The sequence below is a fragment of the Balaenoptera physalus genome (genome assembly GCF_965194825.1).
Source record: "Balaenoptera physalus genome assembly, chromosome: 11".
NCBI lineage: Eukaryota > Metazoa > Chordata > Mammalia > Artiodactyla > Balaenopteridae > Balaenoptera > Balaenoptera physalus.
This window is the reverse complement of record NC_138896.1, coordinates 79,770,267-79,914,445: the sequence shown is the minus strand read 5'-3', so window position 1 is coordinate 79,914,445 and position 144,179 is coordinate 79,770,267. Positions and strand designations below refer to the sequence as shown.

Sequence of the window (144,179 nt, the reverse complement as noted above, 5' to 3'; positions counted from 1 at the left end):
TTAGAGCATGGGCATGGAGACAGGGCATACATGGAAGAGAAGGCCCCTTAATCTGCTTCCAGTCTCCCCGACACCATCCTCCTTTCCCCCGAGCTCCAGAAGGGAGAACTACAGGTAAAGGGAAGCATCTGGCTTCCACAGAGACCACCAGACATCTGAGCTCTTCATCACAGAAGCAACTTCTCCAAAGCATGACTCAGGATTATCTCCAAGGTAAAACCAATCCAAATAAATATGTGTATTCCATTTTAAACAGACTCCAAATATCAAAATCCAAGACACACTGAGGGATTCATAGAACCCTAGAATTCCTTTATGCAGTAATGCTTTAAAATATGATTTATGAAAATTCAAATCACACAAACCTTAGAAATGGCATCTATGGAGGTCCCTGACCACTCAATCCTTAATATCTACGGTGTTATACAAAATGAAGTATTAGTATGGCCTGATAGTTCTCAGCCAAAGGGCAAGTTCTCTCAACCTGCCAACCATGCAGGTAAAAAGATTTTCCTTTTCCTAGCTACACATCTGTTCATTTGAAAACATCTCAATCTTGGGCTCAGTCCTGTGTTAAATGCTGGCCCCTCCCTTCTTTCCTATCTTGGGATCATTCATGTACCTAGGTATTTGTGACGGCAAGAAAATGAACATGCCAAGGGGAAAGAGTAAGGGACACTTAGGCTACCCCACACATTCTTAGCCAAACCAGGTCACCTCGGGTCTCTTGACCACTCAAACCTCTTCTATCACAAAGCCCTAAAACTGGAATTATCAACTTGTCCTAGAACTGGTATACCTGCAGAAACATAACTTCAGCAGAATATCCAAACAGGATCTCTGTTTCATTTCTCGAGTCCCACCCCCCAGACACAGCCTCCACCACTGACAGCCCGGCAGGTGCTTCAGGGGCTCCCCCTTTCCACGGCCATTTATCACCTCTGACATCCAGCATTAAAAATGCCCTGACACACACAAATCTGAGCATAAAGAACTCAGCTGGAGTCAGTCTCTTTGGGGCGGAAAATCCCCTAAGGCGTAGGCTTTAAATTAAGGCAAACGGTGGCCAATAAGCACCACCCCAAACAATCATTTTCGAGCAAACCTCGAGGTGCTCCCGTCCGGGCCGGGCTTCGCTGTTGCCCGCAGGCGGAGTCCCCCGCCCCGATCCGGCCCCGGCGTGGGACGGGAGACTCTCAGGGCCTGGAAGGGGGCACGCACCCGAGCCTGGAACCCGGGTCCGCCGAACCCGCACGTCCCCACCCCCGCCCGGGCGGGGCCCGGAACCTCCGCCCAAGACCGGCCCCCGGCCGCAGCCAGCCCGCCGCGGGCTTGTGCCAGCCCCGGAGCGCGCCGCCCGGGCTCCCCACGGTCCCTTCAGTGCGGCCCCGCCGCCGCCCGGATTCTCCTCAACCCCGCTCCCCGGGCCGCTCCGCGCGGGCTTCTGCTAGTGCCCGGCCCTCCCGAGCCGGGCCCCCACGCCGTGGGCCCGCCCCTACTACTCACTGCGCTGCGGCAGCTGTGGTGGCCGGTCCGGGAGACGCCGGCGGCCGGAGAACGAGAGCGCGTGGACGAGTGAGCCCGCGCCCGGCGGCGACAGTGGCGGCGGCGGCGGCAGAAGGGACGACTGAGCCCGCGCCCGGAGTTGCGGCTCCTGCCGCCCGGCGCGGGCGGCGCCTTCCCAGCCGAGACGCGGCGCCACGAGCGCAGACGCCCCCTAACGGCGGCGTGGGATGGTGGCCGGAGGGCCAAGCGGCCAGAGCAACTCAATCAGGCGTAGCCTGGGCGCCTAGGTCAGACCGGCTCCGCAGCAGCCCCGAAGCCCCGCCCCGACGCCCCAATCGAGCCCCTGGGGCTCCGCCCAGAATCCGCCCGACGTCCCGCCTCCGCCTGCAGATTGGGATCAGCCCAGACCCCGGCAGTTTTCGCCAAGTTCTCAGGCCTAGGGTCCCCACAGTTGTTTCTCTTGTCATTTCACGAACTCTCAAGGGGCCCCGAGAACTCCCATGTTCCAGGCCTGGAGAGTAAAGCGGTCACCAAGAGGGAGGGGCGTCCTAATGAGAGGAGAAAACAGAAAAGACCCAAGGAAACAGTCAGTAGCCAAAATAATGACGTTATGATTATAAATGTTGGGAGGTACATGAATCAGATGGAGAATAAGGGGAGGGGACCTCTGCTTCAGATACAGTGGCTATGGAAGATCTGGACTCCGGGACTGTGGCCAGAGCACCTCCCGGCCTTGTCTTCTGTGGGATAGGTAGTAAGGTCACCTCTCCAGCCTTGTCGGGGAGTAGTGAAAGGCAGCCAGGTGGGGAGAAGGGCAGAGTGACTTCAGCATAGGAAACGACTAGTGCAAAGGCTCTGAGGCCTGAAGGAGCCGGCCCTAGATGAAGCTGGCGCCGCTACCGCCACGAAGGAAGCCAAGGCTGCAAAGAGTGGGGAACTACCTAAAGTCTCAGAGCTAATTGGTCTCCAAGCATAGACTGTTTCCAAATCCCATTCACTTCCTGCTAACCAGATCTCCAACCCTTTCCAGGTGGGACCAGGTATGTGATGTTGGTATTTGCCATTTCCCCTTCAGCAGGATAACCACTTGCCTTGGAAACTCACCTGTGCTTCATGGCTGCGATTGCGTGAGCTGCCTCTGGGGTTTAACTTTTATCTGCAGGATCATCACAGTCATATCTGATACTTGGTTTTTCTCTGAAAACTCAATACGTTAAATAAATGACATATGCTTCATCAACATAACTGAGTGCTACATTATCATACTCAAAAAGACTAGGTGAGGATACAGGGAAATGTGTGTGAAAATAAGCAGTGCACAAAATGGTATACATGGTATAATCCTGATTTTATTTTTAAAAATGTAAATATACACAGGCAAAATTTTTGAAGGAAATAAACGAAATCACTGATCCTAGTTCTAGGCAGTATGATGGGAATATTAGTGACTTACTACTTCCAAATGTTCTTCTGAATTTTCTATATTTTCTAGAATGCACGGATGCTGAATTTATAATCAGAAAAATACGAGTTTTATTTTTTACGGAAGAAAGGTAATGCTGAAAGTACCCAACACAGATCTCCAGGATTTGGTGCCACTGAAAATCCATAATTGCCCCTGGCTTACTGGTGTCCTTGGAGGAGTCATTTCTCCTCTCGGGGCTTCTATTTCCTCAACTAAAAACTGAGAGGAATTAATTTTGTCAGTGGTTTTCTCAGAACAATTCCTACACATCTCAAAGTTTTTAATACTATTGTAAATTATATTTTCAAATTTGTATTTTATAACCTATTGATGGTTATTGAAATGTAGTTCATATTATATAATAATCTTATATCCAGCAAACTCTTTTTTAGTTCTAATTTAGTTCTAGGAAGTTTACAGGCTTTCTTGAATTTTCTATGTAAGTAGTTATAGAGTCTGTAAGTAATAACATTTGGTATCTTCCTGTCCAGTCTTTATTTCCTTTTCCTTATTTTACTGCACTGACTAAAATCTCCAGCACAATGCTGAGTAACAATGATGATAGTGACATTTTTATCTTGTTCTTGACTGCTTCTAATATGGCACCATTAAATATGGTGTTTGTTGTAGATTTTTGGTAGATACCCTTTATCAAAGTAAGGATGTACCATTCTGCTTTATTATGAATGGGTGTTGAATTTTATCAAATGTGAGATTTTCCCCCCTAATGTAATTAATTACAACCATGGATTTTACTATAACCCATCCATGCATTCCTTGATGATGTGCTTTTTTTTCCAAAATAGTGCTGGATTTCATTTGCTAATAATTTAGAGTTTTTGTGTCCATATCTATGAATGAGATATGCCTACTATTTTCCTGTCTTATTCTCTCTTTGTCTGATTTTGCTATCAAAGTTACATGAGCCTCATAAAATAAGTTAAGGGGGGACTTCCCTGGTGATCCAGTGGTTAAGAATCTGCCTTCCAATGCAGGGGACGTGGGGTTCAATCCCTGGCTGGGGAACTAAGATCCCACATGCCGCAGGGCAGCTAAGCCCATGCACCACAACTACTGAGCCCGAGCGCTCTTGAGCCCGCGTGCTGCAATGAAAGATCCGCATACTGCAACAAAGATCCTGCGTGCCGCAACTAAGACCCGACGCAGCCAAATAAATAAATAAATTAATTAATTAAAAAAAAATAAATTAAGGAATCGGTGTCTACTCACTAGAGCAGCTTCTGTAAGATTGGGGTTTTTCTGTGGTTTAGATTTTCTATAGGATTCTCCTGTAAACCATCTTGGTTTGGGGCTTGGGGGTAGAAAGTGTTTACCCTTATATACCGACCCACAGCTTTCAATCTGACCTTAGGGCCCACTTCTCCACCTGCATAGCTCTTGTGGGGCCACCAGAAAACTCCTTGTTGTTGAATCCGAAAGACACTCCTCAGATCTCCTCTCAGGCCTCCCTGCAGTGATGTCACTGACCACACTCTCCTAGGGACAATCTCTTCCCCGAGCCCTGTTCTAGTTTTCCTCCTTCCTCTTAGACTCATGGAGATGCTCCTCCTCTTGCTTTACCCACTCCTTATGCCCAGGTTTCTGGCCAAGGCCATACTCTCTTCTCCATCTACTCCCCCCTGTGGACTGGCTCAGCCACCTCTGTGGATTCCATTCTTGTCTCTAAGCCCAAAGATTCCCAAATCCATAACTCCAGACCTACAGATGCTGCATTTCCTAAAGCCCCTACTATGTGCCAGGCACTATGCTAAGTGCTTTTATCCTCTGGATCAGTCCTCTATTGCTGCATCATAAGTTGTCCCAAAATTTAGGGACTTAAAACAACAAACCTTTCTTCCTTTTTTGGCTGCACCACGCAGCTTGGGGGATCTTAGTTCCCCGACAAGGGATTGAACCCAGTCCCAGGCACTGGAAGTGCCAAGTCCTAACCACTGGAGCGCCAGGGAATTCCCAACAAACGTTTCTTTTTTTTGTTTTTGTTTTTTTTTTTGGCTGCTTGCAGACTTTCTCTAGTTGTGGCGAGCAGAGGCTACTCTTCGTTAAGATGCTCGGGCTTCTCATTGTGGTGGCTTCTCTTGTTGCGGAGCACGGGCTCTCGGCGCGTGGGCTTCAGTAGTTGTGGCACGTGGGCTCAGCAGTTGCGGTGCGTGGGCTCAGGGTGCAGGCTCAGTAGTTGTGGCACATGGGCTTAGTTGCTTTGCGGTATGTGGGATCTCCCCGAACCAGGGATTGAACCCGTGTCCCCTGCATTGGCAGGAGGATTCTTTTTTTTTTTTTTTTTTTTGGCAGGAGGATTCTTAACCACTGCACCACCAGGGAAGTCCCCCAACAAACGTTTCTTTTCCTTTTTTTTTTTTTTAATAAATTTATTTATGTATTTATTTATTTTTGGCTGCGTTGGGTCTTCGTTGCTGCGTGCGGGCTTTCTCTAGTTGCGGAGAACGGGGGCTACTCTTTGTTGTGGTGCGCAGGCTTCTCATTGTGGTGGCTTCTCTTGTTGCAGAGCACGGGCTCTAGGCGCACAGGCTTCAGTAGTTGTGGCACGCAGGTTCAGTAGTTGTGGCACACGGGCTTAGTTGCTCCATGGCATGTGGGATCTTCCCAGACCAGGGATCCAACCCATGTCCCCTGCATTGGCAGGCAGACTCTTAACCACTGAGCCACCAGGGAAGTCCACCAACAAACGTTTCTTATCTCAGTTTCTGAAGGTCAGGACTCTGGAAGCAGATTAGGTAGGTAGCGGATCTTGCAGTCTAGATGTCAGCTGGGGCTGCAGTCAGCTGAAGGCTTGGCTGGGGCAGGAACATTTGCTTCAAGCTCACTCATGTAGTTTTTCGCAGAATGCAGTAGCTCCTCTTCACATGAGCCTCTCCTGACAACCTGGCAGCTGGTGTCCCCCAGAGCAAGCAATCTAAGAGAGAAGCCACAATGTCTCTTATAACCCAGCCTTGAAAGTGACATACCCATAGTCTCCTGGTCTCACAGACCAACCCTATTGCAGTGTGGGAGGGTACCACACGTGGACCTGAATACCAGGAGGCAGGGTCATTAGGGGTGATCTTGGAGGCTTCCCACCACACCCCCACAACTGTGAAGATGACCCACATCATCCCATGAATACAGGTGAGAAAATGAAGGCAAGGAGAGGTGAAGTCGGTGATCAAGGCCACTCAGCCAAGTCTGAGAAGAGATCTGAACACAGCTCTGCTTGCCTCCCCTTGGGTTTCTCCTCGTTCACAGTCTGTCCTCCATGGTCCACCACCAGCTTCCTCACCTTCAACATGTGCAAACCTGAACCCTCTTGCCTCACCACCCCCAAGCCTCCCAAGTCCCCAGCTCAGCTCAGCAAGTGGTGCCACCATCCTCCCATCTGTCCAAACCAGAAGCTTTGAGTCACGCGTGCTACTCCCACCCCCTCACATCCCGGTGCCAGATCACCCAGCCCTGCCAAGTCTTCCTCCTCAGTGCAGCCTGGATCCATCTCTCCTTCCCTCTCTCTCCATCTCCAGCACCATCGCGCTGGGCCAAGCCACCAAATTGTCCATCCTGGGCATCCGCAGTAGCCCCTCCTGGCCTCCCTCATTCTCTCTGCCGCCACACTACCCACCCGTCCTCTTCTCTCCACCGTGAGTCACCTTTAAGAACACAAAGCTGGTTGTGTCACCCTGCCTGCTTTAAACTCCTTCAATGGCTCCCACTGCCTTCAGGATCCGGCCCCTGCCCACTTGTCCAGCCCCCTCCTCTGCACCTCTTCTCTCTCTCAGGACCCCAGCCCCTCTGCCACATTTTGGCATCTGGGACCCACTGCACATTTTTTCACTTCAGGGCCTCCATTATGCTGTTCCCTTAGCCTAAAACACGCTTCCCCCAGCCCGGGGCAAGCCTGTCTCCTCGTCCTTCAGCATGTTGTCATCTCCTCAGAGAGGCCCTTCCTGACCTTCCCTGACCTCCCAGCCAGGCTGATGTCCCCCAGCTATAACTTCCACAGTGCCTGTCCTTCCCTCCTCCCCTCACTGCTTCTCAGCTGAACCATGGGCTCCCTGTGTCTGTCTGGCTCACAACAGCACCCTAGATCTTCACAATGTGCCTGGCACCTAGCACATCCTCAACAAACAGGTGACAGTTCAGTGCCTTCTCTCTGCCCCCTCCCTTTCCCCTTGGACTCCATGCTGCAGCCACTGGGCAATGTTCAGTTCCTTAAGTGAAGCACGGTCACCACCAGGTCTTTGCACGTGCTGTTCCCTCCACAGGATGCCCTTTCCTCCTGTCCCTCTATTTACTCAGCTAACTCCTGTATATTCATCAGGAACTAGGATTGCCAGGTTTAGCAAATGAAAACACAGGATGCTCAGTTAAATCTGAATTTCAGATAAACAACAAATAATTGTTTTAGTATAAGTCTGTCACAAATGTTGCATTAAATACAAGCCATCCTGTATTTTATCTGGCAACTCTAGCACAAACCAGCACCAATTCCCCCCTCCTTTGGGAGATCTCCCTGGCCTCAACCCCTCCCCATCCCTGGGCTCCCAAACCACCCCGCTGCTCGCCCCCACTGAGCATAAACACTCACTCCGTTTATGATTGTCCATTACCAGCTGGAACGCGACCTTGTTGACAGAGAAGGCTGTGTCTCAGTCTTCACTCAGGGTGTCCTGCTTCACCTGGGACAACCCTGGCCATAACCCTGGGCAGTATGGTTTACGGAGTAGAGAAATGAAAGAGCACCAAAGAGAAAACAGTAAACAAGACAGGAAAAGGAACCAGCAAATGAAACTCGGCCCCAAAGCAGCATGAGTCTCCTGGGTGATTACCCACAGCGGGAGCACCCCTTCCCACCCCACCTCACCTCTGTCACTTAGAGCCCCTCACGCCGCCCCCTGCCTCAGGGAGCCTTAGGACTGGTGGACCAGGAATGCAAAAAAGAAAGTCTGTGTCCCTTCAGGGCGTTTTCCCCAACAGCCTCTTGAGCATTCAAATGGGGGGTCCTGCGGGGAGCAGGGTGGGAGTGTATGCCTCAGCCATAGATTGGAGAAAGGCTGTGACCATCCCCTGGGTAGGGAGGGGCCCCCAAAGGTTGGGGGATGCTGATCAACTGCTTGGAGAGCTATCGAAGTCCAAGCAGGTCACCTGGGGGCTAAACCTACACTCAGCCACCTGTGGTCATACAATTACCTCCCACCACCCCTCCCAAGATGGGGACAGATGGTCCCAAGGGACCCCAAGAGGAAAGGGACCTTAAAGCAGCTAATTGCATGTATTATCTGGACCCAAGACTTTGCTGAACTCCTCCCAACTACCCTCCTGGGGTATTCTGAATAGCCAAGCGGATGGCCAGTGGAGAAACCCACTCAACTCAGCCTTTCTTAGTGGTGGGTCCTGTCTCTTTTGTGTGTGTGTCTCTCCCTTTCTCCCCCTCAGTCGCCTTTGGTCATTGTGCCACTGGTTTCACCAGCTGAGGTTCTCCTGGGGCTGGTAAAAGGCTTTCCTTAGCCTTTTACCCACTGGCTGCTGACTGGGAAACACATTTCTAAACAGTCTCCCCGCTCCACCCCTGGGGACCAGCTCCAGTCCCTCTGCACACTTGCCCCAGCCTCTCGGCCAACCGCTGGCACAAGTGGCCCTTGCTGCTGGCGAGGTTTCCAATGCCTTCCCTGCTTCCAGCCATGGAGATGCTTTGGTAAGTTTGATAAGAGCATTTTTCCTCTTTGTAAGGTTTCTAATTACCTATTATTACAGATTTTCTCTTTAATCAGCTTCCAAAACTCTGCTGGGAGCTACAGAACCAGGGGAAGGAATCTGGTTCTCACCAGTGGTGAGAGAGAGGCCCTGTGGTCGTCCTTGGATGTCACCATCCTCTTCACCATTATGACTCTGTAATTAAAGGAATCAGAAGATCTGGCTTCTGCCTTTAGTCCCGTGTGTGTCTTAGTGTGCCATATCTGCGAAGTTCACAGGCCTTGAGAGTCCATAAATGCCAAAAGGGAATAAAGCTGCCTGACCATAGCATGGCCAGCTGGCACACAGGAGGCAAGACAACTCCACATTCTGAGTTCTCATTCTCCCTGACAGCTCAGTGCTCTAAATGCTTGTCAATAACACATTTCAGGCCTTGGTTCCTCCTGCCTCATTCCTAATCCAAACCACTTCCTCCGTGTGGGTTTGCTAGTTTAGCAAGAGGCTTATTCACTTGAAAAGCACAGCTCCTGTCCCCTCTGTCCTGTCCCCTCCCAGGCTGAGTCTCTTCTTCCTAATACATCCAAGTCCTCTCTTTCCACACGTCTTCCTGCCTGGATGCCCTCTCCCTCCCTCAACGCACTGAGGGAACACCCGTGTACACCCCCCCACCCACCCAAATGCATCGCTTTTATAAGGAGTCCTGTGGGACTCTGCCTAAAATACAGCCGTATTACCTTTAGAAAGCCCCTATGTTTTACACAAGGTGCAAATAACAATATTTGTAAAGCTTCCATAGTACAGGATCTGTTAATATCCCAGGGGCTTCTGAAATAAAAGGTCTGATTAAAAGGCAGGAACACGGGGGCTTCCCTGGTGGCGCAGTGGTTGAGAATCTGCCTGCCAATGCAGGGGACACGGGTTCGAGCCCTGGTCTGGGAAGATCCCACATGCCGCGGAGCAACTAGGCCCGTGAGCCACAATTACTGAGCCTGCGCGTCTGGAGCCTGTGCTCCGCAACGAGAGAGGCCGCGATAATGAGGCCCGCGCACCGCGATGAAGCGTGGCCCCCACTTGCCGCAACTAGAGAAAGCCTTCGCACAGAAACGAAGACCCAACACAGCCATAAATAAATAAATTAATTAATTAAAAAAAAAAAAAAAAAAAAAAAGGCAGGAACACTATTTTAAACCTACTGAAATGTCCTCGGGTTTCATGATGATGGTGGAGGTTCAACACCTCAATGGCTAATAGTGGATCCATTGTTATCCTGGCAAAAAACAAGAGCATCGGGTAGAGAAGTAACTATAGTAACCATGTAAAGAGCCATGTTTTGGGATTCAGAATTCTACACGTTATCACTTATTTCCTGTTACTGACGTCAGGTCCCAGACAGAGCAAAGCACACTGGGTGGGACTCCAGCTGGCTCTCTGGCTCTGTCACTCACCAGCAATGCGGGCCTGGACCCCTCAGCCTCAGTTTCCTCTACTATAAAGTAAAATAAAACAACTCTGTGGCAGGGTTGTTGTGAAAATGAAGTGAGGCAATTAAAGTACGAAAAACTCTGATAATGCAGGGCCTGGCATAAAGTCGGCACACAATAAATTGGTAGCTCTTATTATAATAACTAATTGCTATACTGCTGATTTGAAGAGATAAATATAGAATTGAAACTCTGGCAGGCAGTGGAAGAACTGGGCTGAGAGAGGGGGTTACTTTTTGAGATTGATGATTTGATTGTTCCGCCAAGGTCTCTTAAAACATCTATTTATTTTGGTTGCAAGTTGAATATTGTCCACGTTGATAATTGCAATGAATAATTAAGAAACAATTGCTTCCGCTGACATTCTTATAGCACTTGTGTGAGTAGCTAAATGTATCTTTTTATAACCCTTTCTGTATTAAGACACACAAAACCTGAACACCTAACGTCATGAAACTAAATTGGCAGGGCAATGTGATTATACAAAATAATAAACAGGAAAGTAATAACTTTTTATTACTTGGAAAGAAATGGTGTCCCTACCTTCGCTGATTTTTTCTTCTTTTTAGTAAATTTTGTTACTGGGATATAACACTCATATAGAAATGTGCATAAAGCATAAATGAATGGTTTGATTAGTTTTTCACAAAGTGAACATACCTTGTAACCAACACCCAGATCAAGAAACAGAACATCACCAGGATTCCAGAAGCCCTGTCTTGCCCCCTCCTTGTTGATTATTTCTTTCCTCCTTGTTGATTATTTCTTTTCTTTCTTCTTTTTCTCCTTCTCCTCCTTCTTCTTTGAGATACAATTTACAAAAGATTCAGTGTATCCATTTTAAATATAGAGTTTGATGAATTCTTCTAAATTCATACAGTGTGCAACCATCACCACCATCCAGTTTTAGAATATTTCCGTCACTCCAGAAAGTTCCCTGCTGCCTGTTCAAGGTCAATCCCCACTTCCATCCCTAGCTCCAGGCAACTACTGTTGTTCCCTCTGTCTCTAGAGTTTTGCCTTTACTAAAATGTTCATATAAAAGCATACACGGGGAAGGAATGGAAGCTGTCAGTCCTTTAAAAAAAAAAAGCATACAATAGTAAACATACAATAGTAGTCTTTTGTGTCTGACTGGCTTTTTATCATAAATTATGTAGATATGAATATAGCAAGATCAGAGATTCCCAAATGTGTCACATAAAATAAGTTTAGGTGTCACATAGACAATTATTTGATATCTTAATTGTGTATTTTTTCTAAGATACATGAAAATAACTAGCACATAAAGCCCCCGATGTCACAGATACTATTGCTTAGATCTAGAATAGGTTTTAAAATGAATCAATTTAAAGAAACATGTTAGTAATAACATAGACAGTGCATAGGTAATGTGAAAATTCTAAGGGTGTATGCAGCAAATGTTGAAGCCAATTAAACGGTGACCTAGATTGAAAATGAGAAATCATTTCTCTGAGCCCTGAAAATCTCTGCATATCAATCAATACGTAGCCTTTTAAAAATAATGTTCAGAATTTTAAGGCTATTCAGGTGTTTTATTGACCATTTCTACACTTTTTTATTGAGTGCCTTCTACATGCCAGGTGCTAGATAAATGTTCACTTAGAGATTCTAGTCATACTGCTTTTGTATCTGTATCTGGATATTTTTCACAGGACTTCGATGATTGTGTGGTTATGCACCCACACAAAGCAACTGCCACGAAGGTTCTGGGCTGACAGGAAGAACCAGAATTCAGGGAGGGGAGAGAAGGTGTGTTTGAATGATGAGGGATTTGGCTCAAGGGAGGGGGAATTTGGACAAGTGGAGAAGAGAGGAGGATGGTTCTAGCAAAAGAAGCAGCAGAACAAAGCACATTCCAGAGTCAATGAGTTGACTCTACTGGCTAGTGCAGAGTTGAAAAAGGTGAAGAGTTGGCGACAAGACTAGAAGGGCTGATCCAAATGTTGACCACTCACAAACAACTATGAGCTGGACACCATGGAAACCAACCAGAGAAGCAGAAAGAATGTCAGTCTTTTGTGGCAGATATAGAGGATGGATGGATGGATGGATGGATGGACGGACGGATGGATGGATGGATGGATGACAGAAGGCAGGAAGGGATGGTTGCTCAGATGGATGGTCATCTGCCACATACATATATCCCACATCCATCCCTGTGGTGTTAAGCCCTAACATTAAAGTTCAATATTATGTGCTGCCTTGACATCTGATAAAATTGGGAGGACCTTAAATGGCCTAACTGCAAGTCCCCCTCCCCACTATGCTGCACCCATAAGGTCCCCTAGCCATATAACCCTTCTTGTTGAAGGGACCAGGCACAGTTCCTGCTTATCCCTGAGAAGTGGGCTTCAGTTCCTGCCAGCCCACGGAATTATTCCAACAAGCCAATCACATCCTCCTGCAGCAACTAAGGGGCACCTCACCTCTTGTGACTACAGATACTGTGTCCTCGAGTGTACCTCCCATGTGGCCCTGCATGGTGTGTGGTGTCCTCCTCCCCAAGGCTGAGTATAGGTGACTAATAAACTGCTGTCAGTCTCATCTGCCCAGTGTCAAGTGTCGTGTGTTTGGTCACCCCCATAACCCTAGGGTGGGAATCCCTCCTCACTAACAGGGTGAAGAGGAGGTGATCAAAACAACCCTCCCCATATTCCTTTGCTAATGGAACCTGGATTTCATTCAAGGAGCTATCCTCCCCAACGTGACGTAGGAAATGCTCACCTCATCCCTAGCTTAGAGATAAATCCTAAGTGGTTTAATTCCATCTTAGTCGTCTCATTAGACGACTCATTAGTTTAATTCTCATTAGTCGTCTCTAGCATGCGACTCAGTTCTGCCCACTGAAATGTAAGGATATATCTGATGGGACGTTTCTGGGAAAGGTTTTCTGGCTCCGAAGAAGAGGACACTGGAATAAAAGCCCCCTTGTTCTACCTCTGGATATTGCTGTGTCTAAGTATGATGCCTCTACCTGCTGCTCCAGTTACCCGTGACCACGAGTAGGTACAACCTACTGTAGAGGAGGCTGAGAGACAGCAGGGAAACCTGGGTCCTTACCAACACCAGTAAGCCACTGAATCAACCATCACACCATTGGGTAACGTATTTTCTTATTATTTATGCCAGTTTGGGTCAGCATTTTCTCTTCCTTGCAACTAAAAACATTCTATTGAAACGTCACCTTTAAGCTGTATTGGTAAACATGAATTCCTAAATCCATCCATCCATGGCATTCTTTACTTAAAGAGTTTTCAGAAGGACCTAAGTTTAATGTTTAAATTGATAGATTCAATTAATAGAGGTAAGAACTAGAAATTGAGTGCCTACTGTGTATACTCACAATATCCCTGAAGTACGTTTTATTATTGCTCCTGTTTTATGGAAATTTTGTGGAAACTCAGAGAGGTATATGATGAGCCCAGGTCACACAAATAGCAAGTGTCCGAGCCAGGATTTAAAGGCCAGTTCTGGGACTTCCCTGTTGGTCCAGTGGTTGAGACTCCACGCTCTCAATGCAGGGGGCACAGGTTCAATCTCTGGTAGGGGAACTAAGATCCCACATGCCTCATGGCCAAAAACAAATAAATAAATAAATAAAGGCCAGTTCTTACTGTCTTGCCAAAACCCTGCAGGGCATCCCATCCTGAGTGAGTCTGGCTGGGAGCTAGGAAGCCCAAATGAAGGAAGAATTGAAGAAGTCTCAGTAGGCCAAAAAAAAAAAAAAATTTTTTTAAACAGACCTAGAAGGGTATTTCTTATTTTTTAGGGAAGACAGTACCACCAGCAAGCTCTCTCTTTTTCTGTCACTTCTGAACCAGACACAAAAGTATTTGAAAATGCAAAGTTTTGCATTTGAGATGTACAATCAGTCAGTCAACCAGCTATGGCAAGAAGAATTCAGAGTTGCTCGTTCTCAGGAGATTGGGGTAGATACAAGGTCCATAGATTCCAGCAAGGAATAGAAATGAAGGTAAACTGTAGTCACCTCTACAGGCCTATCACCTCGAGGAGAGCACACCTTTGGTCTGGGCTTAGGCACAAACAAGGAAGCAAATGAAGGAGGGGAGGAACAAACAAACACACCTGGCAGAAAACCGCCATTAGGGGGCTTCCCCGGTGGCACAGTGGTTAAGAATCCGCCTGCCAATGCAGGGGACACGGGTTCAAGCCCTGGTCTGGGAAGATCCCACATGCCACGGAGCAACTAAGCCCATGCACCACAACTACTGAGCCTGCGTTCTAGAGCCCACGAGCCACAACTACTGAGCCCGTGTGCCACAACTACTGAAGCCCACGCGCCTAGAGCCCGTGCTCCACAAGAGAAGCCAGTGCGATGAGAAGCCCGCACACTGCAACGAAGAATAGCCCCCGCTCGCCGCAACTAGAGAAAGCCCGCGCACAGCAACAAAGACCCAACGCAACCAAAAATAACTAAAAATAAAAATAAATAAATTTATAAGAAAAAAAAAGAAAGAAAACCGCCATTATTCACAGCCTTTCACACCCAATTCTTATCAAATCCAGAGATTTGGGTTTGCAGCTAGGGTTTAGCAATTAAAAGTATGTTGCAACACCTTTCGGTTTAAAGTGGAGAAAGCATAAGGCCTGCGAATTTGTAGACTTGACACCACAGCCTTCCGTGCAAACATCTAACTCACTCCGCCCCTCCAGGGGGGAAGAAGCCAGCTCAGGTTTCACTATTAGCCCCCAAACCCCGCTGTGAATGTCAGTTTTTTCCCAGAAGTAAACTGAACTACCAAATCTCTTTAAATCAGTGCTGACAGACTAAACCCAAGTTTATGAAGCTGCAGGCCACAGAGGAGGCCCTCTGTTCCAGGGCTGCACCATGAGGGGTGAGCAGCCCTGATTCAAATGAACCAGAGCCTAGATTTCACTGTTTTCATCACTTTAACATTTACATTCTGAGAGCCTGGGGAAATGGATCTTTGAGACACAGCACATTAACCTTTGCTATAGCAAAGTCTTGCCTGTCTTCAAACGCTTCACAAAAAATGGTACTCCTTATCTCCATTCTAGCCTCTAGTCTGCTGGAAAGGTCACAGCATGGGAGGAGTTCTGACAGCAGTGAAATCTCGGGAAATCGTAGAGCCTACAGGGACTGCGGCAACCATCTAAGTCCACCCTGACATTTTATGCATGAGTAAACTCAGGCTGAGGAGAGCTTAGGGAACTTTTGCAAAGTCACGTTACTGGATGGTTGATGAACAATGACTGGAGTCCGTGTTACCTGAGTCTGTCTATTCATTTACCATAATGAACATCTGCTGGTTACTATTTGGAGACATCTGTGGTTGTGTGGGTCATAGAAGGGAACAGGGCCCCAACTTACCCTATGGAGGTCAGAGAGGCCCCATGTCCCTCCCCCCACTTCCTGGAAGCAGGGGTGTAACCTAGACTCATCCAATAGGACATTCCCATCCAGCCCTATCATAATAGCCAACCTGCCCATGGCTGCCATGTTGGTTCTACCCTAGGAACAGACTACTCTGACCAGAGCCACATGTCCTAATGATAAATTACCTAGTGACCAGTTTGTTCATTGACCAATTTGCATAATGAACAGTTTGCCTAAAATTCAGACAAATACTCTTTTGAGTATTTTTGCATTCATTCAGCTGCCATCTTCTTCTTTTTTTTTTTTTTGGCTACCTTTTTTGGCATTTTTACAAATTAAAAAAATTAATTTCCTCTAAGGGTTTTTTCCCCTGCTAAATTTTGTATTTCTGATTAAGTATTTATGAAATATGTTGCCTTTTATAAACAATGAAATTGTTCCTTATTGTTGTGGGAGTCTTTTGATAATATATGGACCTTTGAACACACTGTTAGGGACTTTTTTGCAAGTTTGTACAAAGACTCTCTTTTTCAAAGCTGTTACAGCAAGAGACACTTTCTGAATCTGATATTCAAGCTATTAAATTCAGGCGACTTCCCTGGTGGTCCAGTGGGTAAGAATCCGCACTCCCAATGCAGCGGGCCTGGGTTCAATCCCTGGTCAGGGAACCAGACCTCACATACATGCTGCAACTACGAGTTCACATGCCGCAACTAAGAGTCCACATGCCACAACTAAGAAGCCCGCATGCTGCAACTAAACATGCTGCAACGAAGATCCCACATGCCGCAACTAAGACCCAGAGCAGCCTAAATAAATAAATAATATTTTTTTTAAAAAAGATATTAAATTCAGAATAAACCTAAGTGTTAAGCACAAAATGGAGTGACTTTGGTCAGCAATTTATCTGACTTTAGCAATGGGATAAACCAGCACACTCCTAACAATTAATGGCAATTAATGGCTGACTACAATGAATGAGACTATACTAGACCAGATGTGTAATACTGGGTTCATATTCCATTCAAGTCCACAAACAAGTATTGAGTTTAACTACAATAATGAAATAACTAACATTTCTCAAGGGCCAACTACATGCCAAAGGCTGGGCTGAGCACGGCAGTTATGGTCTCCTCTTTTAGTTGCACTCCCGGAGGGCAAGGCCTCCTCTTTGTTCACCACTCTATCCTCAGCTGGCCCATAATAGACACCCTATAACTACCTGCAGAACAACCGAATGGCCCTGTTAGCAGGTACTGTTGTTAATCTATAACCTCAACTGTACAGGTGAGGAAATTCAGGCTCAGGAGTTATTATATGTCCAAGGACATCAGGAAGGGCAGCATGACCTGGAGCCTGCATTCCTGACATGGGGAAGTGTGTGACCTCACGCCTGTACCCTAACAACGAAAGCCTGGAGGGTGGGGGTCAGGGTCGACAGACATATTCAAAACAGTTTTAATGCTATTTAGTGCTGGGGATCTGGGGGGCAGGGTGTGTAAGTACAGAGGTCCCTGGGAAGGGATGGCTCTGAAATGACTCTAAAATCTCTAAATGACTATTCTTGGACGTAGAACATTCCAGAATGAGACCACGCTTCAGAGGGTGCCTTGGGACAGAATACAAGCAGGGGTCATAGGTCAGGGGTACACCCAGGTGACCTGTACAATGTGTTGCAGCTTTCCAACCAAAGGTTAGCTTGATGGTGAGGGAAGAATTATTCTGAAAACCTGGGACAATAAACATGGGACCTTGTGGGCCAGCAAAGAGATTAGTCCTGACCTCTCTTTTTTCCTCCATCTAATGTATATTAAATTTATTTTCTCTAGAAATTCAAAATAGCTCAGATTCTCATGTGCCTTTGGCCTCGTGCCGTTGTGGTAACACTAGTCAATAGCATTTTGTATGAAAAGAAAACTGTGGTTGGGAATGTAAAATGGTACAGCACTCTGGAAAATAATTTGGCAGCTTCTAAAAAACTAAGCATACACTTATCCTACAACCCACTGATCGCAATCCTGGGCATTTATCCCAGTGAAATGAAAACTTATGTTCACACAAAAACCTGTACATGATTGTTCATAGTAGCTTAATTTGCAATAGCCCCAAACTGGAAACAACCAAAATGTCATACAATAGGTGAATGATTAAACAAATTGTAGTACCTCCAGATCATGGAATAATATTCAACAATAAAAAGGAACAAGCTACTGATACAGACAACAACTTGGATGGACTTCAAGGGCTTTATGCTAAGTGGAAAAAAAAATCTCACGCTGCATTATTCCATTTACATAATATTCTCAAAGTGACAAAACTTTAGAGATGAAAAACCGGTTAGTGGTTGCCAGGGGTAGGGATGGTGCAGGGAAGGGTGGGTGTAACTGACACAGGGCAACAAGAGGGAGATCCTTATGGTGATGAAACAGTTGTGTATCTTGAGTGCAGTGGTGGTTTCTCCATTCTACACTGGTAATATAATAGCATACACACACGTTGTACCAATATCAGTTTCCTGGTTTTGGTATTGTACTATAGTCTTTGAGCTGCAACCATTGGGGAAACGAGATGAAGGGCACAGGGACCTCTCTGTACTATCTTTCCAACTTCCTGTGAATATATAATTGTTTTAAAATCGAAAGTTTAGGGCTTCCCTGGTGGTGCAGTGGTTAAGAATCCGCCTGCCAATGCAGGGGACACAGGTTCAAGCTCTGGTCCAGGAAGATCCCACATGCCACTAAGCAACTAAGGCCGTGTGCCACAACTACTGAGCCTGAGCTCTAGAGCCCGCAAGCCACAACTGCTGAGCCCACGTGCTGCAACTACTGAAGCCCATGCACCTAGAGCCCACACTCCACAACAAGAGAAGCCACCACAATGAGAAGCCTGCGCACCGCAATGATCTCCGCAACTAGAGAAAGCCCGTGCGCCGCAACAAAGACCCAACAGAGCCAAAAAAAATTTTTTTAATAAATTAATCAATTAATTAATTTAAAAAAAGAAAGTTTAAAAAAAGAAAAGAAAATCATGGTTGAAAGCATCATCTGATTTCTCAAATTTCCCTTCATAACCATTCTAAAGATATTCTAGTAAAGAAGAAAAATGGATATGTCTCTTGTATATGGAAAGCACCTTTATTTCTTTTACAGATTCATAATATTCCATTTCATGGATGTCCCACATAAGTTTTTTAATCCAGACCCTGAATATTTAGGTTATTTCCTTTTTTTGCTATTATAAACAGTTATTATAAATAGTTACCATGAATCATCTTATACATAAATCTATTTAACCCATTGTTTTTTTTTTTATAAATTTACTTATTGATTTATTTATTTATGGCTGCATTGGGTCTTCATTGCTGCGCGCGGGCTTTCTCTAGTTGTGGCGAGCAAGGGCTACTCTTTGTTGTGGTGCGTGGGCTTCTCATTGTGGTGGCTTCTCTTGTTGTGGAGCATGGGCTCTAGGCGCGGGCTCAGTAGTTGTGGCTTGCAGGCTCTAGAGCGCACACTCAGTAGTTGTGGTGCACGGGCTTAGCTGCTCCACGGCATGTGGGATCTTCCTGGACCAGGGATTGAACCCGTGTCCCCTGCATTGGCAGGCTGATTCTTAACCACTGCGCCACCAGGGAAGTCCCTCACCCATTGCTTTTATGACTATGTTTACAGTACAAATTCCTTTAAGTGGCAAAACTGGTCTTCTGAACAGCTATGCTATATTGCTATATTTATGCTGTATTTTAAGCAACATATAAATTTTTTTCAAAGAGCCTCATTTCTGAAAATACTTATTTATATACACATTCTTTAATTATTTATTTTTTATTGAGATGTAGTTGATATACAATGTGTTAGTATCTGGTGTACGGCAAAGTGATTCAGTTATACATACATATTATTTTTCATATTCTTTTCCATTGTGGTTTATTACAGAGTATTGAATATAGTTCCTTGTGCCATACAGTAGGACCTTGTTGTTTATCTATTTTATACATTAGCAGTTTGTATCTGCTAATCCCAAACTACTAATTTATCCCTCTCAACCCCCTGTCCCCTTTGGTAACCATAAGTTTGTTTTCTATGTCTGTGAATCTGTTTCTGTTTCATGAATAAATTCGTTTGTGTCATATTTTAAATTCCACATATAAGTGGTATCGTATGGTATTTGTCTTTCTCTTTCTTACTTCACTTAGTATGATAATCTCTAGGTCCATCCATGTTGCTGCAAATGGCATTATTTCATTATTTTTTATGACTGAGTAGTATTCCATTGTGTATGTGTGTGTGTGTATGATATATATATATACCATATCTTCTTTATCCATTCATCTGTTGATGGACCTTTAGGTTGCTTCCATGTCTTGGTTATTGTAAACAGTGCTGCTATGAACATTGGAGTGCATGTATCTTTTTAAATTATAGTTTTCTCTGGATATATGCCCAGGAGTGGAATTGCTGGATCATATGGTGACTCTATTTTTAGTTTTTTACTGTTTTCCATAGTGGCTGCACCAATTTACATTCCCACCAACAGTGTAGGAAGTTTCCCTTTTCTCCACTCCAGCATTTGTTATTTACAGACTTTTTGATAATGGCCATTCTGACCAGTGTGAGGTGATACCTCATTGTAGTTTGGATTTACATTCTCTAATAATTAGTGATGCTGAGCATCTTTTCATGTGCTTATTGGCCACCTGTATGTCTTCTTCAGAGAAATGTCTATTTAGGTCTTCTGCCCATTTTTTGACTGGATTTTTTGTATTTTTTTGTTATTGAGTTATATGAGCTGTTTGTATATGTTGGAAATTAAGCCTCTGCCAGTCACATTGTTTGCAAATATTTTCTCCCAGTCCGTAGGTTGTCTTTACGTTTTATTTATGGTTTCCTTTTCTGTGCAAAAGCTTGTAAGTTCGATTTGTTTACTTTTGCTTTTATTTCTTTTGCCTTGGGAGACTGACCTAAGAAAACATTGGTATGATTTATGTCAGAGAATGTTTTGCCTATGTTCTCTTCTAGGAATTTTATGGTGTCATGTCTTATATTTAAGTCCTTAAGCCATTTTGAGTCTATTTTTGTGTATGGTGTGAGGGTGTGTTCTAACTTCACTAATTTACATGCAGCTGTCCAGCTTTCCAAACACCAGTTGCTGAAGAGACTGTCTTTTCTCCATTGTATATTCTTGCCTCCTTTGTCAAAGGTTAATTGACTGTAGGTGTGTGGGTTTATTTCTGGGCTCTCTATTCTGTTCCATTGATCTATATATCTGTTTTTGTGCCAATACCATGCTGTTTTGATTACTGTAGCTTTGTAATATTGTCTGAAGTCTGGGAGGGTTATGCCTCCAGCATTGTTCTTTTTCCTCAGTATTGCTTTGGTAATTCTGGTTCTTTTATGGTTCCATACAAATTTTAGGATTATTTGTTCTATTTCTGTGAAAAATGTCATGGGTAATTTGATAGGGATCACATTAAATCTGTAGATTTCTTTGGGTAGTATGGTCATCTTAACAATATTAATTCTTCCAATCCAAGAGCATAGGATATCTTTCCATTTCTTTGAATCATCTTCAATTTCCTTTATCAATGTTTTATAGTTCTCAGCATATAAGTCTCTCATCTCCTTAGTCAGGTTTATTCCTAAGTATTTTACTTTTTTGGATGCGATTTTATTTTATTTTTATTTTTTAAATTTATTTCTTTTATGTATTTATTTTTGGCTGTGTTGGGTCTTCACTGCTGCACGCGGGTTTTTTCTACTTGCGGTGAGCAGGGGCTACTCTTCATTGCAGTGCACGGTTTCTTACTGTGGTGGCTTCTCTTGTTGTGAAGCATGGGCTCTAGGCACATGGGCTTCAGTAGTTGTAGCACGCTGGCTCAGTAGTTGTGGCTCGTGGGCTCTAGAGCACAGGCTCAGTAGTTGTGGCGCATGGGCTTAGTTGCTCTGCGGCATGTGGGATCTTCCCGGACCAGGGATTGAATCCGTGTCCCCTGCATTGGCAGGCAGATTCTCAACCACTGTGCCACCAGGGAAGCCCCTGGATACAAATTTAAAAGGGATTGTTTTTTTACTTTCCCTTTCTGATATTTCATTGTTGGCATAAAGAAATACAACAGATTTCTGTATGTTAATCTTGTATCCTGCTACCTTGCTGAATCCATTTATCAGTTCTAGCAGTTTGTGTGTGGAGTATAGACACATTCTTTTTTTTTTTTTTAAATAAATTTTTTTTAATTAATTAATTAATTTATTTTATTTTTGGCTGTGTTGGGTCTTCATTTCTGTGCGAGGGCTTTCTCTAGTTGCGGCAAGCGGGGACCACTCTTCATCGCGGTGCACGGGCCTCTCACTATCGTGGCCTCTCTTGTTGGGAGCACAGGCTCCAGACGCGCAGGCTCAGTAGTTGTGGCTCACGGGCCTAGTTGCTCCGCGGCATGTGGGATCTTCCCGGACCAGGGCTCGAACCCGTGTCCCCTGCATTGGCAGGCAGATTCTCAATCACTGCGCCACCAGGGAAGCCCTAGACACATTCTTAACGGGAAAACTTTATAGTCTACTTCAAGTTACTGTACATAGTCAATATTAATAAAACATTTCCACTTGATTAATTTAAGCTAGTCATTTATCTATTTGTGTTGATTTAAATTTTTTAAGTTGCAGTAAAAGCAGTCCTAACAGGGAAGTTTATAGAAGTACAATCCTACCTCAGGAAACAAGAAAAATCTCAAATAAACAACCTAAACTTACACCTAAAGCAATTAGAGAAAGAAGAACAACAAAAACAAAAAAACACCCAGGCACAAAAAGAGAAATATAAATCAATGGTACAGGACAGAATGCCCAGAGATAAACCCATGCACATATGGGCACCTAATTTATGACAAAGGAGGCAAGAACATACAATGGAGAAGACAGCCTCTTCAATAAGTGGTGCTGGGAAAACTGGACAGGTACATGTAAAAGAATGAAATTAGAACACTTCCTAACACCACACACAAAAAATAAACTCAAAATGGATTAAAGACCGAAATATAAGACTAGGCATTATAAAACTCTTAGAGAAAAACATAGGAGAAACACTCTTTGACATAAACCACAGCAAGACCTTTTTTGACCCACCTCCTAGAGTAACGGAAATTAAAACAAAAATAAACAAATGGGACTTAATTAAACTTAAAAGCTTTTGCACAGCAAAGGAAACCATAAACAAGACAAAAAGATAACCCTCAGAATGGGAGAAAATATTTGCAAATGAAACAACAGACAAAGGATTAATCTCCAAAATATACAAACAGCTAATGGAGCTCAATATCAAAAAAACAAACAACCCAATCCAAAAATGGGCGGAAGATGTAAACAGACATTTCACCAAGGAAGACATACAGATTGCCAACAAACACATGAAAAGATGCTCAACATCACTAATTATTAGAGAAATGCAAATCAAAACTACAAAGAGGTACCACCTCACGCAGGTCAGAATGGCCGTTATCAAAAAACCTAGAAACAAACAAACAAAAAAAACCTAGAAACAATAAATTCTGGAAAGGGTGTGGTGAAAAGGGAACCCGGGGCTTCCCTGGTGGCAGAGTGGTTAAGAATCCACCTGCCAATGCAGGGGACATGGGTTCGAGCCCTGGTCTGGGAAGATCCCACATGCCACAGAGCAACTAAGCCCATGCGCCACAACTACTGAGCCTGTGTTCTAGAGTCTGCATGCCACAACTACTGAGCCCGTGTGCCACAACTACTGAAGCCCACGCACCTAGAGCCTGTGCTTCGTAACAAGAAAAACCACCGCAATGAGAAGCCCGCACACCGCAAGGAAGAGTAGCCCCCACTCGATGCAACTAAAGAAAGCCCATGCACAGCAATGAAGACCCAATGCAGCCAAAAATGAATAAATAAATAAATAAAAAGAATAGGGAACCCACCTGCACTGTTGGTAGGAATCTAAATTGATACAACCAATATGGAAAATGGTATAGAGGTTCCTTTAAAAATTAAAAATAGAACTACCATATGACCCAGCAAGCCCACTACTGGGCATATACCCTGAGAAAACCATAATTCAAAAAGAGACATGTATCACAATGTTCATTGCAGCTCTATTTACAATAGCCAGGACATGGAACCAACCTAAATGTTCATCAACAGATGAATGGATAAAGAAGATGTGGCACATATATGCAATGGAATATTACTCAGCCATAAAAAGAAATGATAATGAGTTATTTGTAGTGAGGTGGATGGACCTAGAGTCTGTCATACAGAGTGAAGTAAGTCAGAAAGAGAAAAACAAATACCGTACGTTAACGCATATATGGAATCTAAATAAACAAAACAGAAAAAATGGTACTGATGAACCCAGTTGCAGGGCAGGAATAAAGATGCAGACATACAGAATGGACTTGAGGACACGGGGTGGGAGGAGGAAGATGGGGTGAAGTGAGAGTAGCATCGACATATATACACTACTGAATGTAAAACAGTTAGCTAGTGGGAAGCAGCAGCATAGCACAGGGAGATCATCTCGGTGCTTTGCGATGACCTAGAGGGGTGGGATAGGGAGGATGGGAGGGAAGCTCAAGAGGGAGGGGATGTGGGGACATGTGTATGCTTATGGCTGATTCACTTTGGTGTACAACAGAAACTAACACAGTATTGTGAAGCAATTATACTCCAATAAAGGTCTATTAAAAAAAAAGTTAGCAGAAGGAAAGAAATCATAAAGATCAGATCAGAAATAAATGACAAAGAAATGAAGGGGGCTTCCCTGGTGGCGCAGTGGTTGAGAATCTGCCTGCCAAAGCAGGGGACATGGGTTCGAGCCCTGGTCTGGGAAGATCCCACATGCCGCGGAGCAACTAGGCCCGTGGGCCACAACTACTGAGCCTGTGTGTCTGGAGCCTGTGCTCTGCAACAAGAGAGGCCGCGATAGTGAAGAGGCCCACACACCGCAATGAAGAGTGGTCCCTGCTTGCCGCAACTAGAGAAAGCCCTCTCACAGAAACGAAGACCCAACACAGCCAAAAATAAATATAAAAATAAATAAATAAAAAAAAAGATTACTAAAAAGATTAATAAAAAAAAAGAAAGAAAGAAATGAAGGAAACAATAGCAAAGATCAATAAAAATAAAAGCTGGTTCTTTGAGAAGATAAACAAAATTGATAAACCATTAACCAGACTCATCAGGAAAAAAAGGGAAAAGACTCAAATCAACAGAATTAGAAATGAAAAAAGAGAAGCAACAACTGACACCGCAGAAGTACAAAAGATCATGAGAGACTACTATAAGTAACTATATGCCAATAAAATGGACAACCTTGAAGAAATGGACAAATTCTTAGAAAAGCACAACTTTCCAAGACTGAACCAGGAAGAAATAGAAAACATGAACAGACAAATCACAAGCACTTAAATTGAAACTGTGATTAAATCTTCCAACAAACAAAAGCCCAGGGCCAGATGGCTTCACAGGTGAATTCTATCAAACATTTAGAGAAGATCTAATACCTATGCTTCTCAAACTCTTCCAAAATACAGCAGAGGGAGGAACACTTCCAAACTCATTCTGTGAAGCCCTGATATCAAAACCAGACAAAGATGTCATAAAAAAAGAAGAAAACTACAGGCCAACATCACTGATGAACATAGATGCAAAAATCCTCAACAAAATACTAGCAAACAGGGACTTCTCTGGTGGCACAGTGGTTAAGAATCCACCTGCCAATTCAGGGGACACGGGTTCAAGACCTGGTCCGGGAAGATCCCACGTGCCACAGAGCAACTAAGTCCATGTGCCACAACTACTGAACCTGTGCTCTAGAGCCCACGAGCCACAACTACTGAGCCTGTGTGCCACAACTACTGAAGCCCACATGCCTAGAGCCCGTGCTCCACAACAAGAGAAGCCACCGCAATGAGCAGCCAGCGCACCACAACAAAGAGTGGCCCCTCCTCGCCACAACTAGAGAAAACCTGCGCACAGCAACGAAGACCCAACGCAGCCAAAAATAAATTAATTAATGAATTAATTAAAAAACAATACTAGCACAGAATCCAACAGCACATTAAAAGGATCATACACCATGATCAAGTGGGGTTTATCACAGGAATGCAAGGATTCTTCAATATACGCAAATCAATCAATGTGATACACCATATTAACTAACTGAAGAATAAAAACCATACGATAATAGATGCAGAAAAAGCTTTTGACAAAATTCAACACCCATTTATGATAAATACTCTCCAGAGAGTGGGCATAGAGGGAACCTACCTCAACATAATAAAAGCCATATATGACAGACCCACAGGTAACATCATTCTCAATGGTGAAAAACTGAAAGCATTTCCTCTAAGATCAGGAACAAGACAAGGGTCCCACTCTCGCCACTATTATTCAACATAGTTTTGGAAGTTTTAGCCACAACAATCAGAGAAGAAAAAGAAATAATAGGAATCCAAATTGGAAAAGAAGAAGTAAAACTGTCACTGTTTGCAGATGACATGACACTATACATAGAAAATCCTAAAGATGCCACCAGAAAACTACTAGAGCTAATCAATGTATTTGGTAAAGTAGCAGGATACAAAATTAATGCACAGAAATCTCTTGCATTCCTATACAGTAACAACAAAAAGTCAGAAAGAGAAATTGAGGACACACTCCCCTTTACCATTGCAACAAAAAGAATAAGATACCTAGGAATAAACCTACCTAAGGAGGCAAAAGACCTGTATGCAGAAAACTATAAGACACTGATGAAAGAAATCAAAGACGATACAAACAGATGGAAAGATATATCATGTTCTTGGATTGGAAGAATCAACATTGTGAAAATGACTATACTACCCAAAGCAATCTACAGATTCAATGCAATACCCATCAAACTACCAATGGCATTTTTCACAGAACTAGAACAAAAAATTTCACAATTTGTATGGAAACACAAAAGACTCTGAATAGCCAAAGCAATATTGAGACAGAAAAACGGAGCTGGAGGAATCAGGCTCCCTGGCTTCAGACTATACTACAAACCTACAGTAAACAAGACAGTATGGTACTGGCACAAAAACAGAAACATAGATCAATGGAACAGGATAGAAAACCCAGAGATAAACCCACGCACATATGGTCACCTTATCTTAGACAAAGGAGGCAAGAATATGCAATGGAGAAAAGATAGCCTCTTCAATAAGGGGTGCTGGGAAAACTGGACAGCTACATGTAAAAGAATGAAATTAGAACACTCCCTAACACCATACACAAAAATAAACTCAAAATGGATTAAAGACCTAAATGTAAGGCCAGAAACTATAAAACTCTTAGAGGAAAACAAAGGCAAAATACTCTATGACATAAATCACAGCAAGATCCTTTTAGACCCACCTCCTAGAGAAATGGAAATAAAATCAAAAATAAACAAATGGGACCTAATGAAACTTAAGAGCTTTTGCACAGCGAAGGAAACTATAAACAATACGAAAAGACAACCCTCAGAATGGGAGAAAATATTTGCAAACGAAGCAACTGACAAGGGATTAATCTCCAAATTATACAAACTGCTCATGGAGCTCAAAATCAAAAAAACAAACAACCCAATCCAAAAATGGGTGGAAGACCTAAATAGACATTTCTCCAAAGTAGATATACAGATTGCCAACAAACACATGAAAAGATGCTCAACATCACTAATCATTAGAGAAATGCAAATCAAAACCACAATGAGGTATCACCTCACAACAGTCAGAATGGCCATCATCAAAAAATCTACAAACAATAAATTCTGGAGAGGGTGTGGAGAAAAGGGAACCCTCCTGCACTGTTGGTAGGAATGTAAATTGATACAGCCATTATGGAGAACAGCATGGAGGTTCCTTAAAAAACTAAAAATAGAACTACCATATGACCCAGCAATCCCACTGCTGGGCATATACCCTGAGAAAACCATAATTCAAAAAGAGTCATGTACCACAATGTTCACTGCAGCACTATTTACAATAGCCAGGACATAGAAGCAACCAAAATGTCCATCGACGGATGAATGGATAAAGAAGATGTGGCACATATATGCAATGGAATATTACTCAGCCATAAAAAGGAACAAAACTGAGTTATTTGTAGTGAGGTGGATGGACCTAGAGTCCGTCATACAGAGTGAAGTAAGTCAAAAAGAGAAGAACAAATACCGGATGCTAATGCACATATATGGAATCTAAAAAAAACGGTACTGATGAACCTAGTGGCAGGGCAGGAATTAAGACACAGACGTAGAGAATGGACTTGACGACTCAGAGGTGAAGCTGGGACGAAGTGAGAGAGTAGCATTGACATATATACACCATCAAATGTAAAATGGATGGCTAGTGGGAAGCTGCTGCATAGCACAGGGAGATCAGCTCGATGCTTTGTGACAACCTAGAGGGGAGGGATAGGGAGGGTGGGAGGGAGACGCAAGAGGGAGGGGATATGGGGATATATGTATACATACGGCTGATTCACTCTGTTATACAGCACAAACTAACACAACATTGTAAAGCAATTATATTCCAATAAAGATATTTAAAAAAATAAAAATAAATAAATTTTTAAAGTTATACACTCACTATTATAATACAGTTCATTTTTACACAGATCCTGAGATAATGTGGTGAAAACTTGTCTCCCTAAATTATGTAACAACCAGACATAGAATAAGACTGGTGTTATTAATTCACAGACACCTTCCAACCCCAGTGTTATAAAGAAGTTCTAATATATTAAACAAAATGGCTTTCCTTTGGTCAAAAATGAATTTTCTAAGTCTAGTCAAGTAATCAACATCAAAATGTCTGGGATGCTATGAAGTGTTTCTTGTGCCCGGAAATGGGGGGTTTTATTTATCCTTTAAAAGTACACAGTACAGCATGTGGGTGAAGCTTTCTGAGCAACCTTTCCCTTTGCTGCTGCAAAGCCAAACTGTGGGCTCAGAGTCTGAGCTTTCCTTCCCACAAAAAATGTGGCTAAGGCCAGAGAACAAAAGTATTTATACTTTTGGAGGCCCCCCTTTTCGTGAGTCATGTGGCAGCGGCCGTGATACTGTCCTTTCTGCACCTTCTGCCACTTGCTGCTTCCAGTCGAGTGGAGGAGGGCACCCTCTAGGGGTGAGACTGGGGAACAAAACAGTCTCCAACCCCTGGGAAAGGGACTGTGGGAATTCACCTGGATGGGCTTTCCAAGGCAGCTACGCTTCTAAAGCTTCCAAAAACTGAAGTCTATCAATGCAGTGCCAGATGTAACCTAAGGCACTGATACGTGTGCATGCAAGTTTGTGCGAACACACTAATAAAATCTGAGTATCTCTGGAAGGAGAAGCAGGAAACTAGTAACGGTGCTTGCCTCCTGGGAGAGAAATTCATAAGAGAGATGGGGATGGGGGGAGACTCACTTTCCCTCCCCCCAAATTTATGATGAAAAACTTTCAAACATACAGAAAAGTTGAAAGAATAGTGCAATGAATTCCCACATGCTCACCACTGAGGTTCCACAACTGTTACCATTTACCATATTTGCTTTATCTCTATATTAATTTGCCTGAATTATTCGATTAGAGACTCACAGTAAAATCTTTATGTCCTTTGAATTTTGTACACAGTATATCATCTATCCAAATAAATAAATTTCTTAATAATAATAACCACCTCTGAGAGGTGTTGTGAGGGAGGATTACATTAAATAAGATATATGTAAATACCTGGCACAGTGCCAAGCACAGAGTACCTGCTCAATAAATAAATGCTAACTATAGTCATTCTCACATTTCTCTTCATTTGCTTTTAGTTCCCATAGTCAACTCATCGCCTTTGATCACCCCAAGGCAGGCAGCACAGACGTGACAGGGCTGTTACGGAACAGAGGACAGGCCTCTAAAAAGCTCAGTGACTCCAAATTGGCCAGGCACCAAGGGCCCCCAGACGGGCCTAGCATCTGGGCCTTTTCCCAATTCAGCCCTCTTCCCACTTTTCCAAACTTCTCTCAACTCCTCAAAGGCTCCTGGCAGGTCCAGAGCAGGAGGGTCATAGTACCCTGTAGGGTGTATGACCACCCTGTTAGAAGCAGGCCAGGGAGCAGGGAGGAGGCCTAAAGTGGCCATGACAGTAAACGCTTCTGGGCTGCTCCAAGAAAATTGCTTCATGCCTACAAATATCCACCTTTTCCCACGGACTATCTTGTAATGAGTTTCACTAGTTTCTGATATCAAAAAGTAAAATAAATATAAAATATAATTTAGTATGTGGTAAAAACCAAATAGACATGCTACCTAGATCTCTAAATATGTGTCATATAACATATGTAATTCATAATATACATATATACAATACACATATATTAACATAATATATGTTAACATGTAATATACATGTTATCAGATAACATAAATATAAAATACAATTCAGTATGTGGTAAAAACCAAGTAGTGAGAGATTCTATGCTAGCTAGGCCTCTTTTTTTCTCTACACACACTTATATGCAACATATATAACACATTATATTACATGTTATGTACAGTATATATGTACATTATATTACATTTATTTATTTATTTAGAGACCTAGTTAGCATCTCTGACTATGTGGGTTTTACCACATACTGAACTATACTTGGTCAGACTAATCCTTTTCCTCACCAGGGGAAACCAGTTGTAGATAAACCAGTGAGTCACCATTCGCTCTGCTGGCCATGACTAATATCTCTCTGGGGCCTCACACCTTCCTGCCAACTGCCCACGAACCCAGAGACTTCTTCCAGTCCTTGTGGAGAGAGAACCGGGGAAGGCACCTGCCCCTCAGTCCTATGAGGTAGGAACTACTATTATCCTCATTGCAATAAACTGAATGTATTTTCCCCCACAAAAGTCATACGTTGAAACCTAATGCCCAATGTGATGGTATTTGGAGATGGAACCTTTGGGAGGTGATTAGGTCATGAGGGCAAAGCCTTCATGAATGGTATCAGTGCCCTTATAAAAAAAGATCCTGGAGAGCTCCCTCACCCCTTCTGCTATCTGAGGACATTAAGACAGACATCTATGAACCAGGAAGCAGGCTGGTTGACACCAAATCTGCTGACACCGTGATTTTGGACTTTCCAGTCTCCAGAACTTTGAGAAATAAATTTATGTTGTTTATAAGTTACCTAGTCTATGGTATGTTGTTACAGTGGCCCAAAAAGACTCAAGACACCCATTTAACCAAAGAGAGATGAGGTACAGACGCCACGAGTAATGAGCTCAAGGTCACAAAGCTAGTAAGTGGCAGTGCTGGGATGCCAGTTTCTGCCAGTGGACCTTTAATACAGATCTCAATGTAGAAACGTGCACACATGAACTATATCAGCAAAAGTGTGGGGGAAAAGGCACTTTTAGATATTCCTTGTTGGAAAGTAAATTTGGAAATCAATATGACAATACTGAACACAATTTAAAATGCACATAGTTACTTTGACCTTGAAATTCTTCCTCTAGAAATTATTCACAGATGCCTTTACATGGGTGTGCAAAAACATATGGACAAGACATTCCATTGCACCATGATTATAACAGTAAAGACCAGAAGACTAGGACATGGTGTAATAGGGCATCAGTTAAACAAATTATGATACAGCCACACTCTGGAACACTATACACCTGTGAAGATGAATGAGGGAAATCTACTTGCACTGATATGCAGAGCCCTCCAAGGTACATTTCTAATGAAAAAACAGCACAGGGCAGTACATGTGTCTTAAAAGGTAACATTTAAGCCAATGTACAGGGTGGTGATTCCAGGAAAGATGGAGTAACACACTCTACCCTTTCTATCACAGTAACTGCAACTACAAACCCTTTCAGAATGCATGGAGCAGTGACCTAAGGATTTTGAAAAGCAAATGGTAGCAGGTGAATCAGGGAAAGAGACCAGAATCCAAAGGTCCACAAAACTGGTGAGAAGTTCAGGTTTTTTCCCTTCAGTATTGCCCAGCCTGGATTCAAGTGCACCTGCTCAAAACTGAGAAGTGTTCATCAGGTGCAGACAGAAAGAGTTCCAAGAGAAGCCCTCTCTTTCTGATCTGAGGAGTATGTGTGTGTGTGTGTGTGTGTTTGGGGGTTGGGGAGTGGGGAATCAGGGGAATATTCCATTTTGGTTTTTGTTATTCTTGTTCTTTTTTCTGTTTTCCTGCCCCACCCTGCAGGCAATACCTTAGTGTTGGTGGCAGTAGTGGGTGGTCAGATGCTTAAAACACTAATGGAGGGGAAATTTGTCTCTAACCAGAGGAGCTGTGATTCCAAGAGCATGGAGAGAATACCATTGCTTTGTTTCTCTCCCTGTCCTCCCGTGATCCCAGACGCAGACACAGCAGTAAGAAGTGCACAACAGAGCAGGGAAACTAAAGCCACACTGTTAGGGGCTGAATGGTCCCCCTCAAATTCATATATTGAAGTCATAACCCCCAGTATCACAGAATGTGACTACATTTGGAGATGGCCTTTAAAGCGGTAATGAGGGTAAAATGAAGTCATTAGGGTAGGGCCTAATCCAATATGACTGGTGTCATTATAAGAAGAGGGGTTTAGGACACAGACATGTACATGCACAGAGGAGAGACCATGTGAGGACACAGCAAGAAAGCAAGGAGAGAGGCTTCAGAGGAAATCAACCTTGCAGGAAACTTCATCGTGGAATTTCAGCCTTCAGAACCGTGAGAAAATAAATTTCTGTTGTTTAAGTCACCCAGTCTGTGGTATTTTGTTATGGCAGCCCCAGCAAACTAATACACCTATCTTTCTGGCTAGGGGACGAGGAAGGAAGGGTCTAGGGCATCAAAAGGTATTGAGAACATCATAGAGATGAGGGAGATCTAGAGAGACATCCCAGAAAGCTATGTATGACCTCCTGGGCTCACCCTGGAGCTTACATGTACAGATCTGACACTAAACAGCATATCACAAGCCTTGTCATCTGAGCTACAAGGTAGCATACTACCACGGTCCCCGACTGACCATTGGGTAGCACACACGTGGGACTGATCTAAAGGGCACTGCAAATGCTTTAAAAACTAAGCTGACTTTGGAACCACAGCCCACAGCAGGCAGGTTGAAACTTGCAACCTGAACCGAACCTTCTGGACTACCTACAAAAACGTAAAATATCAACATTCTCTAGCCAGACTGACGAAGAAATAAAGACAAAAGACACAGGTTACTGGGGCTTCCCTGGTGGTGCAGTGGTTAAGAATCCGCCTGCCAATGCAGGGGACACAGGTTCGAGCCCTGGCCCAGGAAGATCCCACATGCCATGGAGTAACTAAGCCCGTGTGCCACAACTACTGAGCCTGTGCTCTAGAGCTTGCGTGCCACAACGACTGAGCCCACGTGCCGCAACCGCTGAAGCCCATGCGCCTAGAGCCCATGCTCCGCAACAAGAGAAGCCACTGCAATGAGAAGCCCGCACACCACAACGAAGAGTAGCCCCCACTCGCCGCAACCAGAGAAAGCCCGCACACAGCAACAAAGACCCAACACAGCCAAAAATAAAAATAAATAATAAATAAATTTATAAAATTAAAAAAAAAAAGACACAGGTTACTAATTTCAGGAATTACAAAGGGGATATCACTACAGACCCCACAGACTTTAAAAGTGAATTTTGTGAACAAATCAACATATATAAATTTGGCAACTTAGATGAAATGGACTTATTCCTTGAAAAATAAAAACAACTGTAATTTACCCAAGAATAAAAAGATAACCTGAATAATCCTATATTCATTAAAGAAATAGAATTTGTAGTTAAAAGCTCCGTAAAGGGACTTCCTTGGTGGCGCAATGGTTAAGAATCCACCTGCCAATGCAGCGGACAGGGGTTTGATCCCTGGTCTGGGAAGATCCCATGTGCCGCGGAGCAACTAAGCCCATGCACCACAACTACTGAGCCTGCGCTCTAGAGCCCACAAGCCACAACTACTGAAGCTCACGCGCCTAGAGCCCATGCTCCGCGACAAGAGAAGCTACTGCAATGAGAAGCCCGCACACGGTAACAAAGAGTAGCCCCCGCTCACCACAACTAGAGAAAGCCCACGTGCAGTAACAGAGACCCAACACAGCCAAAAATAAATAAATAAATAAAAAATTTTTAAACTTTAAAAAATATATAAATAAAAGCTCCATAAAAAAGGTACTTCCCTGGTGGTACAGTGGTTAAGTGCCTTCCAATGCAGGGGACGTGGGTTCAATTCCTAGTCGGAGAACTAAGATGCCACATGCGGCAGGGCAACTACTGAGCCCACATGCCACCACTAGAGAGCCTGTGTGCTGCAACTACAGAGCCCATGCACTGCAACTAGACAGAAGCACCGCAACGAAAGATCCTGTGTGCTGCAACTAAGACCTGAAGCAGCCATAAATAAATAAATATATTTTTTTAAATTGCTGAATGATTAAATTGTAAAAAAAAAAAAAACTTATATACAAAAAAAAAAAAAAACTCCATAAAAAAGAAATCTCTGGATGTTTTCAAATATAAATTCTACCAAACATTTAAAGAAGAAATAAAACCAATTCTACACAACCTCTTTCAGAAAACAGAAGAGGAGGGAACACTTCCCAACTCATTTTGAGGCCACCATTACCCTGATACCAAAATCAGACAACAGAAGAAAACTATAGACCAATTATCTTTCATAAACATAGACAGAAATCTCCTCAACAAAAATTAGCAAATCAAAATCCAGCAATATATATGTGTGTGCATATGTGTATATGTACATACATATATCCCCCTGTGACCAAGCAGGGTGTATACCAGAAATGCAATATTGGTTCAATATTTAAAAATATTTAAAAATCAATCAATGTAGGGACTTCCCTGGTGGTCCAGTGGGTAAGACTCCACACTCCCAATCCCTGGTCAGGGAACTTGATCCCACATGCATGCCGCAACTAGGAAGCCAGCATGCCACAACTAAAGATACTGCGTGCCACAACGAAGATCCCGCGTGTCGCAACTAAGACCCGATGCAGCCAAACTAAAAATAAAATAAATAATAAATATTTTTAAAAAATCAATCAATGTAATCTACAATGTTAACAAACTAAAGAAGAAAAATCAAATGATCATATAAATTGTTGCAGAAAAGGCTTGTGACAAAATTCAATGGCCATTCAGGATAAAAGAACTCAGTAAATTAGAAACAAAGGGAACTTCCTTTGCCTGAATAAGAATCTCTACAAAAAAATTAAAACAAACATCACACTTACTGGTAAAAGTTTGAATGCTTTTCCTCTAAGATGAGGAATAAGGCAAAGATGTTCCTTCTCACCACTCCTATTCAACATGGGTACTAGAAGGCCAGCAAAAAAAGCAAGAAAAAGAAAGAAAAGACATAAATATTAGAAAGATAGAAATAAAATTGTCTCTTTCGCAGACAATATAATTGTCCAAGCAGACAATCCCATGGAATCTACAAAAAAATCTTCTAGAAATAACAAATGAGTTTAGCAAGGTTGCAGAACATTATGTCAACACCTGAAAATCAACTGCATTTCTGTATACTAGCAGTAAACTACCAGAAACCAAAATTTTTAAAACATAACATTTACAATAGCTTAAAAAGGACAGAAAATCTTAGGCATAAATCTAATAAACTATGTGCAAGATCTGTATGCTGAAAACTACAAAAGCCTGAAGAAAAAAATCAAAGAAGACTGAAGTAAATGGGATACCAGTTCTTTCCAAAATGTTCTATAGATTCAACGCTATTCCAATCAAAATTCTATCAAGATTTTTTTTTTGTAGCTGCAGTTAAGCTGATTGTAAAACAACTTTGAAAAGGAAATGCTGGAAGACTCACATTACTTGGTTAAAAAAATTACTGTACAGCTGCAGTAATTAAGACAGTGTAATACTGAAAAAGGGATAAACACAGAGATCAATGAAACAGAACAGAGTCCAAAACCAGAAACCACTCAAAACAACCAACTGATTTTTGCACAAAGGTGCAAAGGCAATTCAATGGATGAAAGATGGTCTTTTTACCAAACAGTGTTAAACAATTGGACATCTATATGTAAAACAACTCTGGACCTAAACCTCACACCTTATACAAAAATTAACTCAAAATGGACCATAGAGCTAAACGTAAAACTATAAAACTGTAGAAGAAAACATTAAAGAAAAGCTTTACAACCTGGTGTTAGGCAGAGTTCTTAGACATGACACCAAAACATGAACCATAAAAGAAAATTTTGGTAAATTGAATTTCATCAAAATTTAAAACTTTTCTCTGAAAGACAGTGTTGAAAGAATGAAGAGATATGTCACAGACTGGGAGAAAATACAGTGGGCCCTCAGTATCCGCAGATTCCACACCTGCATATTCAACCAACAGAGGATTGTGTCAGAGGTCCTACTGTTAGAAATTGATAAGAGGCCGGACAAGGAATTCGGGCAAGGCTTTATTGGGACTCAGGCTGCAGCACGAGGGAGTGAGAACAAGTAACAGCTACCCTTGCTCACTCTCCGAGGCGGGTGGTGAGCTGGTTCCTTAAATGGGGTAAGGCTAGAGGCGGGCTGGCTTAGATGTTCTGCCCACCCCCTTGGTGGTGCTGTGTGCAGGGATCATCAGGGTACCCTGCCTTTGCTCTGGGCACCTCAGAAGTGGCAGTTGGGTTTTGGCCTTTTTGCATCTTATTGTTCACACTTTGCCCCAACTGCACATGCATGCAGTTATTTTTAGTCCCTTATACTTTCTTTGTATTTTATTGCCGAAGGAGACGTTTGTCCAGGTGCAAGCACTCCAGTAGAGGGTCCCAGATCCCAGGTCCTAGCCTGTCTCACTACTATAAGGGACTTGAGCATTCACAAATTTAGGAAACCTCAGGATGGGAGAGGTTCTGGAAACAATCCCCTCGCAGATACCAAGGGATGACTGTATTTGCAAGTCGCATATTCAACATACAGCTTATATCCAGAATATACACATATACATACAAACACACACACACACATATATATAAAACTCAACCTTAAGAAAACAAACAACCCAAGAAAAAATGGGCAAAGACTTAAACAGACATTTTACCAAAGATGATATACAAATGGCTAATAAGCAAACGAAGAGATACTTAACATCATTAGCCATTAGGGAAATGAAAATCAAAACCATGATGAGATTATCACTGCACACCCATTAGAAAGGCAAAAAACAAAAACAGACAAATTATAACATCAAGAGTTGGTGAGGATGTGGAACAACTGGGACTCTCATACACTGCTGTTGAGAATACAAAATGGTACTCCAGAAAACAGTTTGACAGTCTCTTAAAAGTTAAATATACACTTGCACATGAGCCAGCAATCCCAATATCGCATGGTAGAGAAACGAGAATGTATGTTCATACAAAATTCTGTACAAAAATTTTATATTAACTCTATTCATCATCACCAAAAACTGGAAACAACTAAAATGTCCTTTAACAGGTAAACGGATGAACAAACTGTGGTGCGTGCATAGAACAGAATACTACTCGCAATAAAAAAGAATGGACTATCCATACACGTGACAACACAGACGAATCTCAAAGGCATTGTGTTGAGTGAAAGAAGCCAGTCTCAAAAAGTTATATACTGTGTGATTGCATTTATACAACATTCTGGAAAAGGCAATAGTGTGGCAACAGAGACACAGGTTAGGGGTGGTCAGGCATTAGGGATGGAGGGTGTGGTGTCACAAGGACAGCCAGAGGGAGTTTTGGGGGTCATAGAGCCATTGTGTATGCTGCTTGTGGCTGTCATTACCCAAATCTATACCAGCTTAGAAACACACACACACACACACACATTTAATTTTACTATATGCTCATTAAAAAAATATTTTTAAAAACCTAACATTTGTGTAAAGAAAGGGCTTATACATAAATAGCCCTTCTCTGTAAACAGACAGAAGAAATGAGTAACGGTGGCTGCCGTGGCAGGGGGCAGAGGCAGCGTAACTGAGGTTCAGGAGCAGGAAGGACGATTACTTCGTACCTTTCTGTACTACTTGAATTTTTTTTCCTGCAATGGGATGAATTTCCTATTCAAAACATTTTTGAAATTTAAAATAAAATATAAAACAAAGTGTATATGGATATACTGGAATAAAATATGCAAAAATTATAAAAGATATTTTGCTCAGAAATGGGATAGAGAGTCTCCTTTTGGGAAAATGAAAAAGTTCTGGAGATGGATGGCGGTGGTAATTGAACAGCAGTGTGAAATCATTTAATGCCACTGAACTGTACACTTGAAAATGGTTAAGGGACTTCCCTGGTGGCACAGTGGTTAAGAATCCACCTGCCAGTGCAGGGGACACGGGTTCGAGCCCTGGTCCGGGAAGATCCCACATGCCACAGAGCAACTAAGCCCACGAGCCACAACTACTGAGCCTACGCGCCTAGAGTCCGTGCTCCGCAACAAGAGAAGCCACCACAATGAGAAGGCCACGCACCGCAACTAAGAGTAGCCCCCGCTCGCCGCAACTAGAGAAAGCCTGCGTGCAGCAATGAAGACCCAACGCAGCCCAAAATAAATAAAATAAAATAAATTTATATTTTTTTAAATGGTTAAAAAAGGCTTCCCTGGTGGCACAGTGGTTAAGAATCTGCCTGCCAGTGCAGGGGACACGGGTTCGAGCCCTGGTCCGGGAAGATACCACATGCTGCAGAGCTACTGAGCCCGCGTGCCACAACTACTGAAGCCCACGTGCCTACAGCCCATGCTCTGCAATGAGAAGCCACCACGCACCGCAATGAAGAGTAGCCCCCGCTCGCCACAACTAGAGAAAGCCCGTGGACAGCAACGAAGACCCAACACAGCCAAAAAAAAAAAAAAATGGTTAAAATGGTAAATTTTATGTTATTCATATTTTATCACTATATAAAACAATCTAATTAGAATATGAGCAAAAATCTTAAACAGACACTTCACCAAAGATGGATGGCAAGTAAGTATGTAGAAAGGTGTTCAACATCATTAAATATTAGGGAAATGCAAATCAAAATCACGAGGGATATCACTATACATCTATTAGAATGTCTGAAATAAAAATTATTGACAATATCAGGTGCTGGCAATGACTCCAGAGCAACTGGATGTCTCCTACATTGCTGGAGGAACCCTAAAATGGTACAGCCACTCTGGAAGAACAGTATGGCAATTTCTTAAAAGTTAAACATACACTTAACATACAATCATACCGCTGGATACCTAAAGAAATGAAAATTTATGTTCACACAAAAACCTGTAAACCAATGTTCACAGCAGCTGTATTGGAAATAGCTAAAACTGAATACAACCCAGAAGTCCTTCAGTGGATGAATGGATAAACTGATATAGCCATACAGCTGTTAAGCAATAAAAAAGAATGAAATGTTGATACATGCAACTACTTGCACGGATCTTGGGGCATTAGGCTGAGTGACAATAGTCAATTGCAAAGAGTTACATATTGCATGATTCCATGAAATAACAAATTATAGTGTTTGAGAAGAGATTAGTGGTTACCAGGAGTTAGGGGTTGGAGAAGGTGTATCTATGAGGTAACACGAGGGAGTTTCTCTGTAGTGACGGAAAAATTCTATATTCTGACTGTGCTGGTGGTTACATGAATTTGTACCTATGATAAATTTCCATAGTACTACACACACACACACACACACACACACACACACACACACAAATGCATATAAAAATTGGTGAAAGCTGAATAAAGTGTCTACCTGAGTTAATAGTATTGTACTAACGTTAATTCTCGGTTTTGACAACGTACTATGGATATAAAAAATATTACCATTGGGCAAAGCTGGATGGAAGGTATATGAAAACTCCTGCACACTCTTTGTATTTTTGTTCTTCTTGTGAGTCTTAAGATCTCTCAAGAGAAAAATTTATGAGAAAAAAAAAAGAGGAGTAAATTATTAATACTTAACATGGATGAATCAATCTCAGTAACATTTTGCTGAGCTAAATAAGCCAGACACAAGAGCACACGGTGTATAACTCCATTTGTTTCAAGTTCTAAAACAGGCCAACAGAAATATGACTATGGAAACCAGATCTGTGTTTGCCTGTGAGGTGATATGTGGGGAATAACTTAAGAGGAGACACGAGAGAACTTTCTGGGGTGGTGGAAATGTGCATTTTACTGTGTTTAAGTTACACCTAAAAAGATGGAGGAGCGAGAAGTCCTCTTTAATAAACCTTGCTTGCAATGACCAAAATACAAACAAACAAAAAAAAAAACCACCACAAAAAAAATATTGGTCAAGCCTGTGGAGATTGAAAACTTTGGATAAAGGACTTTCTGATGACTGACAACCCAAAGAGACTGGAGGACAAATGTTCCTGGAACTTTGGGAAGATTTAATTCCAAGAGAAAAGTGGCCTAGTTGGCCAACTTACACTTTTCAATCCCTTTCTGTAAAATCCAGCGAGCATATAAATGTAGAGTGGCTTTAAAAAGATAACGGATTTAAAATTCAGCACTTCTGTTACTTCCCTGGTCGCGCAGTGGTTAAGAATCCACCTGCCAATGCAGGTGTCACGGGTTCAAGCCCTGGTCTGGGAAGATCCCACATGCCACAGAGCAACTGAGCCCGTGCACCACAACTACTGAGCCTGCGCTCTAGAGCCCGTGAGCCACAACTACTGAGGCCGCGTGCCACAACTACTGAAGCCCGCGCACCTAGAGCCTGTGCTCCGCAACAAGAGAAGCCACTGCAACGAGGAGCCTGTGAACCACAACAAAGAGTAGCCCCGCCGCTCGCTGCAACTAGAGAAAGCCCGCGCGCAGCAACGAAGACCCAACACATCAAAAAAATAAATAAATAAGTTTATTAAAAAACTAATGATAAAATAAAATAAAATTCAGCACTTCCATCTTTTGTGCTTTTTACTCCGAAACATAAAATTATGCCTAGCTTTTCCAAACTGGCCATTTATAAAGTTTAAAAGGAAAGCACATATACTGATGAAGATACTCAATGTGTCTGAAATGTCCACAGTCATTATTTTAAAAGGAAATTCTCACCTGAGGCCAGCTGAGTCCTCTGGAGTCGCCACGGCCTTCCTGACTAAACTGGCCAGACTAGCTGCAAGGACTCAGGGTTCCTGGCTTTTTGGGATCTCTGTGTAAATACAGTCCAAGAATCCTGTCCTTTGTCTAGATCAAAGGACAGGATTCTGGCTTCTCTTTGGGTCACTGTTCCCTTACCTGATGTCTCCTTTTGCTTTGTAATTTTAATCCTGAAATCTTTTTTTTTTTTTTTGGCCATGCTGCATGGCTTGTGGGATCTTAGTTCCCCAACCAGGGGTTGAACCCATGCCCCTGCAGTGGAGTGTGGAGCCCTAACCACTGGACTGCCAGGGAATTCCCAATCCTGAAATCTTTTAGTGCTGGATGGTGGGACAGACGGGAGTGGTGGGAGAACTGACACACATTTTCATTCTGAGTAGAACCCAGGAATCCGTGAGGGCTGACATCTCAAATTCAGGGATTTCCCAGGGACGCCGTGGCTGTCTGGAAACTGCTGGGGTCTCCTGCCAAGAACTTGCCAAGTAGAGAATGTTGCTCACCATCGTGCTCTACAAGTATTGAGTCATTAGCCACTGCAGTCTCTGACCATCAACATACCCTGAAAGGTGTTCAGGACAGAGACTGACAATGAGGCACTCTATGCTCTGAGAAAACTGGCGAAACAGGCCTTCAAATGAATAGTTTCAGGAGAAAAATTTATGAACCCAATTTCTTGCATCTTACTATACTTAGAAAAGCACTAAAAATCATTAACTAGGGCTTCCCTGGTGGCGCAGTGGTTGAGAATCTGCCTGCCAATGCAGGGGACACGGGTTCGAGCCCTGGTCTGGGAAGATCCCACATGCCGCGGAGCAACTAGGCCCGTGAGCCACAACTACTGAGCCTGTGTGTCTGGAGCCTGTGCTCTGCAACAGAGAGGCCGTGACAGTGAAAGGCCTGCGCACCGCAATGAAGAGTGGCCCCCGCTCGCCACAACTAGAGAAAGCCCTCGCACAGAAACGAAGACCCAACGCAGCCATAAATAAATAAATAAATAAATAAATTTATTTTTAAAAAAAATCATTAACTAAAATATCTACTCATGACTAGCAGTAACCTTCTACCAAGATGTGTGCTTGACTGCATACCCTTCTCCAAAATCATGTATGTGCTGATCTCCCCTCTTACCTGTTCGGAGCAGTTCCTCAGCCCCATCTGAGAGGCAGTCTCCTGGGCTATAGTCCTCAGTACATCCCCAAACAAAACGAAACTCACAGCTCTCACATTGTGCGCTTTTATTTCAGTCCACAGACTGAAGGGACTAGAGGACGGTGCCAGATGAGGGAGACAGAAGGTCTTGACTTCATACCTGAGAGACTATCTCTCCATTTTAAAGACGATGAAGCAGAGGCCCAGAGACTAAAGGCCATCTCTATGCAGCTGCGCCCAAATTTATTTCTCTAGCGCTACCTAGCCTCTAGCTCCAAGCTTCTATATTCAAGCTGGGTATGATCCAGTCATCTAAATACAGCTTATTCAGAATAGATTCTTACCTCCCACCTGCTCTCAGGCTCCCCCCCTCCATCCAACAACAACAAAAAACCCCAAAACCTTCCTCCACTCTTCCCCTTTCCTCACGGCAATCCTATTGATTCCAGTCTGAAATAAATCTCAAACCTGTCCCCTCCTCTTCATGCTGAAACTGCCCTCTAGACCAGCTCTCCCTCTGCCAAAGACTCCCTGGGGTCTCCCTGCTCATCCCCCTCTTTTCATTCTCACTCAGCAACCAGACCCACTCCTGTGACCTAGTCGCTGCCCTGCTGCATTGGCTTCCCAGAGCCCTTACAGTAAACCCAGATTCTGAGGTTGCAGACCAGCAGCCCGCAGCCCTCAGAAAAGTTTTTGGAATGTCCTGGGGAAGAGTGAGGACTGAGGGAGTCCCCAGAGGTCCCACTTGACACCCCCCACCCCCTCCCCACCTCCCAGCCCCACCCCGGTCGAAATGAGACCAAGGAGAGGAGGCTTCCAGAGGCTTCCCTAGTAGGGTGTTTGGCCCCATAAGTCCCTCTCTAAATGCGGGTTGTTGTAACTCCCTCCCAGGCGGGACCCCAACTTCCACTTTAGGAAGCAGTGAGAAAAGACTACCCTTCAGAGTCAGACAATCCTAAAGCCAAATCCTGGCTCATTTAACCAATCCCAGCTTCAGTCTACCCACCTGAGAAATGGAGCCCATAATAATAACACTAATTACCTGAGAGGGTTCTTGTGAGAATTAAATAACACAATGCGTGGCACACATGAAAGCTCTTGTTCACATTCTAAAGAACCAACAGAGAGGAGGACCTTCAAGATGGCGGAGGAGTAAAACGTAGAGATCACTTTCCTCCCCACAGATACATCAAAAATACATCTACGTGTGGAACAACTCCTACAGAACACCTATTGAACAGTGGCAGAAAACCTCAGACTTCCCAAAAGGCAAGAAACTCCCCACATACCTGGCCATGTGGCTGACAGGGTCTTGGTGCTCCGGCCAGGTGTCAGGTCTGAGCCCCTGAGCAGGGAGAGCTGAGTTCAGGACATTGGACCACCAGACACCTCCCGGCCCCACATAATATCAATAGGTGAGAACTCTCCCAGAGATCTCCGTCTCAACGCTAAGACCCAGCTCCACTCCATGACCAGCAAGCTCCAGTGCTGGACACCCCATGCCAAACAACTAGCAAGACAGGAACACAACCCCAACCATAGCCAGAGAGGCTGCCTAAAATCATACTAAGTTCACAGACGCCCCAAAACACACCACTGGACACGGTCCTGCCCACCAGAAAGACAACATCCAGCCTCACCCACCAGAACACAGGCACCAGTCCCCTCCACCAGGAAGCCTACACAACCCACTGAACCAACCTTACCCACTGGGGGCAGACATCAAAAACATCGGGAACTACGAACCTACAGCCTGTGTGAAAAGGAGACCCCAAACACAGTAAGTTAAGCAAAATGAGAAAACAGAGAAATACACAGCAGATGAAGGAGCAAAGTAAAAACCCACCAGACCAAACAAATGAAGAGGAAATAGGCAGTCTACCTGAAAAAAGAATTCAGAGTAATGATAGTAAAGATGATCCAAAATCTCAGAAATAGAATGGAGAAAATACAAGAAACATTTAACAAGGACCTAGAAGAACTAAAGAGCAAACAAACAGTGATGAATAACACAATAAATGAAATTAAAAATTCTCTAGAAGGAATCAGTAGCAGAATAACTGAGGTAGAAGAATGGATAAGTGACCTGGAAGATAAAATAGTGGAAATAACTACTGCAGAGCAGAATAAAGAAAAAAGAATGAAAAGAATTGAGGACAGTCTCAGAGACCTCTGGGACAACAGTAAATGCACCAACATTCAAATTATAGGGGTCCCAGAAGAAGAAGAGAAAAAGAAAGGGACTGAGAAAATATTTGAAGAGATTATAGTTGAAAACTTCCCTAATACGGGAAAGGAAATAGTCAATCAAGTCCAGGAAGCACAGAGAGTCCCATACAGGATAAATCCAACGAGAAACACACCAAGACATATTAATCAAACTATCAAAAATTAAATTCAACGAAAAAATATAAAAGCAGCAAGGGAAAAGCAACAAATAACATACAAGGGAATCCCCATAAGGTTAACAGCTGATCTTTCAGCAGAAACTCTGCAAGCCAGAAGGGAGTGGCAGGACATATTTAAAGTGATAAGAGGGAAAAACCTACAACCAAGATTACTCTACCCAGCAAGGATCTCATTCAGATTGGACGGAGAAATTAAAACCTGTACAGACAAACAAAAGCTAAGAGAATTCAGCACCACCAAACTAGCTTTACAGCAAATGCTAACGGAACTTCTCTAGGCAGGAAATAGAAGAGAAGGAAAAGATCTACAATAATAAACCCAAAACAATTAAGAAAATAGTAATAGGAACATACATATTGATAATTACCTTAAATGTAAATGGATTAAATGCTCCAACCAAAAGACATAGACTGGCTGAATGGATACAAAAACAAGACCCATATATATGCTGTCTACAAGAAACCCACTTTAGACCTAGGGATACATACAGCCTGCAAGTGAGGGGATGGAAACAGATATTCCATGCAAATGGAAATCAAAAGAAAGCTGGAGTAGCAATTCTCATATCAGATAAAACAGACTTTAAAATAAAGACTATTACAAGAGACAAAGAAGGACACTACATAATGATCAAGGGATCAATCAAAAAAGAAGATATAACAATTGTAAATATTTATGCACCCAACATAGGCGCACCTCAATACATAAGGCAAATGCTAACAGCCATAAAAGGGGAGATCGACAGTAACACAATCATAGTAGGGGACTTTAACACCCCACTTTCACCAATGGACAGATCATCCAAAATGAAAATAAATAAGGAAACACAAGCTTTAAATGACACATTAAACAAGATGGACTTAATTGATATTTATAGGCCATTCCATCCAAAAGCAACAGAATACACTTTCTTCTCAAGTGTTCATGGAACATTCTCCAGGATAGATGATATCTTGGGTCACAAATCAAGCCTTGGTAAATTTAAGAAAATTGAAATTGTATCAAGTATCTTTTCCGACCACAATGCTACGAGACTAGATATCAATTACTGGAAAAAACATGTAAAAAATAAAAACACATGGAAGCTAAACAATACACTACTAAATAACCAAGAGATCACTGAAGAAATCAAAGAGGAAATCAAAAAATACCTAGAAACAAATGACAATGAAAACATGATGACCCAAAACCTATGGGATGCAGCAAAAGCAGTTCTAAGAGGGAAGTTTATAGCAATACAATCCTACCTCAAGAAACAGGAAAAATCTCAAATAAACAACCTAACCTTACACCTAAAGCAATTAGAGAAAGAAGAACAAAAAAAAAAACCCCAAAGTTAGCAGAAGGAAAGAAATCATAAAGATCAGATCAGAAATAAATGAAAAAGAAATGAAGGAAACAATAGCAAAGATCAATAAAACTAAAGGTTGGTTCTTTGAGAAGATAAACAAAATTGATAAAACATTAGCCAGACTCATCAAGAAGAAAAGGGAGAAGACTCAAATCAATAGAATTAGAAATGAAAAAGGAGAAGTAACAACTGACACTGCAGAAATACAAAGGATCGTGAGAGATTACTACAAGCAACACTATGCCAATAAAATGGACAACCTGGAAGAAATGGACAAATTCTTAGAAAAGCACAACCTTCTGAGACTGAACCAGGAAGAAATAGAAAATATGAACAGACCAATCACAAGCACTGAAATTGAAACTGTGATTAAAAATCTTCCAACAAACAAAAGTCCAGGACCAGATGGCTTCACAGGTGAATTCTATCAAACATTTAGAGAAGAGCTAACACCTATCCTTCTCAAACTCTTCCAAAATATAGCAGAGGGAGGAACACTCCCAAACTCATTCTATGAGGCCACCATCACCCTGATACCAAAACCAAATAAAGATGTCACAAAAAAAGAAAACTACAGGCCAACATCAGTGATGAACATAGATGCAAAAATCCTCAACAAAATACTAGCAAACAGAATCCAACAGCACATAAAAGGATCATACACCATGATCAAGTGGGGTTTATCCCAGGAATGCAAGGACTCTTCAATATATGCAAATCAATCAATGTGATACACCATATTAACTAACTGAAGAATAAAAACTATATGATAATCTCAATAGATGCAGAAAAAGCTTTTGACAAAATGCAACTCCCACTTATGTTAAAAACCCTCCAGAAAGTAGGCATAGAGGGAACTTATCTCAACATAATAAAGGCCGTATATGACAAACCCACAGCCAACATCGTTCTCAATGGCAAAGAACTGAAACCATTGCCACTAAGATCAGGAACAAGACAAGGTTGCCCACTCTCACCACTATTATTCAACATAGTTTTGGAAGTTTTAGCCACAGCAATCAGAGAAGAAAAAGAAATTAAAGGAATCCAAATTGGAAAAGAAGAAGTAAAGCTGTCACTGTTTGCAGATGACATGATACTATACATAGAGAATCCTAAAGATGCTACCAGAAAACTACTAGAGCTAATCAATGAATATGGTAAAGTAGCAGGATACAAAATTAAGGCACAGAAATCTCTTGCATTCCTATACACCAATGATGAAAAATCTGAAAGAGAAGTTAAGGAAACACTCCCCTTTACCATTGCAACAAAAAGAATAAAATACCTAGATACTTAGGAATAAACCTACCTAAGGAGACAAAAGACCTGTATGCAGAAAACTATAAGACACTGATGAAAGAAATTAAAGATGATACAAATAGATGGAGAGATATACTATGTTCTTGGATTGGAAGAAACAATATTGTGAGAATGAGTATGCTACCCAAAGCAATCTACAGATTCAGTGCAATCCCTATCAAACTACCAATGGCATTTTTCACAGAACTAGACAAAAAATTTCACAGTTTGTATGGAAACACAAAAGACCCCGAATAGCCAAAGCAATGTTGAGAAAGAAAAACAGAGCTGGAGAAATCAGGCTCCCTTGACTTCAGACTATACTACAAAGCTACATTAATCAAGACAGTATGGTACTGGCACAAAAACAGAAACATAGATCAATGGAACAGGATAGAAAGCCCAAGAGATAAACCCACACACATTTGGTCACCTTACCTTTGCTAAAGGAGGCAAGAACATACAATGGAGAAAAGACAGCCTCTTCAATAAGTGGTGCTGGGAAAACTGGACAGCTACATGTAAAAGAATGAAATTAGAACACTCCCTAACACCATACACAAAAATAAACTCAAAATGGATTAAAGACCTAAATGTAAGGCCAGACATTAACAAACTCTTAGAGGAAAACAAAGGCAGAACACTCTTTGACATAAATCACAGCAAGATCCTTTTTGACCCACCTCCTAGAGAAACGGAAATAAAAAGAACAATAGACAAATGGGACCTAATGAAATTTAAAAGCTTTTGCACAGCAAAGGAAACCATAAACAAGATGAAAAGACAACTCTCAGAATGGGAGAAAATATTTGCAAACAATGCAACTCACAAAGGATTAATCTCCAAAATATACAAGCAGCTGATGCAGCTCAATATCAAAAAAACAAACAACCCAATCCAAAAATGGGCAGAAGACCTAAATAGACATTTCTCCAAAGAAGATATACAGATTACCAACAAACACATGAAAGGATGCTCAACATCACTAATCATTAGAGAGATGCAAATCAAAACTACGAGGTATCACCTCACACTGGTCAGAATGGCCATCATCAAAAAATCTACAAACAATAAATGCTGGAGAGGGCGTGGAGAAAAGGGAACCCTCTTGCACTGTTGGTGGGAATGTAAATTGATACAGCCATTATGGAGAACAGTATGGAGGTTCCTTACAAAAATTAAAAATAGAATTACCGTACGACCCAGCAATCCCACTACTGGGCATATACCCTGAGAAAACCATAATTCAAAGAGTCACGTACCACAATGTTCACTGCAGCACTATTTACAATAGCCAGGACATGGAAGCAACCTAAAAGTCCATCGACAGACGAATGGATAAAGAAGATGTGGCACATATATACAATGGAATATTACTCAGCCATAAAAAGAAACGAAATTGAGTTATTTGTAGTGAGGTGGATGGACCTAGAGTCTGTCATACAGAGTGAAGTAAGTCAGAAAGAGAAAAACAAATACCGTATGCTAACACATATATATGGAATCTAAAAAAAAAAAAAAAAAAGGTTCTGAAGAACCTAGGGGCAGGACAGGAATAAAGATGCAGACGTAGAGTATGGACTTGAGGACATGGGGAGGGGGAAGGGTAAGCTGGGACGAAGTGAGGGAGTGGCATGGACATATATACACTACCAAATGTAAAATAGATAGCTAGTGGGAAGCAGCTGCATAGCACAGGGAGATCAGCTCGGTGCCTTGTGTCCACCTACAGGGGTGGGATAGGGAGGGTGGGAGGGAGACGCAAGAGGGAGGAGCTATGGGAACATATGTATATGTATAGCTGCTTCACTTTGTTATACAGCAGAAACTAGCACACCATTGTAAAGCAATTATACTCCAATAAAGATGTTAAAAAAAAAAAAGAGAGCGAACAGACAGTGCTTCCAAGAGAACTTAGGCTCACCTCTAAGACTGTAAATCCCCAGTCACCAAACTGTGTAAAAGGGCTACTTCTTACCAAAGAATTTCAGCGCCTGCAGAAGCCTGGCCTAATTCTGAACGTCCCTCGGCCTCGAGTTATGCTTCTTAGGGTCTGATTTTTGGTCCCCGCGATCCACGTATCAACACGCAGGGACGTGCTCCCGGCGTGCAACCGGCGCGCCAGCAGCCGCCAGCTCTCAATAACGTTGATCCCAGGTTGCCTCAGGCTGAGTGGCGAGACCCCCGACACGCCTCCTCGGCCCCCGGCGCCCTGGGGGGCGGGGCACGCAGACGCCGTGCCCTGCCATTGGCCCGCTCCAGCAGGGGAAACGGGGCCTGAGTAGTCCGCGTCCCTGCTGTGTTGTCATTCGGCGGCGGCTAGAGGACACGGTCAAGATGGCGGTGGTGGCTGGGTTGACGCGGAGACCCCTTGAGCAGGTCGGCAGCGGCTCTCGGGCCCATGACCCTGCGCGATCTCTGCCCAGTCTGCGTCCCCTCTGAGCGTCCTCTCTCTCTCTCTCTCTCTCCCCGCCAGGTCTCCGGGCTGCTGAGGAGGCGCTTCCACCGGACCGCGCCGGCTGCACTGCAGGTAACTGGCCTGGACGCTAGCCGGGCCGGCGAGGCCCCTCGTCCCGGCGCGGAGTCTGGGGCCGCATGTCACCCGCGCGAGGCTCAGGGGAATCAGATGTCCGATCTGAGGGAACTAGACTTGACGCTTTTTCCCTCACTCTCCCCCTTAAAATTTTTTATTGTGGTAAAATATACATAACAAAATTTACCCTTTTAAACTGTATATGCAGTGGGACTAAGTACATTCACCACGTTGTCCATTCACCACCAGAACTTTATCATCATCCCAAACAGAAACTGTACCCATTGAACAATAACTCTCCATTTCCCATTAGCCCCTGGTAACATCTACTGTATGTTCTGTGCCTATTAATTTATTCTAGGGACCTCCTATATATGGAATCATACAGCATTTGTCCTGTTATGTCTGGCTTATTTCACTTAGCATGTTTTCAGGGTTCATCCATGTTGTAGCATGTGTCAGAATTTCATTCCTTTTTAAGGCTGAATAAATATTCCGTTGTAGGCATATACCACATTTTGCTTATCCATTCATCTTTGATGGACATTTGGGTTGTTTCCACCTGTTGGATTTGTGAATAACGCTGCTGTGGACATTGGTGTGCGATTATCTGAGTCCCTGCTTTTCAGTTCTTTTGGGTCTATATCTAGAAGTGGAATTGTTGGATTATATGGTAATTCTGTGTTCAGCGTTTTGAGGAATTGCCCTCTCTTCCCCTTTTTGTTACTGGAGGATTCTACCAACCTGTGTAGTAAAATAACTCCTACATCCTGAAGACAGTGTTTGGCAGTGCCTGGCACCTAGTGAGCGCTCAATATGTAGTAGTATTTAGGCTTCCTTGACTGTTCTCTGCCCCACAGTGTACCAGATATGGAAATAAAATTAACTAGTACACTTCTCTACTTAGGAAGCCACCTATGAACTGGTCTGGCCAGCAAGCAGATTTCTTAAGCTTAGGTGCACATCAATAAAGTGTTCAGTATACTTCTCATTTACACATCCAGTCAAAGACTGGCTATGAGTGATAGAAATGTTACTTTTTCAATTTTTTGAACTTTTGAAGAGAAGCCTGTTCTAGTGATAGTTTTTACGTTGTGTGCTGTGGGCAGCCTAGGTCAAGAGAGAGAATCTCCATAGTATCCTAAGTAATGCTGTAGCTTATTGACTGCTTTCCCATACCTGTGACAGGTGACAGTTCGTGAGGCTATAAATCAAGGTATGGATGAGGAGCTGGAAAGAGATGAGAAGGTATTTCTACTTGGGGAAGAAGTTGCCCAATATGATGGGGCATATAAGGTAACCAAGATACATGAAAGCTATACAAAATTGAGGTGGCCATTTGCCCCCAGTACAATTAAAAGTAATGGGGTCATTGCTTAATTGTAGGTTAGTCGAGGCCTGTGGAAGAAATATGGAGATAAGAGGATCATAGACACTCCCATATCTGAGGTAAGCCTTCCATCAGGAAGCAGACCTTTGAGGGGCATGTCTATTAAAGTGTTCCCACCGTTCTAATTTTTGTGGATTTTTACTTATGTTTGCGTTTTACGTTCTAGATGGGTTTTGCTGGAATTGCTGTAGGTGCTGCTATGGTATGTAGTCCTCTTTATGAATCTTATGCAAAGAGATTACTTTCAACATGACCTTTTAAAAATATTGCTTGAATGTTGGGGGAGCGAAGTGGTGGTTTGCCACTCTAAATTGCTCTTTCTAGTCTTTTTAACATCTATGTTTTTGATTTGACAGGCTGGGTTGCGGCCCATTTGTGAATTTATGACCTTCAACTTCTCTATGCAAGCCATCGACCAGGTTATAAACTCAGCTGCCAAGACCTACTACATGTCAGGGGGCGCTCAGCCTGTGCCCATAGTCTTCAGGGGGCCCAATGGCGCCTCAGCAGGCGTAGCTGCCCAACACTCACAGTGCTTTGCTGCCTGGTATGGGCACTGCCCAGGCTTAAAGGTGGTCAGCCCCTGGAGTTCAGAGGATGCAAAAGGACTTATTAAATCAGCCATTCGGGATAACAATCCAGGTCAGTAGCGTGACGTGTTGTGGGTCTCTTTTGAACATTAAAGAACAAAAATGAAATATATGCATGGAAGGAACCATTAAAGACTTCTAGTTAGGCTTAGACATATCATATAAAATGTTAGTGATTTACAGATATAGTAAAGATAGGAAAAAGTGTGGTGTTTTTCTTATTTCTGACTATAACGGGGCCAATTAGATACTGGAGAAATTTGCTGCATACCTACAACACCGGTTTAACCCCATAGATAAAATCAGGATCGCCCAGACTACAGATGTCTGTACTTAAACCATCCTCAAGGCTACTGGACACGATAGGTATGAGGCTTCCTAATCAGCACAGTGAAACTTTTCACAATATGAATGATAGTGTTGCATATACATTTTTAGTCATGTAGTTACTTTGGTTTAAATATTTATATTTTGCAGTGGTGGTGCTGGAGAATGAATTGATGTATGGAGTTCCTTTTGAACTTCCCCCAGAGGCTCAGTCAAAAGATTTTCTGATTCCTATTGGAAAAGCTAAAATAGAAAGGCAAGGTAAGAGAAATTAGTATACATGTAAACATTATTTGTAATCCGTGCCCTCTATTTATGTTCATCAAATTCAGTCTAGAAGTCACTGCCCTTTACTTTGACTAGGAAATTATAGGATGAGTTCAAGTTTAAAATGTGTCATGCCCTGATTGTGCATATATTTGTTCTTTTCTAAATCTCGGTCCAGTAGATTTGTATTTCGTTTCTAGGAAGGCTGCCACATTCCTCATCTCGCTGGAATGTAGTTGAGTTTAAGATTCTAAAATGAAGAAGAACCATAGCTGGCTGCAGAGCAGGACAGTGTCTTTGGTTTCAACCTGACCTCTGATCTGTGACCACTTTGTTTCAGGGACAAATGTAACCATAGTTTCCCATTCAAGACCTGTGAGCCACTGCTTAGAAGCTGCGACGGTGCTATCTAAAGAGGGAATTGAATGTGAGGTGAGTGGATATTCACTTGTTCTTAAAAAATTAGGGGATTTCCCTGGTGGCGCAGTGGTTAAGAATCCGCCTGCCAATGCAGGGGATGCAGGTTCGAGCCCTGGTTCGGGAAGATCCCACATGCCGCGGAGAACTAAGCCCGTGCGCCACAACTACTGAGCCTGTGCTCTGGAGCCCGCGAGCCACAACTACTGAAGCCCGCATACCTAGAGCCCGTGCTCCACAACAAGAGAAGCCACCACAGTGAGAAGCCTGCACACCACAACGAAGTGTAGCCCCTGCTTGTTGCAACTAGAGAAAGCCCACGCGCAGCAATAAAGACCCAACGCAGCCAAAAATAAATAAATAAAAATAAATAAATTTATTAAAAAAAAAGAATCAGAAAGGTCCCTTTAAGTTTAAGACCCAGAAAGAGGCGTTTGAGTTCTATAACAGGTTAATTAGGTATAAAATCTTGCTTTGTCACTTAGTTCTGCCTCTGCTTAAAGCTGGGAACCTACTTGCTTTTCAAATACCTAGCCTTCTACCACCTAGGGTCTGGATCTTTTTAGTATGTATTTTGTCAAGTTAAGATCCAACCTTGGAGCTGGAGTTTGGGAGAAGGGAAAACTTAGAAGTCATTGAGTCTAACCCTTTCATAACCAGGAGGTATCACTTCCTAGTTACACTTGGGCATGTTACGTACTCTAAATCTCTGTCATCAGCTATAAAATGAGGATAATACATTTACTGTCCCGTCAGGGTGGTTGTAGAATTATACTTAGTGTAGTGCCAGGTACAGGGTAAGCAGTCACATGTTAGTTATTATTTTGATGAGGAGGAAGTTAAGGCCAAGGGAGGATAAGTGAGTTCGGTAAGTGACCAAAGGTGCTTGTAGTAGAGATAAAGATTTTTGTTTTAATTAGTTTTCCTTTTGACATTTTGTTCATGAATGGGCAGATTATGTTTCCCTAGACCCAAAGATTAACAGGAAACAAGAAAGGAAGTAGCATTTTGGGGATAAGACTATATTTGTGAGGAAGTGGCTCTGTAAAGCTATTTATTATCTGTTTAGGTGATAAATATGCGAACCATCAGACCAATGGACATTGAAACAATAGAAGCCAGTGTCATGAAGACCAATCACCTTGTAACTGTGGAAGGAGGCTGGCCACAGTTTGGAGTAGGAGCTGAAATCTGTGCCAGGATCATGGAAGGTATTTCAGAGAAACTGATTCCAGAACAGTTAAACCATAATAAACACTGTGTTACAGGACAAAACAATCAAAAGCTCGGGGTGGTCAAATGACTTGAATTTTCAACTTGTCAGCTTGGGATTTTTCCTTTGGGTAAATGTTTTAAAAAGCAAGACCAGAAACAATTCTCTGTAATTAGCATTCCTTTCAGATTTCAGATTTCCTTCTTCAGATTTTCCTTCTCTGGGCAGCCATACCTGCTATGCTGAGGTGGTGGTGCTCAGCTGGTTTTTCATGCCTCTCTCATTTGCGCCTCCTTCCCTCTTAGGCCCCGCGTTCAACTTTCTGGATGCTCCTGTAGTTCGTGTCACTGGTGCCGATGTCCCTATGCCTTATGCAAAGGTTCTAGAAGACAACTCTGTACCTCAGGTTAAAGACATCATATTTGCAATAAAGAAAACATTAAATATCTAGCTTGGACTTGAATTTCAAGTCATTGGGATTTCCTTAAAATACTTAATGACATTTCATCTGGATTGTCCTATAAGACCTTTTGATTTGTAAAGTTATGTCTAAAGCAACAACAGAGATGTTTTTGTACTGGGAAGAAGTTTAAATATGTCTGTGGAAAAACTCTCCACTCTCCGGCCTAGGTTCCACGCTTTTTTTGTCTGTTACAATAGCCATGTTCTTTGAATACGATTAATGTAAAATTTTACCCTCTTACTAGAAGGACAAGGTATAAATGTGGCAAGAGTCCTGATGAAAGATATCTCCAAAAAAAGATAACTTATATGTAAAAATAAAAGCATATAATCTACATTTACTGTTAGACTGTTTTGATAAGGAATAAACGAATTCCTAACGATGACTAATTGTATTTTTATATTCTTGAGATAATAAATGTGGGATAGAAGTCTTAAAATTCTGTTAAGAAATTACTGCCATCAGGAACTAATCAGTAATCATTAATCTCCTAGACTGCATCACTTACTTAAAACAGGAACTTGCCCCCCGACTCTTCAAATGCCTAATTCTAGTAGGTTCTCTTTAAAGTTAAACCAAAATCTGTGTCAGGTGTTTTTCCCACTGCCAACAAACACACGTTCTGCCATACACTGCCCTCTTCAGAAGCTGAGATGGAAAAGATAGATTTAAATTAGTTATAGAAGCATACAAGTGGTACCTAATTAAAACAGGAAGACAGGATTGTTAGCTCTTATTAATTAAGAGGGAAAATACAACACAAAAGAAAATAGAGATAGAATAGGTAGGGAGGAAACTTTAGAAATACTGTGTGAATCTTTTCTTTATATTTACCCAAGTTACTACAAAAAGTTCCCATTTAAAATATCTAGCCAAGCTACAAACAACACATTTTCTAGACATGGTTTATTTTAATAAAAAATACAGCTGAACATTTATCACAGATTACATGAAACTATACACAATGACATTCTCTCTGCATAGTAACCAACACTGATGTGTGTAACTTGAATTTTTAGATGGATTATTTATAATCCTTTAAAGTGCAATTTATTTAAGGGTTTAAGCAAATCATAGGATAAAGGATCTTTCTAATAAATGAGTAACATTAAAAAGATGATATATTTGGATAAATCTTTGGAAAATCAGAACTGATTTTGCCAGATGTACTTGTGTTGTAATAATAACCCACCCCCACAAACGCCAAACTTGACTTAATTGCTGAGGATTAAGAAGATCCTCTAATTGGCAAGAGCTTTTTCTGATGTCAGCATTTTTTTGTCTGTTCGATACATACTAACTAAAAAGAACTAAGAGTCTAGAGTAGTTCCTTTAGCAGCCCTGAGTTCTATAACCACAATGGAGTTCCTGTTTGAACTTAAGAGACTGTTACGAACTTTCCCCGTTCTACTTCAAGGGAAAATGAAGAACTCAGTTGCTTCTCTGACTCTCAGCGACATAACTATGCTTTGGGCTACAGTGTTAATGTCTAGGATGAAATTAAGGTAGCAAAAATGGGAGTTATCTAAGAAATAACCAGAAAATGCTTTAGAATAGAAAAATGAACTATGAGAGGAACATTTCTAGGAGCTGTCTGATGGGATAGGAGGGATTGCAACACAAAGGCCGTTCACCGCTGTGACTGTATATTGTCATTGTTTTTGTTTTTTGTCCACTTCCTTCTGTTGGTGGAAATAATTGATTCCAATACGCTGCTGCCACCAAAAGATGACCATTAGAGGAAGAGCAAGACTCCTTTACAACAGTAACAAAGGAGCAAACTGTTTCTTAAGGCAGCAATGCCAGCCTGACTTTATTCTACTTGAAGACTATTTCCCTCTTGAAAAGCCTCTTACATGAGCATCTGCGAAGTCGTATGTGACTGTACTGGCTCAGCAATTATTCATCCAGAGAGAGGGTACTTTAGGGGCTGGAGGTGGAAGGAAAAACAAAACAACTTTTCCCTCCAAGTGTAAACACAAAGCTTTAGCCGATCTTAGGAGCGCTATGATCACAGGTTTCGGCTTTCCTCAAAGTTCCTTTTTGGAAATTCTGGATGGAGCTGAGTAAGGCCCCTCGGCTCACGCCATTCACAGCCTGGGGCAGAAGCTGTGTGGGCGCCTCTGTGCTCGCAGGAGGCAAGGGAGCTGCTGGTGGCGGAGGCGCAGGTGGAGGAGGTGGGGGTAACGCGGACATCCCTGTGGAGGAAAGGGCACAGTCAGTATCTCCACACACCCAGTACCCGTGCTACTGCTCAGTCCTGGGCAGAAAGGACTTCGGTGAGACTGCAAGTGTTTTCCCTCAAACGGGCCAACACACCTTGTACTGTGTGATTTTTTTAAAATACTTGAAACATAGAAGCATTAAAGGGGAATTAATTAAAAGTGGCCATTTCTCCCAAGTAACAGTCATGTGAGAAAAGACTGAACAAATATCACAGATTACATGAAACTATACATAGTGACATTCTCTGCATAGATGAGGCTCTACTTCCACTTCCAAACTTGAATCATGGTCCCAAAAGAAAAGTTCCATTAGCTACTTTTTCCAGGTTCCAGGCAGCTCCACCTATTCCTGAGCTAGCAATTAAAGATAGACATCTGTATGCATAGAGCTGGGCTACTGTAATATCAATTACTAGTAAGGGATGAACGGTTCTTTAGCTGCTCCAACACACACAATATTTGAAGGACGTGATTTAACATAAAATGACAAATCACTTAGGATTCTCGGCAAGTAACCATTGTCTGCTCGGTTATGGGCTCTCCAGGGGCATCCGTCTTGAATAATCATTTCCTATTAGGTTGCATGAAAAAAACATAAAACGCTAATATTAGCAATGCACAGCAAGGCGCAGAGGGCTTTCTCTCTCCAGCAATGGTATTCTCAAGGAGGAATCTTCCTCAAGCACCGGTGTTTCCACTGTTGCGCAACCCAGGGACAGGAGGGAAATGCCCTAACCCTACATCTTTGCTGAAGTGTCAGGGGAGACTGGAATGCCGAGCTCTACCCTGGTGGGCAAGGAGAAGGAAACTGGACAGGTATCTGAAACCTCCCTTAGCTTTCAGAAACACGAACATTGGGTGCTCGAATTTTATAGTTCTGAATCAATGAATGAATTGTCCTCTTGGGACAAAATAAACACTAGGTACAGAAAAAACCCTGCTGGGACTTCCCTGGCTGTCCAGTGGTTAAGACTCCGTGCTTCCAGTGCAGGGGGCGTGGGTTTGATCCCTGGTCCGGGGAACTAAGATCCTGCATGCCGCAACTAAGAGCCCGCGTGCCATGTGGCATGGCCACAAAAAAAAAAAAAAAAAAAAAAAAAAAAAAAAGCCCTGCTTTAAAGAACTTGCCTGTGTCACAGTTGCCCCATTTCCTGTGACCCTTGCAGCTCCCCGTGACTCCACATCTCTTTCTAGTCTTACCCTCTACCCCATCCCAGTGCTACCACAGAAGACATTCTGCTAGATGGCTCCCCTACCACCTCCCTCAAACTGCTACTGAGCTGTGGTGATAACTAGGTAAACATACCAACCGCTACTTGCGTTTATACGGATGAGTGGTCAGGATCATCCATAAAATACTTCAGTAAGTGCAACCTTTTTACCAACTGTGACAGGCAATGGTTGAAGCACTGTATTTCATAGAAAACCACTTACCTTCCTTTACGTCTTTACCCAAACCTAAGGCAGCTGAAATTAAAGAATCACACAGATGCACACACTCATGCTCTGCAATCTTGGAATTCTCAAATAATAATACAGCAATACAAATAAACATTAAATACAGACAAATGAACAAAATGTAATTTTCACTGGTTCTGGACAATAACAACTAATGAATGAAGTTCTATTATGTTCTATGCCAAGGTGGATTATGGGGAAACGTTCCTGGCTTTACGTTACAGGGTTACAGAGATAATAAGGACTTCAAACCTGAAATGACTGTTGAGACGAAAAGAGCAGGGAGAGTAAGTGTGTGACATAAGCATTCCTCTGAAGGGGGTTCTTGCAAAGTGACCCGTAAAATACCAGGAGGAGGGGAGATGGCCTCTGAAGCCTCTTGGAACTCAACTGCAGAGCCCGGAAGACTGAGTGGGCGCCAGTGCCCTCCCAGCTGCCCCCTCCCCTTCCCAGCACTCTCATCCAATGGCCAGAAAAGGGCAGCGGAATCTGGACTTGACATGTACGGCCCAACACGTACCCGAATGAGTGCCAGCATGTCTGCCTCCCAGCTTTGTGCTTTGACCCTGGCAGAAGAGTCAGTGCGGGTTACAGACGAGAAGACAGGGCTGCACTAGCACTTTGTTCCACTAAAGGCATGGAATTGGCCATCCAGAGACTGCAAGTCTTCTAGCCCAGGATTCTCGGAGACTAGAGATGGGCCTCAGGCACTGGACTTGGGTACAGGCTGCTATCTTGGCACAGAACTAAACTGCTTGGCCCTCATGAGGAACCATCCCTTGACTTTGGCCTCATTACTAGGCACTCAAAATTGAAAGTGCAAATTCACTACCAGAGAGTTTGGAAATCGGGGGGTGGTATTCCGTAAATGGGTCTTCATCTTCCAGGTAAAGGCTGAAACTGTCCGAATGAATCGCTTTGAATATGTAAGCGGCATAAATAAGTACACTGCCCAGAGTGCCACAGGGTAGCCTGTGCCTATAATAGGATGCTGAGGGCTGTGAGAAAGGAGACTATGCCCATCCAAGAGGAAAGAGCAGGTCACCTGTGGTCCCCTCACAGAGGGCCCAACCAGGCGTAAAGGGCGCGATGTCCCACGAGGTCCACCTTTCCTCATTGGGCCTGCAACAACTAGGGCAGATCCTGATATGTATGATTAGGGCCAGGAGCAGCTCAGAACCCTCTGGAAGGGGAGAGGAGGTCCAGGTCTGAAGGTCAACACTGGAGGAGGCAAGAACACAGAACCAGGGACTCACAGTCTCTGATTACAGGCCCCATCGATTTTTTTTTTTTTTTTTTAAGCTTTTCCTTTTTTGCCTCTTCTGTCGTCCACAAAATTCCTTTAAAGGTTCACTGGAACTTAAGCTACAACACGTTGGTAATGATGTGGGAGGGGGGAATGTTAACAAGGGGCCAAATTCGGAGTTGGCTCTTTGGCCTGGAGCAAACCTGGGAATAACTGCCTAATGCCTGGGCGCCCCACTCCCCAAATATGAGGGGGCGCTCCCCCCCCAGAGGCCTCCTATCGTCCTCATCCCCAGGCCGCAGACAAAACCAGATTCCGTGTCAGACTGATTGCCAGATGAATTCACCCAGCTTTGAAGAACATTGGCCTGCAACACCCCAGCATGAGGGATGCTCCGAAACAGCTTACCTACAGTGATCACCAGGTCAGCCCTGATCTCTCTGATCTTACCTTCTCTTAGACAAAAACCCCAAGAGCCAACTACTCCACCCTCCCCAGAACCCCAGATGGAAGCCTAGCCTGGAAATCCGGCGGAGGCCCTGGAACAGGCCACAGACTGTTGCAGCAAGAGCATAGATTAGATCTGGGTAGGAATGTCTTGCCAGAAACATCCTCCCCAGCCCCGTCAAAAGGACGTTTGAGGGTCCCCTTGCCTTGGGCCAACTCTGACAGTGGGCAGTCTACTAGTGTCTGCGGTCTGGGTTCCTTTGTGGTCTCCACACACATCAGGGGAGGCCACATGGCCGCCAGACCAACACCACACCTACCAGCTACCCTCGAGGGGGAGTGGAGGGCAGCGACCCCTGGAAGTAGGCAGGCCCCAGCTCTCTGGAACCGCCTTGGCCTCTTAGCTCAGAAAGATGTGGAGCCTGTACTCATGTCCCAACTCAAGTATTGTTAAGGATGCTTAAAAAAGAACTGTTTTTCCCTACTGTCAGTTATACAAGCCGTAAGTTGCTTCCCTGTGACCAAGAACGCAACTGCCCAGTGCCTTTTCCCCTTCGTCAGAGGAACAAGGAACCGACACGTTTGCAGCAACAGGACTGTGAGGTGCTGGTTTCCAAAATTAAAAGACACCAAAATGCCATGCAGTTGATTTACAGGTTTTAGAGCTCTATTTTAAAACTAAAATCAGAGTGAGAATGAAGATTTTGAAGGTCATGATGAAAATGAAATGAATGTAAATGAAGTCACTTGGGTGCTTTTTAAAGATGCTGTATTTCATTTAAATATTCAGATAAGGAAATCGTCTCGAATCTGCTTTCCCATTTGCTCATCACTTCAGTGAGCTAGACACACTGGGTCCCATTTCACATACAGAAACAGAGCATCTTTAAAGTTAGAAAAATCAGTATAGCTTACTTTACCGAAAATTCACGTTCAAAATGGTGCATGCTCTACTGAAAACAGCAAAGAGAGAGAGGGAGAGAGAGGACACAAGTCATTATTCAGATTTTAGTGTCATTTAATCAAATAGTAAGAGACAGTAAAATATTAGTCTGAATCACATGCTGATCATTCTCACTGCCAAACTAGGATACACTTAAGTTAACCACAAGAAGCACTGGTGTGTAAACATGACTGTGACCCTTTTAGAACACGGCAAACACGCTAACAGAGTAACTAATGAGTCACTTTCCTCTTCATTCTTTTTTTTTTTTTTCTTTCTTCTGAGATATTTTTAGTTATTTACAAGCACAGCACTCACTTAAGAAGACCCATCACGGTTTTACCTCCCCTGAAAAGCGGAATGGGTACTGGGAGCGTACCTAGTGTACTAAATAAGGACAGTTTATCAAGAGGGGAGAGAAATTAGAACATCACTTCCCCAAGCAAGTCTTCTATGGTCTAAAATAGAGATTTGTCTTTTTAAAGCTGGGAAGAGCAAGAGCCAGGGAAGTCTAGGGGGGGGCCCCCGGGCAGGAGCATGGGGCCTCTCCCCTGAAGGCGGCAGGCTCCAGAGGCTGGACAGGGCAGTGAGCAGCATTAGCTTACCTAAGGCTAGAAAACCATTCAAAAAAAAAAAAAGGTGGGAATTCCCTGGCGGTCCAGCAGTTAGGACTCAGTGCTTTCACTGCCGGGCCAGTTTGGGGAACTAAGATCTCACAAGGCCCAAGGCGCAGCCCAAAAAAAAAAAGGCAAACATTTCTTCCTATCTTCTTTTTAACTGACTGGATTCCAGGTTAATTGTGAAAGATAACCCTTTCCCTGACGGTGAATCCCAGCGTTCCAAACCAATGTGCCCGACTGCCCAGAGGAGAATCCCTTCAGCGAGGCCCACGTGGGGCAGGGCAGGCTGACCACTGCTGACCTGGGGGGGCTCTGGGAGGATGCTGGGGACACTGCCTGCCCCACCCCACCCCCAGCAGCTGAGTACCCTGGGGAGGAGCTCACACACTTGGGCTTGGAAGCGGGGAGGAAGGCTGTGAGCCGGCAGGAGAGCAGAACCACCACACTGTTCGGAGAAGCGCTACAGGGCAGGCCTGTGTATCCTAAAGATGGAGACTGCTTTGTGTTTGTGTAGTTTTGAGAAAAAGAGGCAGCCCTTAGGGCCAGAGCCATTGATTTTGAGCCTAGAATGGGTTTCAGACTTTGACCTGGCTAGATAAATTCTGGAAGCTCCAACATTCTAAATGAATTCATCTCTTCTTATGCCTTACTTATTCCTTTTCTTTGTAATTTTTTTTTTAACTGAAGTATAGTTGATGTACAATATTATATACAATATTATATAATATTATATGTTACAGGTGCACAATATAGTGATTCACAATTTTTAAAGGTTATAATCCATTTATAGTTATTATAAAATATTGGCTATATTCCCTGTGTTGTACAATACGTCCTGGTAGCTTATTTTATGCATCATAGTTTGCGCCTTATTGATTCTTAACCCTCCTTCCTGTTATTCAAGTTCTCAGTCACTCTGTGCCCACAAGGCCCTGTTGTCCCTCCTCCAGCTCTCCAGAAATGAAACTTCCCTCTCTCTACAGTCATGCTCACAGGCTGGGTTTCTACAAAACGCCAGCTCTCTCTTCAAAAGTATTGCTTAAAATGATAAACTTCAAGCAAGAAGGGCTAGAATTCTCTTGCAAGGCATTCATAGCTTATACTTGACAGTACTTTACTGCTTATAAAGCCCTGTTGTGTACATTATCTACCTCATAAAGACCAGACATTCTCTTAAAAGACAGCTTCAAAGTATGGAAATTACTTGCCCAAGGCCACCTGGAAAGTGGTGGAGCTACGACCCAAGCCCGGGGTTTCTAACTGTTCTTTTGGAGCTCTTTTCACGCCAGCCAAGCAGAGCGTTTAGCAGCACAGGCCCTGTAGTGCACCTGAGACAGCAGGCGCTCAGGAGAAATCAAGGAGATGAGCAAAGACAGAACCAAGTTTAAATCCTGGCTCTAGTATCCCCCACTTGTGTGACATTGGTCAAAGTCCTTTAACGCCACTAGTGCCTCAATTTCTTTGTCTGTAAAATGGAGCTGTAAGTATATTCCCTGCTCATTGGATAGGGAGGTATTCATGAGGATTAAATAAAACGGTAACTATAAATCACTTAGAACAGTGCCTAGCACAGAAGAAGCACTCAAAAGATGTTAAACACAATTATTAACAACAACAACAGTAATAATTTGGGTCCCCTGCTTACTAAGCTTTCCCCAAATACTCTTCTGCAAATCTTTTGTTTAAACACACACACACACAATGGCAAGGCAACAGGTCTGTCTCCTCCCAAAGGGAGGGTAGGAGCAAGTATGTGTGTGTAAATTAGGCCCGTCTAAACCACTCAGCTCCAAGAATACAGAGTGTAAACACTAGTTGGTGACACTGACCATGACGTAAGTCAAGATAAAGTATTTTAAAGTTCTTGAAAGAATGATCTTCTAGAGGCAGGAGACAGAAACTTTAGCAAAAAAAGAAAGTGCTAGGAATGTTCTCACTGAAAAAAAAAAAAAAGAGTTTTAGAGAATCCCACCCTACCTGATGGAATAGCCAGCAGACTTAAGGAAATATTTCTCCCATCAATTTGGTAAGGATTTCAAGAAGAGGCCCACGGCAGGGAAGTGCAGTAAGAAACAGGAGAGGCCCCAGTCCTTACACAAATGCTGGAAAGGGCTCATGAGAATAAGATCCCTTCGCTTAGAAACATCTGTCACTTCTGCCCCGTCCCGAAAGCAACTGAGCTGAAGACCACCCTCAGCTACCACGAATGTGCTTAAAATTGATACTTTCAGGAAGAAAGGCAATGCTGTCAAACTGAACTTGCCTCAGTTGATCTACTACTGAACAAACTGCCAAAGGGCGGGGTCCACAGTGGGTTTAGAGGATGCTTGATTAGAACTGTGAGATAGTCTCCTCTGACCCCCACGCTTTTGCCTTCTACAGAGGACATAACCCAAACCCAGACACGGAAAATGACTCACTCAAGGTCTCTCAGTAACTAACAGTGTCCTGAGGGCTTACTGTGTATCAGGCGCTGTTCTAACTCCATGGGCATGGAACTCTCTGGATCCTCGTAATAAACCCACTAGGCAGGCACTGTTATTATCCTCCTTTACAAATGGGAAACTGATGCCGAAAGCTCAGCCTCTCTGTACACCACTGCCAAATCAAATCTCGGGGACAGAGTTTTGGGTGAAGTAGAAAAGGATAGCTTTATTACTCTGCCAGGCAAACGGGGACACAGCAGGCTCCTGCCTGGAGAAACTATGTGTCCCCACCCCAGAGGATCTGATGAAGGGTTTGATAACAACAGGTCCAAGGGTGGAGTCTCTGACAAGATTAGGGCGTGTGCAGGACTTTCACTTCCTTAATCTCATCTCAGGTGGTTTCCTGGCTGCTCCTCCCGTGATTAGCAACTCTTCCAATCTGCCCTTTGGAACTCAGGGAAGGTCATGGAGCCTGGAGTCTTGCCTACAAGAAACAGGGGACAAAAGGGCCTCCGTGCCCGGGAGCCCCACAGGGCCTCACTCGGTTTCAAAACCTGAAGCCCAGGGAGGTCAAGTATCTTCTCCAAGGTCCTGGAACTAGCGAGTGGTGATCCTCAAGTTCAGGTTCCGCAGCCCAAGGTGTAGTTCCCAAGGGCTCCCAGATCGAGTTGTGTTTGAGATGCTACCTTTAGCAGAAATTCTTTTTCTAAACTAGCCCTTGAAAATGAAGAATTCTCCTTCATTTCTTGAGAAAATTGCATTTTATCATAAAGCTGGAAGACACTATGCTTGACTTAGTTCCCAGATAAACCATAAATGTGGCCTAGAAGTAAAGACATAAATTGAAGTAAATGTGATTCCAGCAATAAGACAGGCAGCATGCAGAGAGGCGGCAACATAGATGAGCCCAATGAGAAGCCTGGCCTCCTGTCCTGGAAGGAAAAGGACCAGTCTAAGCAAGGGCTTCCAAGCCAGAAGTTGCCACCCGTAGGCTGAGAGCCTTGCCCTCACCCAGCAGAGACCCTGAAGGCAGACCAAGTCCAAGCAAATCCACCCATAAGGATTTACTGAGCATCTCGCATGGGTACGGTAGCATGAGACTATCACCTGTTTGTAGCTCCCTGATGCCTTGCACAGAACAGAAGCTCGAGATGTCACTTTGTTGGTGGACTAGTTTTTTCAGGTGGAGATTCTCTATTTAAGAAGGGGAACTACTGGGAGAAAAAAATTACCACGGGTGGAGCCCAAGGAAAGCACTTGCTTGAACTGTATCTATCATTTTGGAGCTCCTGAGAGGTGCTGGCAATGTGAGGCCACCTCAGCTGGGGCCTTGTCTGCCTGCTCATCTCTGTGACCCAGCGCTTAGCACAGTGCTGGGCACACAGCAGCTCTCAATAAATGCATCTCCAGTAGCTGAATGAATAAACTCACCATGGGTGGCTCGCTTTGGGCCTGAAATGCTAGGTTGATAGGCAAATACTAGCTATTATTTTTATGAGACGCGTTACAATAAATAACCAGCAGAGGTCAGAGTACAGTCTCTGGGGCTGAATCAATCATTTCATCAATAAAACATTAAAGGACATAAAGGAAAAGAGGGAGCCAATACTTGCTGGGAAGCTCCCATTTCTGCCAGGCATCGTGCCTGTGGCCTCACATATGTTTCCCTCTGAATCTTTACAACTCCCCTTCAGGATAGGGAGCTATCCACCCAACTGCTCCCTCTTGCCTCAGATGAAGTTTTTTCCAACCTTGAGTCTAATTACAAAAGATTCCTCTTTTTCTTCTTGTTCTAAAAGTTACCTCATCTCATGCAAACCTGCTACTGTATGAGAATCCTCCCACTGAGAACTCAGGTCAATTAGAGGATTCATCAAAAATAATCCATATAGACTGAATTCTCCAAGGCGTTTAAAAATGAGCACTGGCAGGTAACTTCCCACCTCCAATGCACCCAGCAAGGTGCTCTGAGCTACCAGAGAGACACCTCATTTGTTAAAGGAGGCTTCATGGATTCTCACTATTAATTCTCTCCAGTTTCCTTAATATGTCTAAGTGGTGTGAAATTAATATCCTATCTTCTAGGAAATGCCTCAGCATGATCTGGGCAGTGGCTCCCCCGAAATTTCTGATCGGCCTATACAGGTCACCTCTACAAAAGGCAGAGAAGTCTATTTTCTATGTTGATCAATATTTGGAAGCTTTCTTGTAAAATCTGCTGACAAAGTCAGACAGGAAATAGAATATTACCCCCCATCAGCCAGGTACTTTGCTATTAAAATAGGCCCTGGGCCCAGAACACTCGACAGCAAACTACCAGTGACCAGGCTCGGCCAGCAAGGAGAGGCATCCACCAGACAGACGCGAGGCCTTCAAACCAGTCCCCTTACATCTGACTGTTGTTTTGGGGGGTTTTTTTGGAAGGTCAGTTGGAAGCATTTGAGAGCTGTTGGGTAATGCTCTTGGTAGCTCCTGGGCACCACTTTAAGCCTTAATGAATATGGTGTCATCAACTCATAAATCAACCCCAGCCCATGACTCTCCCTCCAGACAGCTGCAGCAGCTCTTCCAAGCACAGCCAGCCGAAAAGTTCTGAGTGGCAGAACCGACTTCGCTGACATCCAGAACATCTGGTTCAGTTAAGAAGTGAAAGGAGATACTGGTGCCCCAGTGTGTTTTTATGAGGCTTGCAAAATGGTTAGGAGAGAGATATTAGTTCAAAAAAAAAGAAGAAAGATAGCATTATGAGGCCACTCCACAGAATTAAGAGATAATTTTTATAAGTATTCCCTGAAATAAACTCTTTTTACATTTTTCAAACAAAACTCCCAGTATCTATCTGATTTAAGTCACAAAGGCAAAACAAAGGCTAGCTAGCCACAGAAAAATATTCAGGTGATGAAATGCAGAGCAGAATAAAGCACAAATAGTTATCAGGAAATCAGAAGCTCGGTGGGTAGTTCACTCCCATACCCAGGCATTTCACCAGCTGTGCTCTGTGACAAAGCCGACACTGTGGCTGGGCTCCCTGAGGAGAGAGCCCTGGCAGGACCGGGCCCCTGGGCAGCAGCGCGATTGTTTTGTTCAGCTGAGCTCGTACCCAGACAGGCTGTGATCTGAGGAGCCTGCGTGAGGGAGGTTTTTCAGCAGAGAGAGCGAGCTGGAGGTGGGGGCGGTGAGCAGCCCTGAAGCCGACCATCCCGCTCCCTGTGAAATCCGACTTTAGAGACCTGGACCCTCGTCTCTCCCAAGTGACACTGCTAATCTGCACTCCCACCGGTTTCTCTGGAGGAGGCTGGTCCCCTCTGACCCCTGAAATGTTTGGGCCAAGGTGAGAAGAGAAAGCCCCACCCTTCTCCCTGGCTGGTGCAGAAGGGGAGGAAGGCAGGTTACTCTGCCTCCTCACTAACCTGCTGTGGAGGGTGGAGTCGGCGATGACGGGGATGTGAGAGGTGAGCTGGCCCCAGATCCTGCTGAGAGAAAACACAGAGAAACCCTCATGGGGACCAAAGGAAGACATCTGGAGCTTGGCCGGAGCCGGCACCCACCACTGTCTGAGAATCTGCCCTTGGCTGAGTGTGTGAGCCTTGTGGGAAAAAGCGAGGTGGGGCAGAGAATTCAGGGACGGGACCCCTGACCACAGGCGCCCAGCCAGCTTCCTTCCCCAGGCCTCGTTGCCTCCCACTGCTCCCCACAGCCTGCCTGCTTTGAAACCAACTTTGTGCAATCCAATGGCTTATGCAACTGGCTGCAGTGTCTCTTCCTGACCCAACCCCTGTCCTCGGGTAATGAAGGACAAATGACAGTGCCACAGCAGTAGAGGTGACAGAGAGGTGCAGAGCAATCTGGTGGAGGCCTCTCCAAAAGAAGCGAGAGTTCCCCACAACATCCACCCAGGAATACTCTCTGTGGAAGTTCCATTTTACCAGCAGGCATATTCAATTGATTAGGATCAGCCTACTCAGTGTGTGGATTTCCCAGGCCTTTTCTTACCTGAAATTCAGTAAATACCATTATTTACATTAAAATAATGTGCATATTTCCATACGTTGCACGCTTTTTCTGAACCTAGTAACCTTTTTATATTTCAAATATTGCCAAATTCCCAGTGTCTCCTCCATTGCTCAGAAATCCCCAGAATACATCCTCCTGGCTTGACATGGAAGTAGCCCAATGAGCAGACGGAAGCTCCCACATAAGCCCCCTCCCCCACATGGCGGTCCTATCAAGGGGTTACCAAAGCTCCTGGGGGGCTGAGGCCATGCCCCTGAGAAGCCACTAGCTGTCCTGGGGCAGCCTCCCACCACCTCACGCACACCCACAGGACGTGGGGGGCACAGCACGGACACTGAGCACGAGGAGAATGTCCTAATGAAACCACACCTCCCTCCAGCTGAATACCCTTCCACTATCTGCAATCTCCTCTCGCCTCCCGATAAAAGGGAGAGGCGTTTCACTGAAAAAGATGGTGAAAGTCAACCCATCCTGATATCATACTGCTGGTAGTGCTAACACAGATTTGAAGGGGGAGAAGGTTTGAATTTGTGATTCCAGTGGGGTCTGGAGATGATCTATACATTTCCATCAACTGCTACTTTGCTTTCCTAAACTCCCTGAGGTGGTGTCTGGGAGTCCTTGGCGCCCCATCCAGCTGCATCTGGCAAAGAGGCTTGCAGGCAGGCAGGGCCTCAGGAAGGTGGAGTACACCAAGCCAGGCTTTCTCTGCTTTATAAAGAAGTAGATGCTGGACAGAGTGCCTGCCAGGGTGACAGGTTAGTTGGAGACACGTGTCTCAGCCTAGTGATGACAATGACTGGCCCATGTCCATCCCATCAACCATGGAGAAAACAGACCTCCAACTCTGAAATTACCCGCCGGCCACAACAGCCTCCAGCCCCTTCTCCTTTCCCAGCCTCCATCCCCAAGGAGCCTGCCTTGGTCCTCTCAGGGACCTTCAGGGCCTGGAGCCTCCCCTCCTTCTCTTCCCTCCTAGCTCTTCCCTCCAGAGCCCGTCTCTGGCTTGGCTCTCCAAGCAGTGGTGCTGGCATGATTCCCACCCTCCCTCTGGAGTCTATGATCTTCTTCCATCCCAACTCTTCCAATTTCAGCTCTACCCACACTGCCTGCATTCTCTGGCTATGGCTAGACCAGCCTTCAGGTCTTGCGAACCCCTCACTTCTTCTTCTCTTGCCCCTGGCAGATGTCTTCCTCACTGACTTCCCTGAGAAGACGTGAGAAGGCATGAGCTGTGAACACCCTCAATTTCCTCCCTTCCTTCCACTTTTAAACACCTCTAACTCTTCACCTACCCCTCCTGGCTCCTGACACCAGGAAGGGATGGATGGGTTTCCTCCAAGAGACTGACAGCTGGGCTCTTGATGCTAACCCTTTGACCCCCAGCCCCCTCACTCCCCCCAACAATCACTCTCTCTTTTGCATCTTCAACTTCTCCGTCTCTACTTGGTCCTTATCCTGCCTGGAAGTATATGCAGCTATCCCTCAACCTAAAAAAACCCTCCCCTTCCTTTGGCCCTCCAGGGCTAAACCAAAGCTGCCCCTGTTAGGATGAAACCTTCCCTTCTCTATGTGGAACTCTACTTCACAGACCATAAGGCAGAAGAACTAGAAGGTCCCAAGGGATCACTTGATCTGATTTCCAAAGATGGGGACATTAAGGCCCAAAGCCAGCAGGGCTGGGCAAGGGGCATCCAGGAGTGACAGCAAGGATGGCCAACTCATGACACTGCACTCTGTGCCATCTTGGCCCTTCTGGAATGTTGCTTTTTGCGATCCCCACACACTATAGAGGCCTTTCCTTGATGCAGGAGGGCATATCCCTCTGCCACGTGGGGACCAAGCAGAGGGCAGGATTTAGGGCCATTTCAGTTCCTATAGACTCTGCTGATAAACAGGCCGCCTTGCATTGTAAGTTGCGTGGGTTCTTCTTCCAGGGCTGATGCTGCCATCGGTGAGGAGGCTGGATACCCAGTGAGCTCTGAGGTGCCTTCTAGCACTTGAGTCCTGTGAGCCTCTGAACGCTGTGGCAATCCTGCCCCGGGGACAGAGTTCTTTTGTTCTCTGCACTGGGCACCACACTGCCCAGGAAAACCCAAGAACCCTTGACTCCTGGTCCTAACCTTTGGGACCTGGGCCCCACTACAACCTCTAACCAGTTACCTGAATTATTGGAGTTGCTGTATTTTGCTGAATGCTCTTCACTATTTTCAACAGCAGATCGTTTTGACTTCTTTAAAAATAAAAAATAGAGGGGGAAAAGCAAAGAATAAACATACCAGAATAAAAACATTTTCCAGGCATAGTTAAACCAGCTACACACAAAGTCATATTTGGCCTCATAACTTAATACAGTGAAGAAGCCACAAGCCAAAACTAAAGGGAGAAATAAAACCAAGAATGCTGAGTTTACTCTCTCAGGCCAGTCATTCCCCACAATTACATTAAGGCCATAATCAGCCCAGCAAGCCAGGAAACTCTATGGTCCATTTCTCTGCTGCTATTATATGGCTTTTCTTTCAGAAGCTGCAAACCAGTCATCTGGAAATGGTTTTAGCTTTCATGGAGATAAAGCACAGAATCTGTCATTAACTAAATGGGCACCATTAACCTAGAACTTTCTTCACATGTAGTCAGGAATTCGCAAGAAAGAATTCAGAGAGACACCAGACTTACCTTTCGAGCTAAGATCTTCCTCTTTTTTCTTTCTTCTTCGGATCCATGGTGAGACTGAGCTCTCGTCAGTCTTCGATGCTGGTGGATCTTTAAGAGACCACAATTCACCACAACTGTAAGCATATCCTACACTAATGAAAATCTCTAACATGTTTTGCCAAATCAAATCATTTGGATGAAAAATCTTTCCTTGCTCAGCCTGTCTGCCTCCAAGCTTGGGTCTGGATGTCTGGGAGAAGAGTGTGCCAGCAGATGAAGACCTTTCTCTCTCCCCGAGTTCCTTCCTGCCTTTCTCTCTCTTACGGAAAATGAGTGTGGTCCCCAGCACCTTTAGAGCATGGAGCATGTGTGCCCCACCACCGCCCACTCTGTCCTGATCATAAAGGATGACCACTCTTTGTGGACATGTCTGTTTCCCCCACAGGCCGAGCTCCTTGAGGGTAGGACTGTGAAGTACTCGGCTATCTCGCAGCATTGAACATGGAGCCTGGTCCAGAGCAAGTATGCAAGAACTGTTTATGGAATGAACACTCAGTTACAAGTAAATCACTGTGATCACCACAGCAGAGGATGGGGACACTAAAAGATCAAAAAGCAATGAGGAACTATTAGCAATTTACCTGTTTCTGTTCTTCAATTAGCCTCTTTTCTATACATTCTTTGGCAATTCTCAATGCCTCTTTTAACTTTGTGGGGATCTGAAAGAAGAGAAAGTACATAATCTATTGAGTAAAATAGCTGGAGAGTCTCTCAAGTCCCAGTTTGAATGAAAAACAGTTGCTAGTCAAGGAAGAGGACACCTGGAATGGAATCAGTTACAAGCTGTCCACTTGACTCCTATCCTGGCCACTTTTGGTACCCCCAAACACACTCACCTCATGAGCATGCTTTAGCAATAAATATATAAAACTAACACATAAATAAGCATGATGTATGTTTCAAGTACTTAAAGTTATTCTCAAGGAACCGCAAATTGCCAAAATAATCCTGAAAAAGAAGATGGAAACTGGAGGCCTCACGCTCCCTGATTTCAAAATGTACTACAAAGCTACAGAAAACAGTGTGATACTGGCAATAAAGACAGATACGCAGACCAATGGAACAAACAGAGAGCCCAGAAATTAACCCTCATGCCAAAAGCACACAGTGGGAAAAGGACAGTTTCTTCAATAAATGGTGCTGGTAAAACTGGATATCTACATGCAAAAGAATGAAGCTGGACCCCTACCTTACACTGTATGCAAAAATTAACTCAAAATTGGATTAAAGACCTAAACCTAAGACCTAAAAACATAAAACTCCTAGAGGAAAACACAGGGAGAAAGCTTTGTGATAATGGATTTGGCAATAATTTCTTGGACAGGACACCGAAAGCACAGGCAACAAAAGCCAAAATAGACAAATGGGACTGCATCAAGCTTAAAACTTCCGAACATCAAAGGAAACAATCAACAGAGTGAAAAGGCAACCTACGGAATAGGAGAAAATAATTGGAAATCATACATCTGATAAGGGGTTAATATACAGAATATATAAAGAACTCCTACAACTCAAAAACAAAAACATAAGTAATCAATTATAAAATGGACTTGTCACCAAAAATGGATTATGCCACAATAAACCTGAAAAAATAAATAAAGAGCAGAAAATCAAAGGAAAAAAATGGCAAAGGACCTAAACAGACACTTCTCCAATGAAGATACACAAATGGCCAACAAGCATATGGGAAGATGATCAACATCTCCAATCATGAGAGAAATGCAAACCAAAACCACAATGAGATATCACCTCACATATTAGGATGGTAACTATCAAAAAAACGGAAAATAACACATGTTGGTGAGGATGGAAAAAACTGGAACACTGGTACACTAATGGCGGGAATGTAAAATGGCACAGCAGCTATGGAAAATAGTATAGAAGTTCCTCAAAAAAATCTAAAAATAGAATTACCATATGATCCAGCAATCCTACTTCTGGGTATATATCCAAAAGAATTGAAAGCAGGATATCAAAGCATACCCCACGTTCACTGAAGCATTATTCACAATAGCCAAGGGATGGAAGAAACCCAAATGTCCATCGATAGATGAAGGGATAAATAAAATGTGGTATATACACACAGGGGAATATTATTCAGCCTTAAAAAGGAAAGAAATACTGTCACATGCTTATAACATGGATGAACCTTGAGGACATTATACTGGGTGAGATAAGCCTGTCACAAAAGGACAAATCCTGTATGATTCCACTTATATGAGATATCTAAAGGGTAAAATGTGTTTGCCAAAGGGCTGGGGGTGGAAAAATTGGGAGTTGTACTTAAGATGGTTCTCGAGTTTTGGTTTGCAAGATGAAAAAGTTCCAGAGATCTGTTACACGACAATGTGAATACACTTCACACCACTGAGCTGTACACTTAAAAATGGCTAAGAGGATACATTTTACATGATGTTTTTATCATAATTACAAACAAAAAAATATACAAAGCTTACTGGAACACACACACACAAATTCAAGTAATTATAATATTTTATAACTTCAGAGGGATTTTCTCTGTGAAAGACTTATTTCCTCCCTCCCTCCCTCCCTCCCTCCCTTCCTTCCTTCCTTTCTTTCTTAAGACTTATTTTCTGAATTTCACAAGATTAAGTTTTTTCCTACTGGAAGATGCTATTAACAAAAGCTTAGTGTGGTTCTGAGCTTGTCATTTCTTAATTTACTAGTTTTTCAAACCATGAGGAGTTCAGGCCTAGAAAACAGACACCCAGACCATGTTCAACTTTTTGTCTCTATTATTCTTTTAAAAATTTAAGTTTAGGGGACTTCACTGGTGGTCCAGTGGTTAAGAATCTGCCTTCCAGTGCAGAGGACGCGGGTCTGATCCCTGGTCGGGGAACTACCATCCCACATGCTGCGGGGCAACTACTGAGCCCGTGTGCCTCAACTAGAGAGCCTGCGTGCCACAAACTACAGAGCCCATGCGCTCTGGAACCTGCGTGCCACAACTAGAGAGAAGCCTGCACGCCACAACGAAGAGCCTGCATGCCACAACTAAGATCCGACGCGGCCAAAAACAAATAAATAAATAAAATGAATATTAAAAAATTTTTAAGTTTAAAAAAGTTTTGAGTAGGTAATACACAGTGATATGGTTCAAAACTCAGAAGGCATAAAAAGGGTATATCCACAGTAAAAAACATCCCACCTAGTCCGCCACCATGGAGGCAACCAACATCACCAGTCTCTTGTGTATCTTTCCAGAAAGAAAACAGACATACAAGAGATTAACGCTGGTTTTTAAGATCACAGTGTCTTTGCTGCAGGCTCTCTGGCTTGGAGGAAGAACAAGGGCTGATGATGACCCCTGGGCTGGACTACTAGGGTTGAGGAGAGAATATTTATTTACAAGGCTGAATGCATTTCCAGAAGAGTTTCAGTAAAGAAGACATGAATTTAAAAGTTTTTTTTTCCTACATCAGATCCAAAGAAGCTATTACTGTCAGAACTCCTCTAACTGGCAAAACAGGACAGAGGAAAGCTTCTCCCTTGCCTATAAGTCTTCTGACCCCACCTTGTTGGGGGTTTTCTTTCTTTTTTTCCCCCCTAAATGTAATTTCTTCGTAAGAGTTTTACAGGTTTTGGGGGAATAGAGAGAGGAGAAAGAGAAATACCCTTCATCTCACTACCCAAAACAACGCTAACAGTGAGCGCCCAGCCCTGAACTAGGCGTTCTCAGGGATCATCTCAGTTGTCCAGTGACAACAGACGAGTTTTACTCACCAATTCTACACAACGAGTAAACGCAGACCCAAAGAATAGGTCCTTGCCCATATATCAGTGGCTCTCAAATGAGGGTGATTTTGCCCCCGTCCCCTCCCTAGGGGACAGCTGGCTGCGTCTGGAGGCGGTTTTCACGGTCACACAGTTGGGGGGTGGAATGGGAGTACTACTTGTATCCAGTGCGTACAGGCCAGAGGTGCTCAACATCCCACAACGCACAGCAGAGCCCCGGCAACAAAGAACAGCTACTGGCCCAAAGTGTCAAAGGTCATGGCTGAGAAGCCCTGCCTTAGATAAATGGCTGGTATCATGAAAGCAAAGCAAGGCATCAACCTGGTTTGAGGGAGTTCCAAAGCCCCTGCTCTTTTTTTTTTTTTTTTTCCCTTTTTTTAAATTGGGGTATAGTTATTTCACAATGTTGGGTTAGTTTCTACTGTACAGCGAAGTGGAGTTCCCTGTGCTATATACAGCAGGTTCTCATTAGTTATCTATCTTATACATATTAGTGTATACATGTCAACCCCAATCTCCCAACTCATGCCACCCCCGGTTTCCCCCCTTGGTGTCCATACGTTTGTTCCAAAGCCCCTGCTCTTTTCACAACACCGCATAACACTGCCACTTCCCAGGAGACTTCCTTCCAGTCCTTATTCTAGACAGAGGTATTTTTTTTTACACACTATATTTTATATCCTGTTTTTTTCCCTTAGTCCAAATAATAATCATTTTCCAGGCTACTACAGTGTCTTTATAAATTTTACTTTTATTAGATAAAACACATTTAATCCAATACATGTACTTAAATTATTAAGCTATTCCCTCATTATAGGATATTTAGATTATTTGCCATGTTTCTTTATGTAAAATAAAGAAGGCTGCTGGCCATTCCCGTTCCACAAGGATTAAGCTGCAACCCATTGCAATTGCCCTCCGAAGCTTCGCCCTGGGGGGAATTCAGGGTGGAGAAAAACAGGAAGCATTCGGTGGTGCTTTGGATATACAGGACCCTAGAGAGTTAAGATGCCTATCTAAGGAAAAATTTCAATGACCCCAGATTCTTGGCATCTTTCATAAATAGAAAAACACTAAAATCATTAACTTGAGATGTCTGTCTTCTGTGATTAGCAGTAATCTTTTTATGCTTGACTACATGTTTTTTTCTAGCAAAAAGTTCATATATATCTGGCCCCTCCCCTGCCTCTTCATAGCTCCTTAGAGCTATCAGAGAGGCTGTCTCCCGGCTATTGTCCTCAGTAAGGTCCCCAAATAAAAACGCTCTTAAGTGTGCGTTTTTCCAGTCCACACTTATAAATACTGTACCTTCTTTTTTTTGATTAAAAAAGCGCTAACTTTCCAAGTACACATTTATGTCACAAACCAAGAAATGATATAATTTGCTTTACCTTAAACTGTGGCTTTTCAGAAGTAGTTAGCAGAACATCACTGAATAATCTGTAAAGAAAAGAAACAAACAAAAATATCTTTCTTAAACCAGGTGCACTCCCAGAACAGGATCAAAGTAGAATGAGACATCTTTTGCCCATCAGGTCCCCCCCAACATCCTCCAGCCCCGGGCCAACCCACCATCTCATGTTTATCAAACTCAAAGGAGTTTCTGGGCCACCCAAGGTGACCTCCAGAAACCCGCCACTCCCCACCATCTCGGAGCTCTCCAGGGGGAGTGGGTCACCCATGTAGGGGAGGTGATTTCCCCACTGAGGGGGTGACAGTCTTCTTATGCTACATAGTGAATTAATTCACATTTTGAAAAGAAATTTGCACATTATTTATTGTATTTATATTATATTGCAAATAATATATGCAGTAGATATTTCTAAACAGAATAATTGGCTTTCCTTTTTTTTTTTTGCCCCAGAGGAGGATAAAATTTATTCTAGAGCTCAATATAATAAAAACATGAGAGTAAATAAAAAAGGAATTGTACTGATTGGAATCCAAAGAGAAAATAATTTTCTTCTAAGAAAAGTAGTGTTTCTCATGCTCTCTTAAAAAGAAACAGCAGCTCTGGGAGAATATCAATTCTCTCTTCAAAAGTGTGTTTTTTGTTTTTTGTTTCTATAAAGGGAGTTATTTATTTTTTTAATAAATTTGTTTTATTTATTTATTTTTTGCTGTGTTGGGTCTTCGTTGCTGCGTGCAGGCTTTCTCTCTAGTTGTGGCGAGCGAGGGCTACTCTTTGTTGAGGTGTGCAGGCTTCTCATTGCGGTGGCTTGTCTTGTTGCAGAGCACGGGCTCTAGGCTCACGGGCTTCAGTAGTTGCGGCATGCGGGCTCAGTAGTTGTGGCTCGCAGGCTCTAGAGTGCAGGCTCACCAGTTGTGGCACACGGGCCTAGATGCTCTGCGGCAGTGGGATCTTCCCAGACCAGGGATCGAACCTGTGTCCCCTGCATTGGCAGGCGGATTCTCAATCACTGTGCCACCGGGGAGGCCCAAAAGTGTGTTATTAAAAACAATAGCATGAGGAATTCTGAACTGTTTTGGCTAAAACAGGTCAGAGAATTTAAATGGTTGTCTGGGCAGTGCCCAAAAGGCTCTAAGTAAGTCTTTCCTTGAACAGTCCCCCTTTTTAAAAAACAGGAACTACATCACAAGTAGAAGTGACAGGGTTAACTTTTCCACACAGCACTCCCTGGGCGGCCTGGAGGTGGAGACATAACTCTCCCCTTCAAGGCCGAGGGTCCACTTACTTCCAGACAACACATTTTGAACTGAACAGAGTTCACACCTCTCCAAGTGCTGTCTCAAGGCTGAAGCCCACATGGTAGAAAGACTTAAGTGAAGAAAAATTATCTGGATTCACTTTAGAACTGGAAGACTGGGAGAAAAATGTAAGAGCTTTGGAGCAGGGGGTGCGACTACCAACCCAAGTAAATTAACGTGGATACAAGCTGTTCCCTAACTACAAATGCATATGTTCTAAAAGTGTGTGTGAAAATTGTTTTGTTTCCCTGACTAGATCTATTTTTCCACGTTTACACTGTTATTAATGGTGGCTGGTTCAGGGAGGGAGGCACTGGTGTCAGTCAAACATTAGGAAGTCACATCCACGTGGCGGGGGCTTGGGCTGCTCTGTCCATCACAGCCTCCCCAGGGCCGAGGACAGCGCCGGAGCTGGAGTAGACTTCCCCTAACACAGGGAATCTGAAGTTATCACCGCCTCCTCTGACCTCGGGCTGTATGTACCTCAAGCTGTCCCGCCTTATTTCCCCATACAACTGTTTCCCAAATACATCTGTTTACGGAGCACTGGGTTAGTCGCAAGGCACAGAGTATAAGCTGAATCAATAGTAAGCATAACTAAGATTTAATAAGCTCTGCTTTAGTAACAGGCACTGTACTAGGAATCATCGCAATAAATCCTCCCAACAGCGCTCTGAGGTGGGGGCTATTATTGTCCCCATTTATAGATGAGGAAACTCAGCTTCCAGAGGTTAGGAAACCTGCCCAAGGTCACCCAGGTAGAAGTGGTAAGGCTGGACCCACCCCCATGTCTATCTAACCTCAGACACATGCTTCTTGACCACCCTGCTGCCTTTCCATGAAGGAACAGAAAACATACCTAAAGGAAAGGCCCCAAAGCACTCTGTCACCCACCTCAATTGACTATTCATAACCCTGTTTAAAGGAGAATGTCTTCTGAGCTCTACGCCCCAGCACAGTGCCTGGTACACGTCAGACGTTAGATACGTGTTACCCAGTGAGTAAATGAACAAACAAGTGCAGGGGAGGCCAGAACCACGCTGCCCTCCTCCGAGAGGCCAGACTCTCCCCAGCCAGCAGCTAGTGAGGCAGCCACAGCCGTGGGCCACGCGGTGCACTGAAACAGGGTGGCCCCCCTTCACTACCTCCCAAGCAGGAAGTCCACGTATACGATGCCAACATGGACAGGGAGAGACACACGTGAAGATGACACTGATGTGAAGAGAGAGCAGTCAGGCTATGGTGCAGGGAGGTCACAAGGAAAGGTCAGGACATCATGCGGCAAGTGACCGTCAGCAAGCAGGTCACGGTGACTCTGCGGGGATGCTGTTGAGTCTCTACCAGGACCAGACACTCGGGCTAGTGGTCAACACAGTTAGGAAGGTTACAGCCAAGGTGTGGGATTGACTTACGGCATCTGTAAGAGCCGGGAGACGGTGGGCATGCCATTTTTACAGGCTTCACAAGACAGCGTAGACTCCAACACGGCCACTTGAAATGAACAGATACACATTTTAGTTCCACAGGACATGCTGGCAAATCCACTTGGTGATGAAAAGTTTGACACCGCTTTGCAACAACTGTCTGCGGGCTGATCAGGACAGTGTCAAAACTCTTCACGCACAGACAGATGGCACACGTGCCGGGGAGGCGGATGCTGGCAACACTGACACCACTGAGGCCTCAAAAGAAATGGTTCAGGAGCCACATGCTGACAGAAAGCTAAATATACTCCAGAGATAACTGGAGGAGGGATTCTAGATATCATCCACAAATATGTTTGCTCTCTGAAAAGAGAAGTAAACACTACACAGAAGTAAAATTCTGAACCTGAGCGACATTTCTCTGCTTGCCTGCTTTTAGTCAAAACCATCACACGAAATGCCAACTGTTAGTATCGCACCAGCCCACACCTTGGATGATGTAAACAAAAGCAGCCAGATTTTTCTACTTGCAGGTAACTGTTCAGTTTCAGCTGTTCTGTTCAAACTCAACCCAAAGAAGTCTCGGGGCCTGTTCTCTGGAACCATCTCATTTGATACAAAGCTAACACTGGTGGAGGGTTGCCCCGCATGCCTGGAAGGCACAGTGGTCCAAGACCTGCCCTGCCCTCCCCTCCCTCTGCTCTGGCAGTGAGTTCTGAGCTGGCTGAGGAGGGGATGAAAGGGTCCCAGGATGACTCTGCCTCAGTCCTCACATCCCTTCTTCTTACAGGTGCCCACCCATCCCCGCACTCGCTTCAGCCCCCTCAGTAATGCTAGAAGAGCTCCTGAATCCAAGGTGCCAGGTATCTGCATTCCTGTCTGCCTTTCCTAGCCCTGGGCTTGCCAGGCTCTCCTCTACCATGTGTCTAGTCTGTGGCTGTCCTCGCAGGTCTCTCTCCAGCTTTGGTCTGACTCCTGACACCTGCCTGAGTCCGCAAGACTGGCTGCAAGTTGCCTGCTCCTGGCTCCTGCTTCTATATCAGACTCAGTCTGGCCATGCTTCTCTTCACATCCTCTTGCTTCCAAAGTTCTAATGCATGTTATAAAATGTCCCCTGAGGTTTCAGATAGCCTGACAAATAGACAAGCTCTCTGAATTTTCAGGGAAATGCATTTAAGGAAGTCACTCAAATTACTTTTATACGAGTAAGACTTTCTGGCTGTGGAACGTAGCAACTTCCTCTGGGTCTTCCCTGGACTCTGGAAAGAGGGTGAGTAGCTCTGCACATTACGAGGGCCCAGAAGGCCCCTCCACACCCCATACTGACCCACAGCCATAGACGGTGCAGGAGGGAAGGAGTCTACAGGCACTGAGTCTGGCGGTCGTCCATAAGTCATTTCATACAGTAAGTGGCCAAAGCAGTGGACGTCCACACTCTCCAATGTCTGCAGGAGAAAAGAGAGCAGCGGCATATTTGGCCTTTGCTTTGGCTTTGTGAATCCCAAGCCTCCTGCCCTGGGCTTCCACTAAGAAACATGGCCCAGGGGCAACCCCACTCACAACTGGTAGTGATGACCCAATTCCAAAGCCTTTTGTAAAAGCTCACAAAGCATTGCTCTGACCAAAGGACTTGGTCCTACCCTCCATGGTATTCCAGTCACTGGTTCTATGCCCTCCTTGTCCCAGCTACCACCTCAACTAGCCTCTCGGAGATACAGCAGTGCTGTGGGAAAACAGCGCCAACAGGCATGCCTACCCCAACTGTACCTGTCACTGCTTTGTGCATATTTCTTACAGTGGCAGATCATGCATCCTGCCATGGGGATAAGTTATACCTAAAGATAAACCTGCTGTTTCATGACTTTCAGCAACTTACATTGATTTTCCTGAATTGTGAGCAATAAGATCGGTAGAAGGAAGGAAGGCCCAACAAGGAATTCTCAAGGTCCAGCAGCCGGCAAGTGTCCCCTTCCAGCATCACGTTGGAAGCATGAAGATGCCCATAAGGGAATCCCTTGTCATGGAGAAATTTCAGTACCTATTAAAAAATAGGTAGAGGTCACATTCCCCCCTGCAACTCGTTCAGATACAAGACAGGTTAAACTTTGCTTTTTCAGTCAATGTATTTTGAAACAAAACCAAACCGGTCACTGGGGAGATTCCTAGAAAAAAACTGAACAAGATAGCTGAGTTATCTTGGCACCAAGATAAAGATCAACCGAAAATAACACAAAAGTTGGTACTCACACAATAAAGTTCTTAAATCAGACACTAACTTAGGAATTTCCAATAGCTAAGCTTTTGGAACTGTGTTGATCTAAATTACTGCCTTAGTCTCAAATATTTGCTTTTTGGGATAAAATATGACAATGCCACCAGTTTATAAGCCATCAGACAACTTAAACTACTTTGGAGATTGCCTGAGATCTTTCCCAAAAGAATATGGTGAGGCTGGGTGAAATTCCAACGCAACTCAAACAAAAATTAAATAACTCTTACCTCTAATATTTGCCGCCCATATGTTTTTATTTGCTGGAGTTCAAGGCCTTGAATCTTCTTGGGGTTGCAGTACTTCCTTAGGAATGGGTCTTTTGGTTTTGCCTTTGGAAAGGAACAAAGAGCACATAAGAAGGCAGTAGACTGGTCGAATTCTACACACGGCCTCCCTGAACAAGCAGGACACTAAGAGGCTGGGGGGCACCAGATGAGTCCAGCTGGCAGGATGTGGGCTTTTAAATACAGCAGTCTGCACAGTTAATAGAAAGAGGCTGACCTGGGTTCCAGCCTTTCTCTAGTCCAGTGAAGACGCCAAAGTCTTGTATACTGTTAGAATTCTTCAGTATTGCTTTTTTTTTTTAACATACAGAAGTGTTAATTATATTATCATGTTGTATACTACATCTCTAGTACTTATTGATATTACTTACCTTACAGCTGTGAGTTCATACCTTTTGACAGCCTTCTTCCACTTCCCCCTCGCCGCCCCCCTCCCCACCTCTGGGGACCACAAATCTGATCTCTTTTTCTATGAGTTTGTAAAGTTTCTCAGTATTGTTTTTTTTTTTTAATTTTTTTTACAGCTTTATTGAGATAGTTCAACATTGCTTTGTTAAGTCAAAGTCATAAACTTTAAAACTGACCTAAGAGCAGCCTACAATGTAACGGATATAATCATGTAATGTTCAACCTTCCCTCATGTGGAGAAAGGAATGCTCTTTAGCCAAATTGGGTAGTTTCTATTGCTAAGATAAAAATTAATTCCAAATAAAATTAAAATTAAATCCTCAGGGCCTAGCTTCTGGAAGCCTAGGGATCAAGTATGAACAACAGGTTCTTAAGAGACATGAGAACTTCTTTATGACCATGAATTTGCACCACAAGTACCTTGTAGATCAGGTCCTTCAAAGTTCCTTTTTCATTAAACATTCTAATTAGCAATGCTGAGGATTCGTTAGCTGTGGCAAAGGTAACACGATAGATGTAAGGGTGCTGCCAAAACAAAAAAGAAATTCACATTTATCTGCATCAGCATCTACTCTCCTTTTAGATCCAGGATCTGGTTATGCAGAGTCAAGTACCAGCTCGATAGTTTAATTGCACATAAATGCAGAATATTCCCAGAACACATGGCATTTTCAAGTTATTAGATGGTCAAATAGTAATTCATTTTTTAGATGAGAGAAGGAAGGTAAACTATAGTGACAAAAGGAAGTGGATAAATGATGAGCTAAGCTCTCCAAGTGAAGGTGTCTACTTTGGTACGAGTAGTCTCACAGTTCAGACAAAAGTGTGGTGCAAGAGAGGGAAAGTCTGCATTTTTGGAACAGTGGTTTTAATATTCTGCCTCTGTAAATTGGTAAGAAATACAGCCAAATCCTAGAACAGCCAAGTGGGAACCACGATAAATGTGTCTTCACTCACAGCTTTGCCTAACATTCCACACTGCTGTTTAGTGACAAGCCAGGGAGTGTAACAGCCAGGAAACAAGCAACAGCAGCCATCTTTCGGCATTTTGGCCCTTTTCCAGGGCAGCTAGCATGAATCTTCCTGTCCCTCTACTGGAGTGTGCAATGGATGTCGACAAAGTGGGGTGGGGAGTAAGACAAATTATTTAATGACTGAAAGAAAAGTCCTCACATGACCTGGAATTTTGGTTACATGGACAAATTGGCTTCAGGTATTACAGTGTCCATTAGCTCAAAGGAGTACCATGAGCATTTAAACCCTTGGGAGCTGGGCTGTGCAAGGACTTGATGAGCAGGGACTGAGTGGGTCGGGGGATGGAAGGGTGTGCCCAGGGAAATACAGCAAATTGATCATGAAGTTTCTCCTGATTATCACATCAAAGCGATTGCTGCTGATATTTTAATGGCTTTATTAAATATAATTCACATCCCATTATAAAGTGAACTCAATGGTTTTCAGTACACTCAGAGCTGTGCAACTATCACACAATCTAATTTTAGAACATTTTCATCACCTCAAAATGAAACCCAATGAATACAATAAAAATCCTTGAGTCCATATTGATATAAATAGACAAAGAAGAGAGAAGAGGAAGCTCTTCCTTACAGTAGAATGCCAACTAATAAATAGAAGAGGAATGATGGAATTAGAAAATCTCTATGAATGCTAAAACTAGTGGATTTGATAAAGAACAGGCTATTTATATAGTGTCAAAAAAATCTCCTTCAATTACTTATTAATTAATTCTAGCTATTTATCTTATAAAAATAATTAAGGAAGGGTACAAATGTTTAGCCAAAATTGTTCACTATGGCTTTTTTTTTTTTAATAAGAGCAAAAAACTAGAAGTGACCCAAATGTCTAATAGATTAGCTGAGTGAACTGAGTTAGAGCCAAGGATAATTCTAATGCAGCCAGTAATAATGATATTATACTATATTTATTAACAATAAAAGATGTTCATAGTATACCATTAACAACAACAAAAAAATCAGGTTTTAAAACAATATCTATGTAATTTTTCAAATATAATCATATAAAATTCTAGAAAAGTAACAACTGGACATTTTGGTTCATACTTCTGGTTGGTTGGAATTATGGGCAAGTTTTATTTTATTTTTGCTTATCTGTGTTTTCTGAGTTTCTGTAATTAATATGCACCAGCTTTTTATTTATTTATTTACTTTTGTTTGTTTGTTTGTTTTGGCCACACCACATGGCATGCAGGATCTTAGTGCCCCCAACCAGGGACTGAACCCATGCCCCCTGCAGCGGAAGTGCAGAGTCTTAACCACTGGACCGCCAGAGAAGTCCTGCACTATCTTCTTTTTAAAAAGCACATCCATTAAAAGAAATTTAGAATTGGGTGCTCACAGCCTGTGTGACACAACTAATCAAACTCAAAGACCACAGCATTTGTTTTTTGGCCAGGCATCACACCTCATTAAAAGTCTGGTTTTGCTAGCCTGACAAGACACTCTATCTTCAAGAATGGACTTGCCAGGACTTCCCTCGTGGCGCAGTGGTTAAGAATCCCCCTGCCAATGCAGGGGACACAGGTTTGATGCCTGGTCCAGGAAGATCCCACATGCCACGGAGCAACTAAGCCCGTGCACTACAACTACTGAGCCCGCGCACCCTAGAGCCCGCGTGCTGCAACTACTGAGCCCACGTGCCACAATTACTGAAGCCCTCACGCTTAGAGCCCATGCTCCGCAAAGAGAAGCCACCGCAATGAGAAGCCCACACACTGCAATGAAGGGCAGACCCCGCTCACCACAACTAGAGAAAGTCCGCGTGCAGCAACGAAGACCCAACACAGCCAAAAACAAACAAACAAACTTAAAAAAAAAAAAAAAGAATGAACTTGCTAACCCAACTGGACAGGTCAGAGTAATTGTGCTCATTCAAGGGTCCTACATCCTCATGCATAAAACAGATAAAGAACATTAACACTAACTCAATTTTCTGGCCAGATTACTCTTTTCCTTAAAAATTTCTGCATATATTTTGAAATACACTCATGACATTCTTTCCACTGAAAGCCTTCGATTAGAATCCTTCATCCAGTTTACCTAAAATTGTATCAGTTCTGTTTTCTCAGGCTGGAAACAGCTCTTTCACTGATACAAACGTCCTTACCAAGAACAAGAGGCTCAGAGAAGTGGCTGCTTTCCTATTCTGGTATTGGCTTAAAACACAAAAACTACATTTACATTATCACATGTGTCATGGATTGTCTAGAGGTCATGAATGTCATTTAAATGGCCTCTGATCTATGGGAGTAGCCCTGAGCGCTCTCAGTCTGAAATGAAATCCACTGTACCTCTCCATTCTCAGGCCTAGAGACTATTTCCAGCTCTTCTGTCCATGGTCACTCATGAGAAAACACTGTGAATCTCTCATCAGCACCAAGAATAATAGAAGGACTTGTACTCACCAAACAGGACGGCAGAAGTTTGATTAGACACTGAAAATCTTTATCTGACAGATACTTGTCAGGACCAAGGTCAGCCTGCAAACATGGGAAGAAATATCAGGGTGCTGTCTTGGTCATCAAAAGAAAAACTCCTTATAAGTCTTTCCTTTTTCCTTTTTTTCATGTTTCTTTCTTTTTTTTTTTTGGCAGCGCCCCATGGCTTGCGGGATCTTAGTTCCCCGACCAGGGATTGAGCCTGTGCCCCCTGCAATGGAAGCGCGGGAGTCCTAACCACTGGACCGCCAGGGAATTCGCGAGTCTTTCCCTCTTTTTAATCTGTCCAAATATATAACTGTAAACCAAAGATGAAAACCACATTAATTCTTGCTGTCTCACGGCCTTTCTGGAGAGATAGCATATAAACATACAAATACTAGGACTTAACTGTAATCTTACCTAATTCCATTTATCAAGTGTATCACTAGAACTCTCAAAGTGATAGATAAAACAAAGTATTACCCAAGTATTTTCTTTAAAACAAACTGCCAAACTGTCAACCCTAAAGAGGTTCCAGAGAACTATTTTAAACTGTTTGCATTTTTTTCCAAATGTTTACTAGTTGATCAAATATAATCACATCGATACTACCAAATGCATAAAAAAGTGACTTAAATGACTCTCCTTTGATGTGTGACTAAGGAGGCCTTTACATCACTCAGGAGCACAATACAATTTTGTAATTCTCTTGTCAATATCTGCTTTCATAAACCCATCTGAAGTCCTTGAAATGAGCCTGAAGTAAAAAAAACTAGCTTACCCAGCTTAACACTAGCCGTTCCTTTGGCTGATTTTTAATCTTCATCAAGAAATATTTCTTCCTTATCCTCCAACCTGTCATAAAAGCAGAGATGTGTTTATAGCTACATGATTTTACACCAACTGATATGTTTTGGTGACCAAGTAATTAATAAAAATTAATTTTGGAAATATTATTCATAGCTATATAGGCACCATTAAACAACTATTTCGTAATACTGACATGGTAAAAGCTGAACTAAAAAAAAAAAAGGCAAAGAAACTACTCTACTCATGGAAAAGGGAAAACAGCACTTCAGTTTAGATTTAGTGAAAAAGATAAAACAAGAATGAATGATGGTTCTGAAACTATTAGTTACTACCATCCAAATCTTCAGATGGAGCTTTAACCAAGATTCATTAAGTAATAAAACTTAAGGACTGCATCCTCAAACAGTACGGAGGCAAAAAGAAAAACAAATCACCTGCATTTCTTATGCATTTCACCTGCATAAAAACTTCCTTGGGATACTTATAAGAAAGCATGACAAAGAACCCAGTTCTCTGATCTTTCTTAACAGAATGGGCATGCCAGTTTCTCACCTATGTCTTTCAATGGTTCCACCACCTCCCACTTTGGTTCTGATCGGAAGAACATGGAAACCTGTTGTAAGGCAATCTCTGCAAAGATATTTTAGAAACTCATTAGTCAAACATTATCAGGAAACTGCCATACACTTAAGATATTATTCTTGCAAATGAAATTCTTATGGTCTATGACCTTCTTGAAAAACTTAATTATAAAAAAATGAACACAGACTAAATAAAATGTGGGATTCTAGATTGGATCTTGGAATAGAATAAGATCATTAATGGAAAAGCTAGTGAAATCTGAATAAAACTATAGTTAATAGTAATGTAACAATGCTAATTCCTTAGTTTTGACAAATGTACCATGCTTACAAAAGATGTTAACATTAGGGCAAAATGGGTGAGGGGTATGTGGAAACTCTGTACTATCATTGCCATTTTTTCTGTAAATCTAAAATTATTCCAAAATAAAAAGTTTATTAAAGAAAAGAAAGTAATTACTAATGGAATAATTACTTAAACTGGAAGATCTAAAATATGCAAACTAGTTGGCTTAACCCAAGAATTCAATATATGCACCAGACAACAACCCGAGCACAAAACTCAAAGCGTATGGTAAGCTCAGCTTGGAATAGCATTAAATGTTGCTCCAAGTGATATTTATCCCACCTTCATTCCTCATGAAATTATAGCTTTCACCAACAAAGAAGCAATTAGCCTTAAATATATACATACTGGAAATAAAAGCCAGTGTTTAGAAAAACATCCATGTACAGCAACAATATGGTTCTATGGTGGGAAATTACCGTACGCCTGCTTACTGGAAAAAAAATCCACCCTTCTCTTTGTGTTTGTTTATCATGAGAACGTTTCCCCCTTCTAAGAAGACAATGAAAAGAGGAAGTTCTTTAAAGTTCACTGTATAAAGAAATTATCAGAATAACTGTGTTTTCACATTTCCTGCAAAAAGCAACATCTATAATTTGCTATTTTCCCTCAATGTAGTGAGTGAATGAAGCCACACTGGATCCCTGAAAGCAAACAGCAATCCTGCAAATTCATTGTGGAACTGCACCTCTGCTTAGCATTAGTTACATTCCAGGCACGAGGGATTTAGCAGAAATGTTTTCCATGTGTCAAAATGACCTAGTCTGGAATTAACTATGCCGAGAGCTAGGCAAACAATATCATTTTGATATATTTTACAGTACATTATGAATTGAGATTTGGGGAAGAAAACAATCTTACTGACTCAATATGTAAAGTGTCAGTGTTGTCCACACACAAGAGAACATGAGATGACAGACACAGAACAGGCTCCATTTACATTTGTTTCAACTACTCCAACGTGACCACCCATTTGGAGAGGTTCAGAGTGGCAGAAGCAGATGAATTTTTATAACCGACACTGGGGACCCTGAACCTCCTCTAGAAGTAATGCGGGTATAAAGTGCTTTCAGTATTTCCAAAATAACTTGAACATAAACTACTTAAAAAGATATTCTTTTACGTGAAAATCATAACAACTTTGAGAAGGATTATGAAAAATAATTTTCTAAATGGGATACAATGTCATTCTCAGAGGCTGTAAAGGACAGTTGGTTCAAAACTAACAGTGACTCATAATTCCGCACAATATCATTATTCCACAATGTTTACTGTATGCTACTATATATTATACATTGTTTTAGGAATGGGGGAAACAGCTGTGAGCAAGTGGAATATGGTAGATTTGTTATTGGCAAATTAAGGACTAGAAAATAGCTTTTTTTACCTTTGGGGTCAGGGAATTGTAGACAGGACATTTTCTTTCCTCTGAACTATGATTTATTGCCAAGTAAATCACATGACTACCATGCTCCCAATATTAATCCCTTCTCTCCCCAGATTCAGGTAACACACTTCAAACCTAAACATCTACTCCTCTGCTTAGAAGCCTTTATTGGGGCCCCATTTCCTTACCAAATCAAGACCAAGCTTCTAGCTCTGGCTCTACCTTACCCTTCTGTCTCTACCCCCAACAGTGTATGAGCCTCACACTCTTTTCACTGAGATTTGCCTGCCAAGGCCCCTGAAGACTGGCCTACCTCCACCCCTTGGCATTTTCTATTCCTACCCATCTATCCTTTGAGGCTTAGCCCAAATTTGCTTCTCCCCTAGCCAGGACTCCCTCCCTTCTTCCCTCCTCTGCACACTTTGGTGCTACAACTGTCCCTCTCCTATGGGATTCTGTCTCACATTAGGGCTACTGTCTTCCACTAGACTGTGAACTCTAGCTGGAAAGAAATATCTTAAACAGGGCAGAGCCCACAGCCATACAAAAATACTTCTTTCTCTCTGGGAGCACTGGCCCTTGCCTCTTGGCCTGGCTAACTTCTACTCACCCCGCAGATCTCCATGTAGGTATCACCTCTTCTGGGAAGCCTTCCTCCATCTTCAGATCTGGATCATCTGCACCCTGACCCCCACCCTCAAGGTGCTGCCATGTTTTTAACCTGCCACAGTCTTCACCTGTCAATCTCCCTGCAGAAGTGCCATGGGGTGGGCATGGGATTAGGAGATTATTCATTCCTTGGTGCTGTATTTGTAGCACCTGGCACACAGTAGGTACTCAATAAATAGTTGATGAAGTAAGAACTAAGGGTTCAATACATGTTCAATGGATGTGGACACTCTCTCCCATTAGAACATGAAATCCATGAAAAGGAAGGCATTTGCCCTATATTTCTCTAGCACTGACACATGGGAAAAGCTGCACGCTCAGTAGATGCTGATAAACAAGCCCCAGACAGGAAATGCAGAGCAATGCCTTCAACTCCATCCTGTGTTTCCCACAGAGCTCAGACTTCTCAGCTCAGAACGTACCAGCTGCCCCCACTGTGTGCAGCCTTTGACGTCCTAGGTCCCAGCCCCGTGGGATGACTAAAGGGAATAAACACTGACTCCTCCCATCCCACGACTGGGCTCCAGATCCCCCAAACTACTACAGCGGGTGATACTGCAGCGGCCTGCACAGCGGATGTGGGCCTCCAGCCTCTCTGAAGCATCCTGCTCTTGTTCTGAATATAATCTCATCTTCCCTCCCACCCTCCCCTCCTGCCCAATCCCTCTCTCACTCCCTCCTTCCCCTCATCTTGGAGTCCACTACTATCTGACCTGTTCACAGCATTCCTGGGCTTTTAGGACTAGAAGAGAGCTTCGACACTACCTGGTCCACTCTCCCCACCCCCACCTCCTGTGTCATAGGTCGGAACCTCAAGGCCTACAGAGTGGAGATGCTGCTAATAACAAAGCTGGGACCAGGATGCAGGCCTCTTGATTTCTGGTCCAAGTGACTTCTGCATGGACATTAAAAGCTTCCTTACCGAGTTGTTTACGGTGGAAAGACGGCTACAGTGCAGTGAAGCACCTTGCTAACAAGATGAATAAGGTGGTGTGTGTGTGCGTGCATGCATGTGTTTCCCAACACAAACCTGTCATGACCGGGAGACACCTGTTTTCCCTGTACAGTAGCTGGCCCTCAATTAGACTTTCTAATTCAAAGGAACACCCCAAAACCTGCCCTCAACAAAGCACCAAGCACCTATACTTCCCTTCTGTGAATTTGGTCATAAGGAAAACATAAGAAAAAGAAAAAAGGGACCAGCAATCCCAAGCTGGGGACCCAGGGAGGAGAGGAGGCAGCTGCTGATGTCCTCCGAGCTCCTACTCACCCATCCCCTGGGGAACGGGTGGTATCAACAGTTCCCCTCCAACAAAGCACCTTCGGGCTCAGTCAGAGCAACAGGCAGGAATGTGAGCACGGTGATTTCGGCCACATTTGAATGCAGAACTCAAATCCTGCTGCAGTGAAGCTGGGTGGTGAGCACAGACCATTTGGAAACTGATGAGAGGTAGAGACGTTATCCATATTAAAGGGAAACTGGCTCTGCTTAGGGAAGTGCCAGAAGTTTGAGGTATGCAGGGAGCCACGCTGTAAGTTTTGGGAAACCTGAACAAGTCTGTCTGGCTTTTCGGGGAATGGCTCAATTAAGATGGTGTGGAGGAGGTGGCCTGGGTTTCCCTTTCCTGAGGCTGCTGGTGAGTCAGCATAGAGGAAAGACAAGTTCTGACATTTCATGCAAAGGGGGAAATAAATCAGCACTTCTCTGAAAACAGCATCCATCCCTTACTGTTTCATCAGGACTGTGCCCTCTAAATAGCAGCAGCTTCTTGAGCATTTGAGTTCTGGCAGGAGTCTCTGACAATTTTCTTATACTCCTGCCCACATCTGCTTTGGACTCCTGACTATCTGCCATGCTGGGAGAGGGGAAAGATCAGGACAAGAGCAGCATGTGAGAGAAGTACAATAGAAGGAAATACAGGGATCAGACAACCTTCCAGGGGCTGAGGAGCATTTCAACTGGGAAACATTCAGACACTGGACACTTGTACAATCATACAAACCTGCAACCCTAGGTAAGGCCCTTCTTGGGGGGGCCACTCATGTATAAAATGAGAGGGTTCTACTGGAACTCATCAATGAGTTCGGTAAAGTTGTAGAATACAAAATTAATATACAGGGGGCTTCCTTGGTGGCGCAGTGGTTGGGAGTCTGCCTGCCAGTGCGGGGGGCGCGGGTTCGGGCCCTGGTCTGGGAGGATCCCGCATGCCGCGGAGCAGCTGGGCCCGTGAGCCACAACTACTGAGCCTGCGCGTCTGGAGCCTGTGCTCCGCAACAAGAGAGGCCGCAATAGTGAGAGGCCCGCGCACCGCGATGAAGAGTGGCCCCCACTTGCCGCAACTAGAGAAAGACCTCGCACAGAAACGAAGACCCAACACAGCCAAAAATAAATAAATAAATAAATAAATAAAGAAGCTTTCATTTAAAAAAAACAAAAAAACACAATGAGGTATCAGCTCATACCCATCAGAAGGGCTATCATCAAAAAGACCACAAATAAAAAACAAGTGCTGGTAAAGATGTGGAGAAAAGAGAACCCTTGTGCACTGCTGGTGAGAATGTAACTTGGTGTATCCACTAAGGGAAATGATATGGAGGTTCCTCAAAAAATTAAAAGTAGAACTACCATATGATTCAGCAATTCCACTCCTGGGTATATATCAGAAGAAAATGAAAATGAAAATTAGAAAAAAATATATGCACCCCCATGTTCATTGTGGCATTATTTACAATAGCCAAGATATGGAAGCAATCTAAGTATCACAATGGAATATTAATCAGCCACAAAGAAGAATGAAATCTTGCCATTTGCAACCACGTGGATGGATACTGTCAATAACTATGTAATATCTTTGTATGGTGACATATCGTAAGTTGACATCATCAACTTTTCATGATGATTATTTTGAAATGTATAGAAACATCCAATCACAGTGTTGTGTAACAGGAACTAACGCAGTGTTGTATGTCAATTATTCTTCAAAAACAAACAAACTCATAGAAAAAGAGATCAGATTTGTGGTTACCAGAGGTGGGGGCTAGGGGATAGGGGGATGGGGAATTGAATGAAGGTGGCCAAAAGGTACAAACTTCCAGTTATAAGATAAATAAGTACTAAGGATGTAATACACAACATGATAAATATAATTAACACTGCTGTACATTATATATGAAAGCTAACAAGAGAGTAAATCCTAAGAGTTCTCATCACAAGGAAAAATTTTTTTTCTATTTAATTTTGCATCTCTATGAGATGAGAGATGTTCACTAAACTTATTGCGATAATCATTTCACAATGTATGTAAGTCAAATCATTATGCTGTACACCTTAAACTTATACAGTGCTGTACATCAATTATATCTCAATAAAACTGGAAGGAAAACAAAATCAAAAAAATAACACTAAGAAATAAAACAAGAGGGTTAGTTCTGATACGTCTGCTCCAAGATCCCTGCTAGCTCTGACCCCTGGCAACTCAAGGTACTTCTGGTATAAGCTCCCTGAGAACAGGGAGCACAACTTCTTCACACCTGCACCCCAACACCCAGCCCTGCACCCAGCACGTGGCATAGGCAGAGCAGACAGTCAAGGTTTATGGAATGAATGGCATCATCACGTGTGCACTACACCTTGATGCTTGCCCTAGGAGAACATTAGCAGACACCCTCAGGAAAAAATGTGGACAAACCAATGAAGAGGGCTGGGTTGGGACTGACTTGATAAAAGTCAATACAGCGACTTCCCTGGTGGCGCAGTGGTTAAGAATCCACCTGCCAATGCAGGGGACACAGGTTCGAGCCCTGCTTCAGGAAGATCCCACATGCCGTGGAGCAACTAGGCCCGTACGCCACAACTACTGAGCCTGAGCTCTAGAGCCCGTGAGCCACAACTACTGAGCCCACGTGCCACAACTACTGAAGCCCGCGTGCCTGGAGCCCGTGCTCCGCAACAAGAGAAGCCACCACAATGAGAAGCCCGCGCACCGCAACGAAGACCCAACTCAGCCAAAAATAAATAAATAAAATTAAGAAAAAAAAAAAGTCAATCCAGAAGGCCCATGATCTGATAATTCTGAGAACAAGTGAGGTAAATAAAGCATGGTGAAATGAAAGCCAAGCGAGATCTACTCTGAAAAAATGCGAACTGTCCTGGGAGCCCCTTTTCTCCTATGTGAACCGAGAAACACATGGGGGAAGGATGCAAGCCTTGTAACAATTCATTGTTACTTACAGTAAATGTGAGTTTGAAATTAACTTTCCTTCACTTGATTGCATTCTAGAAACGCATTTTTCTTACAGGCACTTCCATTAGAAGATGGCAGGTACGTTCTAGGACAAGGCTTCTCAAACTTTAATATGCATGCAAACCACATGGCAACCCTGTTAAAACCACATCCTGATTCTAGGTTTAGGCTGGGGCCTAAATCCTGCGTTACTGACACGCTCCCAGTGATGCCAGTGCTGCTGTCAGAGGACCACACTGTCAGTAGCAAGTTCTAACTGTGGTTGTCAAACTCGGCGGCAATTAGAATCTCTAGGGGAGCTTTACAAATTACGAACCCAATCCACAGAGATTCTGATTTAATTGGCATGAATGCAGCCTGGGCATCAGGAGTTTTTAAAGCTCCCCAGGTGGATTATATTATGCAGAAAAGTTTGGTGCCTGACAAGTAGTCCTCTATTTCCCTCTATCTGACACAGAAATAAGTGTCTCCCTCCAATTACTTCAAAAGCAGCGTTCTGAGGACCTAAAATGTAGTCTGTAAACAATCTATTCTCTTAGCAAGGAAATCAGCTTATTAATAATACCCAGAGTTCCACTTAGACTCTAAGCATGGTTTAGCTTTAAAAAACCAGTTGAATTCTAGTCACTGGTTCAGTTCTACAACAGTTTCTATTGGTCTCTTCAAGGCCACGTCAGAGTGTATTAAATATTTAATCACTCATTCTACTGACAATGAGCTTACATTACTGATGCTAGCTTTGTGTGTGACTGGCACCCTTTCCAACTCAGGCCCCTGGCTGCCACCCTGACCCAGGGAAAGTTTGGAAGAGAACTACCTCTTCTTTAGGCTTTGCACAGAGTAGATTTCAGCGAGCAACTGGGAAGACACAGAAAGAACACTTCTGGATCACTGTTGTGTTTAAAGTAATTCCCAGAAAAACCAGGCATAGTATATACTGTAAACACAAAAACAGAGCCAAATACAAATCAAATTGAGATTACTGTATAGATTATTGTGGACTATTTACTCTCTGTTTTGTCAGGGAAGATAATAAAGACAAGACTCTGTACATAGACAATAAGTTCTCCTCCATATTTTTCTAAACAGACATCACAAACATTTTAGAACAATTTTCTTCTTATATATCTATGGTAAAAATACAATCAGGTAATTATTAGTAAATGAATAACACCCTGTAACAGATGTACACATCTCCCCATTTGGAAGGAGAATTTCTCCCACGTATATTATCTCCAGCAAAGAAAAGTGCCTCTTTTGTCCCGGGACTGTAGCTGATAGATCCTTCTACTTACCAGTATAGCTTGCAGAATAGTTGTTTGGATCTAAAAACTTCTTAACCAGCTCACAATTAGACAAGATATGATTTGTGGTGATAACGTTGAGATAGTTCTGAAGACCTTTCTGCCTCTCAGCTATGAACTCACGATCCATGTTACCAATCAATTTTTTGGGAGGAAGAGGTAGACTTAGGCCTGCAATCTTTAATTAAAAAAAAAAAAAAAAGTATTATACTCATGTCATCCCCAAATAAGATACATTATCAGAATCCTGAGCCATCATATTTCATTAGGTCTAAGGCATTTTAGGATGCATCCTAATTTGTCATACTATAAAAATGTGAAAAACCGTAACAACTGAGAATTGATAAAATGCTTTATTCAGCGTAGCAACTTTAAAACTTAATTTTGTAATGTGGTTTTCTTTTTATCAAACATATACATGAACATCACTTCAAGAGTCAAACAGTTCTTTTTTTATTATTACTAGCAGTCCCACAATGCTCCTACCACCCCAGCAACAGGTGACATATCCATTCCCCACTCCCCAGAGGCAGTCATATTCAACTCTTTCAGCTGATCTTCTGGAATAGGGGAATGTTCACATTGTTATGTCTTGATTTTTCACTTTTATGCATTATCTGTAAGTTTCTAATTATGGAAGATTAGGATTAAGTTCTCTTTCACCATCCTAATCTCATTCCATACACGTTCTATTACTACTCCTTCCAATATAGTGATGTTATAATTTTATTTAGTGCAATATTCATATTTACATTAGGTAAATGATATTCACAACTGAGCCAAAGGGCATGCTTATTATTCCTTTCTGTCAATTAGTAGTCTTTTTAAGTTTTCTATTCAACTCCAAACTCTCCACCTAAGCCTTTTCTCAACACACTCAGACACAAAGATGTATCAATTTTATCTTCTTGAGGAGTACCTTCCAGAACCCACCAACCTGCTCCAAGCAGGACTGGTGGTCCCTACACCTGCTGCAAAGCTGGCATCCTGGGACCTCCCTTCACCATCATGCTGGGGAAGCTTTTGCCCTTTCTCCTGCTGAACCCCATTTCTATATCTATACCTGCCCTTTTCTTAGATAATTCCCTGACTTTGGGTGGAGATACCCTGTGTCAGCTTCCTATAAAGGGAGCAAGGGAGATAAATTTTTTGAAACCTTGTATGTTAAAAAATGTCTTTATTCTACCCTCACACTTGATTGATAACAAGTCTTGATATGGAATTCTAAGTTGGAAATATATTTATTCCTCAGAATTTTTAGGAGCTACATTATTGTCTTTTAGTTTCTGGTGCTGCTGTTAAAGGTTCAAGCAGTAGATTCTTGATTCTGGTTTTTTTCTCTCCCTGGAAGCTTTTAGGATCTTCTCTTTGACCTCGGTTTGTGAATTCCATGTGCCTTTATGAGGCTCTATTTTCATTCTCTGTGCTGAGTACTCAGCCCTTTCAATCTAGAAACTAATATTCTTACATTCTTCGGTATTTTCTTGTATTAGGTCATTATTTCTTCCCCTCCATTCCCTTTGCTTTCTGTTTCTAGAACTCCTGTTTTCCAATATTGGACTTTCTGGACTGGTCCTCTATTCTTATCTTTTCCCTCCCATTTTCCACCTATGTTAAACATTTTCTCCCTGGGATATTTCCTCTATCTTTCAGCCCTTCTAAAGAGCTTTCATTCCTACTATTATCTTTTTTACTTCTAAATACTTTTCTTTCCTTAATAGTATCCTGATGTAATGTAATGCAATTTTTCATCTCTCTGAGATTATAAAAGACAATTTTTCTAAGAACCTGTGACCTCACTCTCTCTAGCTCTTTCCTCTTAGGCTGGACAGATCCTCCCAAAAGAATCTTCCAGTCTCCCGCTAGGAGGGTCTACGTCTGACTGCCAGTATTCTGGGAGCTGAAAGGAAGAAGAGGGCTTGGCTGGGGGCAGGGGTGGGGAGTAGTCAGGTCTCCTGTTTGTTATGTAAATTTTCCAACTATGCCTGCATTCTCCAGTCCAAAGACTGTTCTACCCTCTCCAGGGAATAAACTCAGTTTTTCTACTGGAGGGAGAAGAGCAGCCATAAGTTGCTCAGATGGGGAGATTTGGTGATCTGACTGCTTAAACATACTTTCAACTCCTGATTTTAGCTTGACCTCAGCCCAGGCTGCACGCAGCAGCTGGTGCTGTCAATTGCTAAATCTTTTGGCGGTTCTGTGGTATAAATCGGGACCCAATGGAGTTAGCCACCCTCACTGCCATCTAAGAATTCTGCCTTCCCATATCTGCCTAATTAGTTAGCTCTCATCCATTGGATTTTCAGTTTCAAATGTTTTTGTTGTAGTTTTCTCCTCTCCTATTCTATTTGTCCTTGAGGGTGTGTGTGTGTGTGTGTATAAGATCAATTTACTGTTGTTTTAGAGTGGCTTTGGGAGAGAGGAAAAGTAAATGCGGGTGCTCAATCTATCATTTTCCAGATCATTTAAAACTTTATGAGTCCCAGGCTTCCCTGGTGGCGCAGTGGTTAAGAATCCACCTGCCAACGCAGGGGAAAAGGGTTCGATCCCTGGTCCGGGAAGATCCCACATGCCGTGGAGCAACTAAGCCCGTGTGCCACAACTACTGAACCTGCGCTCTAGAGCCTGGGAGCCACAACTACTGAAGCCCAGGAGCCTAGAGCTCCGCAACAAGAGAAGCCACCGTGATGAGAAGAAGCCCGCTCACCGCAACGAAGAGTAGCCCCTGCTTGCCACAACTAGAGAAAGCCCGCGCGCAGGAACCAAGACCCAATGCAGCCAAAAATAAAATAAAATAAATAAATTTATTAAAAAAAACCCAGGGCTTCCCTGGTGGCGCAGTGGTTGAGAGTCTGCCTGCCAATGCAGGAGACACGGGTTCGAGCCCTGGTCTGGGAAGATCCCACATGCCACGGAGCAACTAAGCCCGTGAGCCACAACTACTGAGCCTGCGCGTCTGGAGCCTGTGCTCCGCAACGGGAGAGGCCACGACAGTGAGAGGCCCGCGCACCGCGATGAAGAGTGGCCCCCGCTCGCCGCAATTGGAGAAAGCCCTCGCACAGAAACGAAGACCCAACACAGTCAAAAATAAATAAACAAATAAATTTATTAAAAAAAAAAACCCAAAAAACAAAAAAACTTTATAAGTCCTTTTTCTTTTTTGGCCACACCGAGTGGCATGCAGGATCGTAGATCCCCAACCAGGGATCGAACCTGGGCCCTTGGCAGTGAAAGCACGGAACCCTAACCACTGCACTGCCAGGTAATTCCCTATGAATCTATTTTTTAAACTTAAAAAAACAAAGTGTCAGATTGGTATCTTAATTAGCAAAACTGCTTTGAAAGAGCACTGCTAGTCTACACTTGTACGTAGATTAGAGCTGTCCAAGTGGCATGTGTACTGATCAAGGGGAAGGTCTAAAGAGAAGGGCATCTTGAATTCAGACAAGCATGTCATCTAAATCACCCATGTGAATGAACCTAACTTAGCCTGTTCCACTCTGTTGTATTTTTCAAACAATGCTGAAGACCTTGAACTTGATATTGGGCAAGATGAAAAGGTTGGCTGACAATTCTAAATTGCCTATTTCTCCAACATATTTATGAAAACATGTCAGAACATACTTAGAGTGAATTTTCAACCATGGCAAAATTCATTGCCAGATGACACACTTCAATTTCAGGTTGTTTTCCTCACTCATACAATTAGGCTTTACCTAACAGCAGTTCCTTTATTAGCTAAATACAAAGCATACTTATGAAGAAAGCACATCACTCAGCTAGCACACATCCAGGCCAATCGTTTTATTATTATTTTTGTTCAGGAGCATTGAGTAATACAGGGGAATCAAAGGTAATATATTACTGAAAACATAAATGATTTCTTTTAAAAACTCCTTTATTAAGTTGCAGGATACAATCTCATTTGTGTGTGTATGTATGTGTGTGTGTATAAGCCCAGGCATATAGTTATATATGCACCAAAAATGTCTAAAAGGACTCACACTACCTGCTTGAGAATAGCTACCTCTGGGAGTGGGTTGGTGAATTAATTTTTATTTCTATACTATGAAATGTTAACATTTCTCATTTACTACTTTCTTCAATTAAAAAAAAGAAAGAAAGAAAGAAACGCTTTTGCTCATCAAAGTGATCATATACACAACAATGATTTTTTAAAAAATTACTATCAGCCAATATCAGCACATTTTCCTGTACTACCTGCCCAAGAGCAGACCCAGCTGAACCTCACATCACTCGGAATGGACAGTCACATCTGACAACATCGATTCAAAGCCCAGCAGGGCTATTTTTTTTTGGGGGGGGGGCGGTGTTTTTCATTCATGAATTTGATAAGCTATCTGATTCACACTTTGTGGCCTCCAAGCTTGAACCAATCTTTTTTTTCATGCTTCATTTCTCTTTAGGAAAATGTATTGATCTGCCCAGACACCCCATCAGCTCTTCCAAATCAACAGGTGAAACAGAGTTCTTTGCCAACATCTGTGATTAGAGTGTCCCTGCCATGTCAGTCTGCTAGTCAGATGGGAGGTGTTTTCCTGCCCTGGTTTAAGAACTCACAATAAATATTCCTAAAAGTATTAAAACTATGCTGTGTGTGTTATTTTAAAATCTTGCCTTTGAGGGACTTCCCTGGTGGTTCAGTGGTTAAGACCCCATGCTCCCAATTCAGGGGCCCCGGGTTCGATCCCTAGTCAGGGAACTAGATCCCGCATGCCGCAACTAAGAGCCCACATGCCACAACTAAAAAGATCCCGCATGCCACAATGAAGATCCCGCATGTGGCAACTAAAAGATCCTGCATGCCGCAACAAAGATCCCGTGTGCGGCAATTAAGACCCGGCGCAGCCAAATAAATAAATAAATATTTTTTTAAAAAGTTCACTAAAAAATAAATAAATAAAAATAAAATAAAATAAAATAAAATCTTGCCTTTGAAAGGAGATTAACATTCAAGAGAAACTTCTCTTTCAGCTTCCTCCCAGAATTTCTCAAATGCTTACCAGTCACAGAATACAAAATTCAGAACTCCCATGACTAATTAGAAAGGAGGGAGAGAGAGTACTAGCACATAAAGTGATGAAGCCACTAAGTCAGTGATTTCCTAGACACCTCCACAGGGATGGCTTCAAGCCAATCATCCCATTTTTTATTGTTCCCTCTTCAACGTGCTCTATGGATTCCCTTCTTGAGTTCCTTGTATAAAGGAAAAGAGAACAAGAAGGCCAGCAGAGAAGTCCCCAAAGTTCCTCCATTCATAACACCTGCAGAGTGACAAAGCAAAGGGGGGATAACAGCCAAACTGGGGTCTGGAGCCCATAATCTGACCCATGCTAGCCTAGCAGAAGCTTCTAAATTCCATGACAAACTCTATCAGTTTCAAGAAAACTAGCTTTTTCTCTGGAGGAAAAACCTTCTAACTCTGAATCTACTAGCCTCTCATTTCTGTTATCAGACCTTAACGATCTGCAAATTGTCTTCAACTACATTCTAGGGAGTATTCTAGGGAGTTCTAAGCTCTCAACAGACCCTAATTTGTCCCCATTTCCCCCCCAGTGTTCAGTAGAGTCTCTCCTACGTCAACAATGGGCAGTACAACCAAATTACAAAATATCTGTGCTACACCAGACCTGAGAAGTCATCTGGTTCAACCCCTTGGCTTCAGATGGGGAGAGTGAGGACAGAGAGAGGAAGTAACTGAGCCCAGGTCTCAGTGCTGGTAAGGGGCAGAGACTGGGTCCCATGCAAAGTCTGAGGGTTCCCTGCCAGTTCCCATCACTGCAGCTCCTTCTTCTTTTTCTGTGTTGCGTGCTATCTCCCTAGATGGTCACCAATTTGATGGTGCCTTTAAAATAAGGTGGTGATTTTTCTTCACTGTTACCACAAGATATGCTCACTATAAAAAGCTGGGAAAGTACAGTTTTTTTTGTTTTTCTACTTATATAGCTTGCATGTGTTTTCTTGTACCGAACTTGGAAAGTACAGAACAGTATAAAGAACCAGAAAAAAACATAACCCATAAGCCTGCCACCTGGGGATCCCCATTGTTAACATTTTGGCATATTTCCTTCCAACCTTTTTTTCTAAACATCTCAATGTAATTATTATATTGCATGTATAATTTTACATCCTGCTTTTTTTTTTTTTTTTTGCTTAGGTATGTTTCCTATTGGACTCAGACAACTCTGCATATGTGTATTATATTTCTCTTTTTTCAGCAGGAACTCATTTATCTGTCAGAAGGGTACTCAGACACTGAAATTCATGGTCACAGTTTTATTCTGTGGTTTTGGAATCTTTTTGGTCTGTTTTATGGAGGTTGTTTTGAAATTATTTTGTTGCCAAAAAGCTGTATGTGCTTTCTTCTGTTTGTTTACTTGAATCCAGAAAAACCTCCCACTGAAGTGCTGTCTGGCCATATCCTGCCCAGCACAAGCCAACATCAATACATGTGGATATTTGCATTTGAAATAAGATGCACAGTGAAAGTACCCATTTTAAAAAGGAAAATTACACTGATGCAAAAATAAAATTCTATTATATTAAAAAGGCTATAATTGAATAGTCATGGAGATTGAACTTTATATCCCCAAAGAAAGAACAAATAGGGAATAAAACCCTCCTCCCCACCCCCCATTCTTGAGGGCTAGGCCTAGGCAATTTCAATTTCAGAAGTATTTTTCCAAGATTCTTACTCAGCCGTGGCTGAACGGCACTGTACAAAATCACTCCCCCTTCTGGGACTTCCCTGGTGGCGCAGTGGTTAAGAATCCGCCTGCCAATGCAGGGGACATGGGTTTGAGCCCTGGTCCGGGAAGATCCCACATGCCGTGGAGCAACTAAGCCCGCGAGCTACAACTACTGAGCCGATGTGCCACAACTACTGAAGCCCGCGCGCCTAGAGCCCACGCACCGCAACAAAGAGAAGCCCCCGCTTGCCTCAACTAGAGAAAGCCCGTGCACAGCAACGAAGACCCAATGCAGTCAAAAATTAAAAAATTAAATAAATTTATTTTTTTAAAAATGTAGACAGACAACATGTGTGAAATGCATGACCATATGTCAATTACAAGAAGGTCTGCAGATACTCAGGCCAGTTCTACTGGAAGGAAAATAAGGCATTCATGCTTTCAGCAGTGTTGTAAATAATGTGAAAGTCTGGACTCTACAAATGCTATTTTTCCAAAGTCTGGTCAATAAAAAATGGCCTTTTGAAGGAAAGGAAGCATTACGCCGCCTCCCAGGCAGCAGTCCTCCTGACCTTTGTGGACAGGATCAGAGGTCACTCAGAATGAGTGATGATGGCCAGTTCACCTCCCAGCTGGGCTGGTCGTAAGCCAAGCACTCTGGCTCAAGGGTTTATGCTACCAATCAAAGCTGAGATATGATACAAGCCCAGTGGTCTTCAATAAACCATGGCCCCTGAAGACCAATCTACCAGGTGAAGACATGGGTGGTATTGCCAGTACCTACGGTGCTAACACTTCTCTAGGACTCTTCGATCATTACCAGCCCTAGCTTTGTTTCCAGCTCATCTCTTTCCATTATGGCCACCAAGTTACAAACATTTAAATCAAAGGGATTTAGAAATACATATTTAAGAGAAAAAAGTTACACTGAGGGACTTCCCTGGTGGCGCAGTAATTAAGAATCCGCCTGCCAATGCAGGGGACATGGGTTCGATCCCTTGTCCAGGAAGATCCCACATGCCGCAGAGCAACCAAGCCCGTGCGCCACAACTACTGAGACCGCGTGCCACAACTACTGAAGCTCACATGCCCTAGAGCCCGTGCTCCACAACAAGAGTAGCCACTGCAATGAGAAGCCCGCACACCGCAACAAAGAGTAACCCCCGCGCACAGCAACGAAGACCCAATGCAATCAAAAAATAAATTTAAAAAGTAAAAAAAAAAAAAAAAAAAAAAGTTACACTGAAAAAGGCTGTCTTTAGTTACTGCTCAGTGTTGTTGATCTGCAATGCCAACTATGCAGCCTTGTTTAAGAGAGTCTGAACGTCCCAGCTCTCAGTGAACAACTCTAGCAATCCATTTAGTCATTCCTAACCTGCGAAAAGGAGGTAACACACAGCATCCCATGATTGTGGTAAGGACGCAGTCTGGCACAAAGGTGCCCAGCTGCAAGGTGACTATTATAAATGATGTTTATTCCCCAAAGTTTATTTTTAGAGTCACATATCATCTGTTTAAAGTATGAGCTTATCTCCTTTGCTAGGGAAATTTGCTAATTTCTTATTCCTAATATTGTTGTTTCCAACTAGTTTCCAAAATACCCCAAGCAATAAATGTGTGTCATTAGTGTTTTAAAATAATTACCTGCAAGCTGTTGTTCAGCAAATCAAAGTCACTGTATCTCCTAACAATCTGTAAGAAATAAAAGTGGTGTTTTGATTCAGCACAGACCATCAATTTTCATTTCCCTATTTAATATTTATTGGCATTTTAGAGCCAAGGCACTTGCATTAAGGGTAGCAGGGCTTATATACCTGGTGCTTAACTTGCTTAACTCAGCAGCCCCAGAAAACAGACCGAGCAGTGCCCCAGAGTTGGCTGGGCCGTGGGAAACTGGTTAATGCTAGCCAAACTTGCAAGATGCCAACAAGTAAGAAAGAATGATGATGTATTTGTTTCCAGGGTGAATAGCCCTTTAAGTTTTGTTTTGTTTTTTTTATTAACCAGGCACCTAGAAAGATGAATTAATGATTTACAAAAAAAAAAAAGTTTTAGTGAATATGAAATTAAAGTTAAAGCATGTGGAGAGTCTGGAGGCCATTTCATCCTTGCCCTGGATAAAACTTCCCCCATTTGAGATCCAACCAGTCTAGAGACTGGATGCATCTGCAGGCAGAGAGGTCACACCGCTCTCTGATTCCCCCTGTTTCCCCTCTTGGCCAACAGCCCACATCCACTGTGTATGCATTCTTTCTTAGTTATGTTGATGCCACTGGTTAGGCCATAGCCAAATTCCACTAGCTCTTCAGTCTCTGGGGAAGGAAGTTATTTTGCTTTCAAAAAGCTTTTTCAATCTTTATTGATGATTCTCAAATATTAGTGTGCATAAGAATTACCTGGAGATCACCTAGGAATTCAGGAATTTAAGGAGGTTAAGTATCTACATTTTTGTTAAGTATCCCCCAGGACTCTAAAGCACTGGATCTAGAAGACAACATCAAGGGTTGATTTTTCTGGTAGGACATTGCCCTTGGGCCTGTTTGACATATATACATCAGAAAGTTAAACACGAGGCCATCCCTGATAAGTGCAAAGGAGCAAAAGGTAGTACAATAGTTAACCACAGAGAATGTGCAAATTCCAACCCTGTTCTGGCAGGGATATAAGCGTGACCTTGGACCAGTTACTTACCTTTTGAATGTAAAATGGGGCTAATACTATCACACAGAACTGGCTTTAAAGGGCTAAGTGAATTAATGTGCCTAACAATAAATGCTCAACTGATGTTAAATATTATAATTATTCCAACAAAAAGTAGTTTGAATTTTCAGGCAAAGAAAAGACCAAGTATGGGTCACTGAGGTCAAAGACTGCTTAAGGTGAGAGGTAAGGTTCAACCTGGGCTATGAAGGACCAGGTAAGATTTGTGGAAGACAGGAGGGTCATTGTAATTACTAAAACAGGAAAGAAATGGTCCTAGTACTGAATTCAGCCACCCTCTGCAAGTCAACTGGGATGGGAAGCACCTCTAGATCTATATAGTTAAGTTCTGCCTCTCTGAGGCCACCTGTGAGGAAAGCAGGCCCTGGGGCTGTAAGCAGATCCTTACCTATGGTCAGTGCGGGAACTAGCACTAGAAATTGTCCATGACTGGACTTGGGAGTCCATGAAAGGCACAATGTCCAGGGCAGTGTCTCACCCTTCTACCTGGTGGACTGAACGTTAACCTGCCTCACCCAAACCATGGCTTCAGGGGAGGAGGTTTGAATTACTAGGAACAAAACAAGTAATTTGCCTACCCCACTTACTCTGTGTCCAGCTGCAGAACAAATTACTACTCTCTGTAGTAACATCATACACAAATTAAACCAAACAACTGGGAACATAAAAGCCTTTTATAATACATGTGTTAGAGCTAAACGTTTATATCTAAAAGACATATGATTAATATAGTTTTTCCAGATTTTTAGATGCCCCAAGTCAGAATTTTGTTTAAACATTTTTCTAATGAAAAAAAAAAAAAAAAGCTTACCTGCCAGCTATTTTCTACAGAAATTCCTCTTTGTACCCGAATGATATATTCCTAAAAAAGAAGGGGAAAAGACCCTCAATTACAAAACACCCAAATCATGCAGCTATATGGATGGACCTAGAGATTATCATACTAAGTGAAGTAAATCAGACAGAGAGAAACAAATATCATAAGATATCACTTATATGTGGAATCTAAAAAACAAAATTATACAAATGAACTTATTTACAAAACAGAAATAGACTCATAGATATAAAAAATAAACTTATGGTTACCAAAGGGGAAAGTGGGGGCCGGGGGGGAGGGATAAATTAGGAGTTTGGGATTAAAATATACACATTACTATATATAAAATAGATAACTAACAAGGACCTACTGTACAGCACAGGGAACTATACTCAATATCTTGTAATAACCTATAATGGAAAAGAATCTAAAAAAGAATACATATCTGAATCACTCTGCTGTACATCTGAAATTAATACAACATTGTAAATCAACTATGTTTTAATAAAAACCAATTTTTAATAAGAAACAAAACAGAACAAAAAAAGCATCCAAATCAGAGGATCAAAAACATTAAGTGAAAGCATCAGGTAAAGTAGACTTCAGAGCAAAGACTACTAGAAACAGAGAGGCACATAAAGATACAAGGGTAATCTCGCAGCAAGACATAACAATCTTAAATGTGTGTGTACCAAATACCAGAGCTGCAAAATATGTGAAGCAAAAACTGATAGAACTGGAAGAAGAAATAGATGAATCCATGATTACAGTTGGAGACTTCAACACCCCTCTCTCAGCAATTGATAGAACAACTAAAGAGAAAACCAGTAAGGATATAGACGAATTCAACAATACCATTATTGATGAAAAATTAATCAATAAGATTAATAATCTTACTGAATATTAATAATTAATAACCAATTAATCTAAGAAAGAAATGAAAACTTTTATTCGAGCCAACCTGGGGGCTATAACCCAGGAGACAGTCTTTCAGAAAGCTCTGAGGACTGTTCTGCCTGTTAGAGGTCAAAGCACAGTTATGTAAGTTTTTAAGACAAATGGTTATACATCAAATGACATATCAACAGTTTACACAATCCAGATCTGCACGTACAAAGCAAGTCATGGGTCATGGTGACCCTTTACGAGATTAAGAAGGAATGTTATCTCCTAAGGAGGTCTAGTTAATGCAGCCACACAATACATACTAAAAGGGAGGGAGGAAGCCTAAATGGGCTGAGAAAAATTTTATGTTCGAATTTTTCTTGTCTTGCCATAGAATATGAATTTTACTTCATTACCATCAACCAACAGATTAATCAGCATTTATAGAACACTCTATCCAACAACAGTACTCCATCCAACAATATTCTGCTATTCAAGAGGATATACAGATGGCATACAAGCACAGGAAAAGATATTCAACATTACTAGTCATCAAGCAAATGTAAATTAAGACCACAATGAGATATTACTATATCCCTATGAGAATGGCTGAAACAAAAAATAATGATAACACCAAATGCTGGCTAGGATAACAGACAAACCGGATCACTCATAAATTAATGGTGGGAATTTTAAATGGTACAGACACTCCAGAACACAGTTTGACAGTTTCTTAAAAAATTAAAACATGCAACTATCATATGAACCAGCAACTGCAGTCCTGGACATTTATTCCAGAGAAACAAAAACTTATGTCCATACAATAACTCACATATGAAAGTTCACAGTAGCTTTATTGGTAACAGCCCAAAAGTAGAAACAAGCCAGATGTCCTTAAGCCGGTAAATGGTTAAACTTTGCTACATTCATACCAGGGAATATGACTCAGCAACAAAAAGGAATAAACTATTGATACATGCAACAAATTGGATGAATCTCCAGAGAATTGTGCTGAGTGAAAAAGCCAATACCAAGAGATTATAAACTACATGTCTCCATTCTACAACATTCATGAAATGACAAAATTATAGATATGGAGAACAGCCTAGTGGTTGCCAAGAGTTAAGGCTGGGGTAGGAGGGTGTGTGTGGAAGGGAAACAAGTGTGGCTATAGAAGGGCAAATGAAGTGCTATGGTTTGAAGGTCTCTGTCCCCCCAAAATTCATGTGTTGAAATACTAACCCCCAAAGATGATGGTATTAGGAGGTGGGACCTTTGGGAGGTACTTAGGTCATGAGAGTGAAGCCCTCATGAATGGGATTAGTGCCCTTATAAAAGAGTCTTCAGAGGGGCCCTTGCCTCTTCCACCACGTGAGGATAGTTTGAGACGGTGCCACTAGCTATGAACCCGGAGGAGGACCATCAGCAGAAGGCAAGCATGCTGCCACCTTAGTCTTGGACTTCCAGCCTCTAGAACTATGAGAAATAAATTTCTGTTGTGTATAGGCCACTTGGTTTATGACATTTTGTTACAGCAGCCTGAATGGACTAAGACATGAGGGATGTCTGAACCAATGGAAATGTTCTTGATTATGTATCTTGATTACAACAATGTTAATGTCTTGGTCGTGATATTGTACCAAGTTTTGCAAGATACTACCAATGAAAACACTGGATAATGAATATATGGGATCTCTCTGCGATGTTTTTTATAACTGTATGAGAATCTACAATTATCTCAAATTAAAAATTTCAACCTTAGGCATTCAAAACTAGTATGGTAGAGTCAGAAGACTAAGATCCATGATTTTTACCACTCAAAGTTTGCATTTTATTTGCATAGTCAACTAGAAAAGGCCATGGTTAAGAAAACAAGTAAAAAGGTAGAATAGATATGCAGTGATGGCATTTTCCAAAGAAACCAAATCTAATGACCCCCAAAGCTGCCGGATCATTGAAATCTTCCTGCTCCTGGGGAGGGAAGAGAAGACAGGGTGTTAAAAATACACATTCCCAGGCCTTGCACCAGACTTGCTGAATCAGAATCCCTAGGATAGAAACCGGGAATTAGAAGTTTTAATAGCCTCCCCAGGTAATTCTTACTAATCAAATAAGAAGGAAGCAGAGACCTAGTCCAGCCTTCTGCTTATACACACAGGGAGTTATGATGAAGGTACAGATGAAATCATATAAAAAACATTAACTTTTTTTCCTCAAATGCTCAGAATTCTTTTAACATCTTTGGATGGTATGATTCAGGTATTACTCATAGTCACTAGTCAACAAGTGCTTATCAACACAGTACTCAACAAATCCTTTCTACTGAATTAATTCTGATTTAAATAGGTTATTTAGAAAATAAAGCCAAATAAGCATTGTTAACTTGGTAACTGAATTTTAAAATAGATCTTATTTTCACTACCATTCATTTCCATTCTGTTTAGTTTGCAAAGGTTGATAAAATCCACATACGCAGGAATTTCTCCTGCTCTGGACTATGTTAAGAATGGTACATTCAACAACATCCACTCAATTTACGAGTGAATCAACTATGTACCTGGCACCCTGCTGAGCTGGTTTCATGTGGGGTTATAAAATAAACATTTCAAAATTAACTTGGGTACTACGGCAAATCTCTTAAGCAATGTGCCAATGCAATTATTTCTGAATACACAAAGATAAAACACTAAAAATATCTGACATTCTTGTATTTGGGGATCAGTCCATTAGCTTTGAAATTTTCTTCTTTTCTCAGGGTTGTCTTCCTGGCAAATTGTCTGGGCTTTTACGTTCTTATAGTAGAGCTAAAATCAGCACATATAATTGAGTACTTCCAAACAACTACACACAGACAAGTTGATGTCTAAGTCAGGGAGGAACTGTTATTTCTCAAAAATCACTTCAAGCATCCATTGCTTCACTATGATTTATAAGAGGAATAATATTAATTTAAAAAATTCCAGTTCAACGTTGAGCACTCCGTAGGTGCTAACACTGCTGTCCTGCTTTATAAACTTTGGGTTGAAAGCTTAGACCTGTGTTTTACAAAGATGTTGCGGCCAATTGTAAACATCAATTAAGCACCTATCATGTTTCAATCCCTGTGCTTTGTTCATGCTGGGGGTATAATTCTAAACAAGAAAGGTACAGTCTGACTCCATTCCTTCCCTCTGTATATGCACAGTTTAGGGGCTTGGGGTTTTTTTGGGTTTTTTTTAACTTGGCTATAATACGGCACACAATAATGTCGGGGAAAAGCATTTGGCAAAAGGGAAGCAGTAACTACAAGACGGTGCCTGGGTCCTGATGTCAGACTATGATATCCCAAACTGACATCCTAATTAATGTTTCTGCCGAGACACTCTTTATGTTTATATCAGTGTTTCTCCAAAGAGGGTGGTTCTGCCCCAGAGGAGACCTGGCAATGTCTGGAGACATCTTTGGTTGTCACAGGATGAGGGAGTGCTATGGGCATCTGATAGCTAGAGGTCAGAGATGCTGATAAACACCTACGATGCACAGGACAGCCTTACAAGGAAGGACTACCTGGCCCTAAACGTCAACAGTGCTGAGGCTGAGAAACCCAGGTCCAGGTGCATCGAGTAAAACAGGTCATTCCAGTCTATGGAGGCTGGGGATGCAGGGTGGTGGAGGGGTTACTTCTGTCATCATCTGCCCCCGGCTGCAGCCTACTGGTACTCCACACACCACACCATTGAGAATATGTGCACGCCCACCTAGAGGGCTCGCTTAATTACTGGTGGCCTCAAAAACCCCATTGTGTTTCTTCTGTAAAGACACATTAAGAGACGTTAAGGCTCCAGTGTTGCCCTCAGGTCCCATCTGCCAGTGTGGTTGCAGATACAGAAAGACAATGGGAAATGGCACAGTGATTTTGCTCAGAAATACTTTCATTCCACTTGAATGGAGCAAGTTCATCCCTAACTACAAAACATTTTAATTTTTTTCGTTTGCTTGATACCACCACCCAGCCTGACCAAAAGGAAATACTTTCACCTCAAATCTCCAATTTGTCAACTAAACAGAGCACAGCTGTTCTACTGCTTGCAACCAGGCTGAAGCTCTGATTAAAGCAGAGAGAGGAGTGCCCTGGAGACCAGTAGAAACACGACATTTGAAGTCAGGCTTCCACCTCCAGAGTTGGAGTCACCAGCCCAGAATCCTCCAGTGAATCATTCCCATCTTTGCCACCCTCTCTGATGTGGAACAGAACCTGCAGTCTATGTAAGAGACAATAAACCACCAGGCACAGAAGGGAGAGCTAAGAGCCCCGTAGGGCGGCTCTGCGTCACACAGACCTATGCCGGCTGCCCATCCCTGCCATCTGCTGCCACGTGCCCAAAGGGCCTTCTTCCCGCTCCTCTTCATGACACCACACCCTTATTTTGGCGGGGCAGGGTGGGCATTTCGGCAAGTCAGGGTGGTTGGTACCGAAGTTCTTCAAAGTGGAAAGGCATTGGGACCATGTGATTTCTGACTTAAGTAAAGGAAGAGAAGAGAGAATTAACGTAAAATAAGCACTGATCTTGTGCCAGGAACTTTCCTAGGCCCCTTAACACTTCTCATCCAATCCTCACAGCTGCCTGGAGGGTAGATCTCAGCAAAATTAAGTGAGCTGTCCAAGGTTGCACAGCTAGGAAGCAGCTGACTGGGAACCGGAACCCCAGTCACTGATTCCTAGGACCCTCCAACCTGCCAGACATGGCTGGCAACCCCCAGGGACCTGGAGACGCCCTGAGCCTGGCTCTTTCTGCAGCCCTGAAAGATGAGGGTCCTCTGGAGAACTCAGGTGGACTCATCCTGAGGGTGCAGGGGTAGGGGCTGTCATTTCCACAACTGTTGATTAATGCTTCCAATGCAGGCCATTTCCCCAGTAAGCATCCTCACTGACATTTTGTATCTCCCGAGTTTCCGAAAAGATACTTAAGATTTCACTGCACTGTAGCTGGCAGGCATTCAGAGATGCCTCAGTGTGATGAGATTTTAGAAAAACTAGGGAGGAAAACTTATTTTGAATCTTTCTGGCCCCAAATTACTTTAGTGAGGGCACAAACCCAGACCACTTGGAAAGAAATGTGTAAAAGAAGCTAAAGCCAAAACTTAAGCCAACCTCCAAACCCACCTAACCCACGGCATTCTTCTCTCTTCCCTTTTGGCACAGCTATCAGACTTACTGAGACTCAGAGTACGGAGAGACGGGGCAGCTGTCTGGAGGTATTTTACCTGTCAGCGTTCCCACATCTCTACCTCTAAAGCAGAGGGTCTCAACCCTCCTACATTCTAGAATCACCCAGAGAACTTAAAAAAAAACAAACAAAAAAAACCCATGCTTTGACCCTACCTGCCAGAGATTCTGATTTAACTTGTCTGGGCTGAGGCACAGGCATTAGTAGGTCTTAAAAGTTCCCAGGTGATTCTAATGTGCTGCCAGAGGCGAGAATCACGGTTCTAAAACCTCTTAAATAGGAAGCAGCTTCACACTACAAAAAGAAACACCCTGTCCTGAGAGGAAGGTAAACCAGTGAACCAAGCACCCACCACAACTCACAGCATCCTCTCCGCCTACCCTCAGCCCTCCTGGCCTCTTCGCAGGCACTCTCCTTTCTTCTTGGGTGTAGGAGTTACCTAACCTGAGGCCTCTAGGGTTTCCCGAATGGTCCTACGGTGGTGGCCCCACTCACAAGATACGCCAACGTCCCCTTCAGGTGAACAAGGAAGAACAATAACTCTCATTTGCAGCCAGGGGCACTGAGTCTCTGAAAGCATAAACGCCTTGACTGGAGAGCAGTGGCTCTGGGATAGGAGGCCAGATCTGTGCGTCTCCAGCGCCCATGAGCCACACCACTCCCAGTTCACTGCCAGACCCGCGTCCTCCCAGCACTTTCCCTTCATAGGGAGGCCCGCAGAGAAGGCTGAGCACAAGTGACCTTGCTAGACACCCAACACTATGCTACTTCCCCGCACAGCAACCTTCTAGGGCTCCCACTGGCCACGGGATAAAACCCAAACTCCTTAGCCTAGCTTCCATGCTCTTCCATCGCCTGCCTGAACTGTCCTAACCCTTTCTTTCTGCTTAATCCCTCCTCTACCCAGTCAGACCCTGTGTATCCTCAACACCCCTTACTTACTCCTCTCCCTTTGCTTTTCTACCTAAGCAAAACCTGGAAAGGTCAGCTTTTCAACCATGTTACAGCTATCTTTGTCCCATGTCTGCCTATGTTTGCGGGGTGGGGTGGGGGACTGGGTTTCCTCTCCAACTGAACTAAGTTCTTCAAGGGCTAGAACACACGTTTCTTCATATTCCAAATAGCACCCAGCACAAGGTCAAGCCAACGGGCAGAAGTGCAGCGAATGCTCGGTGATGGATATTTGTTAACTGACCGCCTGCACCTTCGGGAAGGAGGCAGCATGTTGCTATCTTCATGTGCACCTATATGCAGCTCAAGTCTAACAGCACTCTCCAGAAAATCCCCACGGGTCTCCCACGCCCTCAGGTTTTATAAAATCAATATTCAAACCCGCGGTATCACATGGCACAACAGCTGCGACCTCTGGGCAGTGGGTGGCACCACCCTGCTGGACAGCAAGCTTTCTGAGGAAATTCTGATGGTTGCAGGACTTCTGCTCAGCCCACTGGCCACCGGCCTGGCTGCTTACCATCCTTAATAGTCCACTTAGAATTAATGATTACTCCTTGCTCTGCTGAATATTCATTACTTATCGTTGTTTCATCCGCAGATTTTCAGGGATGGAACATGCCTTTGCTTTATTTTAATTGCTGTGCAAGTCAATAATGTACAAAACCTGCCCCCAAATGAATGAAAGCGTTAAGGGTTTTAAAAGGCATCTGAAGAATCACCACTATCTTAACCTGAGTTTTGGCAACTCAGGTTAAGTTTTGAGTGAAGCCAAGTGTATCTCCTTTTCAACCAAGTGAAATAAATTTCATTTAAAACCTAACTGACTGAATCACAGAACCCTGTGCTTTAACTTTATGCAAAACAAATTCTCTAGTTTCCACTCTGCGTTCACAGAAGGGGCAAGGAACACATCACAAACATGCTCTGATCCGCGCAGTGAGATTCAGCGGCTGTATTGCACATGCCTCCTTCTCCAGGCCTTTTGAAGTCCACGCTCTCCTCTGTGGGACGGACTCCTGCCCTGCCAGGGGAGCTGGCCTCCACGCTGACTTCAAAGACAGCCAATGTTCCAGCCAGGAGAAAGCGGCACTCCAAAATCCTTTGACCTGAGACACGACTACGGAATGGATGCGGCATTTTAAACAGCAGTTTCTGTAGCATTCTATAGTACAGAGACCCCTAAATGATGCCAAAGCAATTACATAATTTGCTAAGATGGGAACCCATGAATTCCATCTTACGTCAAAGCAAAGAAAATAAACCCTGGAAAATCTGAGGCTCAATTAAATAGTAATTAAAAATGAAATACAACCTTCCCTTGTTCAATAATCCTCATATGTCTTGGGCCGATGCCCTGAAAGGGCAGAAACAGACACAGTGAACATAATCTCAGAGAACCACACACAACATATTTAACTGGCTAGAAAAGACAAACACACAAACTCTGATCTGGCTGGCAATCATGATTTTTATGTGGGTTCTGGTATCTAAGGCGGCCAACTCCTCATCCCTCACGCCCTGAGCTGGTACCAACCTAAGTACCTGCCAGGACTGAAGTGCTCCTCTTCCTTGGGCTAATTCTCTATCTACCCCCGTTTGCTGCTGCCCGGAGACAGGCCACCCAGAGTCCTTTTGGAGCCCGCGGCAGGAGCTGGCCACTATGTAGAGATCGGCTACGATGTGCGCCCCTTCCCCGCGTCACAACCACAAGGCTCCAGGGAAAGGGCAACGGCTCTCTGCCATTTACTAGTTTTGTGACCTAATTCCTCTGAGCCTCGGTTTACTCATCTGCAAAACCATACCTTTCCAACAGGGTTGTGGCGAGTATTAGGCAGGGTCCTGTACTTAGAACTTCCAGCACAAAGGCTAGCTTTGTAACTTAGTTTTCTTTTCTGCTAAGAAAATAGCGAAGGCAAGGTGTCTGCAAGTGAATCAGCACACACGAGACAGCAGCAGCACCAAGAACATCGACGAGAAGGAAGAAGCAGCCGTTTTCTCTGAACATGGGAAACAATGTTATCAGTCTCTGATTGCTAACAAGGAGCACCATCCTTCCAGCCTCTATTGTCCCAGCTTCTACGCCCAGTTTTAAAGGGGGCTAATTAAAAAGCCTCCCCCCCTAAGATAACTTGGATATCAGCAACAAGAGGATTGGACAAGCTATTTATGGCTTATCTACATAGTGGAAGAATATACAAGCCTTGGAAAGGATGTACTGGGACCTCCCTGGAGGTCCAATGGTTAAGAATTCACCTTCCAGTGCAGGGGATGAGGGTTAGAATCCTGACTGGGGAGCTAAGATCCCACATGCCTCGCGGCTCAAGGCCAAAAAACCAAAACAGAAGCAATATTGTAACAAATTCAATAAAGACTTTAAAGGGACTTCCCCGGTGGTGCAGTGGATGAGACTCCACGCTCCCAATGCAGGGGGCCCGGGTTCGAGCCCTGGTCAGGCAGCTGGATCCCACATGCATGCCGTGGCTGGGGGTTTGCATGCCACAACTAAGGAGCCAGCCTGCCACAACTAAGACTCGGAGCAGCCAAATAAATAAATAAATCTTAAAAATAAAAAATGGTCCACATCAAAAAAAAACTTAAAAAAAAAAGGATGTATTAAAATGATTTTTTAATACATGGGAAAAGGTATATATTATAATGTTAACTATTAAAAAAGGATCAAAAATTCTGTGATAACATTGATAGGAAGAGGGAACTACACCAAATGTTAACAGTTGTTGTCTCCGGAGGTGAAATTATATGTGATTTAAATTCTCTTAGGTATTGTTTTCTATTTTTCACTTTATCCTTAATGAGCATATATTACATTTGCAATCAGGAAAAACAATTTTTTAAGAAGTTCCTTGGTTTGTCACACATGTAGTTTAAAACATGCTACTTTAGGACTTCCCTGGTGGCGCAGTGGTTAAGAATCCGCCTGCCAATGCAGGGGACATGGGTTCGAGCCCTGGTCCGGGAAGACCCCACATGCCACGGAGCAACTAAGCCCGTGCGCCACAACAACTGAGCCTGTGCTCTAGAGCCCACGAGCCACAACTACTGAGCCCACGTGCTGCAACTACTGAAGCCTGCACGCCTAGAGCCCGTGCTCTGCAACAAAGAAAAGCCACCACAATGAGAAGCCGGTGCACTGCAACAAAGAGTAGCCCCCGCTTACCGCAACTAGAAAGCCCGCACGCTGCAACGAATACCCAATGCAGCCAAAAATAAATAAATACATAAATTAAAAAAAAAAAAACAAAAAACAAACATGCTACTTTAAAATAAGGAATCCCCGGACTTCCCTAGGGGCGCAGTGATTAAGAATCCACCTGCCAATGCAGGGGACACGGGTTCGAGCCCTGGTCTGGGAAGATCCCACATGCCGCGGAGCAACTAAGCCTGTGCGCCACAACTACTGAGCCTGTGTGCCACAACTGAAGCTACGCGCCTAGAGCCCGTGCTCCGCAATAAGAGAAGCCACCGCGATGAGAAGCCCGTGCACCGCAATGAAGAGGAGCCCCGCTCACCGCCACTAGAAAAGCCTGCGCACAGCAACAAAGACCCAACACAGCCAAAAATAAATAAATAAATAAATATATAAATTTTGATAAATAAAATAAAATAAGGAATCCTGAGTGATAAGGACTGAAATTATCTGAGCTTAGACAAGAGCACAGTATGTTATCAATGATAAATGCAAGCTAGCATCTTTTTTCCTTTGGCAAGGGATCTTTTGGTCATTTTACTACTCATCAGCACTTTTACTGTGCTGGGAAGACTGGAAAAACAGAAGATGAAAGTCAAATAAATGAACTCTTCTACTTGTATCAGGGGTGCTAAAACATTTGGTGGGAAAAAAAGCTTGAAACTGTAAGTTGAAGTCAAGCTAGGGGAGTCCCTACTGGTTTCAATAATTTATAGTAGAACTGGCCACCATCTCTAAGGATAATGGAGAGCTGACTACACATAAATCTATTCTACCTGGCCTAAAAATGTCACTGTGCTCTTTCCTGAGACACGAGTTCCAGTTCATAACTAACCATATACGTGACTATTCACACCATGCTGCCATCTATCTCTTCAGAGCTGAAGGTAATAATTGCTGTTTATGGAGCACTTACTCTACGCCTTCTGTTCCTCAGCTTATTCCATCTCCCAGGAGTGCGTGGAGGTAGATATCACTATTCCTCTTTTATAAGAATCCCAAGGCTCAGAGAGGGTAGATGCCCTGAACAAGGACACTTAGCTAGTAAGTGCTGAGAACAAACTCCACCCCAGGCCTGACTGACTGTTCTACGGCCTTGGGCAGAACGCTTTCTCACCATCTACCCTCTCATTCTGAGGAACTGAGGTTGGCTGAACAGGCAGAACCAGTCCATCAAGTCAGGAAGAGGCTGGGAGAGAGTGGAGGCCAAGTCAGGAGAACCCAGGCCTGGGTGATCTGAGTTAATACGGCTGTGGGGCTTGCACAGCACCTCCCAGCCCAGTCTCCTGACTTCAGTGCCCTGCACTTTGCAACCTAACCTCCTACTACATGTACACAGACTGTTGTCTACGTACATCTGGGCTGGATGTTACCTGGGCACTGCACAGAGACTGTGTACAAATAAGAAAACTATTTTAAACAAGCCCCACTATGAACACTAGGCAGGTTTTGAAGAAGCAGAAAGAAGCATTTTTATATAAACATGCCTAAAGTGGACACAGATTTACAGAGTACTCAGCAATCTGAATGGCAGTTGCACCAAAAGAGAACAGGGTCTTTGACCAGGCCATTCTGTTTCTACACTACGCTCCTATTAAACTCTAACAACAGCTGCACAATAAGTGAACCTCTTTCCTGTGCTTTACTGTTAAAAACCATGGCGGCTCTGGATCTCAATGGTCACAAAGCCCCGCTGGATGCAGACCGAAAGTTTCTACTCTCTAGCTCAGCCTTCCCCAATCAGGTCAGCGGTTTGAAGAAAATAATGACCTAAGGCTGTGAGGTCCAATATGGCAGCCACTATGCACACGTGGCCTGTGTGACTTAGGAACTGAATTTTAAATTTTATCAAATTTAAGTAGTCCAGTGGCTACAGTACCATTATAGACTACTTATTTGCAGATATAAACAGATATTTATGAAAATGTAAGCATACTAAGCATAGTGTTATAACTTGCTTTTTTCCCACTTAATATAACATGAATTTTTTCCATTTTAGTAACTATGCCTCTGGATATTATTTTTAATGTCTACATCTGTGCTGTCCAGTATAGTAGCCAAGCAGTGTGTGGCTATTGAGCACCTGAAATGAGGCTAATCCTGGAAAATACACACCAGATTTCAAAAGCTTCATATGACAAAGAGAATGTAAAATGCATTAATAATTTTTATATTGATTACATATAATCAATGACAGTATTTCGCATATAGTGGGTTAAGCAGGCTATATTATTTACATTAATTCCACCTGCTTCTCTATACGTTTTTAATGTGGGCTACTAGAAAATTTTAATTTACACACATGGTTTGCGTTATACTTCCATTGGACAGCACTGCCCTAAGGCCTCCACTATATGTAATGAATTAACTCCACTCCTAGCAGCCAGAATGGAAGAACTGAGAAAATAGTCACCCAACTCAGTGTCTGGTTCTGCGGCTCAGGGAAGGACCGCTAACTTGTCCTTGGCTAGGCCTAGGCTTTGTGGAGCCATCATACTGGTGTGGCTGTAATAACAGATCAGGTTGGCTATGGCTCCTGACTGGTATCTCTTTCATTCAAAGTCCACTAGCATCATACAAACCTTCGTTCTGCTGCCCCAGTCCTATGGCCTGGAGCAAGTTACGTACCCTCTTTGCATTTTACTTTCTTTCAACTGAAAAATGGGAATAATAACAAACTCAATTCAGAGTGGTTATGAGAATCAAATGAGAATCTAGAAAAGTCTGGCAATTTCTTATAAAGTTAAATATTCACTTAGCATATGACTAAGCAATTCCATCCCTAGATATTTACCCAGGAGAAATGAAAGTATGTCTACACAAAGACTTGCATGTTCACAGCAGCTCTATTCATAATCAGCCCCAACCTGGAAACAGCCCAAAAGTCTTCCAGCTGGTGAATGGATAACAAACTGCAGTACATTCATACAGTAGAATACTACTCAGCAATAAAAAGCAACATGCAACAGCATGGAGGAAGCTCAAGGCTTTATGCTAAGTGAAAGAAGCCAGACACAAAAGACTATATCCTACAAGATTCCATTTATATATGACATTCTAGAAAAGGTGAAACAATAGTAACAGAAAGCAGATCAGTAGTTGCCAGGGATCAGAGGGAAAGTACTGACTGCAAAGAGGACCAAGGAAATATTTGGAGTGATGAAAACATTACACAGTGGTTACATTTACATTTGTCAAAACTTATCAAATAAGTAATGTAAAGCACTTAGCACAGGGCAGGGTATATAATAAGTGCTTAAACAATGTTAGCTGTTATCATGACAAGTATTGTCTAAAACCAAACTTAGACTCACGATCTTCCTGGGAAGACCAGGTACCCCTTGCTTACCTTGTACTATTTTTCTAATCATTTCTAGTGCCTCTTTTTCCCTCCCGGCCCCTACCTAGCAGACTTTCCCTCTGATGTGTTCCTCCTTCTCTTTCTACCTTCTCTCCCTTCTGCCACTGACCTGAGATGTGGCCTTTCTAACTGCACTGCTTCGTTATCACCCTGGACTCTCTTCTCCCCTTCCCTCACCCTTTTTACTGAACCTCGAACACCACCAGCAAACTAAGCTTCCTAAAATACCACTTTCTGCCACATATATGCTCAAGCCCCCTCACTGCTGTTCAGATCCCTTAGCCTGGCATCCAAGGGGCCCCACAATTGGCTCTAGTCTCCCTTTTCCATCTTTTTTTTTTTTAATTTATTTATTTTTGCTGCGTTGGGTCTCCGTTGCTGTGCACAGGTTTTCTCTAGTTGTGGCGAGCAGGGGCTACTCTTCGTTGCGGTGCACGGGCTTCTCATGGCAGTGGCTTTTCTTGTTGCGGAGCGTGGGCTCCAGGCACACGGGCTTCAGTAGTTGTAGCACGTGGGCTCAGTAGTTGTGGCTTGCGGGCTCTAGAGCACAGGCTCAGTAGTTGTGGCACACGGGCTTAGTTGCTCCAGGGCATGTGGAATCTTCCTGGACCAGGGCTCGAACCCATGTCCCCTGCACTGGCAGGCGGATTCCCAACCACTGCGCCACCAGGGAAGTCCCCCTTTTCCATCTTTTACTCCACACCAGAATCCTCCACAGTAAATCCTTGTGGGATGAATGAACAAATGAAGGCAGGGACCAAGTCTATCTTGCTTAGACCTACATCCCAAGTGCCTAGGATAGTGCCAGGAACACAGGGGCATACTCACAGCAGTATCAGCTGAATAAACTAATGACCTCCTGCAGCCTGCAAATGCATCCTGACCTCAGAGAACATAGCTGCTCATTCTTTAGTTTTTTAAACTGAGATCCTTATGGTGGATTAGTAAGAGTTTGGAACAAGATGAATAGTTAGGGGCTCTGTTAAGTGTTTCAGAATTTATGTGTTAAAGGCTATAAGGCTTCTGTTTCTATTTCTACTTTTAAAAAAAAAATCTGTCAATAAATAATTATTTAAATATTTTCTCCCTTTAACTCAAAACAGGCAAAGAGCCTCCAAGTGTGCAGCATGCAAGAAGTATGGGAGGCACCACAGAGATCAGATGAGGGTGTGCATCGTTTAGTTGGTTTACCATGGTTTTGACCATTACATAACTTTTAAAATTATTTTGTTCTTAGTCGTATATGTTTTCATTTACACCCATAATGGACCATGACTAAAGGCAGGCTTAAGGAATGCCAATGGCAAAATATGACTTAGTGAGAAATCAGTGAGAAACACAGGAAGTGCGAATCATCACAAAAATGGTTATTCTGCAAATTGTCTGAAGAAGCTCTTTATCGGTGCCTTAAGTTGTATTCACCTTATCACAATTCTTACTGTCTGTAAGATTTCAGAAACCAGTATAATTCTGATCCCAAACATTAATATAATTTTCAAAAATGTGCTAATTTGAATAAAATATTTTTTAAATTTAAAATCACTTCCAGAGGAGGTTTTCACAATTCATTATTACTATGAAAAGAGTTTGCGAGTTAAAAAAGGCCTGGGGAGGGATTTCCCTGGTGGCGCAGTGGATAAGACTCCACACTCCCAATGCAGGGGGTCCAGGTTTGATCCCTGGTCAGGGAACTAGATCCCAAATGCATGACACAACTAAGAGTTCGTATGCCGCAGCTAAGGAGCTGGCAAGCCACAACTAAGGAGCCCGCCTGCTGCAACTAAGGAGCCTGCCTGCCACAACCAAATAAATAAATAAATAATGAACAACAACAACAACAACAACAACAACAAAAATATATATATATATATATATGTTAAAAAGGCCTGAGGGCAAGAGAAACTAACACAGCACTGTGAAGCAATTATACTCCAATAAAGATGTATTTTTAAAAAAAAGGCCTGGGGAGTGCTGATTTAGAACAAGTTCTCTGAAAGGCTCTGTTAAGCCTTTCCTAGTTCCCCCAGGAGGACCTGGGTTGAGTCACGCCCACTTTGCCCTCCCTGCTCCAGGGCAGACTGGCACGTTCTTTCTTTTTTTTTAAATTTTATTGAAGTATAGTTGATTTACAATGTGTTAATTTCTGCTGTACAGCAAAGTGACTCAGTCATACACATATAAATTCTTTTCCATATTCTTTTCCATTATGGTTTATCACAAGATATTGAATATAGTTCCCTGTGCTATACAGTAGGACCTTGTTGTTTATCCATCCTATATATAATAGTTTACATCTACTAATCCCAAAGTCCCAATCCTTCCAGACTGGCACTTTCAATACCTTACTTCTTCTTTGGTTTAGAGGTCTGCCACCTCTACCGGGATATAAGCTCCCTATTTCATTCATCTTTTTACCTTAATACACAGCACAGTTCTTGGCACGCAGAAGACTCTTCATAAATGCTCATTAATGTTCCCAACATCTTAGAGGCTTTCTGACACTGCAGAAACTGTATGCCTCATTCATAGAGCAGACTGCATCCAAGCCCAGGATGTGTACCCACAGCCTGACTGCACTCCTCTTAGGGGAAAGGAAGACAGCTGGGCCACATAGAATATAAACGCATTTCTCAGGAAGCAGCCTTCTGAAAGATGTCAGCTGTCCCCTACCCCCACAAACGTCAATTAGCGTGGTCACTTGTCAGAGGAAGTGGCAGGAAAAAGAACAACGCAGAGGGCGATTTTATTTTTTGACCCCTCTGCCAGAGGTCAAGTGTGTGTGAACTGACGTTGGGATTCCTATGGCGATGAACAAAAGCTGGGATGTGAGGAGCTGAAATGGGCATTGGCCAGGGGCCTCCTCCCTTCAGGCCTGGCCTCCGGGAGCTCCTCTGCCAGGCCCACAGCTGAGCCCGTGGCCTGCCCACTTGCCTCTTCCACCTCTTCTGCCACCTCTGAACACCAACAGCCAGCTCTGCTGCCAGGCAGGCCCAGTAAGGAGACCCTGTGCTGTATCTCAGAGCCTGGTTGTCACAGCGTGTCCCTCCAGGGTAAAAGGGAAAAACAAGCAGGGGTGACAGGGCAGTGGGAGTGTTCTTTGAGACGTTACTGCATTTTTTGCTATTTGTTAGCAGTCACAGTTGACAGTGAGACAAACTTTTAAATAAATAATTTTCCTTTTTCCATTCAACACCTAAAAAGTACTAGTGCCTAAAAAGTTACTAGTGCTCTAGAAAATACAGAGGTAATAAACTACAACAAAAACAGTGAGATCTGTGTGCTGAGCTCTGTTCAGAACGCCCCGTGTGTCTGAGCTCAGTTAATCCTCACAGCAGCCCTAGCATCCTCTTACTATCCCCACTTCACAGATGAAGAAACTGAGGCTGGAGAGGTTAAGCAAGATCATTAAGGCACTGCCCCCTCCTCAAGTTATTTACAGTTTCACGTGTGTTGGAAAGGGAGGGTATAAATAGAAAACAGGGAATAAGAAATAATCAGTGTAAAATGCTTGCAACTTTCGGACAAATAAAACTGAATGGGAATTTCAGAGGAAGGAAATCACACTCAGCTTGGTAGGTAAGATGGTAGGTAGTAGTCCACAGGAAGGGTTTCCTGAGCTGCGCCTTGAATAAATGCATTCATTCAACAAACTCACGCATTCAACAATACTTACCGAATGCTTACTATCTATGTGGCAGGAACATGGTTTGAAACTGAATCAAAATAGCAATACATAGACATGAAAGGCTGGATTTCAGATTAAAAAAAAAAAAAAACCACCTCAAAGAGAAAGGCATCCACATGGCCAGAACAAGAGGTCCATGTGGCCCTTTCCATCTAAGGAGTGGGAAGGGGCAGAGGTGTGCCCTCCAAGCACAGACCCACTTCTCCACCCTCAAAAGCCTGAGAGCGCCAAGAGCAGGGCCTCTCCCCACTGCAGCCCCAGAGCTGACCACACTGCCCGGAAAGAACCGGAGCTCGCGAAGGACCCATGGGACAAATGAGCGCAAGGCTGCTATTGAGTGTGGTTATCTACCTGGTCACGGGCAGAGATGCCCAGAGCATGACAATGGGCCCCCAGCCACTCTCTGTGCTCTGCTGGGTCAGTGGGTGCCATCGCACTAGCCAGACCCTTACCCTGACATTAGAGGTCTGATGTGAGCAGGCCCGCCTTGGGCTTCATTCCCCTCTGCTTCTGCAAAGAGCAAAGCCTGCAGGACTGAAGTCCCTGCCCAGGAATCACTTGTCCCCTGGGGAAGGGCAGGCTCAAAGGAAGGATGGATGAACAACACTCCTTCCCTTTCACATCTCCAGGTGGTCCTCAGACATTTTTTGATTCAGGATTGTCCCACAGCAATCCTCCATGCATTCCCTCCTCCCAGCACCCCAAAAGAGCCTCAGCTGAATTAATGAGGAGAAATGGCCTGTTTCTGATGAGCCATGTCAAAGAAATGTGGGCAGCCTTGTTTGGATATCATAAACAGAGGTGCTGTGATAAGAGGCAGATCCGAGGCCCGGGCTTTCCAGCACAGCGCCCTTTGCCCTTCCCAGCACAGCGCCCTTTGCCCTTCCCCTGTGCACTCTGCCCACTAAGTCACCTGGCATGCACACCTACATGCCCCAGGCAGGCTGTGACTAAGAGCAACTCTTCACAATAACAGGACATAATTCATCTACTGTTCTAGATACAGCTGACCCTTGAACAACAGGGGTTTGAACTGTGCAGGTCCACTTACACGGGGATTTTTTCCGTAAATATGTACTGCGGTACTACATCATCCGTGGTTGGTTGAGTCCTCCAATACAGAGGGCTGGCTATAAAGTCACATGCAGATTTTCCACTGCAAGGAGGGCTGGTGCCCTAACCCCCGTGTAGTTCAAGGGTCAACTGCAGTGGGTTTTCTTAAAGTAGGCTGTATGTAGGAATTCCCTGGCAGTCCAATGGTTAGGACTCCAAGCTTTCACTGCCAAGGGCACGGGTTCAATCCCTGGCCAGAGAACTAAGATTCCACAAGCCGTGGGGCGTGGCAAAAAAAAAAAAAAGTAAGGGTATATGTGGTAGTGCAGCACATTTTTTTAGATGCACATCTCTCACCAACTGAAATAAGTAACTCTCCAAGTTTACAGTTTTCAAGATTTTTCCAGTGATTCCAGCCTGAAGGTCCACAGCCCAAGACCAGGCTTCAGGTCAGTGAGGTTCTGAGAGGTCATATAAACGTGTGTATGACTGTTTTTGGAGAATTTGTCCCTCTGATGAGATCCTTAAATGAGCTGGACCCAAAGAGTTAAAGGACTCAGAATATATCCCGAGGTTAGCATCCTGCAATGTTATAAAACTTTCCAGGGTGAGGGTTAAGGGGTTGGGGGCTTCTTTTCAGGGTAACAAAAATGTTCTAAAATTGAGTATGGCGACAGATATACAATTCTGTGAATATACTAAAAGCGACTGAGTTGTATACCATAAATGGGTAAACCGTATGGTATGTGAATTATATAAAGCTGTTACACAAACAACTTTCCAGGAAGACTCCTGTTACTCTGCAATGGATTCCCTAAGCTAACATTATGTTAATAAATACCTGTTAGCCACAAAAATGTAACTACTGGATTATTTGAAGACATCGATGACAACAGAATTCCCTTTTGCTTTCAACTGCACGCTTTTAGTAAGCAGGAAGAAACACGTGATATCTTGATGTTTAGCTAGAAATGGTCAAATTTACCTCAAATTTGGTGGTCAGAAAGTCAGCCAGAGACAAAATGGCCAAGCTGCCTAGACTCTTCCCCCTGCTGAGGTCAGAGTATTTACCCAAGGTGAAGAACTTGTTCCTTAGCCCTGAGTCAAAAGTTTCAAACTGAAGAAACGGGGCCCCCATCATCACCTCTGAAGAAGAGGCACACCTTAATTTCCCCAAACCATGTGCATGTCACCCATGAAAGAAGTCACGGACAAGGATGACTTTCAGGCTCAGGGGAGAACAACGGGAAAAGCCTATTGCTCTCCGTCCACAACGCCCCACACACTTAAGCACTTATGAGTTCTAAAACAACGTCTGGGTCCAGCTCTGCCCTTTTCAGGGTGGGACTGAAAGGTGCTTCATTTCATGTGAAGCTGCCCGGAAACTGCTAGCACTACCTGCCTGAAGTGGAGAACAGAGGGTTTGTTTAACTTGCCCCAAATGAACCCATTTAGGCATCCAATCAACAATCTGTATTTTGAACAATCTCAAGATCACAACCCACATGGAAGCTGTGTACACATGGGTGGCTGTTTCCACTATTCCCCCAGGGGAGCAAAGCAAATTATCTTTTCACATAAAATAAACCTTAGCCCCAGAATCCTGCATTTCTTTCTAGTAACTACAGCCAGGTTCTTATTTGTATTCCCACAACAAGAAACCTTTCTAGTGGGATGCTCCTCGAAAGAGGTGATGTAGGAGAAGTGAGTCCTCAGCCCCTAAATCAAGCTGCGAAAAAACTGACTTCTTCAATAGGAAGAGAATGAAGAAGAGACTGACTCTACAAATTAACGAATTACCAGTCTCTAAGCTTCCAACTCAGTTTTCCAACTGCATCCATCATGGGTTTCAAGGACAAGCGGAGAGAAATATATAACCAAATATATAACCAACTGTATAACCAAGTGGAAGACCGGTGATTAGATTCCCAGAAAACCACTACTGTTATCTTCTTATAATGTGTGCAAGTGCTGCAAGTTAACTATCATACTGTCTCCACTTGTCTAGGCACACATCTCCAAAAAACTTTCAAAATATTCAGTATAAATTGGAATTTGAAAGAAATCTCCAAATAGCATCTCCAAAGGAACCCCAGATGGATTCTTATATTGAGCACTGGATTGCCTTAAAATGTCAGGATCTCTAAGGCAACGACGTCTCCTGTTTTGGCATCCCATTTGAACAGGTGTTCTAGTGATACGTGAATAGAGTTTAAAAGACTATTAAAAAAGGTCACTGAGGAAGAGGCTGAAGCTCATTAAACCAAGCCACAAAAGGAACTTTAAAGTATCTGTGTTATGACAGGTAAAGATTCTGGTTGACTTGTATACACCTTGGAAGACAGAAGATCTCAGAATCCCATAGAACAAAGCTCCATGAAAGCAGAAGCGGTTGAGTTCACCACCAGATCTCCAGCTTGTGCCTGGCACTCAACTAGGTGCTCAGTACATTTCTGTTGAAGGAATGAGGATTGTTGAATAAACAAACTGTGCAGGAATGCAGTTTCCAAAATCAAAGGTTCAAGGTGAGATCCATTTTCAGTAAAGATCTTAACATGAAATATTATCTTTTCCACAGACTTTTAAAATACTCTCTGTTATGCCTCAAATACCATTGAAATTATCTTCTGTTTCTCAAGAACAAAATGCACCAAACACAGAATCAATGGGCCCTGATTCAGATGAACCTCCGAGAACCTTTTTCCTTCCTAAAAAGGAGGAAATGGAGATTAAGAGCTATGGCACTACGGCACAGTCACCAGCAAAAACCAGATATGCGTATTTGATAACAACCTTCTCCAAAACTGGCAGCTTCCTCTGGTTTCTGTTTCAGCTAAGTAAGCATTTTTCTTCAGTCTACTGACTTTAAAAGTTTTCCCTTTCGTTTAGTCAAGAACTTACATATTTCCTTGTCTTCATTCTTAATGTTCCCAAAGTTTCCCACAATTTACCTGTGTGGCTTTTTACCAGAATCCCTTTTGTCAGGAAAATCCTTCCCTTTCTACCCCCCCGACTCCCCTTGCTGAAAGCATCCCTAAATACTGTCCTTTCTTATTTTATGGAAGCTTCATTTCCTTGCAGCAGAGGCCTGGTCTATTTCCTGAAGCTAAATTAATTGGGCTCCATAAAAGTGAAAATAAAATCATTCAAACCACCTTCAGGCACAGAACCACCTACGAACCTGCACCTTCCGCCAGTTGCTTATCCCAATATGCCTTTCTGGTGGTGACCTTGTGTTCCCTTCATCCTTCTGGCATCTGTATTTTCCAATCCACAGAATTTTCCCCTCCCAAGTCCATAAATCCTAAATCATAGGTAACAAAAAATGTTCTGCTATAAATCCTGTTTCCCAAGGCTAAACAACCTTGATAAATGAAAGCAACCACGCACAGAAATTAGCTTACTTGCAATAAAAATGCATTAATGTGTTTAATCCTTTGCATATATGGCGCCATAAAGTGAATAGATGGAAGAAGGAAGGAATGCACTTTACAAATACTTCATAAAGATTATTTCATTTGATCTTTGTAACAACTGTGGAAGACAGGCAGGGCAGGCATTTATTACCCCCATTTACAGATGACGAAGCTAAACATCAAAAAAGGTTAAGTAACTTGCCCAACCAATGGTATCACATGACTAGCATCAGCCCAAATCCATATTAAGGTCCTGCCTCTTCCAACCCAAAGGATGTCTACTATGTATCCTCTCTGTAGGTTTCTGTCCTACAGCCAAGGAGCAACTTCCTAGAGATTCGGCATTTGAAAGGGAGGACGGTCCTCTGACTCTGATGGTCCTCTGACCATCTCTCTTCAGCTAACAAGCCAGAAAGCCACCTTCAACCTTCCCAACAGAAAACAATGCCTTTTTTTTCTGTAGACCACTCTTAACAACTACTTCTTTCCAAAACAATTTCCAACAGTTCCTGTTTTAAAGGGACTTACTCTTAAGGCACTAATAGTCCAAAAAGTTTGCATCACATATCATTTTCTCAATAAAGTTCAGGGCTGATGCAATACTTTTCACTCTTAGATTTTACAGCTACAATGACAAGAACACAAAACAGTCAAAAATTACACAAGACAATGCTGCAATTTTTTTACTCCACCACATCTGCCTCTATGTGTCTCCTGTGAGTCACTGTCTGTGTTCCGTCATCATTATAGGAACTGCCATTCTCTACCCTAAATTATTTTACTTTATTACTTAAAGAAAATCTCTGCAATAAAAATGGAATCCTACTACATCTTTCACCACCTTGCTGCAGCACTCACCCCTTAATGCAGAACCTCATATGTCATGTTGCTCCAATTTTTATCACTACCATTTTACACAAACAAAAAAAAAGAGGAAGTAAGGTTATAATTCATTTATTTATTCATTCAACAAACACATGAAATCCTATCAGACGCCAGGAACTGGGACCCAAAAGTGAACACAAAAGTGTCGCTCCTCTCACAGCCTGGTGGAGAGGTAAACTAAAGAAGTCAGTACAGAATAAACTGATCAAGGTTAAGGTGGAGGTGAGCACATGGCTTGGGGCAGTGGCCATCATGAAATGCTTTCCGGAAGAAGTGGTTTGTGAGCATTTACAAGCATCTCTCTCTGGACTTTCAGTACCAAATAAGCCTAAAAGACTCAACCCCACTCCCTGGTAATATTCCCTGGTCAACAGTCAAGTAAAAAAATCTAATTAAATAGCAGAATTTATTCTTGACTCCCAGCCCTAAATTTCAACCCTTAACCCCTCCCTATTCCCTTAGGCACAAATTACAGAGGTGTTAACAAATTCTGTCCTATACAGTGCCTTCTCACAAGTCTGTAGAACAGGATTAAAGATATGCACAACGAAAGAAAATGTACTTTAAAAATATATGATCATTTTCCTAACTGGATATGAACACTTTGAACAATACAAGCCCTACAAAGCATGGCTGTCGGAAGAGGAAACTGAGGTTAAAAAAAGTCCCACTTTAATACAACAGAATAAAAGGTCTCTTTGAAGTCGCCAGAACAGCTTGAGCAAAAAGAGAAACAGAAGGCTATTGTGGGGCTTTAGCCTCCAGATGATGAACCCCAAACGCCCTGCAATGGTAAACAAACAAGCCTCTGAGCCAGAATCTGATTTGGGAACCTAACAAAACATTACAATTTAAGGAATCTCTCTCTCCCCATTCATTATTTCCCAAACAAAGTCCCACTGGCTGGCAGCTCCTGTTTTTTTGCTTGTTTCTGGGTTTATTGCTTGTAAATTACATTGTGCTCTTCAAAAAAAGGTACAGGTAAATGAAAACAACCACGGTTTTAAAGACCCATAAAAGACACTATATGTAACAGAAATGAACTCTGCCTGTGTTTACTATGAGGACCTATTACTCCTTTATGCTCCTCCAGTGGATTTTAAACTCAAATGACTGCTACCACTGCCTGCTAAGGAGCAAGTTACAGGAGGGAAGGAGCAATTTCAAACACCTGCCTCAGCAGGGGCCCAGACCGCCTCCCTCACCATCTCCCCGTGCCTCGGTCAAACAGCTGACCTGGAAATGGGGCCGCAGACCCCGGCCACTGCTATCCCAACAAGGAGGCTCTAAAGTCACACTTCCATTTGGCCCGGCACACCCTCATCCCCACCACTCAGATCCCCAGCCTAAAGGAGGGAAACTCAGCGGCCCCAAAGAGGAGGAGATGGCTGGAGGAGGGCAGAAATGGATGAGAGGGTCCTGAGTGCTCTCTTTACTCCGCCGGCCCGACGTGGGCCCGGGAATCCAACACCTCCCCCAACTCGGAGTCCCTTTCTAGGGCACCGCCGAGCCCCTCCCACTCCTTGGCCCAAGGGGCTGCGGTTCCCACCCTCGACCCCTCCGGACTTCAGCGACCGCTTGGGCCCCGGGGACCCTGGCCCAGGAACGACGCCACGCCAGAGCCGTCTCGGCCTGGGCCGCCGACCCCTGCCCCGGGCCCCGCCCGGCCTCCCGCAGCCCTCTCAGGGCCCGGGGCCGCCCCGCGCCGCCAGCCCGCCCGCCCGGTGGGCCGCGCACCGTGTGGGACTGCAGGCTCTGGCTCGCCTCGATGGCTGCTGTCAGCGGCACCGTGTCGTCCAGCAGGACCTTGCCGGCCGGCGGCTTCTCCATGAAGGCCATCCCGGAACGCCCGTCCACCACCGCCTCGGGACCAGGGGCAGGAACCAGAGACGCCGACTCCCGTCGCCCGCCGGGATCCGCCGCCGCCGCCGCTGTCAACACGCGCCGCCCCACGCGCCGCCGCCGCCCGCCGGGCCCTCGGGGTCCTAGCGCCGACCTTTCCCCTCCGCGGCTGCTGTCAACACTGGCAACCCTTTGCGCCGCCGCCTCCCGTGGGTTCCTAGCGCCAAACTGTCGCAGTCATCGCTGCCCTGGACCCGCGCCTCCAAGGAGCCGCACCGCAGACCCGGTACGCTTAGCACCGGGCCTCAGATCTCGGGGCAATTCACCCTAAGCCATCATCACCTCCAGAGGTCCTCAGAGCCGAAAACACCACGTCTGGGGCCCTGCGGTCAGGATCCCTCAGGCGCAAAGATCCCAAGCCTCTCGCTGATGGGCTTTTCGCATTAGGCCCTCAGAAGCGGGACTCTCAGTCTTGACACCCTTACACCTGGACCTTTCCCACTCAGGCCTCCCAGGTCCAAGGACCCTAAGACCCAGAAAAAAAGGGGCTTCAGGATGTGACCCTCCGTCTGTGCCCTGCAGACCCAGAAACTTTCTAAAACAAACCCCTCAGATTCAGGTTTTATGGGGAACTCGTGAACCTGGCTCTTCAGACCCAAGAACCTAACAGCTGGGCCCTCAGGATTGGACCCCAGAGTTGGAGCCCTAAGACTCCAGCACCCTCAGACCCAGAGCTCTTTGAACTGGGGACCCTAAAAATTGGGTATTGGTCCACAAACTCCCAACCTCTACCCTTTGCCCCAGCTCTTAGCTCAGCCCACAAGGCCTTCAAACTTGAGAACTCTCAACCTCAGGCTTGCAGTGGTCAGTCCCACTGTACTGGCTCCAAGAACCTCAAACCCAGAGCCAGAGAACTCTGCCACCAACTTCTCAGCCCCAAATTTGCCCCATCTGCCTGAACCCAAGGCCGTAATCCTGGCCCACCCACAGTGCTGTCTCCCAGGGCAGTGTCCCAGGACAGTGGAGAGAGTTAGACTTGGAATTAGATGACCAGGATCTTCAGGGCTCCAGGACTTACCAGCTGTGTGACCTTGAATTCGTTACCCAACCTCTCTGAGCCCCAGTCCCCATCTGCAAAATGGAGATAATACTTTTTGGAAGGGTTGATATGAGGAATGCAGTAGGATGGGAAGGGCCTCAGCACATAATAAAACCTCAGACAATATTAGTTTCTTCCTTCCCCTACAGTTCAGAATGGAAGTTTCTAACTCTTACATTTATCTTCCCTAAATTTCTACATTTCAGACAACAGAACAAAATTTCTTGGAAACACCACCACCGCAATCTGACATCACAGCACAAGCCCAGACAGTATCTAAAGGGTACCCTCCCCAGATCTCAAGCTTAAGGGGACTGTTGGGCAACTCCAAGTGGCCAAGTAGCCATGACAGACTGACTTAGAGGCCAAGACTCAGTGGAGAGAGAGATATGAAGAGGGAAACATGGAACTTCATGATTACATCCTAAAATAATCAAAACTCTTCTGCATTCCATGTTTGTCCCAGTGTGTTTAAAAGCAGCATTCTATTAAAACAAAACTATATATCAATCACTTAGGAAGGGTTCAACTTTTTACTTCCATTTCTTTAAGGCAAATGGGTTATTTCATTACCAGAATCACAGAAACCAAAATTCTGCTTTAATCATTATTCCTATCATGTGGGCTGATCAAGACAAGGCTCTTCTCGCATACCGCTGGTGGGAGTATAAATTGGTCCAACCTTTCCAAAAGGCATTTATGCATTCAACAATTATTTACTGAGTACTTAAGCATGTAATAGGCCTGGCACTAGGAACTGGGATTTGACAACACATATCAAGGGCTTTGAAAATGTTCTCACACAGTAATTCCACCTCCAGGAGAGTATCCTAAGGAAATAATCAGAGACAAGTGCAAATATATAGCACTCAAGGAAATATCTAACAGTAGGAGATTGGACAAATCATGGTACAATCATAAACAGAATATTTTGCAATGATTAAAAATGAGATTATCAAAGGATGTTGAATGATGTTGGGAAATGCTCTAGATGTAACAGTAAGTAGAAAAAAGCAATATATACATTTTATGATCCCAAGATTTAAAAATATATTTTAGGAAAAACACCAGAAGGAAGCCCACCAAAGTATTAACTGAGGGTCTCTAGCAAGTGGAATCATCCTATTTTTTTGTTTTCTTGCACTTTTCAAAATGTCTCTAGTGAAGATATTTGTATGATTAGGAGAAAAATAATGGTATTATATAACTGAGTTGCAAAGGTCATCAAGTGACAGCCTGTTGTCTTCCTATGAAAACGAAACTGAGAAACCATATATTTGATGAAATGAAGCCACAGACTAACTCTCAATCTAGCCTTTCTCATTCTCTAGAAATTCTTGACTAAAGTAAGCCTCTCAGAATAAATACTAAATAGATCCTCTGGAGACCTGGCCCCAATCCTATGACAGTCTCGCTATCCATTTGGCTTTTGAAATGGCTCATACTGAAGGTGGGGCAACTCCCCAGTCCAGAGCTGATCTGAATCAAATCAACTTTGCTTCCAGTCTCATGCTGGGTAAAGCAAATGAGGTATGCTGTACCTTAGTTGTTGCCACATAACACTACTCAGGGATGGCAGGGGGAAAAAAAAAATTACATTCTTGTATGTTGCCAAATGTTTAGATGGCCCACAGGTTGTTTATCTAACAGCTTGACATTTGGCCAGACTGACTGGAGATAATGAGTTTTAGTGAGGTTGCTTCTAGACCTGGCAACTGCTCTACAAATCAAGACATAGAAGCTTGTGAAAAACTCAGTGCTTCCTAAGCAGCATCCCCTCCCAACTCAGAATGAATTTTTCTTTAAATATTCATGATCTGGATAAATCAAACAACTCACATTTGATCTTTCTTACTTCCCTTACGTGTTATTTTCCATCACATCACAGAGGAATTTTGCTCAGCGTTTATAAGGTCATATGAACTGTGGCATACCTAAGAGCCACCCTAAAAATTGATTATAGCCTAGAAATCGACGGCTTGTGGAGCCTTCTATTAATCCTGTTCTATTTATGTAGTGTCCACATCTGTCTTGGGTTTTCTTACGATTTTGCTCCAACTCAAAATTTCTCTGAAGATGTCGAGAATTCTAGTCTCTGCTGTGTTTATAATCCATATGAAGCCAAGAACAAAGGAAGTGAAACATCTGGGACACTGGAGACATTCAACTGCAGCCCAAGAGTAATTCCACAGCACTTGCATTCTGTTCAAATAGAGCCAGTTAATAAATTATGCCAGTACATGAGGCATTCAGAGTGGCACAACTGCTCAGAGTGACTATCAACCTTTGGTAGAGTATGTTTTAATATAAAAACTTAATAGATGTAATTTAGTAGCTATTTTCTTTGGGAGTAAATTGGTCTCTTAATCATACTCTGAGAACATAGAAGAAAAATGACTAATAATTCAGCACAAAATGAAAACCTGTGGTTACCTAAGAGGTACGAATGTGCATTTAGCAGTTTCTTCTTTTTCTAGCTGAATACACAAGATGAATGGTGGCTGTGGTGAGGCTTTCTCCCTGCTGCTACTTAAGATTTGCTGCTCAGAAAAAGAAATGAGTGGCACTTCACCAATATGGAAATGTTTCTAATAGAATATAAAAATCTGTTAAGCAATTTTCCAGTACATTAGACTGAAATTGCTTAAGATGGGTATATATTTCTGTGGCAATCAAACATTACATAGGGCTTCCCTGGTGGCGCAGTGGTTGAGAATCTGCCTGCCAATGCAGGGGACACAGGCTCGAGCCCTGGTCTGGGAAGATGCCACATGCCGTGGAGCAACTGGCCCCGTGAGCCACAATTGCTGAGCCTGCGCGTCTGGAGCCTGTGCTCCGCAACAAGAGAGGCCGCGATAGTGAGAGGCCTGTGCACCACGATCAAGAGTGGCCCCCACTTGCCACAACTAGAGAAAGCCCTCGCACAGAAACGAAGACCCAACACAGCCATAAATAAATAAATAAATAAATAAAATTTAAAAAAAATAACATTTCTTATGTAGTATAAAAAGAAAAAAAAAATGTTTAAAAAAAAAATTACATAAATTGCAGTCTTATAATGCCCCTATGTGGAAAGTGCTAGTACAATTTGGCCTCATATTTTATGTCAGTACTTTTGTACTCACTTCCACTTGTGACCCTGTACAGTCAAAGCCACTTCGCAATTACCTGGGAGAGGACTTCCTGATTTGAGGGTCACCCATGCTTTCATTAGAAGAGTCATTCTTTCTAGCAACTTGTACAGAGCTCAAAATGAAAAAGCCAACCAGCTAGTTTTTGTTAGTCAGCTTTAACAGACCATGAGAGGTCTGAGAATCTTGGCTCTGAGTAAAAATAACAAGTCATCGTGTACAGAGAAGTATCCCTAACTTCTTGCCTGCTTCTCTATTCCAACTTTTTACTGGTTTACAAAGATCACTGGCTTACAAAGAAGACCATGACATCTACTGAGCACAAAAAAAAAAAAAAAGGAAATGCTCATATTGAGAAGCTACTTTAAGTTACAGAGTATTAATCAGCTATCTGCCAGATCTGACATACATCCCTCCCCACCATACTTGACTTGCACATGATTTTTCATTTTTAGAATAACTCTTTCAGTAATTCTTCTCTGAAGACAAATAATCACTGAATGTCAGCTTAGAAAAAGTGTAGGCAATAGGTATGGGTAGAAGCCATCAAGTAACAGCAAAGAGGAAAACACTACAACTGTAGCAAGGGAATAAGATCTAGAACATTCTGAATATAAGCAGAATTATATAGAATGGTGGTTCCAAATACTTTACTGCCACATAACAAGATATCATTATAGAAACTGAAAGTGTTCCAGTATGGGAACATTTTAAGACCCACAGGGTGATGGAAAAAATGCCCTGGAGCCAGGCAGGGCTGTTTGAATCCCAGCTCTACTGCATACTACCTGTACAACCTTGGGCAAGTCACACCACATCAGTCTGTTTCCCTGCCTATAAAATGGAACATTAACTTCATAAAACTGTTTAAAGGATTAGAATTAATGTAGAAAATTGGCTTATCATTGAAAGAATGATAGCTTATAGTATTAATGATTACATTACACTCTACTTAGGAACCCATGCTTCAGGACTGCTGCTAAGTCCCAGAGAATGAGTTCTGCAGGAGTATACAGTCTTAGTTTCAAGTCTCTATTTTGTGACTCAAGTTCCCCATTTTGTTTTTCAATGTCACATCAAATTTTTGGCATGTATAGTGTTTCACCTATAAATACACCTTCTTCAGGTGGATCTAAACCTGCACATGCTGTCCATTTTGAAACTCATGATAATGGCATCCTTGCTTCTCACTCTGATTTTGGTATTTTCATCTCACCAACACAAACTAGAGTATGGTACAGTATTAGTTTAAAATACTCACTTTATTTATACACATCACTGCCCTCTAGTGACTAGAATAATTCCTTCTAGTAATCTAACTGATACCCTTGATGTAAAAAAATAAAAAATCTAGTTACTCATCCACCAGCAGAAAGAAAAAATCTTTTTCCAGGAAATGTTGGTTTATGCAACCAATTAAACCTGATCTTACCTTCCTGATCAAAGCATCTAGCTGTGGTCTGAGCCACCATCTAAAGCTACAGAGCACAGGTGGACCACCTGTATGTTCTACTACAGATTCTTGTCTTAATAGTGTTGGCTATGTTGGGCATGACCAGTTAGTAATAACACATAGGCACATTTCCTAATACCCATCAACTCTTAAGAACTTGGCCTCCACAGTGTTCCTTAAATGTTTTACCTTATAATTTTTTAAATAAAAGCATATATTATTTATATAAGGGGGGGGGACCCCACAGTATTTTCAAGGGAGAGATTTAAAAAATCTGGATTACTAAAATAGGAGCTTTGCATTCAAGATCTATTCCAAGTTTAGAATACCAATAGAGATTGGCTGACATCCTGAAAGACTGGTCTGTTCTCTAACTTTTGGCCAGTTAGCACCAAACTCAGGAAAACCACTAACCTTATTCACAGAAGAGAATGGGCAATAGTAGTAGCTACTGTTTATAAGCTAGACTTTGTGCTTAACTATTTGTATCTGTCACCTCCAACAATCCCGTGTGGTAGGTGTTTTTATCCCTGTTTTATACATGAGACCAAGAGAGCTTACATAACTGAGTCCAAATCTGCACATAAGCCCTCCTCCGATAACAGGAAAACCATCTGAAGGGCAAGTGACACTGAACATTGAACAAATTACCATCTTGGTGTAAACAGTAACAAATTACAATAAACTCTGACCCAGAAACTGCTGAAGAACAGGATCTAAGAATATTTACTGGTAAAAGATAGGTGTTCAAAGATGACCTATCTTCTATCGTTGCCATCAATAATTAAATGCTAGCTAGTTATAAATTCAGTGAGAAACTTATTCTACACAGATATAGGTAGGTTTATCTTATCCAAATGCAAACCTAATCAGGTTTGAAATCCTAAAAGTAGAACATTAAGCTAAATGATAACTCTCCCAATATTTTTTCAGTTTTTTTTTTTTTTAATGGCACCTCATGGGAGCCTGGACACAATGTCCAACCTTAGAATCACCTATGATTTTCTTTTTTTTAAATTAATTAGTTTATTTATTTATTTTTGGCTGCATTGGGTCTTCGTTGCTGCACACAGGCTTTCCCTAGTTGCAGAGAGCGGGGGCTACTCTTTGTTGTGGTGCGCGGGCTTCTCACTGCGGTGGCATCCCTTGTTGCGGAGCACGGGCTCTAGGTGCGGGCTTCAGTAGTTGTGGCACGTGGGCTCAGTAGTTGTTCCTCACAGGCTCTAGAGAGCAGGCTCAGTAGTTGTGGCACACAGACTTACTTGCTCCACGGCATGTGGGATCTTCCCGGACCAGGGCTCGAACCCGTGAACCCTGCATTGGCAGGCGGATTCTTAACCACTGTGCCACCAAGGAAGCCCACCTCTGATTTCCTCTAGTCACTTTTTTTTTGGTTTTTTTTTTTTGGCTGTGTCACACAGCTTGCGGGATCTTAGTTCCCCAACCAGGGACTGAACTCGCACCCATGGCAGTGAAAGCCCGGAGTCCTAACCACTGGACCATCAGGGAATTCCCTATTTTTTCAGTTTTAGAAACCTAGACAGATGATAAATATACTTAAGTCGTGTGAAGCATAAGGCCAAAGCATAAGTGGACAATGGAACACCCCTCTACCAGCTCCCCTCCACCAATGTGGGTTTATGGGTCTATCAGCCCCTCCCTGGTGAAGAACAGCAATCCCTGTTTTCCTCAGAGGCTCTTCAATAATAGTAACACTGATGCCTGAACTTGCATCTTTAAAGACATATTTCAGGATGTGGGAGCTTCTGGGACCATAACTTTAACCCAGCCTTCCATAACAGTCTTTTTACTTTCTACTACAAAACATGACACTGCAATAATAGCAAGGAACCGCTTCAACTTTTTCACTTCTGCAGAAGCTAAAACAACTTCCCCAACATATAAAGGGGCTGGAAAGTTAATTTCCTGGGAAAGAAATACACAGCCTGGCCCTGGCATTTTAGTACCTAGGAGAGCTGAAATAAGTCCATTGATCAAAACTCCATGTACAATCGTCTTTCCAAATCTGGTGTGTTTTGCAAAATCTTCATCCAAATGCAAAGGATTGACATCCCCTGTTAATTCTGAGAAGATAGCCACATCCCTCTGTGTGAAGGCCCTACTGAGTTCAGCCCGGTCTCCAACTCTGATGTGCACATGCTGTAAGTGCTGCCTGTTTAGCACTGCTTGGTTCAGGCAGATACTCCTCTGAAGCCTACCCCACCAAAGGCGATGGCTGGAAATTACTGGGAACATCTTCAGAGGTCTCAAATTCCATCAACAGGAACTTTTGGGCTGCTTCAGTCTTCAAACATTATGCTGGCACCAAAATGTACTTTTGAGAGTGAGGAATACTTCTGAAATTGAAGACTATTCAATTCAATACTAGTTCTCTACTGTTACCAGATAATGCAAGGAGAAATGGAGAAACCTATAAGAGAAAGAAAAAGTTTAAGGCAGTATCAGGAGAAAACTGTACTGCAACACAGGACAATGTAGAAACATGCCCTATTCTATAGGATAAGCCAAACTGAGGCAGTAGCATTTTAAAGAGCATCCTGAGAGCTAGCCTTAGATAAATAAGTGGTCATGATAAACTCAGAAAGAGCATTCCAATACATTAGGAGCTAGGCATTAAGCAACAAAAGTTAAGACTTTTCCGCAAGTGTTCCAAGTTTTATCCCCAAACCTCCCCCATACAATTTAAAACCTAAGTGCTTTGTCTCACATTTTTGTAATTAATAAAGCCCTGAATTTTCCCCTCCCAGCTGGATGATGTTAACCACACTAGATTTATGCAAGTGCCAAAATGAGACACATATTAATAAGTAGTTTGGTCTACTACTCAGCCTCATTTGGAATATGTGAAGGAATGGTCTTTACCTGAATCACTCTGAAAGCACATTTCTTGCCTTTATAGGATCCTAACAGGGTCATAGAGCTCCACAATTTGACAAGACCACTATGGAAAGATCAAGAAAGCGTAAGTAAAGATTTGTCCCTGCAACATCTCCCTAGTACTTTTGTTTGTGATGGTCCAGAAAGTAGTTTCTACCAGAAAACCTATTTAAAATGAGAAAACTTTAAAAATAAAAGCACAGTTATGTCAAAGGCAAAGAAAAATTGAACCTCAATCAGGAATGTTTCTAAAATATACACTTCTGAGTTTGCAACCATGACTATCAATTGGGAAACACTACAGTTGTAAGCAAATCACAAGTTTGGCTCTCTAGGGTGTAAGTTCCTGGTGGATGAATGTTCATATTCTCCCCAATTTAAACTTCCAAAAGCTGCTCGGAGTTGACAATGACAAAATTCTTCTCATTCTCAGAAGAGAGCACTTTTGCTCTTTTTTTGCCATCCGTCTCTCTTTTTTTGCCATCCGTTAAACTAGAAGTGTTCCACTGTCTGTCGTACCTGCTGCATATTCTCAAGATGGCTGACAAGGTCTTCTCTTCGTAGGTTAGAATGTCCAAGGGTAAAGCAGCATCAACCTAAGTATGAAATAATGCTGTTAGCAGACTATTATTATCATCATTACTCTTGAACTCTAATAACTAATTCTGTCAACTGCTTTTCTTCTCCAAAAAATCAGTATTTTATTTAATGGTGCTGGAGTACTGGGCCTGCTTTTTTATAACTTCCCCCTGCCTGGAACATTCTTCCTGTACCTCTTCATATTGCTAAGCCCTCTTTACCCTTCTCAAGTCTTCGTTTAAATTGCTCCTTCCTTGATTCCCAAGATTAAGCTCAACTGCTTGCTACACTCTTTCACATACAGGACCCACATACTTCCTATTTCAAGATACTCATCATTCTTGCCATTAATTATTGTTCAACATGGTTTCCTACTAAAATAACCAAGACCATGAGGCAGAAGCCATGTCTGTCTGTTTACAAGTACATCCCCAGGAACCAGGTTTTATACTTGACATATAGAGGGTGCATGCATTTTATTTTCTCATACTTCTTATTTTGAAAAATTAGAGTCACATGAGATTGCAAAAAAAATGTGCAGGAAGATTCCACGCACCCTTCACTCAGCCTCCCCCAGTGTCAACATCTTGCATAACTACAGTACAATATCAAAACCAGAAAACCGAAATTAATAAATCAGAGCTTATCCTAATTTTGCCAATTATACATGCACTCATATTTGTTTACACTTATATATGTGTAGTTCTACGCAATATTACCATATAAGTAATTTAATTCAAGTATTACCATTATCAAGATAAAGAGCTATACCATCACAAGGCTCTCTCCTTCGACCCTCTTTACAGCCATACCCACCTCTCCTCCTCATCCCTAAACCCAGGCAAACACTTATCTTTCTCTAGATTATATAATTATGTTAATTATGTTATTTCAAGAGCATTATATAAATGGAATCACCCAGTATATTACTTTTTGGGACTGGCTTTTTCACTCAGCATAATTCTCTAGAGATTCGGTCAATTTGTCAGGTGTATCTATGGTTTGTTCCTTTTCATTACCGAGTATATTCCACGGTATGAATGTACCACAGTTTGTTTAACTATTCACCCACTGAAGGACACATGGCTTATTTCTATTTTGGGGCTCTTACTAATAAAGCTGCTATGAACATTTGTGTACACGTTTTTGTGTGGACATAAGTTTTCATTTCTCTGGGATAAACAGACAGGTATGCAATTGCTGGGTTGTACGGTAGTTTAAAAAAAACTACCATAGTTTTTTAAAGGAAACTGCCAAACTGTGCTCCAAAGTGGCTGTACCATTTTACATGCCCACCAGCAATGTATGAGTGATTTCGTTTCTCTGCATCCTCACCAGCATTTAGTGTTATCACTATTTTTCATTTCAGTCATTCTGCTAAGTGTGTAGTAATGTGTCATTGTGTTTTCAATGTGCATTTCTCTAATGGCTAATGATGCTGAACATCTTTCCATACATGTGCTTCTTTGCCAACTGTACACCCTTTTTAGTGAGATGTCTGTTCATATCTTTTGCCCATTTTTAAGAATTTTTTTTTGTATTTTGGCTGCGCCGCACCATGCCACGCGGCACACAGGATGGTTCCCCAACCAGGGATAGGACCCGGGCCTCCGCAGTGAAAGCGCCGAATCCTGACCACTAGGCCACCAAGGAACTCCCACTTTTGCCCATTTTCTAATTGGAGTGTTTGGGTTTTTTTCTTTACTATTGAGTTTTAAGAGATCTTTATATATTCTAGATATTAGTCCTTTGTCAGATATGTGGTTTACAAATATCTTCCCCCCAGTCTGTAGTCTATTTTTTAGCCTCTGAACCAAATCTTTTGCAGAGTAAAAGTTTTTAATTTTGATGAGTGCTTGACAGATTTTAATTTGATAGAATATATGTATCAGAAAATAATTTCCTGAGAATCATCTGTCTTTGTTCTCTCTTCAAAACTCTACTTGTTTTCAACTGAATGCGAAAACAGACTACTCAAAGTGCTGGTCTGTGATAAGGAGCTGCACCGGAGTGGGAATCAACAGTATCAGTGAGCACACCGTTTAGTCCAGCTCAGGTTTTTTCACTGGAGACTGTCTCAGTAAAGGAAACGGTGTGCTCATTTACATTCTGGTACAAGCCACAATAGGCAAAAAACCCCAAAAAACCCCAGCAGTTTGCAGGTTGCCAGTCTATACCATACTTTGAGTTGCACTACACTAAACATTTGTCTAACAAGTTCTTGTCAACTAGAAGGCATATGAGAACAAACCTACACAAAACTCATCACTTCTGAAAGTCTGCTTCTGCAATTTCAAATGTGGTTTTAAAGTTTTAAAATAATGTTGGGAAGAGTGTCCTTTCACTATGTCTTACAAAGACCTTAGGAGTGTTCAAACTACCAAGTGATTCCATACCTCTCCAAACAGGTCCTTCAGGGCTGAAATAAGCAGCTGTTTGAACTGTGCAGCATTCAGTCCAATGCCATGATCTTGAAATTCTCTGTAAAAAATATTTTTTTTAAAATGCATTGCATTAAATTTCATGCTATTCAGATTCATAAAAAAGCAGTCGAAAATAAAACTCAGGAGACTGAACTTACAGGTGGACTTTCATGTAGTGGTGCTCAGAGGGATTTTTGTAAACTATTCTTTCATATGTGGCAGCTGGGGCTGGCATCTTTTCCAATGCTGATCACACCTACATGAAGGGTCAAGGGGGCTAGAAATTACCAAGATACAAGCTAATTTTCACTTTTTTAATGAGAATTTGACCTATATGATTTTTTAAAAGAACTCTTAGTACAATAACTTATCTAATTCTGGTCAAATTGATGTTACCCATACAGACACAATGGAAGTTTCTATATTTTATATATGCCAGACCACCGTACTCTTATTTAATCCCAGCAAACATTTTCCCTTACTGAGTACCCAGCTCTGTGCTAAACACTTTACATGACTTAGGTCATGTCTTCAAAATGATCCCATGAGCTAAAAGCTATCAGTACTCCCATTTTTGAGAAGGGAACACTGAGGCTCAGCAAAGATAGCTAACACCTGCCCAGAGGCACACACAGATTCCAACCACTCCTGAGCTGCCTCAAGACCACTCTGGCATGATGCCCATTCATGCAAAAAAAAAAAAAAAAAGTAAAAAGCATAAAGGAGTAAAATCTGGGACCAAAGACCCTCTTCTTATTTACTCTCAGTCAACATAGAACATTTACAGAAGAATGAGGGGTGGTAGTTCTCCTGGCCTCCCCCCACGTTGGATCTGCCTGTTCTCTGTCTAGAAGCCAGGCCTGTACAGGGCTATTTGGCAGCCTTGCAAAAGACTGAGCTTAAACAGCAAAGGTCTTAAGAGGAATTCTGGAATGGACACTCAAGCCATTTCTAACAGATCTGGAACTTTCAAGAACTCAGAACATGCTAGTCCCCCTGTACAGAATCCCTGTCCTTTGGCTCCACTCCTACCTCACTCTCACTCTGGATAGCTTCTACTCATCCTTCAAATTTTAGCTTAAAGTTCACCTCTTTCAGGAATACTGCCTCTTCAGGGAGGTCTTCTGTGACACCCTAAGTTAGGTTCTCTTGTTACACAATCTCTTAACATTGTCTATTTGTTTAACATCTGGTTCCCCCACTAAAGGGACCAGGAAACTGAGGCTGAACCAAGGAAAGGGACTTTTCCAAAGTCACATAGCTATAGACCAGCATTTACAAAAACCTCTCTGGGCTCGCTTCCAACGACTCCCAAATGATGACCTCAAGAGAAAATGAGAAGTCAGGGTCAAGTAGGTACATCCAACCATCCATTCAACAAACACAAATATTTACTGAGTCTGGCACAGAGTATTCAACACTTTCTGAATACAGGATTGATCAAACGGTGGTAGTGTGAGGCCTGTATGTTCAAGAGTATCTTTGGTTTCAGAACTGCAGCAATAGTTACCTGGTGCTTCCTTCCCCATCACCAGAGTCTCCCCGACTAAAGGGGCAAGGAGAATGGGACCCTCAATCATTCCATTCATTGTCCTGCACACGATAGGTGTTTTTTAAGTGTTACGGACTACCTTAGAGGAGTTGGCTGCTTGAGATAGGAGAGTGAGACTGCACTGGGGCTTAGGATGCCAATAACAACAAAGACTTCAGGACTACTCTGGAAATGGATAATGGTGATAGTTGTACAACAATGCGAATGTACTTAATGCCAAAGAACTGTACAGTTAAAAATCGTAAATTTTATGTTATGTTTATTTTACAAAAAACAAAAAAAGACTGAAGGAGCAAGTGTTTATTGAGCAGTCACCTCTGACAGGGCTGAGCCTCAGGGTTAGTGATAGCTCTGCCCTCTGCAGGTTGTCCTGAGACTAAAGGAGATGATGCTTGTGAAACCCTCCCTACAGCCCGGCATATTCACCAGGCTCACCAGGAAAATGTGAGCACTTCCATGGTGGCTGTCATCATCATCTTTGAAGTCAGCCTTTTTGGTGGCTGTAGAGATGCTCATTACCTGATCTACTAGTAATAGTTGTCCCTGCTTCCCTCCCCAATCTAGTCTCTACAGCAGCCTGAGTGACCCTATTAAAAACCATCCAAGCCACATCATTCCTCTGCTCAAAACCTCGCAAAGATTCCCGTTTCACTCAGAGTAAAGCCAAAGTGTTTACAGCCGTGATCTGTACCGCTGGTTCCTCCCACCACCTTGACCCCACGTCCTACCGCTCTCCCCTGCTCAGTCCCACCACACAGGCCTCCTAGCTCTTTCCCTCCCGCCTCTGGGCCTCCCTCCTACTCTTCCACATGCTGTAAATACTCTTCCTCCAGATAGCCACATGGCTCATTCCCTTGCCTCCTTCATGGCTTTGCTTAATTTCATTCCTCCATTTATTCCAGTGGCATTTATATCTAATGTCATCGCCCCCATGCCCCTGCTCTACTTTTTCCTCATAGCATTCACCACCTTCTAACATAACATAATTGTGAAATTCATTTATTCTTTATTCGTACTTCCCTCCCCCGCCCTATTAGAATATGCATTCCAAAAGAAACAGACATCTTTCTGTCTTGTTTTCTGATGTTTCCCGAAAACCTAAAACAATACATCGCATACAACAAGCATTCAATATATAACTTTGGCACGAAGTCAATGATTTAAAAAAAACCCAGAACCCTCGACCCCGTACTGTTGGGCACTTAAGTCGTTTTCAACTTTTTTCGACTAACGTCCGCCATTGATTTAGCGCCCACCTGGGGGCCGGGCGCAGGCGCTCTACACACGTGACCCGTTCGGTCCTCTCAGCCGCCCTCCGCGACTGCGACCTCGTTGTAGAAAGGCCCTGGGAGGTTCGCGGCCCAGCCTCGCCTTCAGCCCTTGGCGTCCGCGGCCGGAGCGGTAGGTACCTCTGACCGCTCCTCGCTGCCCGCCGTCCCTCCGCCTTGCGCATGCGCCCCTGGCGCGCGCGTCCATACGTCACCAGTGCGGCCAACTGAGCCCAATCCCGGAAAACAGCTGCCCTGCTATCCGCCTACCCGCTCTCCGTCGGACTGGTCTGCCGCCTCCCGGACTCCTATTCCCTGCAAGAATCCACCAAGACTTGGAGCTCCCCCGAAGCCTGCGGCCCGAACTCCGGGGTGTTTACGTTTGGCTCCTCTCTGTCCCGCCCCCGGATGCGTGACGTCTAGGGAGGATATGACGTCACCGCGCGAGGTTCTCCTAAGGACCCAGGCGTGACTCTGAATCTGAGACTCGCAATGCTTAGTGCCCTCTAGTGCCCACGCTGCAGAAAGCCGTGTGCGCAAATGTCTGCATAGGGTAAGGGACTCAGGGCATGTTTATTGTGCCCGGGAGCGTGCTTCGTAATCATTTATCTATGCCTTCATTCGTTCAAAAAATTTATATCTAGCGTCTCTTCTGCTGAGCATCTCCTAAATAAAGCAATCCCAAAGGACAGAACCGGTTCTCAGTGTCTTTTGTGGCTCCCAGCGCATAGTAGGTGTTCTGTCTGGGTTGACATAAAAAAACCCAGATGGTCCTATTTCCGAATGTAAGCCAAGTTTCATCTATTCGTTTATTGAGTAAGTACTTGCTGAGCCCCTATTATGTGCTAGGCACTGGGAACAAGACGATATGGCCTCTGCACTCGTGAAACATTATTGTGTGTATTCAACAATCAAGTGCTTACTTTGTGTCAGGTACTATGCAAAAACCTTTATATATGTTATCTCATGGAACTCTCACACAGTCCTAAAGTGACTATTATTACGATCATCCCCATTTTACAGAGGTGGAAACTGAGGCACAAGAGGCTAAGTTACTTGCCCAAGATCACACAGCTATAAGTGGTGGATTGGGCCATCTGACTCTAGATGATTCTCTCCACACTGCACCGTATTACCATCAATTTTGTGGTATGAGTCAGGGATATACATGGGAGAGGGCCTCGAGGCTGCCAAACCTTGAGTGTAAAGCC

At 43.1% G+C, this 144,179-nt stretch overlaps 5 protein-coding genes and 1 long non-coding RNA gene across 21 annotated transcripts in view; 1 reads left to right on the top strand and 5 right to left on the bottom strand.

Annotated features, from left to right (window-relative positions):
• The window catches only part of KCTD6 (potassium channel tetramerization domain containing 6), an 11,255-nt gene extending 8,672 nt beyond the window's left edge, over nt 1–2,583 (bottom strand). The window contains exon 1 of one of the 2 annotated variants that reach the window (XM_082412384.1): nt 1,507–2,583. The gene's annotated coding sequence lies outside the window, so the exon portion shown is untranslated. Of the gene's footprint in view, nt 1–1,105; nt 1,326–1,506 lie in introns of those variants that run through there. The other variant, XM_082412387.1, reaches the window with a different exon arrangement.
• LOC309637552 overlaps nt 1–7,699 on the bottom strand; it is a 398,176-nt gene extending 390,477 nt beyond the window's left edge. Inside the window, exons 1-2 of the long non-coding RNA XR_014250635.1 lie at nt 7,566–7,699; nt 4,997–5,903 (exon numbers count right to left, since the gene is read on the bottom strand). This is a non-coding gene — a long non-coding RNA (uncharacterized lncRNA). The remainder of the gene's footprint in view (nt 1–4,996; nt 5,904–7,565) is intronic.
• A 41,403-nt stretch (nt 7,700–49,102) lies between these two features.
• On the top strand, nt 49,103–54,464 carry PDHB (pyruvate dehydrogenase E1 subunit beta). Of its 2 annotated transcripts, XM_082412359.1 has the most exons (10): nt 49,103–49,258; nt 49,356–49,409; nt 50,601–50,708; nt 50,799–50,861; nt 50,969–51,004; nt 51,159–51,444; nt 51,870–51,980; nt 52,327–52,418; nt 53,473–53,614; nt 53,922–54,464. In XM_082412359.1, exons 1-10 carry the CDS (start codon nt 49,217–49,219, stop codon nt 54,065–54,067), a joined length of 1,080 nt encoding a protein of 359 aa, XP_082268485.1. In that variant the 5' UTR covers nt 49,103–49,216; the 3' UTR covers nt 54,068–54,464. The 2 variants fall into 2 exon arrangements, with proteins under 2 accessions (XP_082268485.1, XP_082268484.1); XM_082412358.1 differs by lacking the exon at nt 49,103–49,258 and having other exon boundaries at nt 49,267–49,409.
• A 504-nt stretch (nt 54,465–54,968) lies between these two features.
• On the bottom strand, nt 54,969–128,779 carry PXK (PX domain containing serine/threonine kinase like). Of its 7 annotated transcripts, none has more exons than XM_082412277.1 (19): nt 128,461–128,779; nt 104,067–104,117; nt 102,179–102,226; nt 93,816–94,002; nt 85,846–85,923; nt 85,265–85,338; nt 84,469–84,543; nt 81,447–81,551; nt 80,562–80,663; nt 79,939–80,100; nt 79,390–79,507; nt 78,051–78,129; nt 75,321–75,369; nt 70,755–70,832; nt 70,135–70,221; nt 69,622–69,691; nt 66,855–66,917; nt 57,735–57,771; nt 54,969–56,277 (listed from the first exon to the last, which is right to left on the bottom strand). In XM_082412277.1, exons 1-19 carry the CDS (start codon nt 128,560–128,562, stop codon nt 56,091–56,093), a joined length of 1,752 nt encoding a protein of 583 aa, XP_082268403.1. In that variant the 5' UTR covers nt 128,563–128,779; the 3' UTR covers nt 54,969–56,090. The 7 variants fall into 7 exon arrangements, with proteins under 7 accessions (XP_082268403.1, XP_082268404.1, XP_082268398.1 ...); XM_082412278.1 differs by having other exon boundaries at nt 66,855–66,914; nt 128,461–128,776; XM_082412275.1 differs by lacking the exon at nt 57,735–57,771 and adding an exon at nt 60,376–60,408 and having other exon boundaries at nt 56,214–56,277; nt 66,855–66,914; nt 128,461–128,774.
• A 1,404-nt stretch (nt 128,780–130,183) lies between these two features.
• On the bottom strand, nt 130,184–136,504 carry HTD2 (hydroxyacyl-thioester dehydratase type 2; the record flags this gene model as incomplete). The annotated part of the gene is made up of 1 exon (XM_082412429.1): nt 130,184–136,504. One exon carries the CDS (start codon nt 136,502–136,504, stop codon nt 135,998–136,000), a length of 507 nt encoding a protein of 168 aa, XP_082268555.1. The 3' UTR covers nt 130,184–135,997.
• RPP14 (ribonuclease P/MRP subunit p14) lies at nt 136,094–143,377 on the bottom strand. 8 transcript variants are annotated; one of them, XM_082412460.1, is made up of 6 exons: nt 143,239–143,371; nt 140,307–140,404; nt 140,122–140,206; nt 137,666–137,742; nt 137,132–137,210; nt 136,094–136,679 (listed from the first exon to the last, which is right to left on the bottom strand). In XM_082412460.1, the coding sequence occupies exons 2-6, from the start codon at nt 140,381–140,383 to the stop codon at nt 136,623–136,625; spliced, it is 375 nt and encodes a 124-aa protein (XP_082268586.1). In that variant the 5' UTR covers nt 140,384–140,404; nt 143,239–143,371; the 3' UTR covers nt 136,094–136,622. The 8 variants fall into 8 exon arrangements, with proteins under 8 accessions (XP_082268586.1, XP_082268585.1, XP_082268589.1 ...); XM_082412459.1 differs by lacking the exon at nt 143,239–143,371 and adding an exon at nt 142,957–143,094; XM_082412463.1 differs by having other exon boundaries at nt 136,542–136,679; nt 140,307–140,406; nt 143,286–143,377.
• Between the last annotated feature and the right edge of the window lie 802 nt (nt 143,378–144,179).

Coding starts and splice junctions, on each gene's coding strand:
- PDHB (XM_082412358.1), top strand. CDS start 49,281: ATGACCCTGCGCGATCTCTGCCCAGTCTGCGTCCCCTCTGAGCGTCCT. Junction 50,709..50,798: donor AATATGATGGGGCATATAAG/GTAACCAAGATA, acceptor GCTTAATTGTAG/GTTAGTCGAGGCCTGTGGAA. Junction 51,005..51,158: donor TTGCTGTAGGTGCTGCTATG/GTATGTAGTCCT, acceptor TTGATTTGACAG/GCTGGGTTGCGGCCCATTTG.
- PXK (XM_082412277.1), bottom strand. CDS start 128,562: ATGGCCTTCATGGAGAAGCCGCCGGCCGGCAAGGTCCTGCTGGACGAC. Junction 78,130..79,389: donor TGCACCGTCTATGGCTGTGG/GTCAGTATGGGG, acceptor GTTCATTTCAAG/TGGCCGTGTTGGAGTCTACG. Junction 70,222..70,754: donor TAATTGAAGAACAGAAACAG/GTAAATTGCTAA, acceptor GGTCTCTTAAAG/ATCCACCAGCATCGAAGACT.
- RPP14 (XM_082412463.1), bottom strand. CDS start 140,383: ATGCCAGCCCCAGCTGCCACATATGAAAGAATAGTTTACAAAAATCCC. Junction 137,743..140,121: donor TGAAGGACCTGTTTGGAGAG/GTATGGAATCAC, acceptor TTTCATACTTAG/GTTGATGCTGCTTTACCCTT. Junction 137,211..137,665: donor ATCTTGAGAATATGCAGCAG/GTACGACAGACA, acceptor ATCTTTCCATAG/TGGTCTTGTCAAATTGTGGA.